At 39.1% G+C, this 113578-nt stretch overlaps 6 protein-coding genes across 17 annotated transcripts in view; 1 reads left to right on the top strand and 5 right to left on the bottom strand.

Moving 5' to 3' along the window:
* Nucleotides 1-629: 629 nt before the first annotated feature.
* On the bottom strand, nt 630-11510 carry LOC131560502 (caspase-8-like). 2 transcript variants are annotated; one of them, XM_058809282.1, is made up of 9 exons: nt 11290-11510; nt 7275-7604; nt 6969-7074; nt 5634-5772; nt 4484-4572; nt 3734-3845; nt 2530-2700; nt 2211-2391; nt 630-1474 (listed from the first exon to the last, which is right to left on the bottom strand). In XM_058809282.1, exons 2-9 carry the CDS (start codon nt 7583-7585, stop codon nt 1342-1344), a joined length of 1242 nt encoding a protein of 413 aa, XP_058665265.1. In that variant the 5' UTR covers nt 7586-7604; nt 11290-11510; the 3' UTR covers nt 630-1341. The 2 variants fall into 2 exon arrangements, with proteins under 2 accessions (XP_058665265.1, XP_058665264.1); XM_058809281.1 differs by having other exon boundaries at nt 2211-2700.
* A 1630-nt stretch (nt 11511-13140) lies between these two features.
* On the bottom strand, nt 13141-24157 carry CASP10 (caspase 10). Its single transcript, XM_058809997.1, has 8 exons — nt 23990-24157; nt 19405-19755; nt 19162-19261; nt 18478-18613; nt 17499-17587; nt 15977-16082; nt 14691-15195; nt 13141-14196 (listed from the first exon to the last, which is right to left on the bottom strand). The coding sequence occupies exons 2-8, from the start codon at nt 19716-19718 to the stop codon at nt 14025-14027; spliced, it is 1422 nt and encodes a 473-aa protein (XP_058665980.1). The 5' UTR covers nt 19719-19755; nt 23990-24157; the 3' UTR covers nt 13141-14024.
* On the bottom strand, nt 21921-38248 carry CFLAR (CASP8 and FADD like apoptosis regulator). Of its 9 annotated transcripts, none has more exons than XR_009275034.1 (12): nt 38074-38248; nt 36616-36738; nt 34637-35065; nt 33630-33735; nt 32566-32701; nt 32306-32403; nt 31371-31422; nt 30590-30645; nt 29529-29607; nt 26725-27220; nt 23990-25808; nt 21921-23882 (listed from the first exon to the last, which is right to left on the bottom strand). XR_009275034.1 is itself a non-coding variant. In XM_058809996.1 (12 exons), the coding sequence occupies exons 3-11, from the start codon at nt 34930-34932 to the stop codon at nt 25664-25666; spliced, it is 1464 nt and encodes a 487-aa protein (XP_058665979.1). In that variant the 5' UTR covers nt 34933-35065; nt 36616-36738; nt 38074-38248; the 3' UTR covers nt 21921-24242; nt 25661-25663. The 9 variants fall into 9 exon arrangements, 8 of the variants coding, with proteins under 8 accessions (XP_058665979.1, XP_058665971.1, XP_058665972.1 ...); XM_058809996.1 differs by having other exon boundaries at nt 21921-24242; nt 25661-25808; XM_058809988.1 differs by having other exon boundaries at nt 21921-25808.
* Nucleotides 38249-41285: 3037 nt separating this feature from the next.
* Nucleotides 41286-44494, bottom strand: NDUFB3 (NADH:ubiquinone oxidoreductase subunit B3). The gene is made up of 3 exons (XM_058809709.1): nt 44243-44494; nt 42909-43056; nt 41286-41550 (listed from the first exon to the last, which is right to left on the bottom strand). Exons 2-3 carry the CDS (start codon nt 43052-43054, stop codon nt 41394-41396), a joined length of 303 nt encoding a protein of 100 aa, XP_058665692.1. The 5' UTR covers nt 43055-43056; nt 44243-44494; the 3' UTR covers nt 41286-41393.
* Nucleotides 44495-45124: 630 nt separating this feature from the next.
* On the top strand, nt 45125-110872 carry LOC131560423 (hyccin 2). Of its 3 annotated transcripts, XM_058809117.1 has the most exons (26): nt 45125-45156; nt 63516-63618; nt 64498-64576; nt 65592-65693; nt 71431-71610; nt 73478-73558; nt 74173-74288; nt 75057-75152; nt 75999-76115; nt 76796-76883; nt 80717-80876; nt 96432-96575; nt 96851-96937; nt 97819-97908; nt 99166-99197; nt 100375-100432; nt 101300-101484; nt 102081-102179; nt 103110-103219; nt 104573-104705; nt 105100-105196; nt 106826-106972; nt 107897-108068; nt 108346-108407; nt 109098-109216; nt 109825-110872. In XM_058809117.1, exons 3-26 carry the CDS (start codon nt 64526-64528, stop codon nt 109909-109911), a joined length of 2613 nt encoding a protein of 870 aa, XP_058665100.1. In that variant the 5' UTR covers nt 45125-45156; nt 63516-63618; nt 64498-64525; the 3' UTR covers nt 109912-110872. The 3 variants fall into 3 exon arrangements, with proteins under 3 accessions (XP_058665100.1, XP_058665101.1, XP_058665102.1); XM_058809118.1 differs by lacking the exons at nt 96432-96575; nt 96851-96937; nt 97819-97908; ... (10 more) ...; nt 109098-109216; nt 109825-110872 and adding exons at nt 82069-82236; nt 87021-91103; XM_058809119.1 differs by lacking the exons at nt 96432-96575; nt 96851-96937; nt 97819-97908; ... (10 more) ...; nt 109098-109216; nt 109825-110872 and adding an exon at nt 87021-91103.
* A 1277-nt stretch (nt 110873-112149) lies between these two features.
* The window catches only part of NIF3L1 (NGG1 interacting factor 3 like 1), a 5581-nt gene continuing 4152 nt past the window's right edge, over nt 112150-113578 (bottom strand). Inside the window, exons 5-6 of the mRNA XM_058809388.1 lie at nt 113397-113480; nt 112150-112520 (exon numbers count right to left, since the gene is read on the bottom strand). Of these exons, the coding sequence (XP_058665371.1) occupies nt 112336-112520; nt 113397-113480 (269 nt within the window). The 3' untranslated portion in view covers nt 112150-112335. The remainder of the gene's footprint in view (nt 112521-113396; nt 113481-113578) is intronic.

The following is a 113578-nucleotide window of genomic DNA, read 5'->3' as shown; positions in this document are numbered from 1 at the left end:
CCGGACCACCATGGAGGGTGTGGATAAGTGGCTGACCCCAACCCAACATAAAAGTATAAAACCTGGACAACTGATAAAACATTTAAAGTTTGAGAAGAACAATGGGCTTGAGCTGGCTTCCACCCACGTTCCACCATGACTGGGAATGTCCAGGGTCATGACAGATAGCACACCTATGTAGCTGTCTTACCCTACCAAATCAAAATCCTGTGTATCCCCAAAGATACCAAATAATTAAATTTGATATCCAATTCTGTCTCATGTAGAATAGCTGAAAGAACTTGGTCTGAGTGTATTGAACTCTTACACAGAAATATGCAAAACTGAAATGCTGTAGATGTACAACTTCACTTCTGCAGCTGCTGCCACCTTCCAGCAAGTTTCTCACAGAGGAAGCAGTTACTGAATTGTCCTACTGGCATCAGCTGCTGTTATCGTGACAGTCCTGAACTTATTCTTTCCTACCATCTCTCCAGCTGCTGCCCCTTGGGGTGGCTGCCAACAAATACTCCAACAAGAACAAAATTAGTTCTGTGGGGTAAAAGTGTTTGTCATGCTGACTGTCCCTCAGAAAGTTCATCCAAGAGAGGAACACACCGCAAACTGAGGTGATATAAAAACCAAGAGAATTTATTCTAACAGAAACATGATTACAGAACTTCTTTCCAGTATTCCACATTCATTCAAGACACTGTGCTCTGAGAACTCTGAGAAATAGCAAAGTGAGAACTTTTATTATTGAAAAACTTACACAGTCGGGCTGTTTATTCAAGCAGATGATTGACATAAACCAAATATTTAGACGAAAAGAACTAAACTAACATAATCATGGGGTTTTGATCCTTCTGGAGCAGGATGTTATTTTCCATGAACATTTGTAGCTTCCAAAGACAGACAACGATTCACCTCTGGGTAAGGCAGTTACAACCTAACACATGCTGCTTGGGAATGCATCCAGCTTTCTGAATCTGTTCTTTTTTTGCAGATTTTAGGGACTTAACTCAGACACAAATGGGACTTTATTGATAATTCCAATAACTTTTACAGTACTACTTGGAAGTCCTTTCTCACTTGAAACCCAGATTGAACATACTCCACTGCTTCTGCCGAGAAAAAAGCATGACGATTTGTAGTTTTCCACAGTCTTACCCGACTCTTACAGATCCAGGTATTGGAAGACTGATTCAATATGGAATTTGAAAAGTTTAGGTCCTATGCCTCCTTAAAGGGCAAGATCCAGATAGATCTTGCATAGATCCAGATAATTTCTCATGTAAGATTGCTTCTCTGTCAAAGCCCAGATGTCATTCCTAACCGAGTGTATTCTTACTTGTCTGCTTTTCATTGTGGAACTTCAAAGATCAATAGTTTCAGTAGTGTCGATGTTATCTTTGGCATTTGCTTAAATCCATTTATGTCTTTTGTTGCCACTTCATGGTTCACTTTTGTCAGGATGGTTGCGAGATCCACACGCCTTGAACAAAAATGAAGAGAAGTTACACTGAGACACATGGTACTTGCAGCTCAGCCAAGATTGTGATGTGTGTTTGCCCCACTAAAGTGGTATGCCAGGGAAGGCTGGTTTCTTCCTCACCCTATTGCCACTGAAATTGCACATTCCATTGAATAACCACAGAATTCAGTGTGTTTGGGGGAAATAAAAGCAACCTCCATCTAGCATTGCTGTGGTTACAGCCAGAAGAGGTCGCCAAGATGAAATAAACCTACACATTCTCCATCTCCTCACGCCATGAGAAAATGATATCTGAAGGGAAATTCTATTTTCTAAATGAAGTTTATGAGGGGATGGGTGGGAGGCAACAATGAAAATTATGCCTGCACAGCACTGGGGGGTTTTGTCTGTGTAATCACTCAACAAATTCACCTCTAGTCAGGTATCACCAGAAGAAAAAAAAATTCTCAGTCAAAAAATGTTAAAAAACACACACACACACACACGCTTGTTTGTGTGTAACGTTGCAGCATTACAACCCTGGTTTGGTCACAGGAAAACCAGGGGAAGTCACTTATACTTTGGCTTATCTTAGAAGACTGACAGTGCCCAATTTTAAAATAAATACTGTTCTCCACTGTCCTGAATGGCAAAAGCATTAATTGCACAAATGCAAACCACTGTGTTTCAGCACAGCATGCTTAAGTATGCACATCTGCAATACTCTAAATGTACAAGAATTAGAAATAGTACTTACTGTGGGCAGAGCGACTTCATGTTGTCACAGAGGGATTGAATGTAAACACTGCCAGTATTGCGACTGCGGTAGCACAGGTAGTCCTCCACTGTAGCCATGCCAATCAGAAAATCAGCCCTATCAGGAATGGAAGTCGAAGGTCTAGCATCCACTTCAAGATGTCCAGAAGAGTCTGATTCTACTGCAACAGATGGATGACGTTCAGAGCCTTGGCAAGCCTGGATAATAAACACCTTGGGTTTGCCAGCAAGAGAAGGACAATTAGTTCCAGTGAAGCGGGAGACTAAAGCTTCAATATTTACACACTCATCATCAACACCTTTTATTTTGTCTTTTTCACCATGGGAGAAAATGAAGCAAACAAAACAGTCCATATTTCTATGATCTTTCTTGCTGTATTCTTCAACTGTGTCATATATTTTTTTTCCTTCTAGATCCATGTACTCAACTGTCTCAAACTGAAGCCACTTAAAGACCTTCTTCACAGCCTCTGGGGAAAAAATCAGAAGAAACTTGTTACACATACACAGTGACAAGGAAGATGCTGAAACATCAGTGTCTTTGTAGTAGATCAGATACTAGCAGAAGTGTTCAGATCCCATCAGTAAAATCACCTGACTGGCTCTTAGTCTGCCAAATCCTATTAGAAAAAACCCAAATGCCTAACTTGCCTAATTTTATTTTTTTTAAACACAAGTGGGTTAAGTATCACGCTGTCTAACACAAAAACAGATTTTAGATTCTATGTTGTATTGGTACAAATTAGTGAAGTTTACTGTGTTAACCCAAACTTTAACTATGCATTGCATAGTAGTCTCAGATGCCTAAGAACAACACTTGGCAAGTTAAAAGAAGTGCCACCTCTTTTGAATGACAAATCCTGCCACTCTTAAATGAAGTAGGTCCCTCATTCTGTGTGAATGGTTGATGCAGCAAGAAGGGAATCAGAGTAAACTGCTCACAAATGCTAGGAAGACTTCTCAGCAAATGGTGGCCTAATTGTTGTATGGGCAGAGAGGAAGTACCTGGGAAGAAAGCACCTTGTAAATGGGCTGGATGGAGTTAAAATATCTGTGATGTGTCCTTTCAGGAACCTGACTTTACTTTTTTATTCTTGTTTATCTTAAAAGTGATTGCAGAAAGACAGGCTTTAAGGAAAGTTACAGAGCATTTATTTGAGCACTGAAGAGAAATTGAGGACTTAAAATATTTTTCTAAGCTAAGAACTGAAAACAATCAAGAACTGGAAAGATGGAATAATAATCACTTTTTCTCTAGTTGTACATAAAACAAATTAAGACAATACCTTTTTCCTAGAACAAAAAGTAGATCCTTCTTTAAGCCATCAGCTAAATGCTGGAAATTATATATTTCCATTTGGTACCATGACTGTCACTCCAGTCTCTGGAAGCCAAAGAGTACCATGGACATGATTCTTCTTCACAGCAAAGATTAGATTATTGTTTTTGAGAATTATCAGAGGAAAAAAACCAAACCAGTAATTGAATTTAAAAAGTACTTACCTCCATCTTGCAATGTTCCCTCTCTATTGTGATGTGGATTTTTAAAAATGTGGTTGTTAATAATTAAGCAGTAACCATGGGGGTTATTTTTCATCTTATATATTTTCCCATACTGCAGAAACAAAACAAACAAACAAAAAACAGGTAGGAAAGCAAAGCCAGACATTCAAAAGAAAAATACACTATATACAGATTGCTGGTCCATCATTATCTAAGCACAAAAGAAAATCACAAAGGCTAAGAAACAAAAAAGGAAAAGCCTAAGGATACAATTTAGCTACAGAGGACAGAAATCTGCATTGTCTCCCTGAACCCCTTCTCCTCCGTCTCTTCGGTCAGGATATTTTGACATGGGATAAAGGATCCAGAAACACTAATTTGCATATGCATAGGAAAAGTTCCTGCACCCCACCATTTCCTCTGAGGGTTCTTGTGCAATTCCAGTGAGGCAGGGGGTTCTGCTATTCCCTTCACATCTGTTCAGGAGTATCCTGGCCAGGACTTTAATGTCCCAGTCTCCATTATCATTAAGATTGGTTTCTTCACTCAACTGTTTGTTCATATCTTGCTTAAAATGTTGCTGACAATCAGGTCCCCACAAAGAAGGCTCGGTCTTGTCTGGAAAATAAGAATTGTTCCAAGGCCTACCCCTCCATCTTGGCTGTTCCACCTGTTTAGTGTTATGAATTTATGTTCCCTCTCCCAGAAGATGGATAAATACTTTAAAGGTACTCTTGAGGCATTTCTCACCTGTTTTGCTGCCTCCCCCTCTGCTCCTTGTTCCTCTGGATACACAGACACAGACACAGGATAGCGGACTTCTTCCCTAGAATACTTTTCTAAGAAGGAGAAGATAAACAAACATTTCAAAACCACAAGGATAAATCTTCCACTGTGCAAAATACCAGCATAATGAAAGATCTCCTCAGAGCACTTCTTTGAATACAAATTTCTGAAAAAAGTAAAGAAATCATCAAATCCACGACTCTAACCAAGGACACAAAATCACAGTACTCATTTTACAAGTTACAAAAACGAGTTTAAATTAAATTTAATTGTCAGGGTTCTACAAAACATGCTTTTTTTATTCTACTTATCAAGAGGAAAAGATAATAACGATACTGCTAGAGAGCCATTCCCCAACACAGAACTTGCTTGGCAATGGCCTACCTTAGCAATTATCTTCTGCTCTTTTAGAGACACCAGCAGAGGAGAGCAGCACAAAGACATGCAGGGAGAACTGCTGGGTAGCTGTGTAGGGTACTGCATGGATTGTTTAAATGTTTCTGAGGAAACTCACGACCTGAGTCCTTCAGAAGGAAGTTGCTATTGAGTGAGACATCCTGTTTCCCAAAGGAACACCCAGCTGTGGTGCCAGAAAGCACCACCTCAGCTGCAACAGCCAGGATATACATCTAGTCCTTGAAATTTCCCATCTGGTTACAAAAAGTTACACTTTAGCCAAGTGACTGGTTTTCAGGGACTTCCCTTCGACTGAGAGCAAAGGGCCTGGCTAACAGGAGATAGTGCTGACAATCTCCCAACACAAATTTCCCTAAGTCATCTGGCACTTCCTGTCTCTTGCAGTCACTCAGAAGTTATGCTGGTCCAAAACCAGCACTTTTTCCTGAACAGATAAATTGCATTTAAGGCAAAGAGAAGGCAGAAGAAGGCCATTTACAAGGGACAGAACATACTTCAAGGATAGATACAAAAATCCATGATGGGATAATGAAGTAGTAGAAAACTTCAGAAATCAGAGTCCTCCAGAGCCGTTCTGCCTGTCCTAGGGTACCATAAGGTCTCTTCCTTTTTACTGGACTTCTAAGCTGCCAAGGATGAAGGTATAAAACCTGCAAAAGCCCCCAGATCTGTTCTTAAACAGCTTAAATAAATTTACCTCTTTTTTTTTCTTCATAGGCATCAATTTTTTTCTTTAAGTCAGCTCTAAATCCCTGAAATATATCTTTCAGCATTGTCAGGTTATCTTCCTCAATTATCCCATTTATTTCCATTTCCAGAAAGACCTGCAACATTGACTGGTAAAACAAAAACACATGAACCAAACTCATCCAGTGACCTTTGATAACCACAGTATCAGGCAGCTCTGCAACAGGGCAGAAGACAACATCCTCATTCCCAGAGACTTCTGCAGCAGGGCAGAAGACAACATCCTCATTCCCAGGGACCAGCTAAAGACCTATTACTTTTTCCTCCAAAACTCATCAAAGCAAGGATCAAGATGCTATGTAACTGAATCACAGAATCACAGAATCACAGAAGTTCAAGACTGGAAGAGACCTATAAGATCATCAAGTCCAGCCGATGTTCTAACTGTTCAACTAGATCATGGCAGCAAGTGCCACATCCATCACTAAGGATGGAATAAACCCATCATCACTAAGGTTAAAGCAGGACAATTAGAAATTGCCTATAACTAGGCTATCCTGCTTTTTTTCAGCAGTACAAAGCACTGATGAGGATAACATAACATCCTGTTGTGCCTTTGTGTTCTGATAAGGTGCTGCTAAATTCTTTAGCTATGCCATTTTCCATCACAGGAAAGTTGTTTGGTACTAATTTTGTTTATTAAAGCTCCATTGTCCACCAAGTTGGAGGTAAATCTGCTAATTTTCCTCTATGTGCCACAATACAAATAGGACTTTCAAGGAAGGTTGTTAATAATACCAAGCATTTTTATAACTCAGCTCATTACAAATATTAAACTAGCTCACTCAACCTCTTAATACTTTTGGGGAAACTTAACAGTATGTTGTTACTCCAAATTATAATAAATAAGAAAGTATACCCATTGACACATAAAAATTTGTGACTCAACTCACATTAGAACTTGATTTTCTGTCTCCAAAACATTGTTTTTCCTTTAGTGAACATCACTCTTTTTAGGTATAGCATATTTCTTATAAAGACATTTGTCTTATAAATGCCAAGCAAAGATTAAAGGAAGAGCATGATGGATTTTGCAAGAAGATAAGATTAAAGAGACAGCTGGTGGAGAAAAAATAGAATCAGGAGAGAAAAAAAGGCAAAGATACAATGCAAAAAATAAGGATCCATTCTTTCACACAGCAGTTATTAGCTAACATCACAGTTCTTTCAAACCAGATTTTCATGAGAGCAGACTTTCTCTTTCTTTCTCTTTCCTCCCTTCTTACAAGAACTAGAGGACTCTGAACTAGCCTTGCAAAAAACTTCTCAAGACTACTTTTCATACAGCATTTTCCTGGAGCTTGCTCTTTAGTAGTGGTCCTCGGAGCAGGAACTTCACTTTTTGGACATTCTCTGAAGTCAAATCCTCTGCAATTTCATACAGCAGTTGCCTGACAATAAACAATAGAGAGACTTTCAAGAAAGAAGTAAACACCACAATTAAACATTTGAACTGCAAAATGTAAAACTCACAATGGCAGGAATTCATGTGTAATAAACACAGTTATGCTGGGATATTCACAAGACAAAAGTGCAGACAGAAGAGACAGTTGACACTGAACTGTTGTAATGTGCATGCTCCCGTGTTTACCTGTAATCTGACACCTGTGCCCTGCCCGGGACCCGCAGCTCCCTCTCCATCTCCTCCCGGCTGGAGCCCAGGTGGGCAGACAGGAGGTCGATCCGACGGATCCGGTAGAGCAGCTCCTTCAGGAAGAACAGGTTCCCTGCCTCAATCATGTCTCTCTCCTGCAGAACTTCAAAGAAGGCCTTGGGCTCATGGATGGTTTCCAGCGTCCCCTTGGCAACATAGTCCAGGCTGAGGAATTTAAGAGCTGACAGTTCGTCTGTCACCAAAGCCTCAGAAACTTCAAAAAGCAGTTTGCGGAACTCTGTACTCATTTCACATCAGGATTTGGATCTAAACACAAACAGCAGTTGATTTCATTTGTCAGTAAGTAAGTGCAACAACATGATTTATGTAAGAGGTATCACATCGTGTCCAATAGCCCAAAATTAATACATGCAGTCAGAAGTATTTCCATAGAGAGGGGCTGTCTTGCTATCATAGCTTTGATGCTTAACTCCTTCAGTTCTCTGGACTTTACAAAGGATATTGAAATCTCTGTACTAAGTGACATTAGCAGAGAAAGTCATAGATTATTCTTGCTTCCTATGGTGTGTCTGGACAGTGGGGAGTACCAATGTATAGGATGTAAAGGCCTGGCAGGCTGCTGCTTGTTTTCTTCGGGTTTGGGGCTTTTGAAGTTTGCTATCATTTGGGAGAAACAGCCACTTGCCAGTCTGAAATATAGACTATGCTATAAATGAGACTGCCAAATTTTACACCATAACAGAACTGAGAGTCCACATGAGTATAGCTACTCTAAGCTATCTGGCTTCTCCTTTCTTTTCATACTGCTTCTGGCCAGCTTACCCAAAGCACCTCTTCCTGGTTTGGTTTATCTGCATCAAGTAAACTCAGTTCCCAGCTCTCAATGAATTTGTAATATTAAAAGCAAATAGAGATCATGTCATCCCTTTTACAAAGGCCCATGAAGAATTCTTATCAAACTAGCTCTTTCACTGAGCATAGAATATCACCTCCCTTCTCCTCCACTTTCTCCATCAGCTTTAGAAATAATTAACTTGGCTTATGGACTCAACTTTTGAGCACAAGAGGAAGTTAGAAAATTCCAAGCCTTCCAGCTATCCCCTCTGACACTGAAGGGACCTAGCTCTGCTGACACCATGGGCATGTTGGTGTCTGTTACAAACTCTTTTCAAACTGAACAAAGACACTGGACATGTGTCAGGAGGTCTCATTTTTTGATTGTACCATCTTCTTAACTGCAGCAACCAGCCCAGCCTGATATTTAAATTCAAAAGGTATTGGCTAACCTGCCCTTAAATTTATACAATACACTCCCACAAGAGGGGAGGCTATCAAGCCCTTAATTTTGCACAGTACACTTCACAAATCCCACAACAAACTCCTCAAAAGGTGCTGGCTCCCGAGCCACAAAAATCTCCACAAGCTCCTCCCTCCCACAACAAACTTCAAAATAGAATAGGGGGTAAAATATTATAGCTGTGAAAGCCAAGAAAGAGAAGAAAGCAAAGAATATCCCCAGTCCTTATATTCTGTGTTGATGCTGCCAAATGGATAGTCTGGAGATGGAGAGAGAACAGAAAGGGCATAAAGGGGGGCAGGGGTGTGTGCCCAATCTGCCCAGTCCGTGTCCTGCTGGAGTTAACCTGGTGCATGGCCATTATCTAAATTAGACTCATGTGTTTTGTTCACTTGTGCACTGACACCTTTTCCCCAGAAGGGAGCTGGGCTGGGGGATGGAGCACAAATCTCAGGGTGGAGCAGGGAGCTGGCTCAGCCCAGTGCTGCCCCACTGTCTCAGGACCCTCTTCCCTGATCACACCTCTCCTGTAGCAATGCTCAGCATGCTTGAGACAAATCAGCCTACAGCTGGCACTTAAACGACCTGTCTCTTCTTCCTTCTAGTAAGATATCCATTTGCCACTTTATCTTCTCTGCCCAAGGTGTCAGACACCTGGGAATCTCTGAAGAGAAACTATATAAATGCATTCAGAACAGGTCTCTTGTCTTACAGACACTGGCAATGGGAGACAGAAAAGGCAACAATGACAAAAGAGAATTTCCTACTCCTGCACTACTGGAATACTGCAATCCATTTTATTTACTGCTACTGCAGATCTTTCAGTAACAGTACCCCAAGGTAGTCCAGCTGACTAACTGGAAATAATAATTAGCAAACAATTGTATTCTGCTCTCCTCCAAGGACCACTCGACAGCAAAGGAGCTTTTTGTGGCAAGCCCTTGGTCAGTGTTGTGTGGGCTAGTAAGAGTGAATGTACAAGTGAATCTAGTAAATGTATAACTGAATCTTAAACCTTTGCATTTCAAGTAAACTGATAAACAGTGAAACACGTTGTGACACAGCACATCCAATTTGTGTTCTGCCCCAAAATACTGTTTTCTTTAAATCCACTCAAACCAAACTTTTAAACAGGCAAGAATCCATGTCCTTCAGCCCATATAAGCCAGTAGTATCTTAATGTGCTTAACCTCAATGATTACTTGACTTTATATTTCTGTAACTACAAAGGAAAGAATATTTTCTTGGGAGGTAGTTATGAAGTTATCTTCTTTCTCACATAAATCATGCCTTTAATTTATGATACAAGAGATATTGCTTATAGAAGCAAAACTTTCTTGTAAAGAGAATTTTCATTTTATTTCTCAAAGGCTGTAAGTTTCAAACCCATCAAGTTATTGCAGTTAGAACAGATGTGTCACCTATATGTTACTTAAAGTCTGTCTGTAATTACAGGGAGCACAATTAAAACAATATTTAAGTGCCGCTGTATTTTTCTCCAGTTTACTAACTTAAAGGCACAACTGATACCAGTAAAAATAATATTAATTGTAGTAGTAATTTCAAATCACTTACATGGGAGAACAACTCTGAAGAAAGTGAGACAGCCAATCTCTAAAGTTCCAGGAAAAGTCTGCCTTTTTTACAATACAGTATTATCACATGACTTCCAAGAAATATGTTACAATAACATATATAAAATGCTAAAAAATGAATAAAATGCTAATAAAGCAGGCAATCTCTACTTCAGCTACTTCCATTTTCAGAAAACTGATTATTACAGAATTTGTGAGAAAAAAAATGGTAAACAAGCCATGAAGTAATCAGGTTTTGCTCTTGTTTTACAGCAACAACTAAGCAGCATACCTAGTGCTTTCTAGCATAAGCACAGCTCAGCACTTCTGCTTTCATACACAAATCCTAATTAAAAACCAGAGACGGCTGAATCTACATATTTTCATTTAAAATATCTCAATCCCACTTCCTTGCTATATCACAAAATCTGTCATGACTTACCCCCTTTCTCTGAAGTCCCTCTCCAACTCACTCCAGTTTATTTTTAACAGGAAGATATTTTTTAAATTTAAAAAAAAGCCAACTATTAGCACCAAATTCAGTAGCAGCACTCAGTAAATGCAGGGAAATCAACGACTGAACAGTCTTCTGAAATTATTTATGCAATATACTTCCCCATTTAGAGGAGAATTTGAACATAATTAACTTCTTACATCTTCATTCTCTTTAAAGTAAAGAATTTAGCCTTCAATGAAAAGACTTCCAGCATGCAAGTCGCTGGAATCTTCCATGAAGCAGGAAATGAAAGAGCACTCAGTATGGCTACCAGACTCAGTAGAGCCTCACAGCAGAACTATGAAGTGAGTTAGGAGTGCTGAAATTTGTTAAAATTTTGCAATGAAAACAGTCATTCATGGATTTCAACCTATCTATCTTTACAAACTCAAACTATACCCCATCCGTTGATAGAATGAGGTGTATAAATTCCTTCCAAAAGGCACACCCTAGTAACAGATCAGAAAACCTTGTTTCGCAGGCAGGAATTGCTCCACCATCCAAAGGCTGGGAACAGCACAGAGGAACACAAGTACTTTTTCATCTTCAGGTCCAAAATGTTTGTCTCCATGCCATTCCAAGTCTCAGCATCTCTTTCCTTCCATAATTTCTTCTGTGTCTTACCTGAACCAGGACTTCAGTTGCAGTCTGAAAGAGCCCCCGTGCCGTGATATGCACTATGACGGACAGCTAATGGCTTCTCCTCAGTCAGCAGCTTGAAGTTCCACCCCTTTTGGCACTATTAGTTTCACTTTTGATTTCTTCCTCTCGGCCTCCTTGGAAAAGTTACTGTCCTTTTGTTTAATTAGTCTCCCTCATTTCCCTTAGCTCCCCTGCACTCTGGTTTCCTCCAGAACTGTCTCAGTGACCCAATCTTTTCCTTGTACAGTCTGCCAAAACTTCATGTCCCTAGAAAGGGTGGTCTTGAGGAAGAAAAACTGCTGCAGTTCCTGCCTGCTCAGCAACTGGAACAACTATCACCTGCACTGGCACAGGGCGGGACACACATCTCCTGCACAAAAATGACACGAGGGACAGGAGACCAAGAAACTTTTTTACCACTTTAAGATAATGATCTTGCCAAGACAGCAATTTCCCCAGAAGACTTTTTACACTAGTTCCACTTAAATCTGTCTATGCAGGGGCTGCACAAGACACAACCCTTCCTTAATTCTGTAGGTGGAGAATGGGTGCATGGGTCTGTATGCTACCAGTAAGCCTCAACAGCAACTGACCACATTTCTTTGGTTGTTTGTGTTTGTGACCAGTATCTTTCTGGCACAGCTCTGTGTCACTGGATACAGGAAAGGTGTACAGTGTGTACAGTGAGGATTGATGAATACCTGAGCTGTACAAAACCAACACACTCTCCCCAAGAGTTTCAAACTTCCATCTCACAACACCCTGCAGGAGATAACACAGAAATGCCAAAGATGGCAGCTGCAGCTCCAGTTCCAGCTTGCCATGCCTTTGGTACTGACAAGTACCACTGCATGCACCAGGTATTACACTGTGCAGCCACATGAACACAGCCCTCAACACTCACAGGTGAAATACACTGAATAGTCCACATCAGGATAGCGTAAACTCTGCTTAAACAAACTTCTTATGAGCAAGGGAGACTTCACCAGTCTCACACTTCACAAGGGTGGATCCCTCCCCCCATGGAACTCAAGGCTCAGTAAGATCAGACTCTTCTGATTGCCTTTACCTATCTATGATTTCACTGGAGATTACCCAGTGGAGATTACCCAGTGATTACTGAGGCAGAAGTCTCTACAGAAAAAGAAAAAGAGCACGATAGCATTCCCTATCTACCAAACTAAAAATGAAAACAAGATCCCACAAAACTAAGTCAATGGTTACTCCAGACTGATAAAAATTTGTTTCCTGAACATACAAAATGAGTGCATCAATTCTGAACAGTAACTGCAAGCCAGAAACATCACAATTCCATCCCAGTGTTATATATTCCACTAAAGGATGAAACATTTTTCTTATCTGTGGCATAAATGTGACTTCAAGTGCGGCAGTCATGCCAACTCAGAAGACTTAAAATGCAAAGGGTATTAAAATGCAATACCACTTCATTATCATAAAAGGGCCATCATGTTTTGGAAAACTGGCTGCATTTCAATATGCTCTGTATGATGCAAAACTCCCCTCCTAAAAATAGTGCAAGCTATAAATTGCACCCAATAGCACTAGACAGTACTCTTTCCTGTCTTCACCTTAAGGTATTGCTAATCTTATATAACAATGAGTTATATTTATATAACAATGAGCATTTTGATGAAGTTTCACTTCAGCTTAAATCCTAAAGCAGTTAAAACCTCACTGATTCATGAAGCCCAACAAAGTGCAGGAATCAGTCAGAAACAAGGACAAACCCTTACCCCAATACAAAATATTTATCTCACCAAGCTCTTAAAAAGTATGAATTTAATGTAATAACAAACAGGAAAGACACAGGCATATGTAGTAAGTGTTCATAACAAAACGACATGGCATTATTTCAGTTAACTCACAAAATTCTGTCAGCAGCTTAGTCCATAGGAGCCTTCAGAAACTGGTTGCATTTTAGATCCTAAACCAACAAATGATAATTTAAAACTGCAAGGTTTAACAAAGTTAATCTGACTGCTGTATTTCACAGCATGCAAATCTTCTACCATAAATTTTCTCAGAAGTGATGGGGAAATAACATTTCACAAGGTTTCACAGAGGGAATAATAAGCAGCATTTTGGCTTTACTCAGTTTTGGAAAACTTCATTGTACTTGAAGCTTATGCTGGACATTTGAGGGCACGGTGGAACAAATTGCTGATTTCAGTTGGAAACTGGTTCTTTATTAAGTTAAATGTAATTTTCATTAGAGATTGAAGAAATCCTTTTCCACTTACTAGTTAAGGTTTTGTCTCTTCATTCCCATTTTTTTCTCTCTATGAACATAACTAGTGGATTTAGAAACAGGATTTTAAATTGTTAGCCTGCAAAATAAAACTTGATGAATCTAAACCAGACCATTAACAATCCTGGTTTAAATATGAAAGCTTACATGCAATCCCTATGCTGTGAGGAACAACCTATTGTATCTACAGCCTGTGCAGGTAAAAAAATGTTTAACATGAGTTACTCTGTGTGGTTTTTCCAACACTGATAACTCTGAATATAGAGATGATGTAAATAGCTGGCACATTGATTATTTTAATTGTGTCTCCTCCAGTTTCACAGTTTGTTTGGCAAAAAATTTATAAGGCCTTGCATCGAAGCTAACAGATTCTCAAAGTTTTGGCTAAATATCTTAAAATAGGCAGTGTGATGAACTGCATTTAAATGAGATGATAAAATTTTGTTTATTAAAAGCACTGATATTGCTCTGAAGGAGGAGGGGCCATAGGTATTGGGAATATAAATTTTCTTCTTAAGGTATATGCTGGTTGGGGCATTTGCTTCTTTGTCCCTGAAGGGCTATCACGTCTAGCCACATCTTCATTAACTTCTGTAAGAATTGACAAAATATCTTCACCCCTACAGCCAGAAGGAGAGCAAAAAAAAAAAAAAAAAGAAATTAGTTATTAGTAAGCAGATGGCAATCCATTTAACATCTCCCTGATCAGCCAGAAGATAGAGTATGAACATTTAAAACACAAAAAAGAAAACACATACTTTTCTCCAAATTTCTCTTTTGTCCTTATTTGAGTCATACTAAAAACAAAAGACCTTTTCTTGCTGTCTTACTTAATTCGATCAATAAAGAAAAATAGCGGAATAAAATATTTTAACCTATCATTCAATAAACTGTGCTGTCTTAAAGATTATAGATGTGAGGTTTTCAGTGTTTTTTCACAATAAACTTCACATTCTACAGTACATGTATGGTACTAGCAGAGTTAATGTAAATTAATCAGTGTGAAATCATCACTTCAACTAATTCCATCTACCTTAGGACATGAGTGGGTGTTGCTAGATAAACTGCCTTTGGAGAAGAAAAATTTAATCAGAGCACTAAGCCAAGTATTTACCTTGGTACCAACAATTTTAGCTTGCTGCAGAGGGCCTGAATATACCAACTGCCCTCTTCCATGTGCCGGAAAGAGACATAGCCATCAACTGTGGCCATGCCTAGGAGGAAATCAGCCTCTTCAGGAATGCTTTCAGAAAGAAAAACTCTCTCTTGCATGGAAGACAAGTCAGGAGTTGGTCCATCAGCAACAACATAGACAGGACACTGTATCTTGTCACCCTGGCATGCTTGGATAAAGAAGAGTTTGGGTTTTGCAGCCAGCTGGGGACATTGTTTGGCAGTGAAGTGGGATGTAAGCACACGGATTGACACAAGTTTTTCATCTGTCCCATAGATTGCTCCTGACTTTCCATGAGATAGAATACAACATATAAAACAGTTCCTGTCTTTGTGGTCTGGCACACGCTGCCAAGTTTCCATGAGATTGATAATCTCTCGAGACGTCAGATCTGTATAAGTCCTCACATCCAGACCAAGCCAGGTGAATACTCTCTCCAGTTGCTCTGTAAATAAATAAAAGACAAAAGGAAAATTTGAGGCAAGAGAAAAACATTTTATGAAGTCACCATGCAAGCTAATCTGGGAGGGGGAAAGACCTTACACCCTGACACTTCTGCAGATTCATCCTCATAGTAGTACCAACTAAAGGTTAACTGGACTAAAAAAAAGATGGCATCAGCTCAAACACAGAGTTCCTGGATTTTTCTAGACAAGCTTCAGAAAATAGTGCATACATTGTCATTGTAAGTGAGCATGCAAATGACACTTGAAAACAGAAAGAATCTGCCCTTCCCCAGTTTCAGAAAAGTTCTTGCAAAACCTTTCTCACATCATTATTTTCCAGTTGCAGTTTTGACTATTCATAAGAGATAAATAGAGGAAACAGAACCAAGTAAGAAGTATGCACAGAGTTGCTTGATTACAGATTTTTGCATCATATTAGGTAGAATGATGGTTTAATTTAGTTTAGTTTTAGTTCTTTACTATAGCTGTAGATAAAGGATAAGTAAAAAGTGATTCTTAAAATGATTCAAGAATAATCCAACAGAAAAACCCTTTATTTGGGTTTATTTGTCCTTTTTATTTGTCCTGTTTATTTGTGGTTATTTGTCCTTTATCCTCTCCTCCCCCATAATAAACAAATGACATAATTTAACATATATCAAGCATTTCACTCTTTTTGAATATTAACTAACCATAGACAATAAAATATAGGGCAGTACTACATAATCAACTCACCTGGAGAAACAGAGATCCTCCAAAAATCTCACTTCAGTAACTTACCAGCATCTTTGCAAGAACCCTTCCTCTGAGAACTATTGAAGTTAACATTATTAATAATGAGACAAAATCCTCTGTGTGGCCCATCCATTTTGTAGCTTTTCATAGTCTGTAGAAAGGAGAAGAAAAAAGCTTACAGTTTCAATGGATTTATTCAACTTACTCATATTTCCTTAACATGTCTCAAAATGGACAATCAGGATTTAGAGGCACCTAAGACTGTGGGCTATTTTTAACCAACTGGAATTCAATCGTGCCTCCCTCTGTGCAAAAACATCAGTGAAACTCCAAGTACACTGTCACCATCCTATCAAACTGCAGAAGAAGGATGTAGCATCTGGGTTCTCATCTGTGCAAAAGGCAGGATTCAGCAGCCAAACTGTGCCATCTGAGTTGGTGATGGGGACAGAAGACCCCAGCATTCCAATGTCAAAACAGTGTTTTAGCTTCATGGCAGAGGGATCACACTGAAGCTATAGGAAGTTAGACATCTGAGTTGGCTTTTTTTGAGAACAGTAATAAATGCCTGGAGTAGGTGATTCATACTGATGCAAGCAGAACAGAAATCTCAGAAGTGCAAAAACCTATCACACTACAAGTTTTTTGGTTAGGATTTAAAATTACCTCCCACTTTTGGAAAAAAAAAATAAAGCTGAAAAGAACCAAAACTTCAAGTACCTTGTATTTAAGTCCAAACTTGGAATAAAAAACTCCATCCACTGGAGTCCCTTCCTCCTCACTAGAGAGCAATACACACCTCCTTTTGTGCATTTTAGTAGGACAAAATGAAGGCAGCACTCCAAGTTCCTTCAACAGCTTTGCAGCAGTATGAACATCAGGTTATGAAAAGATGTTACAGCACAAAACTTCAAGAAATTAAATAGCTATAAACAAATGGAGCAACTTGCTCCTTCAATATCTATGGTCATAACAAAGAAACGGCCAGAGGGAGAATTCAGTGGTTTCACTGCTATGTTTAGGAGTGCACTTAAGGCCTCTAAGAAGGGATCTCACAAAAGAGACCTTTTCTCATGTACCAAGACCTCTGCAATAGCTTACTAAAAACTCTTGCCTCCTTTTAATCCTTCTAACAAGGGCTTTGCATGCTACCCCTTATGACTTCAAATTTCAAGATGCCCTGAGACCTTTTCTAAACCAGAAGCAAAATGTGAGAACTGTGAAACTCCATTTGTCCCTTTTCACATCCTACTGCCATCTCCAAAATGCACAACATAGACAAATGGAAAATGTTTTGTCTTTTTCAGGAAGATAAGCACATGCACTGATGTGTGAATAACTTCAGAGGTATTATGTCCATTTTGCCTACAACACACCTGTCAATATTGCTAAATTTCTAGCCTCCAAGGTTACAAATATCTTTTGAAACATCCAAAATTATTAGTCAAGGAACTTTATGAGACATACAGATATCTCACAAGTCCTTGCATGATGAATGTCATACAAGAGAGGATTAAAACCTCGCACCCCCAGGTATTCAAAAACTATTTAAGAGATTGTCTCAAACCTTGGATTCATTTTCTACATTGCTGAATTCTCCACGCAGCTCCAGGTTTACTTCAGGGAAGCCTTGTGTAAAATTAGCAGCCTTGTTATCTAGAAAAAACCCCAGCATAGATATTTATGAAGATAAGTCAAATATTTGTGGATGCAGCAAAAAGGAGTTTAGTTACAATACATCACTTTTTGCATCTGAAATACTGTTTCACTGAAATGAATAATTCTTCCACACAAGAAGAATTATGTGATGATCATGTTCAGCATGATCATGTTCAGTAGATCTATTCTGAACATTTTTTGCTTATTTTTATTGTATTTATTTTTGTGACAAAGGAAAGCCTTCTTTTTGTATCAATATTGCAAAAAGATACCCATGGTACAAAGATAGATTCTCCCCAAGACATTCAAATTAATTTTTCATCTTGATATCAGCTTAGAAATTACCTGTATTTAAGAAGAATCTGCATTCTTACTACTGAAATTGATATTTTTTGTTTATTTTCTCCTGAATCAGTAATCTCTTTTTAAAATTTAAAATCAAAAATCATCTGTATGCTCATAGTCCATGTATCAGACACACATGCACACAGAGTTTGTCTTGCCAGCCTCTTAGCAGGTAACTGCCTTTATGTAGTGCACATTCACAGATCATAGAGTGCCTTTTACAGGACAGTGGTAATCATCTCAATACTATTACTGGGCAAATCAAGAAATGAGACATAGCTATAAGCAGATTTTCAGTTTCCCAGCCTGTTCTGTATGTGCTGGGCTGCTCTATGTGGCCTCAGATATTCCAGCACATCCCTGTACTGAATTTCAGGAATTCAGCCAGGAAGTAATGCAGGCAAGAAATTGTTACAACAGATTTATGCCACTCTAGCCCCCATTTCAGCAATATGCACATATGACCTTAAGCTCAGTAGCCCAGACCTATCTAGTGCTTTCTGCATTTTAGCAAACCTACTCCTAGACTATGAATTTCTTACCTTTTCCCTTTTTGTAGAGGTCTATTGTCTCCAGGAGATCAGGTGAAATGGTCATAAAGACATTCTCCAGTATCTTTACATTGTCTTTAGTTAAAAGGCTCTGCTTTTCCAATAAAGTCAGCAAATCCAAAGCAGACTGACAGCCAAAAGGAGAGAGTAAAATATCATTATTGTTCCTTAGAAATCAAAACTTGCCTCTCAGCCCTGTCTCAGACAATCACATTATTATCTGCTTTGCTCCCAATAAGGACCAGTCAGTTTTACATCACCATAAAAGCAGAAATGTTGCTTCATGGAAAGCCACTGGTTGTGTTTTTATTTGGTATGGTCTTGTTTAAACAGATTCACCCAAACCATATTAATGACTCGTGGCTTCAAGAAGGCTCCATTGCTGTGAAACAGTACCAGTGACATGAATCTCCCCTGCATATGGCTCAAGCAGGGCAAAGATTTGATTTGTGACCTTTTTATACTCTGTGAACCATCAGTGACCAACCTTGGCACGAGGGACCAAATTCTACTCTTGCCTGTCAACATCTTCCTTCTTGCTATCCCTGTGAATACAACCAGTCTAGTTGCATATTATGCTCTATTCTGCCAAACATTTCTCCCACTTTTTCTTCTATTTCCCACCTTCCTTCTTCCCTTCCCACCATGTACACATTTGGCTCACTCCTGACATACAAGAATCATGCATCGCTTTGGAAGATGGTCTCTCAGGAGAAATGTGATTTCCTTCAACATCACACTGGTGATGTTCTCTGACAATTCATACAGCATCTGCCTGTAACAGAGATGCAGTGAGATAAAAGTGGAACAGAAGATGGTATAAAAACCAAAGGCAATCCAATAATTCAAAAATGGAAAGGAAAACAGTATGGCATAGATAGCAGTAACGGAGGGAAGAGAATTCCACTGCCAGCTTACCTGTATGGAGATATTCTTCCCTTCTCACTCAGACGTTCTTGTACTTTCTCCTTGGTGTAACCAAGTTTCTCAAGCAAGGAGTGACATTTAATTCTGTATAAGAGTTCAGCTAGTATGAAAGTGTCTTCTACATTCAGATATTCTTGAGCCATAAGGAGCTTGAAGATGTCTGCTGCTGACTTCACACCTTCTAGTTTACTGAGGTGGAGCAAGTCAGTACAGAGAAATTTTAAAGCTGCTACATCTTCAGTCACCAGATTTTCACTAATAAGGAAAAGCTGCTGATGGAACTTCAAGCTGATATCATTCTCCATGTTGCTGGAACCCACAGCTGAAACAGCTTCACTCTGTCTGAAAGCAGAAAGCAAACACTAGTAACACTTGAATCCTCAATACAGCAATTCTACTAAAATTTTACCCAATGGTTGTTTGGAAGCCTTGAATTACCTTTTAATTTAAATAAATTTGAAATTTACTTCCTTGTCTAAACACAGACCACAGAAGACCAGATTTGGCAGAAGCTCCAAACAACCCAGTCTATAATTGGAGTTAGCCCTGCTCTGAGCTAAAAACTGTGTTAGATGACCTCAAGGTCTGAATTTTCTTTTCTTTTGAACATCTTCCACATTCAGATCTTTGCTTCTTTCTGTTGTAATGGGGCAGAGTCCCTGCAGTAACTTATTACAGCTATTAATGGAGACAGCACAGTGGTTCATGCATATTCCCTGATCTGCAGTCCAAGAGCTTCTCGTTCTCTGGCTGTAGCAGGGAGGTGTTCCTCTGTACCTTGGCTGACGCCCAAGCTGAAGCCGTGGAATAGCCATCCACTCCCAGCTGTAATTTGCTTCCACGTTGTATGTGACATTTGGCATAGAAAAACCCTTATAAGCCTCCCTTACAAGTAACAGGCAGTTAAAATGTAATAGCACTCAATGCTCAGTCTAAATAGGCTCTGCACGAGCAACTCACTCTTACTCAGGTTTAATAGAGACTAATCAACCTTCCACTACACCAACTTCTTCCATGTAGCCCAGGCAGTCCTATTCTGCCCCTGGAAGGTTAAATAAGTAAGAAGGTGCTTCAGTGCCTTCTGGTTGGTAGGTCTTTAATCTTTTGCTTAGAGCAGTTGCAAGCAAAGGTTTCTACATGAAGGGAGCACAGTCAGTGCAGGATCTGCTCGCTGCCCAGGCTTGGTCAGCACGGGGCATCGACGCAGAAAAGTAACCAATCCGCATCTCTGATGTATGCTTTCAGATATCGCCTCAGAGAAAGAAAATCGTATGAAATAAGCAGGATAAGGAATGTAAAATTACCTTTTCTTTAAAGTTTTTAAACTGTGTTAGATGACCAGGAGCACTGCCCCAAGGGTTTAGATATAGTGCAAAGCCGGGGCGCCCGCAAAGGCCGAAGGCTCAGCCCGCAGGCGCACGTGGTCCCGGTAGGAATATCCCGGAGGCCGCGCGCAGCCGGGAGCCGGCGCACACAAAACCGGCGGGAGTCACGCTACGGGCTCGGGAGATGGAGCCTTCCTTCCTTCCCTCTCCATTTCAGCCCCACATTGTGGTACCTCTTTCACGAATTCCAGTCCCGATCCCTGTCCCGGCAGCTGCCCGGGACGGCGGCTCGCGGCCCCTTTCGCGGTCTTTTTGCGGCTCGCCGCCGGCGAGGGAAGCGCGCCCAGTTCCCGCCCGCGGCAGGAGGCAGCGTCGGCAGCAGGGCGGAATGCCAGATCAGGTGGATGCGAGGGAAGGAGCGGGGGCACGTCCGAGGCGCGGGGCACGGCTGGCAGCGCCCGCCGCGGCTTTCACACGAGCGGTGGCACCGCCCCGCCCCGCCGGGCCAGCCCCGGCCGGAGCCCGCCCGCCCGCGTTCCACGGGCCCGTGAGCTCGGGCAGCGCTGCCCGCGACCGGGAAAAAGCTTCAGGCAGCGCTTCGGGTACCAAGTGTAAGACGTGACCCGTAATTCGCCTCGCTTTCGCTGCCAAGCCATTTTAAAGCAGGCTACATCGCAAAAAGGCCTCAAACATTTTAGGCACATTATTTTAATTTTTGCTTCCCCACTGGAAGGAAGCTCGAAGAGCAGTGCTTGTGGGAGGGGGCTGCAGTACCGTCTGTACGTAGATCTGTGCGTCCACTGCAGTAAAGGGAGGAGGAGGAAGGTGAGCAGACTCTGCTCAGGGCAGGCCCCTCGGGGCCTTCAGCATCCCCGGGGTCCCCTGTATCCCCCCACAACCTCGGGTCAATGAAGACAGGATGGGAAGCGTCTGCTTGCTCATGCCGTAAGTTGTTGCCCAACACACCAAGAGCAGTTGAGTTACCTGCTCAAACTATAAGGCTTGCTGTCCTTTATTATGTCAGTTCATTTTTATAGAGCTGTAAACTTCACAGCCTAATTTAACAAGTTACAGAGGTCTGCAAGATAAACAGATCAAGAATTTCAGAGTTATTCTATGGTCCAGAGGGACCACAGAATAGGTCTCAGGTCATCTTGGAGAGGGAGACAGGGACAATCAGTCTGACTGCATACAGAAATTTTATTCAGAATATGAGCATGGAACCCAGCATTTGTATCCAATTATAGTGTCTTATTATTGTTTCTAATACAGAAGCTGAAAAATAGACATTATTTAAACCAGCCACAGAAAAGCTGACAAATAATTCAGTACAGGATATTTAATTTAAATTGAATATAGATCATCCACACAGACAGCAGCCTCTTCTCAGCAATACTGTTCTGCATGTCAGAAACTTGAAACTCTGGAAAGCAGAAAAGAATTCTCAGAAACTCCATAAAAAGCTTCTCTGACTCAGGTATCTGTAATAGGAGCTGCTGTTACATCTTATGAAGAGTTGAAAGGGGAGATCAGCCACACAACATACTCCATCTACAAGTGCTAGCACAGTAACATCCTCTTGAATATAACTTCATTTTGGATAATGAATTGGTAACCACTGTAATTACCCAAATATGTAACTCAACTCAACTCATGGCTTAGCTACATCAGTGTAGGTGGCTGAGAAAAACCATGCAACTCAAGTCTGGTACAAAACACCACTGACTCTCTTGCCTCATGAGTACACCTTCTGAGCCACTTAAAGGCATCACCTTCCATATACAGAGCACATACAGAACTACAAGAAAATTTTTTTCCCAGTTATCAGAAACCAAAACTGTAGTTAAGTGCCAGAACAGTCACTCTGGCAGCCTTATTCCAACCTCTCACAATGCAGGAGCAGCATAGCTTGTTTTACCTCTTTCAATAACAGGTTCTGAAAACTTTGGACATTTCGGCAGGCTAAGACCGTGAAATTTCACCAGCACATCACTCTCTATGTTCCTGTGCTAAGACCCTAAACTCATGATGCATCCAAAATTCTCTTCCCCTTTTTCTTCTGGCTAAGGATCATTTAACCTGAGATAATTTCACTGTCTGCAGTACAGGGACAACTTGATTTAGTCCACACCCTGCATCCACTGAAGTGCGCACTACAGCAAGAAGAAACAGTCCCCATCATGTGTATGGAGGGACACAGAAATCTGGTAAGGGTTTTTGGAGGGGAGGCCCTCTGAGGAGGGGTTGAGGTCACTTGGTTTGTTCAGGCTGGAGAAGAGGAGACTGAGGGCAGACCTCATTGCAGTATTCAACATCTTCACAAGGGGAAGCAGAGGGGTAGAGGTATCAAGTCTCTGCATGTCTCTGGTGACCACTGACAGGACTGGAGAAATCAAACTGAGTCAGGGGATGGTTAGGGTAGATTTTAGGAAGAGGTTCTTCATCCAGGGAGTGTTTGGGCACTGGAACAGGCTCTCCAGGGAACTTGGTCACCGCACCAACTCTGGCAGAGCTCAAGAAGCTTTTGGACAACACTCTCAGGCACATGGTGGGATTCTTGGGGTGTCCTGTGCAGGGCCAGCAGTTGGACTAGATGATCTTGACAGGTCCCTTTCTAACTCAGCAGATTCTATGAGTCTGTGATTGTATAAACAGGATTCTATGAGTCCATGATTCTGTAACAGGAGAAGTGACGGACAACTACCGTCCTGCATAGAAGTCCTGCATAAATAGTCACTATGCAACAGGTACAGGGAACCAGCCTGCTTGAATGCCACTCCTGAAAGGGGTGTCAAGGCAATAAATAATGCTTAGATGTATTGTTAGAGATTGTGCGTGGCTACGGCTTAAGAATGTACTGAGGATCAGTGTAAAAAATCTGTATCTGACACCCATGAACGCTGCACAATACGTGTCTGTCCCCACAACTCTAGAGGGCTACAACCACTTCCAACCAAGCAGCCATTCACAAAGAGAGTCCCTTGCTTTTCCACTGAAAGGGTTGATTACATGAGCCTCTAGTTTTCAAAACAGCAGTTCTGCATCATTTCTTAATGAAAGGGACACGGATTTTACTTACTGTGTCTTGCAGTAAGGCAAAGAACATATATCCTTCTTAACTCCCAAATCAAACTTGTCACAAAACTGTAAAAGTAGAATATATTCTACTGCTAATATTTTAAGTAAATAGTTGCATTTAGCATCACTCAAAACCCCCAAGCAACCAATCCACAAAACATCAACCAACTCACCACATCATTTGAGACAGCCACTATTATTCTCACTTCCTTTTTCCTGTTTTCTTCTCCTTCCAATATTAATACTGTATTTCTCCTCCAAATCGTCTTTCCCCTACTTGTTCTTCTCTTGATGCTCCCTACCATTCCCCTTCTTGTTCCTGATTAAAATTTCCACATTTCTTTTCCTCATCTGTCTCCTCTTTGTTCCATTCTCCCTGCTTTTGGTTGTCTATAGGGTAGTAGAGGTGCTTGTCAAATGCAAAAGCTAGTAAAGGAAATGGGAAAGTGAAGTTAATCTGTGAAGAAGATCACATTTTTTAACATTACTTAGATACATGTAACTTGAAATGACACCTTATTTCTACAACCACAGGAAATGTTTGTTTCACCATTTAGTTCATTTACCAGCCACCACAGGAAGTAACTTCTAATATTCTGTATCTGTCATTTTGTATCCTTCTCTTTTTCCATTAAAATTTTAAACAGAAACGAAGCAGAGCATACCAGGACCTTGAATTATTTTCTCACATAGGACACTATATTAGGAGTAAAAATTAAATATTTACCAGTGGCCTACTTTATTGTCACTAAGTTCAGTGACAATAAACTTCAATACAACCCATCTAGGTTATACAAGCAGGCTAACTGAACTTTAAGGCAGTTAACTTTTAGTTGGGCAACTGCTACATTGGAGAAAAATTTTTGTATTTAGGACAATTTTCTCTTTTCTTTTTTTACAAGAACAAGAGCACTTGGGAAAAAAATGAATTAATAGAGGCATATTCTTTTTCATAAGCAAAAGCAGTAAGGGTGGGGTGTTTAACATAATACAGTCTTAAAGGCCAATGGCAGCTACATGCTACATTTAGATTGAAATATTTTGAAGTATCTTTCTACAATGATGCCTGGTACAATGAGTGTGAATCATGTTTCAGCTTCCACAAGACATCTGCCAAAATCCCGCATGTTTTTAACTGTGTGGCAGATGACTGTAATGTCCTGTCACATGTACACTCATTTTTGCATTAGCAGAAAACATACTTGGCCCAAAGCATGGCAGACTGTCTCATTTATGAACACAGAACCCCTGTGAGCAGTGGACAGTTCTAACAATGGAATCTTTAATGCAGCAAACAGATGGAATCCAGATTACTGAAAAGACCATCTTTCTCTCCCTTCTGTTTTGCCAGTCTATAGAGGCATGCAAGCCAGAACTTGTTAGCAAAGATGTGGCATTACTGGGTAGGAATGCTTTCCTGAGCCATTTGCCACTACTAGGTGCAGGTGAAAATAATCAATACATTTCAGTATATTTGTTCAAATATTAACTGCTAGGAGGTATGTTAAAAACCACCAATGAAGCAATAAAAACACTTCTGTTTTTTCTTGGAAAACCCAACAGCTATACAGTTTAGATCTCTTTACACTCTGTTTACCCGTGGCATTCAGTAACAAGATACACTACACTGCTATACAATAGTTACCATTCTCATCCAAGCTTTCAGAGACTATGATATTAAAATACAAAATTTAGTGTCTTAGCACACTAAAATGCTTGTAAATTCCTGTGTTTGGAAGCAACAGGCACTTTAGATATACACGAAATAACAATGCATAAATAAAAGTATGCATTAAACTTTGCATCATAGCAAATGCTTCTTGTTAGTAACTTTAGATATGTACTTTTTAACAGCAATCAAGTGGGAAAAAAAGTCTCTTTCTCAGTGTGTGCTGGAGCAGCAGTGAGTACTGTTGGCTTGGGTCAGCGGTCATATTCCCATCATAAACTTTTTTGTTCAGTTCCATATGGATAGCCAATATACAGAGTTTCCTGCAGCAAAAGAATCAAAAGCATCCCATTAGAGAATTAAGCAAGACACCATTTAAGAATTCACAAGAGAGAAGATAAGTTCAGACTCAGCAGGGAGAAAGTTAGCAATTTCAGTCTCTACTGCAGAGGCAAGACCTCTAACACACAAGGCTGCACATGCCTTTTGAGACAAATCATTGCTGTGATATTGATTATGCTCACATGATGATCTGTGATTTCAGGACAAGGCTTTAGGGCTTGTAAAAAGGTACTAAATGTTAGCACTGCAACTACCTTGAATAACAGTTAGTTCCCTGGTAGATCAGCTGTATAAATAAAGCCTGTGTTGGTAAGTTATATATCCAAATGTATCTGCCTTTTCCACAGATTCCCTTTGATCTCTTTAAACAGACAAAATTTTCTGATAGTTTAAGTTCAAGATTACATATTGGAAATCACTTTGCTCTGTGAATAAAGGGTTAATTAAATTTAGAGAAAGTAGAAAATCCTTCCCTCTCTATTGCCTTTGTCCTGATATCCTTAAGTAGCACTGACTGTTTATATTTGCAAGCACAGCTTGTCTTAATGGTACGTGGCAATCCTCAATTTAACAGAAGCCTGTTTATCTTGCAGAAGGAAGGTTTCCAATCCTGTCTAATGCACTGACATACATTGTCCAGGACAGGTTTTTCCCTTCTCACTCTGCAAACCCCAATGCCATAACACACTTTAACTTTACACTGTAACATCAGAAACTTCACTCCTGGTTTAGGCTACCTTTCTATGCAATTGTGTGAGGATACTTGTCTTTTAGACTATGACACTGCAAGAAAACACATTTCAGGACCAGATGGTTTGAAATTTAAGGTTTCTCATTCTCCATGACAATAAGCTATAACAGAAAAAGGGTTATTTCTTTCCTCTTCCTTTAATTTACCTTTTATAAGGATTACGGAGTAGCTCAGCCAGACAGCGTAGATATTTTGAGGGTGCAGTTGGGGATTGTTCTAGTGTAGACACATCCACCTTGCAATGACTCCAAAAAATGTCTGCTGTATGGGGAATAGTGACTTTAGCTCTGATATTATCAGCATTGCCATCAACTTCCAACAGACAGGTACATTCTTGCTCATTTTCTGGCACAACATAGCTCTGAATAAAAAAAAGCTTTGGTTTTCCTAGGAGTCCAGGACATGAGTCTGCTGTAAAGTACTTCTTTATTTGTTCCAAAGGGAATCCAGAAAAGGTGTGGTCTGTACAGAAGATGCTCTCAGAGTTTCCACGGCTGACCAATATGCAAACGAAGCTGTCACAATTTTTGTGCTTCTGCCACCTTGCAACTTCAAGCAATGTTTGATTCATGGAGCTCATATTTAAATATCTGTGACAATGAACATCATAGCCTAAGCCTCTGAAGGTCTCTTCCAACACATCTGAAAGAAGCAAGAAGTAATTAAACCAAGGCACACCAAGGCTTAATCTCATCAATATTGAATTACAGTACTTACAGTGTTTTTCTATTGAAATTAAGTAGTTTATTTTAGCACAATAATTAAAAAATCAGGAGTACTTGGTGTTGATCACAGTGCATTGCATACTTATAGTGCTATATGCATGTTGTCTTTCCTGTGAGTTACATGTTTCATGACAGCAGAGACACTGTGTATCTGTTCACATTCCACAGACACTTAAATGTTTTCCTTTAGAGCTAGTATTCCAGATTCCTAAGACTTAAAATATAAGGCAAGAAAAACCACACTTGAAATGATGAAGAGTGATCTGGACAGCATAGGAAGTCTGCTCCACCTTTTAATTGGTCTCAATTACTCTGAATGTCTATTATAGATACACAGAACTGCTAAGAAACACAGAGGTTCTCTTTCATCAGTCAAAAATGAACCTGCTGCAGTCATTTTTGCTTCCTAAAAATTTAAGTGATGAGCTCCAGGTGAAGAGTGGACACTGGAGTCTTAACTGGGACAGAATGGCATTCTCAGGCAAAAAAAAAAAAAAAAAAAGCTGAATAATGAACTCTTTCAATCAAGTTAGAAATTAAAACTGTAGGTAGCCAAACCACAAGACTTAACTCTTACTGTATTTGTGTTAACCTGTGCTGCAGGAAAATGTGTTAAGATCTGAATAACTACTTTGGATGTTTCTTAACATGGGACTGAAACCAGATACATGGTGGTTAAAACCACAGGTATCAAGTGTTCAGAGAACCACGAGCTGCTACTATGACTTGCAGCATTGGATCTTTAGTATAAAGCACATATACATTGCCCATGCACAGCTTCTGGTAGGAAAAGAATTACATGCTGCAGCCTGAGATCAGAAACTACCTATTTCTTCAACACTAGCCATCTGCCAACAAACTCCACTGATTTTTCAGCATCTCCATTCTACATAAAACACTAACCTTTTCTCCCCTCATTGTTTATATAATGTAAGGATTAAAACTGATTTCCAAATAGAAAAGTCAAAAGCAGCTATTTACAAAAGAGCAAGGTGCATTTCTGTTTGAATTTTATCAGCATTTGATAAAGTCATGCCGTTTTCACTAGGCATTATATAAAGTGTTGTAATTCTTGATCCTACAGTATCTATTACTGGTTCCTCTTCCTGAGATTAAATCCTGGGACAGCTACAGATTTTAATGGATGACACAGATACCATTTCTAATGTTTTCCCTTCCCTCTTCTTTTTCTTCAGTGTACTCAGATATCAGAATAGTGTGGCACAACTATTTCTGCCTTTCTAGCAAACTCCTTTAAGCAATGCCAAATGCCCTATCTCCTCTGAATCCCACTAGCACCATAATGTACTTCAGTGCAAGTCTTGCCTTCTATCCTGTTAAATGCTGACAATGTGACTTTATACATCTGAGATACAGACTTTCTGTGTGTGAGCTCCACAAGCACTGCCCTTCAACTACATCAGCAATTCTAAGTTAGTTCATCTGCTGGACCATTACATTTGAGAAAACCAAAAGACATGCCTGGAAAGCCTCTCCTTCCCTACATCTCCCAGCCTATTACAGAACTGGCTGCAAATACTCTCTTCATTTTTATTTTTAGCCTCATGTATTACAGTGCTTAGAGAGTGAGGGGTTATTTTGACTGTGCAAAGATCTAATTCTAGGATTCTACAAAGGCAATTAGGAAACGCCCACATTTCAACCATGGCAGTGACTACACTGCCAGCAGAGGTGACACTTTCAGTTTCACTGTGGTGACACTTTCAGCTAAACTGTGCAAGACAGGACAGAAGCCCAGGTGCATCATTAACAAAGGACCTCATGGCTATTGAGAATCTCTGGTGTCCAATATGACTGCACTTGAAATCCACAACAGTTTTGGTTTTGTTAGCTGGTGGGAAACACTACCATTTCTGCCAATAACCTGCTGTATGACTGTATGACTGCTGTAAGCCTAATTCTTCTGTTGGTTGCTGAATATCCTTTTTGCCCATCCCAAAATTCAGTCTATCCTCTTCCAAGTTCATTCATTCAGAGATTCTGCACCAAAAAAACCAAACATTGTCTCCAATAATTAGGACAGTTGGCTTTAACCTGATGTTGTCCCTTCCAACTCTTTGAACCCTTACTAGAATTGGTAGATTAAATAACTGGGACAACACTACCCTAATCTGGCTGGTAAATGTACATTATATTTTTTAAATTAAATTCTTCTAATGATCTGAGATTAACAAGTTAAGAGACTTAAAATTCCAGAGACTTACCAGTGTCATTGCCAATACAATCTATTATCAGGCATATTCCTAAAGGTTGACTTTGCATTCTGTAGGAATCATCAGACATCTGAGAAATGTGAAAGGACAATTACAAAGTTAATATATCACTTTCTCAACTTTTAGACCATATTATTTTCTCAAATTTTATGTTTTAGATATATTAAATAGCATTCTGTTGTTTTCCACCAAGTAGCTAGCAGAAATCTGTCTACTGGGTTGTAATGTGTCTTATCTATGTCACAAAAAACAGGAGGAAGGGACTAATGATTCTTTTCCTCTATTTCTAGTACAGGCTTAGTTTTTGTGTACTTGTGTACTTGTACTATATACTTACATAATCTCACTACCATAAAGATTCTTAAACAGAAACTAAAACTGTACAAGCTTCATACTGCCAACACAATAAATGTGGAGAACTTTTGTATTCCTCAGGTGTGCAAGCAAGCAAGCACTGCTCATCAGAAAATTTATTTCCTTATTTACTTGAACAACCTCCTTATTCCTAAGTCATCCATTATGACTCTATCACAATTCCTCTCCCCTCTGAAGAGAACTGATTGAAGCAAACCAATTTGTTACAGGTTGGTTCCTGGCCTATAGGAGAACTAGTGCAAACAGCAATTGGCCATCCTTATCATTAATCCCCAAAGCATGTCTGTCTTCTGCCTCGAAAGCAAGGGGTGAGGAAGGAATCAAGAACAAAATCTACTGCATGCAAAGAAGCTCTGTGATTTCTAATGCATGTGGCAAGAGGTCTGAACTTCAACAGGTTTTAACTTGGTCTCCACTAACAAATGTGTGATTTCTGTGTGCACATCATATATACATGTATTTTGCACACTGCTGCTTCCAGAGTAGCAGCAAACATTTTATATTTCAAATACATTCTCCAAAAACAATTCACAGAACCTGTTTATGGCTGAGGATGTACCCATTGTTCTGTCTGAACACAACTCAAGGAAATATCAAAATGAAACACAAAAAAAACTAAGGAAAATATTCACGGAGATTGTATTTATTTACATGCATACATATACACAAGAATATACCTTATGTGGCACTGATCCTGACTCCTCAATGGACAAGTGAAGTGGTTTTGCTGCAGCTAAAACATACAGAAGCAATCTCAGTATGCAAATGCCAGTGATATCTTTTAATCACCAGATCAATTATAAAGAAGAATGTATCTACTTCAGCAAAGTTCTCACCCATTGGGACTGCTTAGTTTCTATGTATGCCACTGAAGTTTAAAAATCCCTACATTATTCACCTCTAAAACGTTAGCTGGATTTCATTCTGCATTGCTTGGGACTAGAAGAAACAATGAATTTCTTCTACACTGAAAGAATTCACCCAACTAATTTTAAAAATCACCATATTTGAGAGGTATTTGAGGTTTCCAGAGAAAACAAAATACACATGGAAAGAACCTGGTATTCAATGCACAACTTCTGGCTGGCCTGGTGGGCAGTTCACTGCTGAACTGACACAAAAACTTCCTTCTCCAGAGTTAATGGGCAGAACTGCATCACACAGGCCTCCAGAGCTGGCTAGCCAATTTTATCCATGGTTTTACTAATAAAATATTTATTCTGTTAAGAAGTTTTGACAGTGGAAGCTTACAATTTTTAAGAATGCTTTAAGATGTGGCAGTGCAAGCAAAGCAAATACAAGACCAAACAGTAAGGCCAGGCTCAGTTCTGAGAGATATCAAATACTGTCTGCTCCTGATGTTATTAACAGGATTAGCCATGAACACAATTATCAAATAGCAGTCCTTTTGATGTAATGAAATTCATCATTTGGCACTTTTAGATAAAATGCTCTTACCCAGAGTAAGACTTGATCCATTTTGTAATTTTTTCATGCCCTCATTCTGAATCTGAAATTAAGAAAAAGGCGTAATTTTCCTATTCTCCTTCAAGAATTAATAAATGTGTCCCAAAATAAAACACAGCAGTATTTCTTCCTCGGTAAAATGATATTTTGGATTAATTACTATCAGCTAAATATAATTACAACATAACAGATGAAAAAACCTATCCAGAGCACAGACAAATATAATAAACACCCAACTGCTCCTCCTCTTCCTCAAAAAAAAAAAAAAAGCACCAGCTTGCCATCAACAGCAAGGAAAAGCCTCTGAAGATGTGAACTTTGTTTCCTATACAGCAGCAGGGAGCTGCATGTTTACTGAACACATGACAATGAATATCATCACATTTAACAAGGTTAAAGACTTCAAGAAAGGTCATACTAATACAATATCAGAGCTAACTCAAATATAAAGAATACTGCATGCAATAGGATTTGATGACTTTTCAGATACTGAGAAATCTTCTTAAACTGAGTTTAAAACAAACCACAAAAAAACCCCCTGAAAAACTCTTCTTAAGAAAGCTATCATTTTCAGTTTTACTTTCCTGGAAAGGTCCAAAGGTACAAAGAAGAAGAATATGTTTTGCAAAGAACAGTCAAAGCAAAACTTCACCCTCCACAGTGTAATACAAAAAAACTTTCAAGATACAGATTTTATATGTTCAACTAATAGGAATAAATTCACAGAAGTCCTTTAAATGGCATCTTTCTCAGGCAGATTTGAATCAGATCCTAAACTCAGCAAATAACAGGAACAACAGAAGGAAATCAAGCAATATTTTAGTCACAAGCGATCTTTAATTCCTCAGGGTCTGAAAGATGTATCTCCTTTTAAAGTCTGGCAATATTTAGAAGCAAAAGATTTGTTTCACTTCTTGTATACTTACCCCTGAATGATAAGAAGGCTCAATCAGATTGAAATTAGGGAGAGAGGCTGGATGAGCATTTACATAAACTGGCTGACAATGAACGGAGGACACTGAAGCTGCAAATTTAACAGAAACACAAATACACCATGATATTTCAACTGTTTTGAAAACCTAAATCTATGAAGAATGCAAATACCCTTATTTGTAAGTCACAGTTTTATCTTCAGCACATCTGATTGTTGCTATCAAGAGTAACCAGTGCAAAAAGAGCATCCTACCTTTGCGTTTGTACGTCTGAATCTTCCTAATCAAGTCTATCCTGTGAATACTTCGAAAACAGTTTTCTATCAGATCCAGTTGATTAGGAGCCACCAAATTTAGCTTCTCTAGGTCAATTATAAGAGCTAGAAAACTCTAGAATAGCAACATAAACCCAAACACATCAGTATTTTTTTCTCCACCAGATGTAACAAAGCAACACAGAAAATACCATGGAGAGGTCATAAAGGCTGTATAAACAATTAGAGATGTTACACCTTCTAAGAAAATTATCTGAGAGACATATGAATCCTTGATATTATTACAGGAGTAATAGAAACTACAAAGTGATATTCTTAAAAATCAATCTTAAATTTTTGAGGAAACAGTTTTGCATTTTGTTTTTGCTACAAAGCCAGCCAATGTGAATGCCACTCACATGCCACAAAGCAAGAGGCAAGAAAAGCTTTGGGAAATTTTCAGGGCCTCTCTCCTTCTCTGACTGAAGACAGAAAAGGAAAAAACCCTCAAAGGAGGAAGACAGAAATCTTCAGTCTTCTCTGCACGGTGGTCAAGGTTTCTGAGTCCTCTCTACTGAATTGCTGCTTTCTCAAAGGACTTAACAAAAATATTCAGAATGCAAAGCTATAAAGACGTAATTACAATATATGCGTTCTTTTGCAAGTGAAGCAGAGCACAAACAAAAAGTGACTTTGTAATTCAAGATAGAATTCAAATGGTTATTGGTTTGAGATCATTCTTAGATAAACTTTCAGGTCAGAAATACTGAAGAAAGACTTCTGTAAAATGCCTGCCCATGAAGTACATTCAACCACCATACACTATAACAAGCACTGTTCCCTCCTACTTTTTTGCTAGTTTTCCATGCTTCTTTTTCCTTGAATTAAAAATCAACAAAATGAAACACAAGCCACAACTCCTTGTCTGCTTCATGATGTTTGTGAACTCCTGCCTCAATACTCCTTGCAGTACTGACTCCTTTCCTTTGCTGTCTAGCTACATAATTTTTTACTTGAACATCTCTTTGCTGCAGAGGAGAATGCCAGAATTAAGGAAAACATACCTTATCTTTCGCCATTTTCATACGAGGTGCATAATCTCTGAGTAGAAAACCAAGAGAACCCACTTCATCTTTTTCCAGATTTTCATTTATCTCTACCATTAGTACCCTGAAATAAAGTTGAGATATTTCTAAATTATTAGCTTGCAGCAAGATTCCTCCCTTTCCCAACTACTCAACTTCTCCCGATGTTCCAGTCTCAATCTAGGATTTCTAACTAAGAAACAGGTAAAAAATGTACCCTGTTTCAAGATCCAATTATAAAATACTCTTGCTAATCATCACCTGTGTTTTTCAGACTGACAGTGTAATAGCTACTGTTAGGAAAACAGAAGTTTCTTTAATGTTTGACAGAGATTAAGTGAGAGAATGAGACAACAGAACACAGCCTTAACTTTTTAACCTCTTAGTTACATGATTTTTATTTTAGTGAGAATTTAATACAGGAAAATCTTCCTTATGAGAAATGGATTTCTTTTTGAACTCTCTCAAGGAAAATAACTGGGATTTCTTAATTTAAGCCTCTCAAAACTAACAGAGTACAACAAGTAAGAGAGGTCGCTTGAGAAAAGTTATACCATGTGGCTATGTCCCCAAAGCAAACCAGAAAAGAAAATATGTTTAACCAATGATATTCTTTAAAGTGTCATTTTTAGCTGCTAATCTAGAACTCTACAAACATCACTGTTTATATTCACAAACACACAAACTCCTTAAATACAGATGCTTCTACTGCCATGACTAGTAAGAAACTACTGAAGTTTAATTCAGGGACTAAGCTTGACATTTTCTTTAAACTACAACTCTAGATATAATGTCCTTTTCTGATTTTCTTCTACCTTCAATAAATATTCTCTGAATCTGAGAAGTATTAAATAAATTGAAAAAAAAATTTAAAAACAACTCACCCATACTGCTCCCACCCCTCCAAACAAAGGAAAAAAACCAAAAACAAACCACATATTTTGAACAAGACAGTGTAGCTTTGAAATCTGAAATAGATATATTACCTGTAATCAGGGATAAGTCTGAAACTCCTGGCAAGGTGAGCTTCCACTGTTGCTTTCTCAGTGTTCAGGATCCTCCTCAGCAAGTCAAACCTCTTAACTCTGTACAACAGCTCAGATAAGCCAACAGGAGTCAGTTTCTCTCTCTCATTCAAAGCCAGCAAGATTTCTTTAAGATCAGCATTGGCCAAGTCAGGAGCAAGGTCTCGGCACAGGAAAACCATCATCTCTTCTTCTTCTTTACCCAATTCTTCTTGAATCTGATGAATAAGGAAAGCTGGCACTTGGCACCTGGTCATCACTTTGTTGCTGTTCCTTTAAAATTGCCAGCCTACTGGTTTTTAAACTGGAAACCAGCATGACACAAAGCCTGTGTCTACCACAGTACCTCTCTTCTGTTCATTCTTATCTAGGTGCATTTCTAGGACAGTTCTGTGGGAGAGAATTAAAAGGCAATAAATCAGTGATCTGCTGCACAAGTCCACAGTTAACTCTCCTATCTGAAGCATTTAACTTTCAACTAACACTCCAACATACACTACTCAGACCTCCTTTATTCAAGGGAATCTCCCAGTTGTTCATTAGAAAACTAAAAGTATTTGGAAGGTCATACTAATCAGAAAGACATGTAAATTCTTTTTAGAGTAAATGACGTTACCACAAGTCTGTATATTCCATAGGAAGTGAAACAAGTCATCAGCTTGCTGATGAGTGGTAGATCAAGTATTTCCAAAATCTCTGCCCTTTTCCCAGCAACAATATAACATGTAATTTTAAAACCATTAATTATCAGTAAATTCAAGAGTGTGTGTATTTTCTTATTATTAACATAATTTAAATTTATTCTAATCTGGAGTTAAAAGGATTTTCCACACACACCCTCCATGCTCAAAAGGATTGAAAACACACTCAAAGAAAATACTCCAACCTTAAATATGCAAATTGGTTCATTCTGAAGGTATAGATAAGCCATACACCATCTTTTCTTCACTAAACATTCATGTACCATCATGCTGAAAACTGGAACAAAAATTCAAACTTAGAAAAACCCCCAGCCTCGTGATTAACAAAATCAGGAGGGTGCTGTGCTCAATTTCCACTGCCACCAACTATGGAAATTCTATCTAACCTTCTCTGACCTCCATTACATATACAGAGAAGTGGCAGATGAGCAAACCTAAAGACAAATCTTAGTCCTTCCACAGAGTTTGATCACTATACTGCAGAGTTTTATTTACACCATAGTGGAAAGCAAATGCCAATTCAACTTCAAAGCCTAATATACCAAAAGATTCTAGCACCTGAATTAGATTTTTTTTACAGCATTTTCATCCTTTTGCTACACATTCTAGAAGTTACAATCAAAAATATTGTCACATATTGTGTCCATAATTAAGCAGGTGAGATAAATTAATCTAAAACAGAGGAACCCCTCATGCACCGTAATGTGTTTTGGAAAGTTTTCTACCAGAAGAAAAGCATATTTACTGCTAACTTATTTTTAGTCTAGCATCAAACACTTGTGAGAAATCTATAGAAATACACTGTTTTCATGACATAATGCAGTCAAGAAGGGCAAGGCCCAAAGCACCTTCATATGAAAGCATCTCCCAGGTACATTTAGCTGGGACTTTCAAAAGACCTTGAAGTAATAGTTTAACTCTAAAGTGAAACAGGAATTTAACATCTTTTGGTCATTTTTGGAAATACCAGAAAAACTTTTTAACTACCCCAGTTGATTTTTATCTAATCTTTTAAAACCAGTTAAAAAAAAACAGAGGAAGGGTGTGTGTTATTGGGGAATTTCCCACCGAGTTGGAATTTCAAACATGCAGAATTACTATTTATATATTAACTTTAAAATAATTTGCCTTTGCAACACACATATGAATCCTCTTCTCTCATGAATTTCCTTTATATATGGTACATTACATGCTCATTATAAAAAATGTTGATTCTACTCAGTCTTGAAATTATCTTACCTGTATGTAAAACTGTTCACAAGAACATGGGAAAACTGGCATTTGACCATTGCCAAACCACTGATCCAGAACACATTGGTTTCCATCCAGAATTTTCCAGTGACTACATTAACTCATTCTCTGCTGGACAAATGTCTAGATCACAAATTACTATGGGGGCTACTTCCTAATTTTATGGGGTGGGAAAACCAAAGAAAATGACAAGGGTCAGTCATTCTCCTGTATGACTGCAGTGAACTGGAATTGTGCTCTAAATAAAGGCAAACCAGCTGTGCAGATAACATTCATCGGGTACTGTGTGGGTAATGAGTGAAAGCAACAGGAAGTGAATTTTAGTACAAACTAAAACAGTTTGTAACTTTGCCAATCCACTCTGCCATAAGAGATAAAGGACATAATGCTCCAGTCTTCCATCTGATGATCCCTTTTTCAAATATAACAGATACAGTCATTATAGATGCAAAAGTTAAAGAAAAAAAGCAACCACACCATACACCCAGCAGCCTAACTTTTGATTATCTGGGCTCTGCAACAAGATGACATACTGAATATAAATTCTCTACAAAGAGGAGAGAAAAATCAGCCTATCTTTTATAAGACAAAATAAAAAAGTTCATAGTCATCAGAGATAAAGTTGCCTCAATAATTTTTGTGTTCATGTGCATGTCTAATTAGGCTTTTTTTTTTTTTTAACAACTTAGCAAAGGAGCAGGAAATAACACACTAAAATTTCACACGAAGATGCACAAGGCTCCAGTTAACTCCTTACTGGCATTTTTCATCTTGAACCTTTTACAGTCATCTTTGCAGCAACAAAACCAGGATATGACTCCAGTGGGTGTCGTTCTGATTTAGGAAATGATCTTTCTTCCCAAGACGACCTCGGCCGGAAGAGCCGTGCTGGAAGGGGAGAACAGAGATGACCTGGCCGGGGGGCTCGGGCTGCGCTCCGCTCTGTCTTGGCTGCGGTGCTGGAACGGCTGCACTAGGAGGAGGCTCATCTGGCATTTTTCAAAGTCGCAGAGCATGCTCCACACCTTTTAAATTCCCCTATTGCCTCACTGCCCTACGGCCTTCAACAGAACTTGCGCAACGTACTCAGGAAAAACAGGGAATTGCTGCGGGGATCACCACATTCCTTACCATGCTAATTTGTTTTAAGGTCCCAGTCCTCCTAATTAAAACAAAACAAAAAAAAAAAAAAAAAAAAACCAAAAACGCAAAACCAATCAAAAATCCCCAACTACTAAACGTGATTTATGCAGATTTCCAGTAATTTTTCTAAACGCGTCATTTAAAATCACATTCGGTTTCGGTTCTCACCACGAGCCCAGACCGAGCCCGGGCCCCGCTCGCAGCGGCCGCTCCGGCGCTGGGCCGCCTGTGCTCAGAGCGCACGGTGGGAAGGGAAGTGCGAGGGAAGGAGGGGGGGAAGGAACGGGGGAAGGTAGAACGCACCCAGACGAGTCGGGGACGTCTCTACTGCACCCAGGTCCGCCATTTGGAGCAGGGAGGAGCTGAGGCCGTACCGGTCCGCTGGCCAGCGCCGGGCCAGGGGGGGATGGGGAGAGGCAGGATGTTGGTTTTAGTTTTGTTTCCTGCTGTACCCCAGAGTCAAACAAACAAAACCGAGCGACGGCGGATGGAGGCGGGACGAGGCCTGCGGCGCCTCCCGGTACCTCCCCCTGGCACGGACACGGCGGCCGGGGCAGCGCTGCGCGGGGAGGCCGTGGCGGCGGCGCGGTGCCGGGCCCGGCGGGTGCACAGGTTCGGAGCGGTGTTTGTGTCCTGTATGTTTGTCTGTGGGAACACGCAGACGGGCTCTGTGGTGGCCCTGCGAGCTGTGAAGTCGTAGCAGGGTTTTCGGTGAGCGGTTACAGGCCTGCGGTCAGTGCGGGCACGTGTTTTGACAGGAGTTTAGCCGTAACCCCTCGTATGGCTCGTGGCTCACTCTGAATTTGTTCGTTCACAGTGAGGCTAACGTACAGCTGTGTGAAAGTTGTATGCTTCCTGTTGTATAATCTTAAGTAAATATTGCGTAACGCCTTGTTCCTGAAAACTGGATGTTGCCATTCCCTTGACATAAACTAGCAACTTTCATTAAGCCGTTTACTGTGGGATGCTAGCATTGCAGCTGGAGCTGCTCTCCAAAAGGCCGAAAATGTAAAATTTTCTGAACCAGACAAAAGCCACCTCCCTATATGGTGAAATCAGACGCATATAACTCCCAGCTCAGTGGATTTCAAAGCCTTTATGAAACAGTGAGTCATTTTTCTGTGCTGCTAAAAATAGAGCAGTGGAAGCGCAGTACTCTGGGGTAGCACACATGAAGAGTCACGCTGTCTTTGGAACTGCAGGGAAAAAGGAGACAGAAAATATTCGCCCACACTAGAATTTGTACCAAGTGGCAGCTATATGTTCTGAAAAAATGCATGTATTCTTACTGAAATTGTATGGTCAGGCTCTCACTGTAATATCAATCATTCAGGGCTATCACGGTATCCCTGCTATTAAGATGTAGCTGATTCAGAAGGAAACCAGCTACCTACTGTGAATCAATATGCACAATTTCTCCTTGGATCTGTTCCACACAAAGAGTGGAGCATCATTTTTATTTTTCAGACTTTGTGATTCAAAAAGAGTTTCCTGTCTGGTATTACAATAATGTATGTTCTTCACCTGCTGGTGCCACTGCTGTTTGTGACCCTGGTTTTTGCACTGTAAAATATCTATGCTGGCAGAAAGGCTGTTCTCATATAAGGACAGACATTGCTATGGTTACAGTGAAGACACATTTGGTACTATTATTTTAATACACAAGAAATATTCCATCCCCAGGCAGGATTGGTATTATTATACCTGTGAAATAAAATATTTATGAGTATTGTATGTGTAATAATGGTGAGATGTATTTTGCAAAATTAGCAAAATATGTTCATCATAAATTAAAGACAGTCATTTAGGGCGGTGGCTGCCATCTGGCTATTAAACCACCAAATGATACTACTTTATTTCACAAATGCATAAATTTTACCAAAACTAGTGTTGCCTAATTGAATATGCTTGATATGTTTGCTATATCAGTGAAGTGGCAGGCTTATACCATTTGAAAAGATTCATTCTACTTCATGTAATTATTAACTTCAGTAACAAATCAGTACAAATTATTAACATTGTAGTACTTAACTCTGTTACTTATTTTCCTGAACAGACATCTGAAATTCAGTACTCCCTACAAAGTTGTCTTGGAGCCAGATAGAAAACAAGCAGTGAGTACCAGCCACTGAAAATGCATATTCTGGGTAAGAGTACCTAAGGGACAATAGAAATTTTTTGTGCAACAGATCTTACACAGTAGGTTCTTGGTTTTTCAGGGAATGATGCAGCTGGATAGGAATGTTTGAGAAACAGATTAAGCAAGAGTTTACTAAAATGAGTGTTTGCACTATGAACAGTGCCTTGAGCAATGTCATACAAAGATGACAAACTCCACTGAACTGTACATCTGCACTCACACAGTAGCAGATGTTGTTTATTGGCTCTAAAAATAAAGCTCTATTATAATCTCACTCAGAAGGATTGAGTGTGAATATGTATGTTAAAAAAAAAGAGATTTTAGCCATGTTTTGGTAGAACCTTAAACTTTTTTGTAACTTGCAATTTGTGACAGGATTGTTTAAAAACATCAGTTTCTTCACCATGGAAGTATACTATGTAATTATTTAGTGGCATTTACCATTTCTCACTTGTCTAATTTTGCTTTTCATTTCAGTGATGGGTGTCCTGTTTATGCTATGTAACATAGCCTCCTTACTTTGTTACTAATGGCATAACATAACAAAATTTACAGTAGGATATTCAGACAATTATAATTCCTGGTACCTCTGGTACCACAGAGGACATATACTGCCCACAGGTCTTTTTCTGCTTTAGTATTCAGTCCAGGCATTCTTAAAGCAGTCCAGAAGCTGTTAAGATAATTTACAGAAAACCAGGACATTTAAAACAAATTGCTAAAAGAGACTAGATGTAAAAATAAATAAATCTATAAATACACCAGAGCAAAAAATTGTTCTCTTTTTTAACATTACAGTCAAGTATGGTGGAAGACATTTTAGGGTAAGGTACAGTTATTGCTGAGTTAAATGTTTATTTTATTCTACTTTTGGCAGCAATGTAATTTTTGATGTCTGGATATTACACAGCAGATTATTCTGGTGCATAGTGTCTGCCAGGCTAATTGTTCAATAGAGTTAAGTATAAGCTTTGGTACTTTCATATACTTTGAGGCAGTCTGGAGTTGGTTTTAAAGCTTTAAGTTAATATTTATTTTTATTTGGAGACATAAGAGCAAATACTAACCAACACTTCTAAGAAATTACAAGTCATTCATTACTACTTACTAGGAAATAATAGTTATTAAACCTGTAATAAATATGGTACAAATTTTCTCTTAAAACCAACAAACTTCTCAATTTCATTTAACAGAATCAAGGCAGGGCTTGGAAAGAGCTGGTGTGATAGTTTATCTTGCTCTTTAAAGGACAGTAGAGCAAACCCAAGAGCCATCCTGGGGTGGTTTTTTCCCCCCAGATCGAAGCCAGTTAAATTGCTCTGGCCATGTTTTTTGATCCTTCTACAGGAGTATAATAAGATCAAAGAAACACTGGTTTGCCTGTGATAGACTTTAATATGCATATTACAAGTACAGAGTGAGCAGCAGGCTTATGTATGCTTCAGCTTATGATTAATAAGTATTAAGTTGTCATATTTGATCTTCAGTGGTGGCCTCCATTCTTCTTTGGAGGAAACAGTGAATATTCAATGGCCAGAGCTATGACGAAAGCTGCAGCTCCCCACTTGAATCCCCTGGTAAAGATTTCTGTTACGGTGATAGGTCTTGCAAAGCCACCCTGGTACCTCCACGCTTCATTACTAGAAAGGAAAATGAAACCAAAGGGAAAAAAGATCAGGGGAGCCACTGTGATACAGATTAACAAGAATATAAATATATTAAAGAATGATGAAGGTATTTCAATTAGATAGACATTGAGGCTGTACAATATGTTCTGTCATTTAAGTATCAGGAATTACAAGTAAAGTTCGTGATAGGAACTCTAACCCTTACCATATAACTTGAGATACAAGTACTGCCAGCAAACAACACAATTATAGGAACAGAATCACCTCCTCAAAATCATGTAATTGTACTCTTCTGTTTTTAGTCTGTACCAAATCAGAGCCCACTAGCACTAACATTGATTGGACTATCAACAAAGGCTAGTCACTGTGCTAGACAGTATGCAGCACAGTGAAATCTTACAATCCACAGATAGCTCATCTCAGTGTGGAGGCACTTTCTGTTTCACAATACAACACAGCTATATGAGAGTCAGATGATTTTAACAAGAAAGACTGAAAAGATGGTGTTTAGCTTGAGCTACAGAGTATGTGCAAACTTCACCGTTTTGCCTTGCTGTTTTTGACCTCCATTATTATTGAAACATTAATCACTGCTCTGACTACAAATATTTATTTATTTATAGCACAACCAGTGTAATCTATGGACATGGGTGTAATTTGTCTCTTGCAAGGACTCAAAAGTCCTTAAGAAAAGGAAAAATAACTAAGCAATAAAATAAAAACTGTAATTTGGGGAGAAAATACCAGGGTTTAAACCAAGGGGGGCAGACATTTATGTTCACAGATAATCCTTTTGTGCAGATGGATTTTGTGACTCAGGATGAAAGCACGCTGGCATGGAAGAATAGCTCCTAGGTGCCAGTATAGGGTCTAATTGATATAAAGTTTCCAAATATGACATCTTTCACAAGCTTATCTTGTATTTAATATGTACATTAATGTGCATTTGCCATAAAGGTTGAAAGCAGATTCCCTGTAAAAATGAACTCGGCATACCAAAGGAGAGGGAGCTCTGGAGAGGGTGACTTTGAAGATTTGTGGTGCAAGACATTAATAATACAATCTCCTGCCAGACTACTGGAGCATGATACCTTAATTTCTCACTTGTTAAGGAAAATTGGCATGATGCTTGTACTGTCCTATAGAATTGACAAATGACTTTACATGAAATTTAAGAAATTCAGAAGGAATCATCTCATGCTTTTTTCTTTATTTGAACCTTCATATGATTGGCTCAATCCCCTTCAGACTTTACTGAAATGCTGATAATTTGCACTGCTTTTACTGAAGAAGGAGTTACCTACAATGCCAAGGTCTGGCTGATGCCAGCAGATGCCACATCAGGATGATTTCTGAGGCTCTTCACTTACCGAGCCCAGGGGTCCCTCAGCCCCCTCTTTGCCAGCCTCCTCTGCACCTCCTCGAGGGGAGTCCCCTCCACCTTCCACTGCCTGTAGTCAGGCAGCTCCACTTTGTCATGGCCGTGCCCGTGGCCGTGGTCACCTCCGTGTCCCATACCTGGGGGAAAGGTCAGTTTGTTACTTGGCAGAGAGCACCATCTTGTTTTTATACACTTGCAAAGAACAATCCCCTGTACAGGAAAAACAGGGAGGCATCAAGAAGAAACAGAGAACAAAGAGCCAAGGGACTTTGTGCTGTGTTTCAGAGCTGGGTGATTACATGCAGTAAAGCAATCTTAAACATCACTGTGCTTAAGTCACAACCATTGCTACATCCATACAACCTATGTCAACCCTCTGTGCCAGAGAAGAGTGTAAGAAAACCAATGGTTTCCATGTCTATAAATGCACTTCAGCAACACCAGCCCCCCACTTCCAGACTTTCAGAACTTTCAGACTTTCCAGAAAAATCACAAAGAGTTTAGAGTAAAAATTTCTGACTTAAGTGTGGGAAAGCTGCGATTGCTAAGCTCTGAAGAAAAACAAAGACTTGGCTCCTCAGATCCTTTTCAGCTGCCTCCAGTTCAGTCAGATATAAGTGTGACATTCAACAGGGCCAGGAGAGACGCATGGACAAGGATTACTTGATAAGGCTGAAAAATACACCTTGGACAACTACAAAAATATTAAGTTTCTCGTTAAAAACAGATGTGAAGTGGAACATTTTCAGTGAGATGATTAAGGACCAGAAGAAAATGATAGCTTTTAAGGCTCCATTTTCACAAAGCACCTGAGTCTTCGTTGAGGCAAGGTTTCCCATTTTAACACCTATCAGGTAGCAAGAACAGATTCACTTTTAGAAAATTGATTGGAATGCAGGATGCAATTTCAAAAGCCTGTAACTCTTGAAGATGACTCCAAGCCGCGAAGGCAAGCAGACAGATTTCGCTGCCTGAGAAAACCTGGAGAGCAGCCTTAACGCTGTCATTACCCGAAAAGCTCCTCCTAAATGAGATGCCAGGCTCCAGCCCTGTGCTAGAAACCCAAGGCCCCTCTCCCCCAGTATTCACGTTTTACAAGAGGGAAGGTAACGCCGCGGCCAGCGGGCTGTGCTGCAGCGCCGGCCGGGCGCTCTCTGCCCGCAGAGCCAGCGCAGCTGTGCCCAGAGGTCGGACTGAGCGGGGCAGGGAGGGCACAACGCGCACTGACAGCCACCCCAGCCCCATCCCGCCCCGCCTGCCCTGCCCGGCGGCGGCAGCAGCGCGGCCCGGTGTCGGTGTCGGTGCCAGCCCCGCCCGCGGTACCTGCCCGCTCCGCGACCCTGCTCAGGACGCGGCCACCACCCGGAACCGGAACCCAGCCCTGGACCAGCCGCTACGGAAAGCGCGAGCAAGCCACGCAGGTTCCGCGAAACTTTCGTTCCGGCCCTTCCCGCTGGCCCGGCGCGGACAAGGGGGCCGTGTGAGCCGCCCTCTGATCCCCTCCCCGTGCCTGTGCCCCGCAGCGCTCCCGGCACGGCCCAGCGGGACAGGCCCGCACCAGGAGCGGCGCCGCCGTCTCGGGCTGAGGCGCCGGGGGAAGGAGCGGCGGAGCGGAAGGCGCCCAATCAGTGCGCGGCTTCTTGCGGGGGGCGTGGCCCAATGGGCGGGCGCGTTGCTGAGGTGCGGGGCTGGCGGTGTCTGGAGGTGGCGGCGGAGGAGGAGAGCGGGGTGAGGGGGCGGCGGGGTGAGGGTCGGCACCGGGAACGGGATCTCCCCCCTCCGCGGGCTGCCCGCCGCCCTCTGCGCTGCCGGCGTGCGGGCAGGGACGGGAGCGCCGCAGGGGCTGTGCGTGCGGGGGCGCGAAGCGTTCCCGGCAGTCGCGCCGGCGGCGCCGCTCGCGTTCCCTCTCGTGCCCCTGCGGCTCCGCTCCCTCTCCTGCCGCCCCTCGGCGCTCCCCTGGCTCGGACAGCCGCCCCCTCCCCGGTTATGTAAGCCCCGGCCCTCCCCCTGGCCGCGGGGAGCGGCGGCGGGCCGGGGCAGTGCCCGCTCGCTGCCAGCCCTCGGGGCGCGCTTCGGCGCGGGGAGAAGCTGCGGGAGAAATCGGAGCTCGCAGCGAGCCCGGCTGGCGCCGGGAGCCGAGTTTCGGCTTTCAGTGGGTTTGTCCTAAAAGAACACTGCTGTTTGTTTCCGTAGGAGAAGCGGGGAGGCGTCCCGAAATCCTGGTAGTGCACTGAAAGGTAAGGGAAAGTGAGGAATTCTTTTGACAACTGCCTCCTGAGCGAGGCGGTGCCTTGGTTTCACTGAGTGCTGGTGTCAGGAGCTCGGCGCTTTGCATGTGTGGCTGTGGGACTGTGAAGTGTCAATTGCCTTAGTATCTGCTTAATTACAATTATTTTTGTGTTTGTCAAACTTGAGCACATAGTCTGCTTCATCTGGAAAGAAACTGGTAAAAGTTAACTACACAGTCAGTGACTTATGAAGACTTTAATTACTTCTCAGTTGTATGCAGTACAATATTGTTTCTTTTTAGCAGAATACAAACTGTTCTATTAATTTTTGATACTCCTATTAACATGAGAGTAAACATTACAGCATGATGCCAGTGAAATTTCAGGATAGACTGTAGTGCCTTTTTCCAATATATTATGATGGAAATCGACTTCTGCGTTTCAGGGTTTCTTAATGGGGATATTGGAAGTGCATGAGAAGATTTCCAGGAGGAATGCCATTATCATGTTATTAACAGTGAAACTGTTCTAAATAGAGTGCCATCTGTTTAATCCAGACTGCCTCAGTCTGGCTTCAGCAGTGAATGTTTTTCACTGTGAGATAAAGTCTGGAAGATTCAGAGCAGTCTTCTCTCAGGAAGAGAAGACACGCATTTGTTTTTCTGTAATGTATGGGGGTTGGAATTGTTGGCTCTTTATTTGTGAGGTGCTTAAATCCCTGTCTTACAGAGAATGCAGTTCTGTCAGAGACTTGCAAAATATTTCTTGTCTCTTGCTGTGGCTGAAAGTTAATGTGTATGTGTCCAAAGTCCAGTGGTGCTGAGGAATGTGTATATTTTTCTCAGAATTTTTTTTCAGTGACCCATAGACATGTCAGATACCAGATAACCTTGGTTTTATGCTTTGAGAGAAAAATAAAAACTCACATTTTATGTATGTTTGGTGCTTTTTTTTCCTTATTATTTGTTGGCGGGGTTGTTTTTGTTTATTTTGTTTTGTTTTCTTGGTGCTTGGAAGCCTGACTTGAATATTCCACACAAAATTATGCTGGTATTGCTGAGTGTGTTACCAGGGACATTCAGTTCTGATCCCAGAGCATTTGCCTTGTGGGATCTGTTGTGCATGAACACAATTGTTTAATAGGTTTAAAAGTTTAACAAGGGTTTCAGTAGCTGTTTTTGCTGTCCCCCAAGTACATAACTCATGGTAAGAAAAACCTTGTGCAGCCAGTTGATCTGCTCTACCATGTTCTGCTTCCTGTGTTTCCTTTTCTTTCAGAATGGTCTATACTCTTTAAAAAATAAGGCTGCAAATATGAGGGATGTGATATTTTGGGAATATAGTAAGCTCTTTGATGCTGTATCCTCAAGTAAGTGAGTCTGCATAATTTCAAGGGGCCTAGAAGTGTTGCTACAGTGTGTTTTGAGAAGGAAGCTTCACCATAATTACGGTGTCAGTCTGAAGAAATCAATAATATGCAGAAGGAAATAACATAAAAGAAGTTTCTATATTGTGTAAAAGAACCCCAACAAGCAACTGAATGTCCTCTAGGAGGGAAAGGTCATTGAAACTCCATGTACAAATAATCAGTACATTTTGTGATTTATGCAGTTGGTGGGGTTTTTTTGTGCACTATTTTTTTATTATTAATAATTAGTTGTGGTGATAATTACTGCAAAGATTTGGTGTTCTAGGATAAAGTTATTTTAGCTTGTATGCAGCCATGCTAGTTATGATTTGCTGGGATTCCTGCTTGTGCTGTTGAGCTAGAGGAAGGCTGCAGGGTTTCTTGGATAGCTTTCAAAAGTCCATGTTTCCAGCAATTTGTTTTGCTGTGCATTCTGGATTAGCAGATTGTGAGAGTCATTATAGGAACCACTCTTCTCTGCCTGTGCATCCAGTATTCTCTCTAGCACTGGACAGTGTTTGCTGTGCTCTTCATAATTGTTTGCTGGAGTAGAGAGCTGTGTGACTGACAGTGGCTTCAACTGTTTGCAGTTTTGAGATGGTAAGAAAGGGTTGTGGGGTTGTTCTTTTGCTTTTTCCCCCTTTAATATCAGAAGACATATTTGAACTAGTTAAATATTGCATCCTTTTCCCCCTGAAATTGCATGTTACTTCCTGTGGTGTTGTATTAGTAGTCAGCTATGTCGTTGGAAGCCTCTTGTCATTTGAATAAAATGGTTAATGCTGCCTTAATTACAATAAGAATGGAAAAGATCTTTCTTTAGTTCACCTTGGTTTCTTTGAATGCTTTTTAAAAAAGCACTCAGTGAATGGTGGGGAAGGAAATTATCTTCTCAGGCATCACTAGAGAGCTAAATATTTTATGGACAGTATCACAGTCACTGGTTCACCTCTATTTTAGAGCAGTGATGGGCTGGAACACTAGTCTTAGTTTCTTTCTGTTTATGATGTTTGTTTGCTGGTGGGTTGGTCTTTGTTTGGGGTGTTCTATTTGGGCAACATAAAGACCATTCTTCCCAGGAGCAGCCACACTGGTCTGATCTGTTATTCTCTGCTGAAGCCTAAGGCTCTGAGACCCTGGGATGTGTCAGGATCATTGTTCTGAGTTCTGCTCCTCTGCCACAGCTCAGCAGGTGCTCATTTGACAGAGGCACTTTGCTCTTACACTCTTGTCTAGAATATAGGGTTACCCCTTGGACAGCTCTCCCAGTCTCAGAGGGGATGGTGTGTTGTATGGATTTTTGTTTCATGGACATACCTAACATGTAAAAACTTTAGGGCCCCTGTATGGCTTTTGCAGCTACCACGTTTTCTGTCAATAAGAGCTGCACTTCATGTGGGGTGTCAGTAAGTCATTCCTCTGCTCTGCTCTGAGCTGTTACCTGAGAACTTCATGTGATACTCCCTGCTTTCTGTATGAGGAGAGGCAGACCTGTTTGCTCTTTACCAAGCAGTTTAATATGAGCTGAGAATCTTTAAAGACCTGGGTCATGTGTTCCCTCAAAGACTTGTCTGGGCTGGAAAAGAATTTTTTATTCCATTATTTTTCTTGATGCTTGTTTCCTTGTATTAAGATACAAACGAGTATCAAGAAGTGAAGGTGGAGGCTTCCCCAGCTGAGTCTTCTTGGAGGACATCTGTGCCATATAATAATCACTGAAGAAATCCCTTTCAGGCAGAACTGCTCTGAGCAGAGACAGTCACAGGTAGTATAGTTTGACTGCTCCTTCACTCAGTTATTTTCATTTCCAAACAGAGCACATTCCAAGTGTGAGAAGTAATTCTTCACTTATTTAATGCTGTTTTCTACAGGTTTTGTTTGAGTAAGAATGTAGTTAGAGTTTATGCTTGTATAACTCACTGTAGATAAAATGGCAAAATGGTTGAATTTTTCTCTCCGCACCTTTGTTTGGATAATTCCTGCTTCTAATAGCAAGACAAATAATTCAAGTGTCTTTTTTTTTAATTTAGTCATAGGACAGATTTATGGAGCAACTCAGTGGATCTCCTTTGTTTGTATAGAATTCTGACTTTAGTTTTTAAGCTTCAAATAAAAGCTCAAGAGGTAGAGGGGCACTTCTAATGAAATAAAATATAGTCATTTAGGAAAACCCAACTGGAAAACAAAATTCTGTATTGCCAGCTGTGCTACAAAGAAGAGAACATAAAAACCAAGATCAGGGACTGGCTAAAATAGTGTATAGTTTGCAAACTGTTTCACTCTGTGCTGCTGTTTATCCATAATAGAAAAACTTTTTATTATATGGTGAATGGCCACACAGCAATTTTTCTTTCTTCTGTTAATGTTACATTTTTCTATCAAATATAATTAATTTGGGCACTGGGTTCAATGGATGTTTTATTATTAATCAATTCAGATAAATAGTGAAAGACAAAAGTACCATTGGCTAGTCACTTGTCACTTCTTCAGTCTTCCTTGGTTGTTTTCTGTTCTGCAGGCAGTCCAGTTTGCCTCTGCTGCCCACTGCCTGTGTCAGATCTGCTGCCTTGCCCTTGTGGTGTGATTCTGTAGAGAAATACAGATTTTTATGGTCAAATTTATTAAGTTTGCCTGAAAACAGAGAGCCAGTGGCATTTGGAAAGAGATCCCACTAGGAGAGAGAAATGTTTGGTGTATAACTACTGCGAAGTGGTAAACTATTTATTTATTTATCTCTTAGAAATGATTATCACTGCTATCATTTGACATTGAAAAACACCAAATTCCCTGGCTGTGTAACGTTGTTCTGCACAGGGCCTGATGGAGATGGTTGGTGCAGTTCAAATATGTTAAAACATTCTTCCAGGAATTCTTCTATCTGTATATTCTGTGGGGCATTTTTTTTCTACAGGACAAAGTAGTTCATGGCTTCTCATTTTATATTGTATTGTTACACAAGCATTTGGCTAGCATTCCAAAAGTGCAGAGTGTGTGTTTCTGTGTGTAATCTCCATACTCTAGCTAATCTTACTGTGTTTTTATTGTAATTGCTCTGATTCTTCAAAACCTAAAATGTTTAGATCTCCTTTAATGGTGTCTGCATCGTGTATGGTTTGTGAGTTCTTTAAATAGTTCCACGTTGCTGTTCCTCTGAATTCTGCTTAACTGAAATGTGTGACATGGACATTTGTGCAGACTGCATGACTGCAGTTTGCTGATTCATACAGGGCAAAATTGATAAGTCTGGAATATTTTTCTGCTTCCATTCCCTATATTTAGTAGTTTCTAAATTTTTAATTGTAATTTTATTTAGGGTCTTCCTCCCCTCTTCTGCCTTGCCTTGACCCATATGTGAACTGGAGGAATTATTTGTCATCTATCTGGAAAGACAATGAGAGAATTTAAAAGAATAATCTTATTTTTCATGGCCATTCAGCTGATAAGATATGGGATTGAAAGATAATGAGCTGAAATATGTGTAAAATTTGCTTGCATTTTTCCTTCCTATCTTAATCTATTTTCTTTTTATTCAAATAGTTTGGTTTTTTTTCTGAGACTTCTGGTGTCTGTTTCTTCTTTGCATCTCCTCTTATTTTCTGCTTTGTCTTTTCTGTTTCCTTTAGGTTCAAGGGTATGTTGAGCTTAAGGAGAGGCTGGAGAGCAGCCCCTCTGCATGCCTCCCTCAGTTCTGGTTTGGAATAGGGCCACAAGGTAAAAAAGTTGATTTAGAAAAGGTTATGAAGAAGTCCATAGTACTTACTCAAGTAACTTTCCTAAATATCCTATGCACAAGATTGTGGAAACACATGGGCATAAGCATAACAGATTTGTTGTAGAAGCAGCTCAAGTTAGCTTGTATCTGTAAATCTGAATATTGTATTTCCTGCACGTGAAAAATCAGCTAGAATTAGAATGAATTATTTTAAACATGTCCTTTGTGGAGGTGTGGTATCTTAAGACTGGTGTACCCCATGTGTAAGCTACAGTGGCGATTCCACAATCCCATTTATCACTGTGATGGCTGAACATGAGGGTCAATCACCTTTTAGACAAGACATGTTTCAGAAGGTAGGAGGCTTTTATGTAAACTTAGTTATAGAGGGGGTGGAGTGAGCAATTTATCAAGCACCCTGGGACATGCCATCAGAGCAGGGCAAAGAACGAAAATCGAAATGCTCAACTTTGAGTTCTGATATCTGGTTATTGCTCTGGGTTAGAGGTATACTTGTTTTGAAAGGACACTTGATGCTTCAGTGTATCACTGTGCTTCCTCATGCTTTAGGGTTGGAAACACACCCAGTTAAAAATAGTAATTAACAAAAGCTCCCTACCTAGAATGGATGTTGTACTGGTCTTTAGTATCTGCAGCAGTGGGATGGACAGATGATTGGTTAAAGTCCATTTGCTGTAGTCATCTTACACAAGAAGTGATTGAGTTTAAGTGATAGTAATGTGCCCTTTTACATAGAAATGTAAGGCATGCTGACAAAGGATTTATCCCAGCACAAGCTCATATTTCTTTGTGTAACAGTGGAGAACTTTCCATTCCCCGTTTTTTTTTTTTTTTAAAGATGTTTTGTTGAGCCAAAACAGCACAGAGATGTAAGCTAAATATGGACACAAGGGGAGAGCAAGGGGGGTTTAAATGTGAAGTGGAAAAATTACTAGATTCTTATGCCTGTGGGTTTGGGGTTTTTTAAGGTGCTTGTTTCTTGTTCTTAACTTAGAACAGGCCTTAGACAAAATTGCTGAGCTTCCAAAACTGCTTCTAGATTGTTAATTATGTATTTGTTGTGTTTGGTAGTTATGTAATTGACAAACCACCATACTTGATGGTCTCCAGTGTTGCATCTGTGCAATAATTTCAAATAGTAGCATCCTTAAGCTTCTGGAAGTTACTAAACCATATTTGTGGCAATTTCTTGGGAAGAGAGATGATAATTTTGTTAGACTTCATATGAGCCATTCTGAAAGCTTCCCTTATGTTAATGGACTGCAGTGCAAATCTTGCCATGTCAGAGTGGCAAGAGCTTCATGAAAATCTCTGAAACAGTTCTGTGTTAGCTATGGACGTACAAATAGAGATAGGAGTCTTGGACTGGAGGTTAACTTGAATGCAAATAGAAAAGAAATAACTAAAATACTAAATGGATTTCAGCTAAGCATTCATAAACTGCATTTCTGCACTGTTTATTTTCATAAACATCTTGTGACAGCAACCTTTCCTTAAAATCACAGGTGTCACACGCATTGCATGGCTCTCCATTGAACAGGCTACTGCCTTTCTGCTTGCTTAGCTCTGTGTGGCTGCCAAGACTTGTTTCACGTCTTCTGAGTCTTCAGCTTTGCCTTCACCCCTGTTAGTGTAAACACCACATGAGTTTGAGAAGCCTCTGTTTATCTGTTGAATAAGAAAACTCCTAGCTTGCTTTTTGTTTGTTTGGGGAGAAGGAGAGAACAAGATTTTCTTTCTTCTCTCTACAGTTTATCTTAGAAGTTGAGACAGCAAATAAAAATTTTAAAACAGTTTAGGCATGGCTTGTTGTCTTTGTGTCTCCAAAGGACCAATTGCAGAAATAACTGAGATGCTCTTTTGCTTGTGCAGGTGTTGAGTGGACTTGGACTATGCATGGTCGTGTAAAAACAATTGCTACCTTCAGAATATGCACCTTTTCTGCATCTGTGGTGAAAATACTCCTGCAGTTATTCCTTGTGGGTGCAGAAATGAAACTGTGTTTGATGCAATTTGTGTCTTTGTTGCATTTGTGACTTTGTTGCATTTGTTTCCTCAGAAAAATGCATTTGTTGCAATTTGTGACTTTGTTGCATTTGTTTCCTCATAGCAAAATGTTACTGGGGCATCTGGATGTTTAAATCATTCAAATGGCAGCTGTGTTCCACATCCCTTGTGTCCCAGGAATCATGGTGTTACACACTGAGAGAGAGACTACCTGCTTTGCTTTTTCCTCTCTATAGATAAAATCCCTTCAGTTAGCTGCAGGTTTAATATGTTAATATGGTTTTTCACAATTAATGTTGCATTTTACATAGCATAACTAAAACTACAGCACTAATTTTACTTCTTAATTTAAATTAAAATGTTAGCCCTATATATCTAGTTTTTAACATGCTTAATTACCCCAAAAATAAACTCTGACATTTTTAGGGAAATGGTTGAAGATGCTGTAGTAAATTCCATGATAATGCTTATATGTTAACCTTGTAGTTTTTCCCTCTAGCTACTTCAGTGTTTAAATTGAGTAAAACTTAGGATGCTAAGGCAGAAAAATGTGCAACAGTAGGATTTCCCATTTGTTGTGCACAAAGTCCTAATCAGGTTAAGATCGTGGATGCATTCCAAATTAGGGGTCAGCAGCCAATGCTAATTGGCATTGATGCTGCTGAAATTGTGTAATTGAGTGTTGTGCTGATTGTCACAGTGTGTTTTATGCCACCCCTCCACTCCCCCCCCTTTATTTGGCAGCTTAAAATTTACTAAATGTTCAAAGGTTAGTTCTGTTATTTCCTCTGTGCCCTTCTTCTTTGATTTGCAGGTTCTGGTCTGTGCTAAAGACAGAAAACTAGGTAGTTCAACATATGAAAAGTAGAAGGAAGTTCAAAAAAATTGAAATAGAGTGCCTGTAGATACTATTTTTTTCTAATAAATACAGAAAGCTTAAAGATTTGCTGGTCAGTGGGGAAGTGGACTGCTATGCCTTTTTCTTTTTCTTTTTTTTTTTTTTTTCTGTCAACTGCTAGAAAAGAGCTGCTTCAGCACAGCTTCCTTTCATTTGACTGAAACATTTTGCAGGAACCTTGTCACACTTGGCTGGTGGAGATGTGTATGGGTGTGATGGTCCATTGCCCTTCTCTGCTGATGATACTCCCATGATTGCCAACTCCTGGACTTGATGGCTTATTTTGATAATAAATTTTTGGTCTTGTGAGAGGGAGGAGGGAACAAATCTTAAGTGGACATTATCATGCTAATTAGGAAACCTTAATTACTGTGTTGTCTGTTGTCAGCTCTATCAAGTTTTGATATATTTCAAATTAATTTTCCAGTGGGAAGGACCAAATATCTCTCGTACAGGGAAAGGATGCAGGCTTTTCTTGGCTTTATGCAGAATTCTAGTAGTAGTAATTTTATTGCTATTTCTATGAACTGTTGGAGCATTCTGCTTTAGTAATGTGTGCTGACTTTGAACAAATTGAAGTTATTGTCTCTTTGTCTTTCTGAATGCAGACTTTAGAGCTTTCTGATATATCTAAGGTTGCTATGAGCAAATTCTGCATGTTTATGCACATGTGTCATATCTATAGAAAATGGAAAGGGCTTTTATTAGCATTTCCTTTTTTATTGCAGGGGAATGTTTAAGTTGCAATTTTCTTGGTTTTAATAGTTTAAATGAAACAGATAAAACTGATTAGAGAATATAATTGTTAAAATATGTTATGAAAGTCTTCTTAAAGTGCCAATTGGATAGCTGGCAGATAAGGTAAAAACCATGAGGATTTTCCCTCCAAGTATGAAACCCTTGCTGCTCAGTGATAAGAAATAATTATGGTGTAATCATCTTAACCTGCAAATCTGAACATAATTGCAAGTACAGGGGTGTTAGGTCTGGGTGTGTATTTCCAGAACAGTTTTTTCATGTGCTGAAGGAGTCATGTGTGGACTGTGCACGTTGGTTTTGGCTTGTTCTTGGCGGTGTGGGTTTTTCTTCAAGTTTTTTTTTGCCTTTATACTGGATCAGCCCTACTTTTTGAGAAGTTACTCCATGTTCTCTCTGCAGGTCCACTGTGCATTTCAATGACCTCAGTATTTCTAAACCTTCTGTCTAAGTTGCCCTTGAAAGACTGTTTTGTGGAGCATGCTCCATGAAAGATGAGTGTATTACTTACACCAAAAATGTGTAATCTAGCATTTCAGGTGCCTGCTGCTTGAACTTTGGTAAGTGCTGCTGATCCCTATCAGCACAATTGCATAGGGAAACAGAACAGGCTTTTAATTAAACTCAGGCTTTGATTAAAAAAATTTGATTGTGTTTGAAGAGAATGAACTGAATTTGCTCTATGCCAGTATAACTAATAAAAAAGTAGAAGGTCATAACTGTTGCCCAGATGGGCAGTACCTGTAAAAGATTAGAGAAACTGTTTATGTTTAGTATAGTTCATGTGGGTGAATTTCATTTGAAGTAGATGTAATAATTGCTCAAAGATTATTAATGTTGCAAAAGTAGTAGTATAACTCCTAACAAGTTTGCATATAAGGCCATCTCTGGTATTTACCTATGGTAAATTTATTCCAGAAACTTGAGGAAAGGAAAAGCTCTGTTTTACCAACTGCTTTTGAATGTGGTTTTTGTTTTTTTTTTGTTTTTTTTTTTTTTTTCTTTTTTTTTTTTCTTTTTTTAAGCAGGGAAACTGTTCAGTAGTACAAACAAAAACCCAGAGTGCCTCTGTGTATGGATGAGGTTATGTAAAAGTGCCTGAAGATTAGAACATTGAGTCCTCAGTGAGGTTTTTTGGAGTGCAAGAAAATATGTTTGAAAACCTAGAACACTGTAAAATTAACCATCTCTACATAAATTCCACTTCCCTGTCTACACAAAAAAACTTGGGGAAGCTTAGCTGTAAAGCTTGCTGCATGGATTTTCAGTGCTGCCTGTCAAATCTGTAATTTTTCATAATCTGGAAAGACTCAAATTTTCTGAATATGCATTGGGACAGTATTTGACAAAAACTTTTAATTTTGTTCAGGTTATAAATAGAAAACATATATGAAAATTGTAGTGTGCATTTAAGATCCTGCTCTTGTTTCTGCAGTGTTGAGGGAAGGAGGAAAAAAGGCTGTGTATTCCAACTGGAGTCATCAAGCACCTGTGGAAGGCAGTTTTCTTTTTGTCTCTGTTTCATTCTGTTGTGGTTTTACACTACTTTAGTTTTTATACTGGCCTATAGCTTAGATAAATGAGAAATATTGTGGAAAATCTTGCCTAATATGGTGCATGAAAGATTGGGTTGATTTAAGTTGTTTCTTCTGTGTTTATGTCATGTTCCTAAAGATATTATATATGAAGTTTTGCTCTAGAAAAAGGATTGTTTAAATTTCAGATTAAAACATCCAGAGAAACCATCCAAACACCTTCCCCAAGTAATACCCCCACATATGTTAGTAACTTAGTGTCCTATTTAAAAATACATGAAAAATGAATAATTTCACAGTAAAATATTCATTAGTCCATTCTTGTGACTGGTTGGTTTGCATTCTGTTGTAATGTTGGTTTAAGAGTAGAAGAATAATGACTGTAAACAATATGCATTGTGTTTAACTATTCAGCAGTGAAGATAAATTATTAAACTCATACCAAGACAAAGGGGGTACCTGGTGTAGTTGTTGCACTAATTTACATTTACTACTGTTTTAATTCTCACACAGTTATTTCACTGAAAAGCAGTTTATGCTTCCAAGTAATAGGCCACAGAGTGCCAATTATAGTAAGCTGAGTTTCAGAGCTTCATGAGAGCTTCTAATAAGGTGATGAAAAAGTGTTACACTTTCTTTACAGACAGAGGTTCTTTGCCTGTTTTGTGTGAAGGAGAGTCCAACAAAGGCTGTGTAATTTCCTGCTCTGGAGGAATCCTAGTGAAGTTAATAGCAGGGCTGGTCATAAGCATCAATTTTTGTAGTACAATCACCTTAATCAGTTGGGTCAAATATCTTAATCATTGGTGTTCACACAGCTCTTAATGGATTGCATTATATAGAATTAACATGGTCAGGTACATGTTTTATTTCTTGTATGTGGAAGTTCTCACTTGTACAGTCTGTCTAATCTCAATATAAAATTAACAGTGGTTTTCCCTCTGTTTGGTGAGATTGTTCTTTGCAGTTCTTAAACCCCTCTCTAACTTTCAGAAAACTAGTGTGAGGCTGAAAATGACTGATACTGAAATCATGCTGTGATGTGTGACATGGGAGAAGACAAGTTGTTTCCTCTGCAGTGACAGTTGGAAGTAATAAAGGCAGCTACAGTTTTAACTGTGAATGTTGCAGCAGATCTTAGATTTCAGAATACTTGATGCTACTGTGCTTCACCTCTGAATAGTGAACAGTCTCTGTATGTGACTGAACTCCTTCTTGTAAGTGTGTAGGGTTCAACTTGCTCACATATTCCATTGGGTCAAGCAGAAGAGATCTGGGCTGTCCTGAAATTGTGTCATCTTGATAAGTCGTGATCAGTGATGTTTCTTCTAACTACATTTGTTGAGTTTGCTTTTTAAAGTCTGGGAACTTGTAATGGAAAGGTAAGACCAGCATATCAATCAGAATTAATTTTATCCTTGAAAACCATGCATCTTAAATGTGAATGAAGCATCTGAGTCAGATATGAAATTTATGGCATCGTGCAATAAAACAATGCCCTAATTCTTATGGATCTTTATTTTAACTCTGCCATTTTGAAAGTTTATTTGGAACTTTGTATTCTTACTGCATCATTTTTAAAAGTCAGCAAGATGACATAATTTTATCTATAACTGAGGTAAATTCAGATAAATTTGGAGATTACACTCATTTAAGAATTTGTGAATGTGTAAGTAAGTGTATGGATGGGGGGAAATTTGTCACTTCAGCTTAATCTATTTACACTCCTCTTCCTGGAGGTGGAGGCTTTACCATCTGGAAGCTGGAAAGATTAGAATAAGGGATTTCATTACTTTCCGCAGAGGAGCCTCTGGGTTAGATCTCTTTGAGAATAGGGTAGAAAAAAGGAGGTTAGGTAATTAATGAATATGTAACCTAAATTCCATTTTGTGGAAATTACAGTTGGTAGGGAATACTGCGAAGAGAAATATATACTGGTACTGGAATTTAGATAGATGGTCTGGAATTGACTTCAACTTTTCAATGGATATTTTTGTAATATAACAGACATTTATTTTTCTCAAGTGACGATTTTACAGCTCTAAAGTGGGAAGCTACTTAAAATATTCAGCTGGTATTTCTAGAACATTTCTGCATGAATTTCTTTCCTTTACAGACCAGATAGTGATCTTAGCATAATGTTTGCAGTCTTATTCCAAAGTGCATACTGGGGAGGTTTTGGTAGTGTGTCTTTTCATTGATTTGTTTTGTTTTGGGTTTGAATTTTGTTTTGGTTTTGTTCCCACAGAAATTATGTTTCTTGATTTCTCTTAGCCTGTGTCTATTCATTTTTAGTAGTTAGCACTGAGTGCCTTAAAAAGACCACCTTAACTGTGATTTTGCAACTGTTAGTTTGCTGAGGATTTTTTTTTAGGCTCCTTCTTTTACTATGCATTTTGCATTTTTACTTATCTAGATTTAATTTACTTCATGAACCAAAACCATGAAGGAGAAGGTGTTTGGGAGGGGTAGAGTTACACGGAAAGTAATTTGCATGGAAATGTTTTTGTAAGTAAAGAGGTTAGTGCAGACAAACTAGCATAGGAAGAGTTACTGCATATGAACTGATGCAAAGGGAGGACAAACCTGTATTGTCTGGCGTAGGATGGGTTATCACCAGGATCCTGACAAGAGAATGTTTTAGGTTTTGTGTAGGATGACTATGTGAAGTTGTTTCTAAGGAAACTGGTGCTGAGAGAACAAGGTAACTTTTCTGTGACTAACCTACGTGTGTGTGTATTTATATATTTTAAAGTGCGTCAGGTCCCTATAATAGAATAATTAATGTGTGTTTGGTGGTATTTAAGGCTGCAGGATAATGTCTTTATTATTATTGTTTCCAAAATCCTGTAAGTAATGTAGAGGAGTGTTTTCTTTGAATGCAAAAGATAAATTTCCTGTTCCACATTCTTGATTATCTCAACTCTTTTCTGCTTTATTTGCTGCATGAACTCCTAGGAGAGGGATTTAGCTCTGAGTATATAACTGTGTTTAATTCAGGTTCTGCTTATTTGCCTCTATGAGACACTTAAATTTTTCTCTGTAGAGTAATCTGACTTCTGTAGCTTTCTACAACTACTCCGTGTAATACTATGAAAACATCAGCCTTAAAGTTGTTTTTTAAACTGTTATATAGTGTCTGTTTTCAGTGTTGCATTTTCATTCCCACTGCCCTAATTGTTTATGTTCTGCAATTTTGTATCTATAAAGTAGTTTCACTGTAGGAATGGTAAAAAGATAGAAGGTTGGCAGCTGAGCTTTGAGGTGCTTGAAAAGGCACAGAAGATAATTTAGAGCTTAAAATGACTTAGAGGAGGCTTTTTGGAACAGATGGGCTGTACCTTTTCTTTACCCCTTTTTTGGCAGCTGCTGAAATTGATGTGACCTTTTTGATAAGAAATGGATCTTACTGTGCAAGTATGGTACCATGAAAGTTTACAAGACTGTTGTCCATCATCTTTCACTTCTCTGTGGTAAGGCTTTCTCCCATTGTTTTCACATACCTTTCTTTGTTGCTGGTATCCAAAAAGAAAGCTTTTTAGCCTGGTTTTTACTAGTGAGTCAGAGTGGGCAGGGAAGTAATGTCTTATCCAAGTTGTTTTGCATGACTAAGGCTTGTCTAATAAGGCTGGCAACCTAAATCCCACATAAAGAATACATCAGCATTTATATTTTAAAGTTGGAATGCATGCCTGTCTGCTGATGCTTGCAATTAAATTACCTAAAAGCTAGAGTTGGAAGAGTGCCCTTTCTATTAAGGAGAAGGCTTGAGCTGACAATTTAAATTAATAACTGTCCCAGGGAGGATTTGCTTCTTTCTGTCTTTGTCAGTTTTTACCTTGTTTCTCTGTACTCTGGAGCTGTATGGCCAAGAGAATTCTGGCAGAATGTTTGAACCTGTTTCAAATGGCAAGTTGTAGCTGGAGCTCTGATTTGTTGAGGACAATAGTTTTTAAATGTATTATTTTATGTTCTTACCAAAATGACAGTTTATGTAAGTGTCTACTAAATAGGGTTCTGGTAGAATAATGTGTTTATGTATATGGATACAGGGAAATCACAAAGGTCTTTGTGATTTGTACTTTATAATTTGTACTATATTTATCAAAAGAGATGTATATTACAATGCATATATTTTAAATAAGTAGAAGAAGCCATCCACCAAAATTGAACATTTGCAAGGCTGGTTTTACTTTTTCTTGGGATTAGATTAGCATGAGAGTCAGACCCTTTTCTAGTGTAGAAACAGACCATACTGTGACTATTTAATATCTTCTGGTGTATAACTTCAGAGTAGCTGGATGAAGCTTTATACACCTATATACTGAGTGGTTAAGCAATGAGTGGCTGTTAAGAGAATTTTTTTTGTAAAACATGTCAGTGAAGTGCTAGTTGACAGCATTAAGTTTTCTTCTTTGCTCTTCTTGTTCTACCACAGAAGTAAGTATATAAAACAGGTATTACAGTGTTTACCTACAATAGTTTCTTATTGTCCTCATGATGTTTTATGGTAATTTACAGTGTGGGAAGCAGTACACTGTTAACAGTCTAAGATTTCTATCTTGGTGCATTCAAACTTTTATTTTTTATTACTCTGTTACAAGAAAAAGTCCATTCTACCTTCTCAGCCACTTAATTCCATGAGCTTCTAAGACAAGGAGCTCTTTATTTCCCCTGTTTTTAAAAAATTATTCTCATATCCAGGTTAGAAGTTATTTTTCACAATCCTTGTCTTCAACTGCTTCTTAAACATTTTTCTGCTTTATACATATTTCTTTTGTTTGCAACAAATGTAGGCCAGTATTTCAAATAAGAGCATATTACCAGTTTTGTATGCTCTACTTTCATGTTTTCAGATTTACTTTAAATGACTTTGTGTGATCAAGCATCTTGATTTATTGTCTGGTGCTGATGCATTCCTGAACAGATGTTTTCATTGCATCATCAAGTATATTATCTAGTCTTTTTCCATTTAGTCTTTTACACCTCTGCACTCAGGAATAGCTCGTCACGAGAAGTTCAAATTGTGCTTTTGTTATCTGCATTTATCAGCATGTTGCCTGGTTTTCTTCCTCCAGAGTTTCCCAGTCTCGTTAGTGTGGGTGTGTGGTGGGGAAGTTTCTTTCCTGTGTACTTCTGACCACCTCATCCTATGTTGTCTTCTATCTGTTCTGCTTTCCAGGGTGTTGGTCATGTTTGACACAGGTGCTCTTCTTACAGAGCTCTGAACTTGCTGAATCAAACAAACTGAAATTGTGTTTAGTTCAGAGTAAGGATGCATTCTTGATGCTTTCCACACTATTTTTTTTTACAGAGGCAGCATGGAAAAATCTTTCTTCAAATATACTTCTTTCCATGCTCAGTAATCAATTATAGATATGAGAGGAGTGTAGCTTGGAAGAATGAGCTATAATTGATAATAGTTTTCTGTTCTTGTGGACTTGTCACTCCTTAATGTTCTCTTACACAAATGGCACTGTGAAGAAACCTTGTAGCAGGAAGTTTTATTCTTTTGGCTGACACAGTTCAGGTGTTAAATGCAAATTATTCTTCTCATGGCCTTTAAGGTAAAAATACATAATATTTTCATTCGTTGTGCAACTTGTATGAAAATTGTGTTGTATGCATTTTACTGTCTAGTATAAAATGGCCAAGAACTGGACCCAGTTTGAAGTGCATGTCCTGCAATGTAATCTCTCCCATGTATGTCTAAAACAGTATAAACTACTGGCCTCTTTAAAGCAAACATACAGACAAAAACTCTGAATAAAATACACACCATCAACAAAAACCCCTCTGCATACTTGAATAGTGATATCTTCTTAAATATCATCAGTTATGAATATCTAATCAGTGGCATTTTTTTCTTTCTAATCCCCACTGTTATGGTTGATAGTGTAGCAAGTGGTAGTGGCTGAGATTATCTGGGTAGTAATTTTGCTGTTGCAGATAGATTTTGGTTAGTCTTGGTTTAAATGCAGACTGGTAAATAATAACGTATTCAGTATGTGTTTCTTCTAAATGTAAGTGAAAACAAGCTCTCTGATGAGCACAGCTGACCCTTTTTTATTTCTTTTATTGTAGTCAAAAATTCTTCAGGAGTTACTTGAGTTTTTCAAGTTTCATTATTCCACTAGATTATTGTTGGAATAAACTTTTTTTCAAACTTTTGTATTTTCAAAGGGAAAAATACTGAGAATGGTGAGTTCACCATCCGTGAAGGAATGTAAAAACCCACGTAGATGTGACACTGAAGGATGTGGTGTATTGGTGGAGTTGGCAGTGCTGTGTTGCACAATGGCTGGACTCGATGGTCTTAAAGGTCATTTCCAGTCAAGATTACTCTATGGTTCCATGATTTGTGTGCATAGCATGATCAAGGAGAGTGCTCTGACTTGATAAAATTCTGTTGGTTAACTGTAATTGGCAGATGCACAGTGCAAGGCTGTGACTTCCTTCAGAACAGAGTATTATAGCTTTAATTTTAAGTATAAAGATTCCAGGTCTAATTTAACAGCCTCATGTGTCATACTCTGCTCGTTTATGCCAAATGAGTAAGTTTAGAAGAAAACATTTAAACTCTCATTTCAGGTGCTTTTATGGGCATGATTTTTGGTAATTGATTTTTTTGTATTTGATTTTAACATTGAGTGGCTGCATTCCTAATTATAACTTCTCCTGTTCCGTGCTTTAGTATGAATTCAAACTTGATTACTTGTTCAGTATTTAAGAAATCTTCATCAGACCATATGTAAAAATATTTTGGTATGTTTTAGTTTTACTGTTACTAATAACTAAATTTTTTATTAGTTTTTTATGGTTCCTATATACTATAAGAACCTTTGAATCATAGTAGAAAAAAATAAAAATGTTTTTAAAATAAACATGAGAAATCCCTTATATTCTCTGTATTTTGTTTGCTTTGGGAGACATGTGAACACTCTGGAAATGAAATTCAATACTTTTGGTTCAGGCTACTTCAGCCTTGAATAAATATGCACAGGGTTGAATGTATTGAACCAGTTTACTTTAGGGACACACCCACACAGTGTTGGATATATTTATATTTTCCCCCCAAAGGTATAGCAGACCAGGGAGTGAGTGTAAACATGAGGTGTGCTTTCCAGATGGCCATTTGAAAATCCCAGAGTCATCTGTGTGTGAGGCTGGGGCAGTTCCTCAGCTGCCTATCTTGCCTCTTTGTACAAGTCCTTAAAATATCTTTAATATTCGGGCAAATAATTTTAAAGGCAGAGACAATTTGTCCTAAAACTGAACTGGCAGAGCCAGACCAGATGTAGAGTGCTTCTGCATTGATACAGCAGTTGTGGTTCTCAAGCTGATTTACACTGGAGGAAATTCCCAAATAGGGAAGCTTGAAGCTCAATGCATGGCAAAAGCACTAATATAGCTGAAGTTTGCTCCTATGTGTGTTGTTTTCTCAGGCTCACTATGAAGGGATTCTTCAGCAGAAGGTGAACTTTAGTTTGATGCCTGATTTTCACAGCACTGAAATTTTGGCTCTGTAAGGAATATGTACCTAAGAAATTATAGTATGGGAGAGTCTTTAATATATTCAATTTAAGTATTACATGTTCTCCAAAGTCAGGGTATGAATTCAGTTCACATTTTATAAAATTATTGCTTTCTTCTTTTATCTTATGTTGTTCTTTGTAAGTATTGTGCCTCACTAATACAGAAGGATTTTCTACATAAGTGACAAAAATCTTTTGTTTGGATGAAGGCAGTTCCTCCCTTCCTCCTGCTAAAACACTGACCCTTTTTTTTGTTTGTTTTTTGGTTTTTTTTGTTTTGTTTGGTTTTGGTTTTGGTTTTTTGGGGGGTTTTTTTGTTTTTTTTTTGGTTTTTTTTTGTTTTTTTTAATGGCAAATTGCTTTATTGCAGAAGGATTCTTGTGGACTTAGGAATATTTAGTGAACTTCAATTTGTAAGGCCAATAAATACTTGTTTTACTTTACTATATTTTTTCCTGATTTTGTGATCATGATATGTTTTTTTTTTGTCTTTTAGAAAACGGGGCAGTACTTGAAGGCTTGACAAATGCATCCCAGGTTGAAAAATTTCTGCATTCCTTCTCCTCTTCCTCCTTTAGAAAACTGACTTCTTTAAAGAGGTAAAGTTTAATGTTGCAGGTTTTTATCCAGGCAGAATGAACCTCATAGCACATGAAGCACACTCAGCTTCATGTGCTATGATGTTTTAAATTAAATTATATACGTGTATCACTCTGACATGGCATCAGGATGTCTTTGTAAACTTTTGTTTGCAGAGATCTAATTAGTCCTGTTATTTTACAGAATTATTTTTCAGCGCTTCTGCTGAAATAAGTCACTCAAGTGTTACTTGAATTTAAATTCATGTTATTTCTGAATTTGTTGTATTTTAGGATGTTTAAACACGCTTTAGAAATCTGAAGCAGTTCCTTACCCTCAAGAGAATTGGTATTCTCTTAATGATTTCCTGCCAAGGGCCATTGAAAAAATGATACATTAACTCAAAAAATGTGTTGGGAAGCCTTTTATCTTATTTCACTTCACTTTTCATTTAACAAATACTGATTGTTCTTAAATACAAATAACTTACAAAATAAATACAAAAACAAGTAAGTTCTGACAAGAGAATTTATGATTCCAGTCATCTAGTCTGGCTACCAAAAGGTCATTTATTGTAGGACTTCCATGATGTAACTTGTATGTAAATTTTGTTGAACCTAAGTAATTTTCAAAACGCAACTGAAAGACAAGTGGCCTGAAGCACTGAATCCTTCTTTTTCCTCCTTCCCCATTTATGCAGAGCATTTTAGACTAAACAAAGAAAACAGTTAAATTACTGTTAAATAATGGGACTGATTGTCCAAAATGCAACCTTTTAAATTGTTTTGTATTATATAATCTTATTGGAAAGGCATTAACAGCTTTTCATTGGGGAGGATTGTAAAAAACTAAATTTTCCTACCATAACTAATATTTAACTTCTTATTTTTCTTCTAAAGGTAAGAGAGAAGCAAAAGAAGTAAGAAAATGCTGGGATCAGAACGAGGTGTGGTGGAAGAATGGCTGTCAGAATTCAAGGTGAACTGGGAAGATTAATGATGTCTAAACCATTGGCTCAATACCACCAAACGTAGTAGTGGGGTTTTTTAATATCAAATAATTAACATTTTAAATTTCTATTACTTTATCTTTCAGTTTTTTATAATTCATAAACATCCAAAGGTCTGTATAATTGAGTTGACTGTTACATAATATGTAATGCATAATTCTAATAAGTAGTTTATTTTTATTGTTTATTATTGCAGAGCAGAACACTACAATAGCAATGTGGTCTTTTAAATGTGTGTTTTGTGTAGGTCAAGCTGTTAGAATTTAACTAACAGCTGGATAATGCTGCCCAAATTTGCAATTGAAGAACTTTCAAATTTAAAAATAATTAGTATATATTTATTTAGACTTAAAAAAAAAAAAGAAAGGAAAATACTTTACTTTTCCCCCTCCCCGTGAGCTGCATAAAATTGTTTCATCGTGAAGGATTTGAAGTATTTTTAAGCTATTTTGCATGTTGATAAATATGCTGAGTGAAATACAGGGTAATGCATAGACAAGAAAACAGGATTTCATGACTGATAAGAAATTATTCTATTATTTAAATTAAGAATTAGTAGTTCCTCAATCATTGATGAGAGTAAGTCATCATGTACTGTTGTTGGAAATTTGCTTAAGTTCCAAGGGTGCAAAATCCACAAACATGGTTGTTCAGGGAAGACTCGAGACTGTCCATGCTCATTCTATACTCTTGACACCTCTTAAATAAGTTGAGTTGATTTGATGAAGTCTTCAAAAAGATCCTGTTAAATACAGGCTGTCAAGAAAGAGATTCCTCATACCAAACTAAAGCAAATGAATTATGGAAGATGAGTCTAAACTGTTTTTGGATTTAAGCCTGAAAGTGGTTTAGTGCTCCCAAATGCTGTTTGTATGGAGAAGGACTTGTACTCAACAGTTAGGTTACAAGTCTGAAAATTTACTGAACTTCAAGACTTTTCTTGGCTGTTGGGATGAGACTTCATTCTTTTTTTTTTTTCTTTAGGCATTACCTGAATCACAAATTTCCAGCTATGCAGCTACATTGCACCGAAAAAAACCACTGGTACCAGCTCTTTATAAGGTCATTCAAGACCCAAACAATGAGGTAGGAGATTTTAAAGAACTATTTTTATTCTCATTCCTGGATCTTTCACCTCTACAACCTAAACTGGAGAAACTAAAGCAGAGGAAGATTGATTCTTTTTTTCCATGGGTATCATCCCTCTGTTTAGTCTCTTGTTTTTTACAGTTACTTTATTGCCTTTCTAGTAAGACACAATCTCATCTGCTTCCAAAATTAATGTTTATGCTGTCTGCTAGGTTCTCCTTGCCACAGCTGACTGTTGTGGTTTTTTTGGCAGGGGTTGGTTTTGGTGTTTTGGTTTGGGGTTCTTTTTATTTGGGAGGGTTTCAAGCTTGGCTTTTTTTTTTAGTTTTTTTTTTTCCAGTTCCCAGAAACCACCTTTCAGTCATAACAGAGACAAAGTAGGCCTTACAGTGAAACTCAAAAAGACCCATGTACTTCTTGTGTGGTGGCGTGTTGCGGTGGAAGATGCAACCTTTTTTTAAATGCCATTAAGATAACAAGATCTTCTCGTGCTTATATTAGTATCACTTCTGTGTAATTTGGTTTACACTGCTGTAAACAAGAGCAGAACCAGGGCCCCAAAATGTAAATAGACACAATGCAAACTTAGCTTACCCTTGTACATAATTCATTTTGCAAGTGACATTAAACTGAGCTTTGCAACCCATTGGCTTCTGTGAGGAGCATTTCTGGGCAAGTGTGTGAAAAATAAGTTCTGAATAAATTGTGCAAGCATACCATTCTCTGACATGTCAACTACTTTAGATAAAATGCTTACAAATACTTGGTGTATCATCTGTGACTTCTCATATATTTATAAATTAAATGGGTAGTGTACACAGCAAGGAAGTTTTTCATTTTCCTAAGTACAGCTTAGCTGTTTTAGAAAGCTGAGTGCTTGATTTAGCTTCAAGGAGATTGCATAATGATCATGCAATTAAAAAAAAAAGGCTTCATAGCTGTCAGCTTCATTTCAGTATTATAAATAACCTGCATAGTGACCTTTTTCTTTGTACTGAAAAGCTGCTGTTATTCTCTCTTCAACCTGAAGCCACCATTGCTGCTGTCTATGTATTTATGTAGACTCCTGAAAATGTAAAAGGTTCTCATTGTTTTGAGAATAAGCATTTGATTTATTTTATTTAAAGAGAAAAGAACCAGATTTGCAAATCTTTTTAGGGTGATCTTATGTTACTGCTCACTGGTGCTTGTCAAATATTACTCTTTGGAACAGCTGTTGCAGTTTCAGCCTGATTCTGCTGCCACGTGTAAGATAAAGAATCCTAGACACAAAGATGTCCAGCTTCAGGTTCTACTTGTTAAGGCAGGATGTATTTCCTTGTTGTACTTCTTCCAAAGTTATTTGCTTGTGAGGAATATAACCAAAGTGAATTCGTTACTTTACATAATTGTGTAGTAATATTTGTCTCTAACAATATTTGTCTCTAACAAAAAACCCCCCTCTAAGAGGGGTTTTTAAATATGCTTTATAGGGCATTATTTGTTAGAAGGGTAATTCATGGCTTATGAAGATTAAATGCATGTGGAAGACTATTATAAAAATACTGTTTCTGGGTTCTTAAACGTGATGGACAATTCTTTAGTGCAATTTAATCATAAAGTTGACTGATTTTTAAAACTTCTAATAAGTGGCAAACTGTTTAGGGCAAACACAATTTTTTCTAGAATCACATCATTCTATCTTGATAAGACCAGGATTATTAATTTTACATGGAATCAGCATATTTAGGAACTAAACAACCAAGCTGTTTCTCTCTTTTGCAGGTGTCTACTGTTTGTGAGCTATTAAATGAGGGCAAGCATATTGATAAGTTAAATAGAATTGTTGCTATTTGCCTTTGAGGAAGTGCCCTGACATTTTTAAATATAAAGATAAAGATGACTGGAGTAGAAATTTGCTAAAAGTGTAGAGAGTGGTATTGCTCATATACAACCAATTAAACCAAATAATATATTGATTTATGTGTGGTATTGGAATTCACAAGTAAAATGCTTTTGAAGTTCTGTTTTTCAGATAGTTTTATAATTTTTAGGATTGGTTTATGGCTGTAGACAATACTCTATGGATGTCAAGTTACTGAAATTCAAATATTGAATATTCATGGGGTGCTAATTAGGTTTAACTCAGGGCAGCTATGAAACAGAGTGAGATCACCGTGAGATCACCTTTGTAATGCCAAGCAAGCCCAGACCCAGTACTCTTGAAATAATAAATGGTTTCACCCATTATGGTATGGTTAAGTCTAAAGTAAGCATATTTTATTTTCTGCAATTGAATTCTTCAGAAAGGCAAGTATTGCAATATTTGTCATTCGTTTTCTAAAACATTATATTTAACTTCAAGATATGACTCTTAGCATTTGGAAAACTTGTAAAATAAGCCAAAGGAAGGCTATTCATCATCTTCCTTAAAACATGACTGGTTTGCATCTCTGAGGAATAAAATGAAGAGTGAAAACTAGATCATTGATGCTCGCTGCATGTTTAAGCCAGTAAAAATGTCCTTTTTTTAATGCTTTTGCTGCTTATGCTAATAGGAAAGATCTTATAATTAAAATTTTGTTTGTCAGGAAAAAGAGAGGATTGTAAGAGATATTTTACTTTGGATTTTTTTTCTGATTTCTGTGCTACACAGTTTGCTTTAACTTTGGACTGAAAGATCTTGGGGATTAAAAAATGTGTGCCAGTTCATGTATACACCCATTACTGATGACAAAAGCTCCATTTCCTCTGTTTATCCACTGTCTTCTCAGTATGTGTATTCAGAGAATTACTTGGAGGAGGCTGGCTCTTTGGAAAGCCAGGTAACTAGGATGTAAGGAGAACATTTGTTCTTTCTCAGAATGTCAAATCTTGTGTTTCCAGGTGGGAGGCTATCATGCTGTACTTTGATGGGAAAATCCTGGGTGGTTGTGCTTTTGAAAATATTGGTGTTGTAGCATCTTTGTGATGGCAGCTTTTTCTTGTGGAAAAAGCTTACAGCTTTTCTTCCAGCTCTGAACACAGCACAAGTGCTTTAGTAGTCACAGGTTTTTACCTATGTAATTGCAGTTGTTAAACATTTTCCACAACAAATATGACAACTACTAAAAATAAGGAGAATTTGAATGCTTGCAGCACCACTGACTGGATACTGCTTGTATTTTTCTAGGGAGAATGTCTTCCTAGTCTTAAAAGACTAATTTTATAAAATTTGCATTTGAATGTAGGTAGAATAAACTTAGTAACTGCTCTGGTTGAGTGTCATCTGACTTAGCTAAAATAAATTTTTCTTTTCCACTCTTTTTAATGGGACTTGGATTAGACTGGCTGATTTCAAGTAGGAAACAGCTTTAGGCTGCTGTCATCTCTAATCTAATACGAGTACTATTTATAGCATTGCCATTGTATATATCTGGTTTCAGATAATATTTTTAGCTTTTCTTGCACTTGTCATCTCGCTGCAGATATGCTTGCATGTTTTGTTTTTCAGAGGTTTCTTCTTCTTCTTTCTGTTCTCCTCTTAATCATATTTTCTTTGAAAGAAAAAAATCTACAAATTTATTTAGTGATGTCCAAATTACTTTGTAACTGCTTTTTAAATTTGAACATCTGAAATATGTTAGGTCTTTCATAAAGCAAGGATACAGTTCTATTTCTGAGGATTAGAACATTTACTGTAACAGTTGGTTTTAAGAATTATTGTCACTTTTAGATAGGAGTCTCTACTAAGTAAATAATGATTAAGAAAGTATATACTTATGGCACTTTTGAACATAAAGTGCTATACATGTATGAAATACTGGAATAAATATACTACCAGAAAGCTGTACCATTTTTACCTTTAAGTGATTCTAATAGAAGCTTTACAGAGTTCAAATTTCCATTAGGTCCCAAGCCAAAACTTAAGTGGCTGGGTTATTTTATATCTTTCTATCTATCTGTCTTTCTATACATGCATATAAATATGGATGTCTATGCCTATAGACAGATTTATATGACTTGTAAAAATTCATTTGTTTTAAATGACTGGACTTCTCTCATTCTGTGTCAACATTGTCAATGTCCTCTTTCTTCATTCTCCTTGTAGAGTTTCTCTTTGCTTTTGTTGTAAACACTGGCCTGTAGCTTAGAGTAAGAAGTCTGTCAATCAGACCCTTGTTACACAAGGTACTTACACCAGAGCCTTGTTTAAGAAGAGATTTCTCTGACATTTTATTTTACGTAAATGTCATGTTATGGCTTACGTAATCACTGGTTAAATATGGTGTGCTACATTGACTGGAATATTGTGTGAAGTGAAATTCAGAAATGAAACTGTTTCCTGGGTGATGCTCTCTTAATAGATAATTCTGTCAAATTTATGTTTCGTGTTTGTGATGTACCAGTGTAAAATATCTAAGTGTAAATATGGGTATGTGAAATTGGTAGAGCTTTATGGCATTGCACATTTATCAAACATTCCAGCTATTCACTTGCAGAAATGTTGGTCCCTCAGCTTTTAGCAAGGGACTCCTAAGTTTTTTAAGAGGATGGATGGTTCACAGTAAACCACAGAAATATATCTTTGTGCAGCATAGCAAAAGTGTGACTCTCAATTCTACAGGAAGTTTGTCATACTATGATTATGATGAATAGACAAATTAATGAAAAAAGAATGCATCAAAGCCCATTAAATATGCTGCTAATGCTCTGAAAGTCCCAGGTGCATATGCCTGGGAGTGAAAGGAGGGTCATATATGCCTTATCTAATCTGTATGTCTGTATGTCTAAGAGAGCTGCATGAAGCATGTACTGTTAGAATGAGGACCTGAGATTCTGGCCTCTATTTTCTGTCTCTAGCTCTTTTATATGAGTATGGATGCCTTAGGTTACATGTATGCCCCTGCCTTTTTGGGCAGTGAATCCCATAAATACTTTCCTTATGTCAGATCATCACATTTAGTATAACACAATATTAGATAGTGGTCACAAACATTACAAAAGTTTGTAATGGAAATTTAAGAAATTTTTAGATTTTTTTCCAATCAAGTTTTGATTTCGGTAATAAAAACTTGATTAGTCATGGGAAAGAATGAGACTGTTCAGTGTGATTCTTCCTGCTTTTTTTCCTGTTGCCTAAAAGTTTCATGGATGAGTCTTAGTTATTGGTTTAGCATTATAGGCTGTTAATATGGCACGTTTACCTCATGCTTTTATCACACTGACTGGATAGGAGCCTTTATTTTCATTCTTGTAGAGAAACCTGAACTGCAACTCAAAATGAAAAGATCAGTTTGCATTGTAATGAACACACTCAGTTCTTGGTTTTGAGACTCGAAAGGTGTAGGTAAGAAATTAATTCATATTTCTGTCAATAGACTTGTCATTAGCAGCTGATCTTTGACCTTTGTGCTTCCATAGATCTTACAACTGCACTAAAGTTTTACAGTGCACGGAGTTCAAACCACGTGTCTGTCACACACCTTAAATTAGTACCTGTACAGAGAATAAATCTTGTACTGATAGCCTTAGAGAAGAATCTTATCAAAGCACACATGATAGTGGCTGTAGTGGCCACATGTCCAAATACTGTATACCAGTGTCCCACATGTCTGTCCTTACAGATACCAGTGTGATTCATTCACTCAGTTGCCAGCAGGAAATGCAATTTGTACTGACTGCAGTGGCTATATGATATAGCCCCTTGATTTGTTCACTCTCCCTTATTAGAGAAGCCTACCAGTCAGTGATTAGCTTTTTTGCCTTTCCACAGCTCCTTGAGCCTGTTTGCCACCAGCTCTTTGAACTTTATCGGAGTTCTGAAGTCCGGCTCAAGAGATTCACGCTGCAGTTCCTGCCAGAGCTGATCTGGGTGTATCTGCGTCTCACTGCCAGCAGGGACAGGCAGAGCAACGGCTGCATTGAGGCATTGCTGCTTGGCATTTACAACCTGGTGAGTGAGATGAGTGGCAATGGCTGAGGACAGCTTTGATCTGAAGTTTTGCATTGCTGACTGCTAGGAATAAAGTAAATTATTAGAACAAGATATTTAAAATTAAAATACACTTAAAGGAGAGTGTATTTAATACAGGGAAAAGCATAATGTAATGAAGGTTTAGTAAAGATGTGTTTGCAAAGATATATATTTTTTTTAAATTATCTTTTTGGATAAAATATTTGCACTGGAAAGGATCATCTCATGGACTTTTTCAAACTTTTATATACTTCTGTTTGTAAGGAAATTAGGAAGGCCTTCTTAATGTTGCAAAATAAGACTTCTTATGATTGTCAGGCACATATACTTAGTCTTGATGTGTCACTTCCCCTGCCCTCCCATGTACTCTGAACATGTCTATTTTAAGGGGGTAGTTTGATGGTGAAGCCATTCTGCATGTGAGCACTCAGATACATCCATGTGTCCATTTGAGTAAGATAATTGTCTTGAGGGGAACTTTGGTTTTAAGAATAAGCAACTGTAAATTACTCAATTTGGCTATTGGATGTAAAAGTAGTTTTTTACATCCTTACCCTGGCCTGAAAATGTTTTCTTTTTTAATGTTATGAGACTGTCTCTTGTGGCAGTACTGCTGAATTTATCAAACAGTCTCCAGTGGAATTTCTGTGGTATAGGACCTTGAAACATACTCTACTGAATATCACCCTTCCCTCTAATGTCATTGTAAACCCCTCCTTTCAATTGTGCATTGTATTTCTACACATAAGATACAGAATAGCCAAACTGTGATTCTTAAAATGTATTCTAGTTATGTATCTGTAGATCAGCTCTAACAATTGGACGATCTAGTTATTTTAGATTTATTTTTATAGAAAAAAAAACACTGGAAGCTGCTTGGAAATGGATTTTTTGTGCTGTCTATTGGATTGAAATAGTACATTTATCTTTCCTCCTCCTAGAATGTTCTGCAGTTCATTTGAAAGTCATGTTGGTGATTCATATTTTTTAAGGACAGTAATTTCTTCATTCTCTCCATATTCAGAAAGAAAGAGACCTCAAAATGAACAGTGGCTTCCACTATTTTTTTTTCTTTAATGAAGCTGATATTTTTCTGCACATAGACTGAGAGTGAAGTTATTTTCTGAATACTTAGAAGGAGAAAGGGGTAAATAAATCTTCTGTGTTCTGACAAATTCTGTCAGCCATTCTCCTGTTATAATCCTTGAAGCCTACTACAAGTACTGAGCTGCCCTGGGCTAAACTTTTACATAAACTGGAATGACTGGAGCTTATTGTTTGAAAATTTGCTGTACAAAGTGCAAAGGCAGGATTTTAGACTCCTTTTTGGTGTTATCTTACGTAATTGCTCGCAGTATATTTTCTTTTAAAACTGCAGGGTTTGCTTATGTAGTAGCCTAGCAACTACAAAATCTGACCAGTTTGAAAGCCTTTGAAGAAAATACTGTGTGTGTTTCCTCCTGAGGAAACTTTGCTAGTCCCCTTGATTTCACCTTTTCTCTGTGGTGCATTTATTATGAAATACTACCCATTGTCAGCAAGTGACTCATCAGCCCTTCTGTGTCAGTATCTTTAGTCTCACTGATTAAAGAGCCAGTGCTGGGGTTTTTTTAAAGTATTGCACACTAATTCTGCAGAGCAGTCTGTAATAGAGGTCTTTTCCCTCTTGTTAAATATGTATGTTGCTATTGTTGATATTCTGCAAATGCACAAAGTCCTTGGGGTGTTAATAGTCTTATCAGATCAGGACATCTAACTTATTTGTTAACTTCCTTCTAAGAGCTGAAAATCATTCCACTCCTGTCTCCTTACTCCTGTTTGAATTCTGGTTTTGTTTTTAATGCAGGAAATTGCTGACAAAGATGGAAATAACAAAGTTTTGTCTTTCACCATCCCTTCATTATCTAAACCCTCAATATATCATGAGGTAAGAGAGCTACTATGGTAAATTTAAATTTGATCTATTAAAGGAATGGAAACTGGATCCATTTGATGCCACAGGCCATTTTAGATGCATCTTCTTGTAGTAAGTTTTCAATGTCTACAGCTTGCAGCTAGTGTAATAGAATGCTATAGAATTTGTAGAAGAGCAGGTATATAAATGTTCAAAAATCTTTGTTGACTGCCTGTTTTTAATAGAGTTATGTTGTAGTTGCAACTGCTTTTTTTCTCCTCTTACATGTTAGCATAAAAGCAATCTTCTTTCTAACTCTTCCTTAGTTCAGTTAGAACTTGCAGTTGTGTGTTTCTTTCACTAATGTTTCTTGACAAAAGGTCTGTGATTAGGACAAAGTGTACATGGATATGTAAGAATAGAAGTTGAAAATTGCTCTCACCTGCTGTATTACTTCTAAGTGTGTACACTTTATAACAATGAAACTAGGTAATGTTTTTAGCTCCACTGTATTCTGGAGTACTATTTTTACAGATCACAAGATAAGTGTATCTTTTGCCTTAGGTAGTTGGGAGCTTTAATGCTTTTGGGGAATTTTTACTTACGACTTCTCCCCCTTCCTTCCTTCTCCCACCACCTACTTGTAGCCCTCTACCATTGGATCCATGGCTTTAACTGAAGGAGCATTAAGTCAGCATGATCTTATCAGAGTAGTTTACAGTGATCTTCATCCTCAAAGAGAAACCTTCACAGCACAGAACAGGTAGGTGGATGTACTCTTAATATTAAAGGTGCTTCACTAGGGAGACAAGTCCTGAAACAAAACAAAACTATTTTGTGATCAGTCCTTCCTCAGCATTAAATGCTCGGCAATAAATCTAGAGAACAGCCTTAGTAGTCTTGAGTACAATTCTCTTTTTCTTTGTTCCATCCTTGTATGTTCTTCTACTAGTTGATTTTGAAGAATAACTTCTCTGTCATTTCTGTGTCTGCAAGGAATATCTTTTGTTTTATGGCTGTCTATTCAGTTTTTCCTAGAAGTGTAACAAAATTCAGCTTTTGATCAGGGGCTGTGACTCTTTTTTTCTACTGGAAAAAGGGAATGGAGCTAAGTGGATAGACAGAACAGGAGTGAGAGAAATTGCCCTGCTGTTTAATGACTGTTAGCTTTACCTGTGTCTAAAGACAGCACTGGGAAAACTGATAAAATAATTTTGAATGCATTGCAGACATTTCCACTTCTAGAACTGTCCAAATATTATGCTGTATCTCATTTCCTTCATAGTTCCTGCATATGCTAAGGGCTTTCAGGATTTTCAGAAGAATAAATTTAAGTGTTTATAGTGAACCTTTGATAGCCTGTTTCAAGTTAGTGAATTATAATGAAAGAGGATTAAAGGATTTGTGTGTTTACTTCTGACACCCCTTCCTGTAGGGTGCTTTTTGAGCCTGAATTGTAGATTTCTTGTGTTTAATTTCAGTGAAATATTATGAATATAAACAATGTAAGATTTTGCTTTTCTCTTTTCAGGTTCGAGGTGCTGAGCTTTCTTATGCTGTGTTACAATTCAGCTATTGTCTACATGCCTGCTTCTTCTTACCAGTCACTTTGTACAATGGGTTCCAGGTGAGACACTTGCCTTTGAAGTAGTCTTCAGGGTCATGTAGATTTTAAAATATTCATCCAGTAAAGAAAAGTACTTTCTGATGGGGATAGATTGGTTCTTGGTATGCTTCCATCATTTTCACTTGAGTTGTGGCTATGCTGAATTTGCCAAATATGTTTCATTTTCCTGCATCTGAAAATTTGATCTGTTCTTTGAGTAGAGAAGCAAGACAACATTTTATATGCAGGAGATTTCTGTTGTTTTGGAGACAGTGCCACAGTTGCTATGTATCAGTGGCCATGTGTTGCTTCTGTGATGAAGATCCAGATAGGAAACTGATGCAATAAGGATATAATAAATTATCCTGATTTTAATGTAGGCAGTATATGGGAAGACAGACCCTATTTTCAAGAGTCAGAAATATTTCTTACAAGGCAGCTGAGAGCAGTTATCAAGATTATAATAAGTGTGTTATCTGACTTTAGTTACAAGGTGACTTGCATGCTGTCATTATTCATTAGATGGGAGGAGACATACTTCTCTTCTGTACCACTGAAATGTTTCCTATAAAGAAAATTGGTTTCAGTTATTGAATTTTAGGAAGAGTGTCCAGGCTGGTAGTGGAGAGCATCTTGTTCTTTAGAAGCTGGTTATGATTTGAGGAAAACTGGTGGAGGAATTATTGGCTACATGGGAGTAACACTGGGCTTTCAGTGAGCCGCGTATCAAGGCACTGCTACAAAACTGCAGCATAAGAATGTTCTGTGTTATGTATTTCTATTTTAAAATAACTAAAATCTCTGTGATGTGAAGACATTTGTATTCTTTGTGGAGTTAATACTTTCCTGTAATGGTGTTGTTTTCAGGCTGTGTGTGAGTGGATTTCCACGGCAGCATGAGAAACGCTGGAAAGAGCACTGTGGTAGAGTGGTGTTAGACCCTGACTTCATGGTGCAGCTGCTCACAGGTGTCTATTACGCCATGTAAGTGGACAGGGTTTTCTTACTTGAAGAGAAAGGTCTGCTTTTACATGAATTAAAATATAAATGCCAGTTGGTTTATAATTGAAAAAAATATTTAGATTCATAGCACAAGTTTGTAATCAATTAGTATATTTCCCATTACTTGCTTATTCAGCCAACAGATTAGAAAATATTTTTGTCAGCACTGAATTAGGTGATGAAGGGCCAGCAGTAGGTGCTGAAGAGAGTTAGGCTTCTGGTTTCAGTTTTTTCCATCTTGCCAGTACCACAGATATCTTCTATTCACAAGCATAATGAGCTTGGATGCCAAGATAAACTGATGAAATGCAGACCTCTTAAATGTCAGTAGCATCTGAGGTAGCAAAAATACATTTCTAGAGCAAATTCAGTTCTGCTAAGTAGCATTAGCGTTTGCATATTGACCCCATTTTTTTAAAGTTTGTCCTGATTGTGGCTTCAATTTTGTCTTGTTTGGAGGGAACATGGGGGAGCTTTCTTGTTACACCAAGAAGTTAACAAAACACGCTGTAGTGCTGAAAGAAGTGAATGTACACTGTGGTGTACATACAGTTGATGAATTTTCTGCATAAGCTGAGAAGTGCAAAGCTGAATTGGGCAGAAAAAAGAACAAGTTTGTTTTCATAAGATGTGGAAGATAAATGTCTGCCTTTGCTTTTTAGATATAATGGTCAGTGGGAGCTTGGCCAGGAGGTATTGGAGGACATAATTTACAGAGCACAGCTTGAACTCTACTCACAGCCCCTGCTGGTAAGAAACAATCCACTGTGATTTATGGGCCTGGTTAAGAGGAGTATGGATGTGTTTCTGAAGTGGCTGGTAATGAAAGCTTTTGTGTCCATTCACTGCACAATCAAATGCAAGTGATTTGTTAACAGCTGGTGTTTGCAACATGGCTATTTATACCATACTTTTTCTGCTGAGTATTAAGCCAGGGTGTTGGGATCTGCTAGGACTCATTGAGACTGATGGCTAGGATTTTGCTAATATATTATAGTTGGCTCAAAATGTTTATGTTGTTTTGACATAAGCTACTGATGAGTGGTTCAAAGAAGCTTAACTGAATAGTTGTATGTTACAGGGCATTGGTTGCAAAAAAGGTGTTTTATTTGCTTCTAGACCTTCATCAGGGTTGAGAATAAGCTGTGGGTTTTAACTGATAACAAAGTAGAGAAAGCAACAGCAGGATGCAGCTGAAAGTGGAAAGGAGCTCCAGTCTCAGAGTCAATGCCAGCTTATGTTTGATAAAAGTCACACAAATCTTAATCTTTACCATGTTTGGAGGACCAGCAGTAAGATGGAGTAGTTCTGATTGGGGTGGGGTTTCTTCAGTTTTCATCATATTTGCTGTTCCAGTCATGAAAAAAGAGAAATGGGGAAAGTGGTGAAACTGGGCTGGATGCAGGTGGATGTGAGTGGGAAGGATGAGAAGGTTGAAAGAGAGAAAGGAAAAATTTTTGTCAGATGTAGGGATGAGAATCAAAAGAAGAGGGAAAATTAAGGAGAATAAAGTACGTTAGATTGCTGTTTCAGTTTCTGCATCAGAATTGTGGCTAGAAGCCTTTAGTCCTCCTCTGTACCAACAGCAGTAAAATGTCACTGCTTTTTACATAACTGACGAAGGAGGGGATTTGCAAAATCTTTTTATGTGGCAATCTGAGGTCACTCTTTTCTGAACTAAATTGCATAAAATTATTCTCCAAAGGTATTAATATTGGCTGTACAATTTATCTACAGGCTTTTTGACACTGCTGCATTTAAAATGCCTGCTATCCATTGAATTATTATAATAGTTGGTTTCTTTTGGAACTGACTCATCACTCCATCAGATTGAAAGTTTTAAATTAAATATTGAACCTGCTGAATTGGGCCATCCTGTCAAACTACTGCACTTGAAAAGTGTGTAGGAGCATCTGGAAGTTGATGATATGACAATTTTTAGTTTTCATTGTTCATTTTTAATCAGTTTGTCCTTAGGGATTACTTCTAGTTGTAAGAATCTTCTAGAATGTATTTTTTTTTCTAAAGCTCTTATTGATTCTCTATCCCATTGTTCGGTGACATCATGATATCACCAATTTTTACCCCTTCCTGGTGGTCAGGTTTTTCCTGCATATGCATGTAGGCCTATTCAGGGAGGTGGGTTTTTTCTAATACTGTAATCATTGCCTGCTTCCTGTCTTGCTTTACTAACATTTTTTTAAAAGTAGGTTGAAGAAATTGTCCGTTTCATTAAAATAATTACCTGCATGTCTTTTCCCTAATGCTGTATATTCAAGCAATTTGACATTTTCAAAGATTGGAGCCCTTTGCTCTCCTTGTATTCTTCAGGAGATGTGTATAATTTAGCAGCAGTATAAAATTCTGTATTTTAAACCTAAAACTACTAGTGCCAAATAACTATCATCTGGGAAGCTTCACAGGAAAGTTGCTAAGTTCAGCTTCTGCCTAGGATTTCCTAAGAGCAGCAAATTCTTTGAAGTCTATTTAATATTAAGGCAAACCCCTGCATTAGGATTATTTTTAGATACCTGTTTTCAGGTACTTATTTGTGTAATTATGGGAATACCATCAGTCATCATTAAAATGAGGAACATCATGATCCCTGTGTTTGTTTCTTTGAGAAACATTTTTGACCATTTAGTGGATCCATACTCTTATTTACTTAGGGTTTTACTGCCTGTAGGAAAAAACCCTAAGCTTTAAAAAAAACCCAAGTGGAAAACCAGCATCAGAAAGCTGTGAAATACCTGTAATGTAGAAGTGGTCTTCTATCAATCATTCTTATACAGAGACTGCAGTGGAAAGGGTAGGAATTAACACAAGTGAAAAGCCTTTCCTGGCTTAAGAAAAGTATTTCTGTTAACAAACACTGGGTACTGGTCAAGAAAGCTGAGAGTTTCTACAGAGCCAAACTAATCAGCAAGTGTCAGAATTAGCAGCACCTTGGACCTGGGGAGCAGACCGGTTCCAGTCAGTCTTTTCCTCTGAACAAAGCGTTCTGCATGCTTTTCAGACAGAAATCCCAGTCTTCAGAGTACAGACACACAGGTTTTCCAAGTCCAGGGCACAGGAACCATGGATCAGCAAGTCCCTATTGTGACAATGTATTTTATTGATGCACTTACTGCTCTTATTGAATGTTCTTTCCTTAGAGCTCCTTTCTGGTAGGCAAGAGTGGATATCTGGCCTGAAACCAACCTTCCTTTGTCATTGATAGCTGCAGACTTGGCTTGCCAAGTCTGAATTGTGCTGTGTGTTTGTTTTCCTGCCTTTCAGGGCTGGATTAGACATCGTGAGCAAGTGTTTTTGCATCCTGAAAGATCGTGGTTTTGAGGGTGTTTTTGTCAGACAAGGACTGTGACTCATTCAGACTGGTTGTTTAGATTGTTTCAAAGATTTACTGGTGCATTGATTTTTATCTCCATATGGTTTTCCTCAGTCCCCAGAAGTACAGTTTGTGCTGCTAGAAAGGGCCAGCTGTTAAAAGGTTCAACAAGCAGAAATGCTCTGTCACGATTCCTGTCATGGTGCAAAAGTCTTTTGCTATGAATTTTTAGATTTTTTTTGGTACACTGACAAGGGTATCTGTTCAAAAAAGGTAGCAGCTTTCAGTGAGTAGATGATTTTGGAAAATCAAGGTGTGTTCATTTTATGGGTTGTGGTTTAGGGGGGATTTTGAAGCTTGAAGTAACACTTTGTGTGCATTAGCTTTGTTACTGTTGAATATCGTACATGCCATAGAGAGCTAGTTTGCTTTTCTAGAGCTGGTACACAAGTTCACTTTTTTTGAACAATTTACTTGTAAAGTAAGAGATATTGTGGAAAGTTGTTTTTGTCTTTTTTAAAGTAAACCTCTAATCCCAAAAGCATTTTATGGGAAACTCAAAGAAGCAATTAAAGCATCAAAGTCAAAAGAAGTAACTTGTTCTCCTCAAAGCTGCAAAACATAGCTTCTGACTTTATAATAGGCTATTACACTCATCTTTATTAAACCTATTTTAATTGTATTTTAATAACTTTATGTTCATTGCTTAGGTTGCAATTTTTTTTTCCCTTAAATAAATCTTGCAAGTACCTGCAGTCTAATCCTCTTGGTTAGGTTCTGTTTGGCTTGTTTTTAGGGAGGAATGGGGAGTGTTATGGGGAAAGGTGTGGTGGAAATCAGCCCTGTCCCCCTGTGCACAAGGCCACTGACTGTTTGCATTGGCTTGGGCTATGACTTGGTTTTATTGACACCCTTGTCATAAAACATAAATGGTATTTGCCTTGTTATATTGCAGTCTCTTCTGGAGGGAGACCTTCCTGTATGTGTTGTTAACGTCTGTCACTACAGATGGCAAAGATAGAACAAAATTAATTACCTCAAAAAAATGGAGAAAATTAACTCTGGTTTTGCAAATAGGTTTATGATGAGCTTTTCCATGTAATCAACCTTGAATCCTGGGCATGGGGTCATTGAGGGGAATCTGACATAATTACCAATTCTTACTTGTTCTCCTTTCTGTATCCGGCAGGAGATCCAATATTGCCATTAGTGCAATCAAGGACAGTAGTAGTACAGCATCTTACTTTTGTCTTAGGTTGCAAATGCCATGAAGAATTCGCTGCCTTTTGATGCTCCTGATGCATCACAAGAAGGCCAGAAGGTACTGAAAGTAGAAGTTACTCCAACAGTTCCAAGAATTTCTCGGAGTGCTATTACAACAGCTTCTATCCGTCGTCATCGCTGGAGGAGAGAAGGTGAGCTTTCTCTGCCAGGAGCACATATTGCAACCTACTGTAATCATCATCATCACTGTAATCTGGCTTCTGAGTTTGAATGTTTACAGAACATTGGGGGGGGCTTTTTGTTTGTTTGTTTTTAAAAATGATACTCCATAATAGTATATAATACTTTACATCTTCAGAGCACTGCATGAACACAAGTATTTTGGGTGTTTGTTTTGGTTTTGATTTTGTGATAAACTGTGAGGTAGATGAGGAAATGGAGAAACTGGAAAATGTTTATTAAGACTTCTTTTTTCTCCATATAACACTGTGTGAAATTGTAGGGATAAAGTGTGGCTTAGAATTTGAGTTCTTTGTTTAATCTGCACTAAAACTCAACTGCTTCCCATTTTAAATAGCTCAGGGAACGAATGCTAACATCCAGACCTTAATAGGATTCCAGCTGCCTAAAGCTACTGATGGCAGTGGGAGAGCAACAAACTGAACATCACACCTGCCATCATATAACCCAGTTTATTGGGGAGCTCTAAAATAGGTTTGGATATTTTAGAATTACTCTTTCCTCAGTGTGTACTTACATCATACGGAAATGTGCTGGACTGTATGAAGAAAAAAAAAGTAGCGATCTTTATCTTGATGTGATGACATCTTCAGTGTAGGTGTAGCAAAAAACTTGCTTTGAAATCACTTTGTCTGCTTTTAAAGCTTTGTTACTTCATGTATAAAATATTAGTTAAAAAAAACTTCATTAATAAATCAATGAAGGTAAAAAGGAAAATAACATAAGAATCAACCGAGAGTAAAAAGTCTGAAAACAGGAATTGCACATTTTCTGTGGTACATTCCTTTCCCCTTTTATTTTTTATTGTTCTTCTTGGTCACGTGCAAGAGGATTTGATGACCTCTGGTCTTCAGCTGAATCAGGATGTCCAGGACAAGAAGTAGCTGTCTCCTGTTTTCAGGACTCTGCGTCGTGTTTGTCTTCACTGTAGTTCTATTCAGCTGTTCTACTCGTTTGCTGGTCTCTGGTCTGCAGTACAGCCCACCTGTCCCTTTCTGTGGATGTTCTCACCACTTCTAACTCCGCATGGGCAGTGTTTTGTGTTTGTTCCATGTCAGCATAAACTTTCTATTTTTCCCTGCCTGAGTTGGAATGCCAAGAAAGGAATAGAAAAGCACTAAAATGTTATATGTTGAATCCCAGATGGCTTTGACTTCTCAATCGAGGCTGACTCAAGCATTCCTGGCTCACCGATCCAACACGGCTGCACAGACCTAGGGATCAAACGTGAGCAAGAGGGGGAGGTGCTGCTGCGCAGGACCCCTGAGCATGGCTTCCCGGAGCCCACCTTGGCAGCAGCCACAACAGAGGGTAGGACAGAGATGAGGAGGCAGAAGTCAGTGAGGCAGTTGCTGGAGGAGGATCCTGGCTCCCTATCCCCAAGCAGAACTTCTTTCCATTCTAGTGTGTGTTTCCGCTATCCCAGGGTGTATTAGCTTTCTTTGCAATACACACATCCCCTATATACCTAACATCAGGTCAGGAACTACCTTTTGTTATCATGTGGGCTGGCCTGGGGCTTGCTTCTGTGTGGTGAAACACTGCTTGGCATGGCACAAAAAAAAAAAAAGACAGGGTAATATCCAAGAGCTTTGGGATCGCTTGGAAACTAACTATTACTGAGCATGTTTAATCTGATATTAAGAAGAAAAAATATGCACCAGATGAACATGAATCTAGCACTGAAAAGTAGACAGTACAGAATATAAATGGATTTGGCTCCATTTTAGTTAAAATAGTGTCTTGTTAGTCTGCAGTTTTTAAATTTTCAAGAATGAAGTCTCCTGTTGCCATTGTAAGTCAAGCCTATCTAAAACAGGTATACAATTACTGATGTTTTATTTGTCAGTCATCTTTTCATTGAAATGTCATATATGTACAACTCACTTAGAACTGGCTGCTCTACAAGCACCAGCAAAGTGCTTGTGTTATCAGGAAGAAATGATAAAAACTTTAGAAACAATTACTCTTTCTTTCTCAGTTGTGCTGTCCACACAAATGCTGTAGGGCTTCAGAGGTCTGCTTGGCAGCCAAGAATAGCAGATGGAGTAGGTGGTAGAATTTTATTTAAGTTCATCTACTTTTGAGGATTTCCTTGATGAAGGACATAGTTTCAACTTGAATCATGATTTCTCCTCAGAGATGAGAATTAATTTCTTACAGATTTAGCTGAACATATTTTCAAGTACTCTCCTATCTTAAGCCTTCTTCTGTATGTGAACTTCGGTGTTTCCAGCCTCTATAAGGACATTCGTTGATCATGAATAAGATTTATTTGCACATTCAGATATGAATTTCTTCTTCAGATTTGTTTTTCAGGAAACAATCTAGAGAATTTGGAGACTTAATTGTAGACTCACAGAAGCATTAAACTTAAACAAAGTTGCTATCCAGCAATGAAGAGTAGAAGAGAGTGGCATAAAAATATTTAGTGCAGGTTTTTAATCTACTTGGTGCATTATGAATTTGAGCATGCTCAGTAAATGATCCTGTCTTCTCTTAAACTCACTTTCCACTTGATCTTACTCTGTTTTATAACTCTTTGCATGTGCATGACTTGAAGGATATAGAGAAGTCCTGAGCTGCAGAGAACTTTCTGGGATAGACAGGAAGTGGGAAGAGAAGTTGATAAAGATGATGCATTTTAGTCTTGTTTGAAGCCATTGATATAATTTGGCATATTATTGGATAAGGCATCGTTCCACATTCTCTGCCTCAGTACAAATGGATTGAATAACATTTACTTCTGTAACATTAGCAATGCATAATTACATTTTTGATCAAACTGAGTTTTCCAGCTGATAGCATCTGGGAGAATGCCAAGGAAAGGAGTTTGCCTTGATTATCATCATAAAATTGTGTATGTATATCCAGGGTTCTGTTTGTTTTCTGATGCTGATTTCACAGAAAGCTTCAGCCAGAAAATTCTTTCTTACAAATACCAGATTGATGTCAAACAGCACAAGGAGACACTGATCGCTTCTAGTGACTTTTCAATCTTTGGGTATAGGAAGGATAAACATGCTAAAAGTAATTTTAAAAAGGTGTATAAAACCCCTTCTTCAGATCAGTGTTTTGACCCCCTTAAGTAGAAAAAGACTTCAGGGATGACTCAGTAATGCAGTGCAAGCTATTCTGCTTCTGGGTGATTGCAGCTGCAGTTTTGTGCATTATTTTGGGTTAGTGGAGAACACTGAGTCTGTATCTAAAGTACTAGTTGTGTATGTACAAATATGTACAATATGTACAAATAGCAATTTATTTGACTACAGATTTATTCTGATAAGGAGCAGTGGGAGTCTTGAATACACACTGTAGTGCAATGGATATGATTTCTGTTGGGTTGCACTGTCACTTTCTCTTTTGGCCTTAAAATAAAGAGCATTTGGAAGGGAGTAGATTTTTAGATTTTATTTCCTTTTGAAATTGTCTTATTGGTCTATTGGAACATAAACAAAACCAAAAACAAACAAACAAAAAAAAAGAGAGAAAACTTCATTGTTACATCATTTTGTTTTCCTTCCCAGAGTATGTAAGGACTCAAACATTTTTTATTATCTGAGGGCAGTTTTTAGAGGAAAAATAAGATGTATTAGGAAAATAATGTGTTTGCTGAATTACTTTAATCCCATTGGGAACTTCTGTAGGTATGTGGGTCTGAGTAGACAGAAACTCTCTTGCATGTTATCTTCTCTATCTTCTTCATTTTTGAGCACTGCTGAGCAGCTTGGGCCTCTGTATAGTTGCAGCATCCAAAAGCTTGCAACAACCCCTCTCAGTCTTATCTTGAAGTCCTATGCATAAAATGCCACGTTTTCAGTGTGACTGCTTCACAGTCCCTGAATAGGACATGTGCTTCAGCATCCTGTTACTCAGCAATGCTTTAACATAAACTTTGAAAACTTCTCATGTTCTTGTAATAATAAAAATCTTAGCAGTGTTGTCTGGAGACAACTTCTTACAAGTTCCACATCATTATGTTGAATAAGAAGGGCTTGAGAGGGGGCTTCAGCTGCTTCTCTTGCTGCTTGTAACTGAATATGCTTTCATCCAGCTTTGCATGGTTATATAAAGAAACATAAATGTTGGTTAATTGAAAAAGTGGTCTTGCTTTTGGTATGCTCCAGTAATGTCTGACTTTTATTGTAACTTTGATTGTGTGTGGGCAGGTTGGAGGGGGGAATGTCAGTGTGGATTGTGGACAAAATATATCACTGTCTAGTATAAGAAAAGACAGGTATGTGTCAAGGAGAAGAGGAAGGCCTAGTTTTACCAAACAAGGTGGTCAGGAAGTGGGGAAGGAATGTGCATTTTAAATATGGTTAGGGGAAGTTAAAAAAAGTAACGCACCCTTTATTTTATTTTAATAATTGCTCTGGGAACCTAAGGACCATCTTTTTCTAAGGCAAAAGGCTTAGCCAAGGAAGAAAGACTGCAGTAACATGAACTATGTTATTTTTCTGCTTCTGGGAGGCCAATGAGCCAAATAGAACTATTAAAAACTACAGAATCATCTCTCATTGAATTGTTTTGAGAGAGGCTGAGAGTGGTTTGATTTGGAGATGTCTAAATATCTTTTGTAAGCCGATACACAGCAATGGTAATTCCAGGGCAAAGTTTCCTGAAAAGAAGTAGTAAATGTAGAGCAGAGTAATGAAACCTCCCTGTAAAGTTTTGGGTTTGCATTACACCTCAGAAATGTGAAATGGGATCAGGCTATATTCCCACTACACAGAGGCAGCAACACCAAAAGCTTTCTGTTCTGTTTGCCACGATGTAAAATGTTCCTTAGCTACCACTCAGCATGAGAGGATGAGCTTCCACTCAAGTGTTAGACTCTCTCAGATACTTGCCACTATGTTTTTCCCATTCTGCAAAAAAGATTTAAATGTCTTTGCTTGGCAGCAAGCTGGGTTCAACAATCTTAACAGTAGAGCACCACAGTGGCTTTAGCTGGGCTGGATCTGTATTTCTCCAAATAATCACACTCTACAGCTTTTACAAAGAAAGGCAAAATTCTTACAGTCTGAGCGACTCCTTTTTTGCTAACATGGTTAAAATTTACGCCTTTTTGTTATTGAAATGAGATACATGCAGCAAAAACTGTTGCTCCATTTTTAGTTTTGAAATTTCAACGCTACTGTTTTCTACTAAAACAATAATTTCTGAGAACTTGGACCTTAGAAAAAAGCTGGAATAAGATTAAAAGATAAAAAGTATTTGTGTGCAGCTCTAATCATATTATAAGCCTAAAAATAAGGATTTAAGAAATAATATTGTAATGCTTTTATTTTCCTTTTAGATTCCAGTCAAAAGCACAGTTCTATAACATAAAATGTTTCAGAGATTTAATTTCTCTTAATGCAAGGGTTTCCTTTTTTTTTTCTCTGAAAAATGTAGATGTTGAGATAAAAGTAAATATGGTAGAAATACCTGGATGGCATTGCTGTAAATTCAAGGAGGATTGAATTTTGGAGAAGAGAGAACTAGGAATTAGGTTAATCTCCAATAGAAAGTATGGTCACGTTGTTCACAGTGCGAGCTACACGTAAGAGAAGCCTTCTACCTCTGTTGGAACATTGTGATTGTTGGCGTAGGAATTGGCCTAATTCTGAAGCTTACTGAGCAATTGCCAGAACTTACTCTGACTGAAAGAGATCCTTAGATCTTGCCTCAAAATAGGATAAAAATAGACTGAAAGGGTGCTGGGTTTGTTTTACTTTGGTTTTCTGTAACAGCATGTAGTAGGAGAATGGGTAGTAGTAGTATCTGCAGACCAAGATAAAACAAATTACCCGAATGGGGCCCAATTATTGTTTTATAGACAAAGTTTGGGACCAATATTCTGACTGATAAAAGTATTACAGATGAAAGGCTAATCAAGTTCAGGGAGCACTTACTGTTAGATTCTGTTAAATATGGCAGGAAAATTGTCTGAGAACCCAAAAATAATTAAGCAAGTGGAATCCAAGTGGATTAGCAAATGAGGTTTGTTTTGATGTTCTGTGCACATCATTGTCTTCATGTAACTTGAATGCATTCTCTGTTTTCTGATTGGTTTGGGGATTTTTTGGTTGCTTCTTTTTTCTTAATAGATACTGAAGGTGTAAATGGAAGAGAGGAGTCTGTAAACCTTAATGATGCTGATGAAGGATTTTCATCAGGAGCTTCCCTCAGCAGCCAGCCAGCTGGGACCAAACCTGTATCCTCTGTATCCCAGAAGAGCAGCTTAAGGAAAACAGCAAGTGGGCGTTCTGCTAAGGAGAAAGAAACCTCTTCTGCAGCAAAATCCAATGAGAGCCCTCGGGATTCAGTAGCTCGAAAGCAGTACACGCACCAATCCTCTGACCTGGATGGAGATATAATTGAGATGACACCTACTAAGAAACACCTCAGCCTGCCTGCTGGGCAGGTAGTGCCAAAAGCCAACAGTTTGGGCCTGATCAGGACCGCCAGTGCTTCCTCCAGTAAATCATTTGACTATGTGAATGGCAGTCAGGCAGGCTCCAGTGTTGGAGCTGGCACAGAGGGTTTTACCAGTCTAGCAGCTGGCAACACCAATCGCTTTTCAACTATCAGCCTACAGGAGGACCGGCTAGGCCAAGCTGGGGAGGGTAAAGATCTCCTTTCCCCAGGAGCTCCCCTAACCAAGCAGTCTCGATCTCCAAGTTTCAATATGCAGCTGATATCCCAGGTGTAACTTTGACTCCCTTCCTTAGTATTCCCTCTTAATCCCTGGCAAGTTCATCTGTAGGCAGAACATGAACCATCATCCCACAGTGTGAAAATACTGACTGTTGTGATCTCGTTTCATTTGGTTTAGCTATCATACTGTATTACTGAAACAGCAATAATTCTTCCCTCACCTTCATCCTCCTTCCCCCTTGTAAACATGGTTGTGAAGCAGTATATCATGTACTGTATGCCTTTTTCCATGCCTTCCTTTCTCTTTGGGTGATGTGCAATCCATCGTAGGCTGATCAGTCCCATTTCAACACTGTGAGACTGGAGACACCGGCGGAAATGGTGAATGTGATCCCTATGAGATGATGCTTTGGCTTTGTTAAGAAATAGAAACGGGTTTGTTTTCTCGGTCTACAGTACTGCAAAGACTACTGGATCCTGACTTGTCTTTCTCAGAACCAGGAGTGCCTCAGAGATTCTAGTGTGACTTTGGACCTCTCTGAGTCTGTGCAATCAATTCTGGGGAGGGGATTGTCATTGCTGCTCCTGGCTGCCTACAGCACTTTTTTCATTAAAGGAGGGTAGTTTTTTCTTGACTGCCCCCAGTCTCTCATCCCAGAAGCTTTTGATGTTCAGCAACTGAGACATGCATATTAAGAAGCTATATTCCCTCAGAGACAGGATTCTAGGTTGATAATGTAGGTTACAATGCACTGCTAATGGCGTTGTAGCCATTTGTAATGTTACATGTCTTCCCCTCCAGGACACAGGGTCATTCTGCATTTAGACTAAAAGTTAGACGCCACCATGCTGTTAAGGCAATTGGATTTGTAAGTGGGAAGGAGACACTACTTCCCCAGGAGATAATGGCTAGCTCTGCTTCATTTTTGTTGTTGCTGTTTTTGTTGTGAGGTGCTGATCACCGAATTGAAAGGTGTATTCGGGTAAAGAGTATTTCTCAGGCTGCTTTTGTACCATGGCTGTTGGGACACCCCCACCCCTTTCAGCTGCTTTCTCAATCTCCCTGAATTCAGTGGTGAAGTAATTTGAGGAATCCTATAGTTCAGACAGACCATACTCTCAAGGTGCTGTCTCAGGGACAGAGACAATATTTTGCTAGGAACACTGAAGTTTCAATGTGAAATGCTTTTCTAGCAATGCCGTTTGTGCAAAGGGGTACTGACAGTCCATATTTTTTTTTTTCCCCAGAAGGATCACACTTCATTGCCTTGGTATATATAATCTTTTGAGTTTTTTTAACTCTTATTTTTTGTGGATTGGCCCTGGTCTAGAAAATGCAGAACTCGTGCCATTGAGCCAAGCCTCGAATGTATATGACTGGTGTGTGGGCACTGGCTGGTACTTATGTTAGAGGACACTGCTTAGAAGCACATTTCTGGTTACTCTGGAGAATGTTTGTCATTCTCTCTCCATCTCTCTGTATCTCTTTTTGGATTGATAGACAAGGGGAAAGTTCATCCTCTCTGCTCAAATCCTGTATGATATCCTGGAAGTTTACAAACTGTAAACCTCCAGGAAAGAGTTACAGTTTTTATGTGGGCACTTTGTTTCACTGTCACTGTGAAGGATAAATGTAAGCAGTTACAAACAGCAGGCTGCCTTTGAGTGATACTCTTTAAGATATTCAGAACAATGAATGACATGGTGTGGTATTGCTGATAGTTGATTTTGGTGGGGATTTTTTTTTAAGCTTTATTTAAAAGAGATTTTTTTTCAAATTGAAATTAAAATTCATTAAAATGTTTTAAGATTTTTTTTGTGGTTTGATGAGTCACTTTGCTAGCCTAGTCTTCATATCATATATTCATAAAGTGAATTTAGTGGCATCTGATGTAGAAATTCAGGTAAAGAGTAAAGAGAGTCATCAGAATGACTCTATTTAAAAACCTGACAGCTTCTAAATGGAAAATAGCTTTTAAGGACCACCAGTCATGCACAGATGGAACTAAGGCAATGCTGAGATGAAGCTCCAAGGCTTACATTTCTGTAAAAATATCAATGGTTAAAATCTTCTTTATAAAATAAAATTTTCCTAGTGGAGACAATTGGTAAGTCATGACTGGAAGTACCAAGTTTATACTTTGTAGAGACTATCAGAAAGGAAGTTTGCTTAAATATTTGGGAAAGAAAAGGTCAGGAGTGTCAGGTAATTTTCTAAGAATTACTTAAATTTAGTATTTTAAAAAGTAAAGTTGTTCATTAGCAAGGTTCTCTACTTTCTATATTTGTCATTAGATGCATTTCTCCAGAAGTTTTAGGGCACTTAATTGGCATCAGGTCAAATTTTACAACCTTTTTTAAAAGCAGGTTTTTTTCTGTGGGGTCCCACACTACAAAAACTATTTCAGGAAAGTGGGATGGCTTTACTGACTTCAGATAGGGAAGTCAAATGTACATGTGTAAATTCAAATTGTCAAAAACTTCAGTCAAACTACCTTTTAAATTATTTTTACACTTCTCATTTTGATCATGTGCCTTTTTTTCTGGTTTCATTCATTGTATTTTGGTTTGTTCTTGTGTATATATATATCTACTCCATATCAGACTATTTGAAAAGAGTTCAAATTTATCCCTGTTAAAAAAATATGGTTTTTATCTGCTGATGTGGTACATCTGTGACTTCTCAAAAATTACCCTTTCACTGCAGTGTTTCAGTTGTGGGAGCTTGTTCTGTTGTTTTTCAGCCAAGTAGTGTTGAACATTTACCTTCCCAATGGAGTCATCCCAAGTATCTCCAAACCAGCTGTAGTAGGAGGCTCTGCAGTGCTGTGGATCATGTTGATCATTACTGCTGTGTTTCAAACCACTCTAAGGTGTGGCAATGTCATAGGAAATCTTTATACATTATGTTCAGTGCATTCCAAAGTACTGTGACAGAAATAAAATTAAAAGTGTTTGGGATATGGGTGGAGGGAATAATCTGCTGGGTTTCTGATTATATATGCTAAATACTAAACAAAGTACAAAACATACTTAAATTTTCTGACACCTGTGACAAATGTTTAGACTTAAATCAAACCTCCTTATCCTAAATTCACTCTGCTGAGTTCTTTTACTGGAGGCACTAGGTTTAGATTTCTGCACTGTTTGAGTGCAACTGCAACATTATAAAAGGACAAGAAGCAGAAAATTATGATTTTCGCTCCATATATGTGCAAGCATGCACATACATGCAATTCTTAGGTGAGGAAGGGTAGATTCTGATGTATCCATATACTTCAGTAGGGAAAAATGAAATGTTCCTTGATACACATCACAATATGCTGTTATTTTGCAATATATATTTTTTTTATTTTATCATTTTAAGAAAATACAAAATGTTGAGATTGTGAATTCTAGCTTGATTATCCTTTTCAGGGATTTATTGTGAGCAGCTTTTTGGTTGAAAGGTGTTTGAAAGGTGAACCATATTTTCATTCAGCAGAGAGCAAAGTGATGCAGTAAAAATACCTATTAAAATTATTGTTGCAAAATGACCATTTCAATTTCTGTATTATCCCTTTAGTTTTGGAAAATTTGGAAAATTTTACAAAATGCATACTTGGGTATCACTGTCCATTTTAAATGCAGTTTTCTTTGAACACCCTTTCTGACGTGAATTTGAAGTTTTTTAACAGTATACTTCATTCTGTAATGCTGAACATAATGTTGCAGCCAGTAAGCATTAGATCTAGTATTTGTAGTTTGCAAGTGTGTTGGTCTTAAATGCATTTCCAACATACTCCTGTTAGCTTTAAAGTAATTAAAGTCATCAATATAGTGAGAAAAAAAAGAGATATTTTCTGACAAAGTATTTATTTGCACTACTTATGAATACTGGAGTTTACTGGGACAGGGTTTTTTCTCACCATGTGAGGTTTACTTGTGTGTGAGTAGGTGCATACATTTGTCACGTGTTGACAATCAATTGCCTCAACTGTGTGTATACTGTATGTAAATAGGAACGTATTTTTCAAGATTAAGGGGGAAACCTGCATCTTAGTGCTGGTAAAGCTACTCTGCAGTAAGGTGACCCCAACTCTGCTTTTTGTCTTCAGATACTATGTGGTTTGTTTTACTTCTTTAATGAAGTTTATTAGTGTTCTTGGAAAATTGTAGCTCCAGGGAAATTTTCCTCAATATTTAATGTATAACATGTTCAGAGAATTATATTTTGAAAAATTAATTTTGGAATAGATAATTCTATGCTATGGCTGTATTTTAACCTAAGAGTTTGAACTTGTCCTATTTTATCATGAACCAATGGCTATCTCCTCTAAGTGTTCAGCATTTTAACTTCGGTCACAAACAAGACATGTTTATCTTGGCTTACAAATTTAAATTAATTTGAAGTCTAAAAGAGAATCAAGAATAACTTTTTGAATAAAATCATAAAAACCAAGCTGCACAGTATAGGTACTGCGCTCAATCCTAGAGGAGGTGGGGAAAATAGAATCGAATATGTTTGAATGAAACGTATGTACTGCACACGAAAGAAATTATTTTGATGTTAGTAGATCTAATAATCTTATCCTTAAATTCTCTCACTGCCAAAGATTTTGCTACCTTGGCATGTTTAACATGACATTAAAGCCATCAGCTAGATGTCATTTGTAACAAGTATTTATATCATAGGAATAGTTTTCATCAGAAGAGTAAATGTACCTCTTTTATTTCAGTTTCTTGTTTAGGATTATTGCAGGACTAAAGTTGCAAAATATCACTCCTTTTCAAGCATGCTAAGCAAACAAGCCAGATCCTCTGTACTTGCATCACATTCTTGATTTATATAATTTTTTATATTTTATATTATCTTCAGTATTTTAAATGCTGTTTTGTTCTAGCATATGGGCCTTAATCTCTGTTCATTATTTTAATTTTTTCCTAACTGGCAGTTGGATACACTTTGCTGTTGAAAAGTTTTCTGTTGGTGATTCGGGGTAGTAAATCAGGACATGGGTGTTGTGTTAGTGAATACATGTATCAGTCTATCAAAATTTCTGTCATGGCCAGCTGAAGAGACAAAATACTTGCCTGCCTCTTCCACAGTGGTGGAAGATGATGGTGAGCTGTGAGCAACTTGGTTTGTTCCTGGAAATAGTAAGTAGTTTTGCAAGACTGATACTTACCAGGTTTCCCATGTAGTTATTATGAAATTTTATTTAAAATAAATCTTGGAACAAGATTTTAAAACAACTGCCAGCCATTTTAGATAAACTTGCCTAGTAGATTTGTCAAGTGTCAAGGCCTGTGATATTAAAAGTTTAGAAGAAAGCTGTGCAAGTCATAAGGGTACCTTACTGCTTCAGAAAAAGATGAAGAAAAATCTGTCCCATTTTAATCATCTGTATTTGAGATTTAATGAAAAAAAGTACAATTTTGATTCCATCCTTTTACTTATTTTTCTCTAGGCTATACTTTTTCCTGAATTTTATTTAACTGTGTTCATCAGATTTTACCAAAGGTAGTATCTGAGGGACCAGTTGAATTAAAAATGGGTCCATAAATTGTCCCTTCTATCATAAAGGACTCTTAAGGTTTTCCTGTGAGGAGCTTGATGGGAACAGATGTATATTAAAGCTTTGTATCCATACAGTAAAACGTTGCCCTACATTTTACCTTGTGCACGATGAGCAGAGTGATGAGATCAACTTTTACTGAGCAGCCACTTGGGTGTAAGCTCCCAGTGTTTTACGGTCTGTAAGGTTTAAGCGGTTTTAGAGAAGACTGTCTTTGCATACTGTTACAACTTTTTAATGAGTGATTAATAATCTGTTCAGGAGTCAACATTCAAATTGCTTTAAAATCTGGTTTGGAATTCTCACAGGTTTTGATTTTAGAGGGCAAAATGGTCAGGGGGAGATTTCTATTTAGAAGTATCTGCTGGTAAAGTGTCTCTATGGTGCTTTGTCATGGAAACTTCCTTACAAATCAGTAGTGAATCCTATGTGTTTGAGTCCTCATCCTCCCCAGAACTGATCATGAAACAGAAAAAGTAGAGCAACCTTTTACCTTTAGTTCTAAAACAAATACTTGGGAGTAACAGAAATACCGGCTATTGACACTGTTCTTTCTGTTTAGACAGTTAGTGTGGTCGTGCTAGAATTTCATGTTATTAGTTTATGAAAAATGCAAGTAGTAAAAACTTTGTGGCTTCAAGTATACAGTAGATGTGAGTTAACAACCACTCAGGATAAAATAAACATGTCAAAATAGTAATAGATTCCTAGTACTGGGGTGTGTGATGTGTGTGTGTGTGTCAGTGTTCAATGATTACTTCTCTTTTCTTGCACATAGTAAATACTTTAGGGGTGGGAATTACTAGCTGGTTATTTATGGACAAATACCATATTATTAAATAAAACAGAGTCATTTAACACTTTTTTCATATTGAAGATTCCAGGAAAAAGCTAATAAAAATTTTTAATAATCAGCTGCTCTTAATACATTTTAGATTTACTATGGTAGCTTTTATTTGCTATTAGAAGATCCCAACAGCTAAATTGATATATACCCCATGCTGCATTTTTTAAATTTGTAATTCCTGTACTTGACAATGAGGTTTTTGATCTGTTTTTGTCCTTGTAAGAATACAGGACTTGCTCTCAGTTTTACTAGCAAAAAAAAAAAAAAAAAACAACATTCTGCGAGGATTAAAAGATTATTTTCTTACTTTTTTCATCATACCAAGTTTGTTTCTCTGAACTAAGGTTTCTGAGGATTTTTACTACTTTAGCATTATTTAATCTCATAGAAGGAGCATAAGCAGCACATAGCCCACTTCTGTGGACACAAGGCTAGGCAAAAGTACATGGCTTGTTGGTGTGAGCCCCTCTTGACCAGCATAGCCCTGCTTGCTGGTGTGAGCCCCAGACCTTCGAGATTCGGTACTGGTGAAGGACTAAATCAAACAGGTTTTCAGTAACCGTGACTTTTGCTGTATGATGTCCTTTAACCTGGGGACCAGGGAAAGTCTTCATTCTTAGTCCTGAAGAAGGCACGTATTGAAGATCATGTTATTGGTGCATGTAAGCCATTATCTTAACTGTCTTACTGAGCTGGTTCATGCTGTTGACTTGTTGAAATGTGAAATGTAGTTACTATTGACTTTGTAAATACCTGCCAGAGAAGAAATATAATTATTTTAAATTATTGTAAATAGAGATGTATAAAACTCGACACAATCTGCAATGCAGAAAAAAATATATATATATATATAAATATATAAAGATGTTAAATAAATATCGTGCTGTTTCTGAACAGAAATGACTACTTTGTGACTTGCTGGTTTTTAAAGATGTGATTGATGCTGGTGCGGGCGGGACGGGCGCTGAGGGCGGAGCCGTGAGGGGGGCGCAGAGGGGGCAGCCGTGAGGGGGGCGCTGAGGGCGGAGCCGTGAGGGGGCGCTGAGGGCGGAGCCGTGAGGGGGCTCTGGCGGGCGGCGCTGCTCCGGAACGGGCTCGCGGCGGCTTCGCGTCGCCACAGCGACCGCGGGCACGAGCTGGGGGGCGCGCGTGGGCCCGGCGGCGGAAGTCCCGCCCTGCGGCCGAGGCGGGCTGGGAGCCGGGCGCGGGTTGGCCCTCGCACAGGTCCCTCAAGGCGCGGCGCCCGGGTTGGCTGCCTCGGGGACGGCCCCCGGCTGGCACGTGAGCCCGGTTCCGCCTCCCGCTGCCGCCGCCTCTGCCGGGGGCGCGGGGAGCGGTCGGGACCCCGGTCCCGCAGGAGCGGCGCCGTGAGGGGAGAGGGCTGAGGCGGGGCCGCTCCGCGCCCCCCCGGCGGCAGCGCCCCCCGGCGGTGGGGCCGTGCCCACGTGAGGGGAGCCGCCATGAGCCGGCCCCAGGGGATGCGCGGCAGCCGCCGCTCCCTGCAGGTGAAGTTCGTGCCCGACGAGGACGTCCTCAAGCACATCTCCGACGACGCAGGTACAGCCGGCCCGGGGCATAGCCCAGCTCAGCGCCGCCCGCTGCCCCCAGCGCGCTGGGAGAGGGCTCTGAGCAGCCGCGGCCGGCCCCGGGAAAGGGGCTCTGCAACACCCGAGCTGGGTTCTGCAGGAGGACGAGGCCTCTGGGGTCGTTCTGCCCCGCTTGACTGCTCCCCGCAGAGTGTCTCTGTCCCAGCCCGGCACTGGACAGGCTGCAGAACGAGGTCTCGGTACCAGTTCCCCCCGCAGCAGCGTGTACGGGTGCCGGGGCAGCGGCGCGGGGAGCCGGGAAGCCCCTCGGGCCTGACGCGGTTAGACCCTCGCACGGGCAAACCGGAACGAAGCTGCAGGTGTATGCCGTACGAGTGCTTTGCTGCACTTCTGACTACTTTTAAGCTGGGGAGCCTCTGTGGAGATGCTTAAAACTTGCCAGTACAAGGCACGGAGCATTTCTTTCAGGCTTCACTGCTGGTCCTGCTGTGAGCAGAAGGTCATGCAGGTGGTGTCCAGAGGGCTTTCAGCCTACAGGCGAGGTATTTTCCAATCGCCCCTCTTCCCTAGGAAAAAATAAGAGTTGCCAGGTACCATCCCTTTGCATGCAATTTGATACTGTAATGTGTGAGCCACTGTCATTTCTCCTGTTCTTCTCTGTGAAGCTGGTGTTCTCTGAAATGAGTGTCTTAGCCTCATGGACTGCAGGAGCCAGCATTTGTGGTGGAGGAGGGATGAATGGCTATAGGGTCAGATATCGACCAGCTGTTGTTTTAGCAGGACATCTCAGCGTTGAATTTGTTGAGTGATTTGCATAACAGGAGCCTGGTCTCTTAAGTCGGATGGCTGTGTACTACTGCAATAGAAATAATGAAATGGCAGGAGGTTAAATTTTTATTACAATTCTAGGAACTAAAGTACGGAAGGAGAAGGCTCAGCTGAGTGTCAATGTCAAGAGATTTGTGAAGAAGCTTGAGAATATTTCTGATAACGAAGCTCAGGAGATCCTGGAAGAGAAGAACTACGTTGCTGCTCTTGGAATATGTGCCCAAGGTATTAGCAGGGGAAAACCTGACACAGCTCTGACTTCAGGAGATTCTTTCAGTGTTAGGGTTGTACAGTGCTGGTGAAGTTGCTTTTGAGGGCTTAATCTGCTCTGTGCTTGTGGTAACAGGTAGAAGATTATGATTCTAGGATTTTATTATTATATTTGTTTTGTATCACCTGCAGTATAAAGCCAAATAGTGAAATGTTACATTCCATCTTTCTTGGGTTGGGAATATTATCAGTGCTTTTAAAATAGCTGCAAGTAACATGTCTTTTCACAGATCCAGTGGGCAATGGCTCAAATATAAGTGGTGGTGAAGTTTACTCATTCCAGACTCCCAAACGCTCCAACAAAATGGCAGAGCTGGGTATGTTTTGCTCTTCTTTCTCTGCAGACTTAAGAGAAGCAAGCAGAAAGTGGCAGTTCCAGAGAGGGTGGACTGTTTCAGTTCAGATAAGATGCTTGAGCAGGGTTGTCACTCACATGAAGAATCCTTGTATGTCCAGCACCATCTGAACTTCATTAGTGTTTATTTGTCACAGCTAATGCTACATGCTACAAAAGATGAGCTGAGGGAGAGGGATCATGCCACTGAATCACTATACATAAACTGGTTTGGTGCCTCTTAGTTTCTGCTGTGTCTTGGGAAGTTGTGTTTCCTATCTTAGACCTCCTTCTGCAGCAGGGTGGATTTCACTGGTGCTGTCTCCTGGAGCCACGACTCAATTTGAAAACTGAGGGAAGTCATACTGTGACGATCTGTTACATGGAATAGGCTGTTGGTCACACAGTGGCAGGAACTGTTAGCAGGGTATTTCAGATTCACATCAGTCATTGAACTTCAGCTGGTACTGATAAAGAGTAGACACAGGTAAATAGTTCTTCCTGGGGAGCCGATGTGTTTGCTATATCTGATGATCTGTTATGTCCAGCTGAGCAGTCTTAAAGTACTAAGTGAGCCTGACCAAACCTTGCTCTAATTCAAAGACATGTGGTCTTCCAGGGAGCAAAACGTGCTCTGCCATCAGCCATATTTGTAAACTTAATTAATTGAGGAGTTCAGCCTTTGAAAATCTTTGCTGAGGAATACAGCCACCTTTACAGTTAGAAAATTCTAGAACTTCCTGAAATGTCTAGGAAATTAATATGAAGAGAGCATTTCAGGTGTATGGCTCCATTTCTGACTAGCCAGAGCTGGAAGTTTTGTACCTGACATGTCCTTCCTTCCCTTCCCCCTATTTCCTACAGCTTCTGAATTAGCCCAGACACCAGAAAAGAATGTGGCACCTGATGACTCCAAATGCCCTGAGAAGATGGCCAAAACCCCTCAAAGCAGCCGTAAGTCCTGTGATGGTTTGGGGAACTGAAGCTGAGTGAGTGGGGGTTATGTTTCTCTTTGGGTGGTGGAGTGAATGTTGAGTTCCAGCTTCTCTCATGCTTAAGTATTCTAGTTAACACCAGGGCTTAAGTATTCAGGTTAACACACGGGCTGCACAGTTTGATGTGCATGGCCTGTGCTTCACGTGGGTGTCAGATCTCTCCTTTGCCCTGCTGCTCTAGAGGAAACATGAACATCTCTCTCTTCTATTGCTGTGACATTAATTACTTCCTTTCTGTTCAATAGAAATACTTGCACTTGAGAGAGTTATGAGCTGGGCTGGTGTGTTAAACACTGACTGGGTAGGAGTGTGTGGGTGTTCATGTGTAAATTCATACTTTATTATATAATATTTAACACCTAGTGCTGTAGGGAGAAATACAGGTGGGAGAAGTCAATGCATGTCAACACGGGCAAGAGGATGTGCATTTATGCTTGGAAATGGAGTTTGATGTGCTCAGGGAGGGAACATTAGCTCATTTTTCAGCTTCATCCCTCCCTGCTGGAGTCTCTTCCTCCTTCCTGGCCTCCCAAAGCTGTGACCAGGAATTAGCAGCTGCCTTCTGTGGTAATAACATTGACTCTTGTGTGACCTGACACAGGCAGGCTGCTGGAGCCACCACAAACTCACAGCCAGAATGCAAAGAGTAAATTTATTTCTATTAATTTCCTGAAGCAACACCTGGGCAGAGGGACATGAGTGGAGATGCAGGCACCCTTATGTGTGGTTCAGTGCTGTTCACACTGGTGTATCAGTGGTTTTGCACATGCATGGTTTATCCCCATGCTGTGATCTTCACAGTGTTCTGATCTGTCTGTTAGGGTGCCTCCAGGCCACCAAACACCTACATTATCTATACACAGATGTTCTATTCCCAAATCATACACAGGGTAAACAGCAATAGACATGGTATATCTGTTTTTCTGCATTGCTGTTGGAGTCCTTGCTATCCCCAGCTGCATGGGCACTTGAGCATATTTACAATTCTCATTGCCAGTCTTCCACTTCTAACCCATTCCTGCCAACAACTCTCTTTGTTCTCTCCTTGCCTGCCTGTGAGGAACTAAGGCTTCCCTCATAGGATTAACTATCCAGGGAGCTGATATTCAGGCACAGTGTACCTTTGAACAGTGAATGCCTGTTTTTCTAATGGACCATATTGTGCCAGTGTTGAAAATTTGCAGTACTCTGTACAATGCTGTTTCTTCCTTTTCAGAGCATTCAAGTTCAAACAAAGTGCAGCCGAGGGTGAGTAATGATTTTACATTGCTTGGATTTTGTATTTGGGTTTTTTTCCACACTTGTGAAACTTGAACTAGCTAATTACTGCAGTTCTGGAAAGGAAGGACCTTGAAAAGCATACTCCACAGTAGAGATGTCTCTTCTGTTCTAACCAGAAGGAGTAACTCAAGTGAGAACCATTAATCAGGACTATAGGGTTTGCAGTCAGTGGGCAAATAATAGGTTTGACAGCTGAATTGTCATGGGTGGAAACTATTTCCTTGCATCACACAAATGAGGATGCTAGATAATCCCTTCATATACAGTTAAACTCACAGCTTTCCAGTTTCTCACTAAAGGAAGAAACAGCCCTAATTGTAAGAAATGCTGTTAGAACAGGAGTTCCAGAACTGGGATGCTGTTCAGTTTCTTACTTACCAATTGGTTTATAAAGAGGAGATACAGTGCAGAACTTCCAGTTGTGGTGGCTATGGCGTGAAAGAGTTGGCTTTCTAAAACAGTACAGCATCATAGCAGAAATGTGTGCACAGTTTTTCTGGTATGAGGTTCCAGGATGAGATACACCTGAAAACGATATGTTGTTTGGGGATGCCATAGTCACTGCTTGGTGATTTCACATCCACTTTATCAGGATCAACAACAGTATTTCCTAAGTATTGCAGACTTGATCCAGTGTCCAAGTCAGGCATGTGCTTTAAACATATGTAAGGAAAATGTGACACTACAACTTGGTGAGCCCAGGCAGCTTGGATTGCTTTGCTGTACTTCTGGGCTTAGTATGCTGAGTGGTCTTCTGTCATTCTGGTTGTTGTTTTCATAGAGGACTTCAGGTGACTTTGAGTAGATAGCATGATGTGGAAGGTGACTGCTGTGGGGACTGAAGCATTTCCAGTTTGTCACTGCTGTGGTTTGGCTCTTCCTGAGAGGCCAAGATTGGCATCTTGGTTGGAGATTCAGTTTTCTACTCTCCATGTTGAGCTGAAAGAATTAAGCCCCTTTTGGAAATTGATCCTGTCTCCCTCTGAATGGGAAAACAAGAACTCTCCATACTTAACTGCCTCTGCTTTTCCAGTTTCATGTGGGCTGAAATAGTTTGGAAATGTAACCTGTCTTTGCTTGGCAGAGGGTAGTTTAGAGGAGAGAGATGTTTCTTTTAATGCATGTTTTTTCTTTGCTGTTCCAGAGTAAAAAGAAAGAATTTGTGTCCACCACACCTTACAGACTCAGAAAGAGACTAGCAGGTAAAGATCAGCCTTTGCTGTCAGCTGCCACGATCAGTGAGGCACTGTGTTCAAGGGAGAGTGTTTTCCTGTTGAGCTGTCTGTGGTAGCAGTGTGACAGAAACAGCCTGATTTATCCTGCAGAGAACGTAGAAATGTCCTTAAGGAAATCCATGTAGACCTTTCCTCTACTTGCTACTAAGGTGAGAGGTGGAAGGATTAGAAGCACAGAGTTACTGAACTTCAGTAACATGATCAAAAGAGACAAAACTTTCAGTAATCTTACCTGTGCTGACATTTAGTGTGGCCCAATTGCTTGAACCAGGCATAAAACTTTTGGATAATGGCTGAGACATCCATTTCAAAGTATTTCCAATAACTGGTTGGCTAAACCAGAATGAGTGCAGAGGAGAGTTTAGTACGTGGTGTTTCATCTTCTGTTTCTTTTGTGTTGAGAGACCAAGACTGAGCCAGATTTCATCTGTGCTCTTCAATCAGTGCTGCTAACAGAGGTATTTTGCAACAACATGTTTGCAGAATGTGACATAGAAGGTACTCAGCCTGCTCTATTGGTATTTGGGAAAACTGACACAGAGATGCTAAGAGAAATAGGGAATTCCATTGTCCATTTTTAGTCTCTTTTTATAGTGTGTTTCTTGGTTGGTATCAAGGAGGAGGCTTTACTTAACAATACTTTGTGATCCTAGAACTGCAAAATAAATGGCCATCTGTGTTTGCAGTTCTCTTAAGCATTGATTTTACTTTTCTGTGAAATATGTTTAGTATTCATATGCTTGTAAAACAACTAGAGAATGTGTGTGAGGTGGTGCAAAATGAGTTCTGTGTAAGAAGTCATTCCTAGCTTTTAACCTTAAATTTATGCTCTAGCTCCAGATCCCTATTTAGAAAGTGAGAGTGAGTATTCTGCTTCCTGCTCAGAGGAGGAGGATGAGGACGAACAGAAGGAAGTCAGCGCTGTTTTGTCAGATCGAAAGACTCCAACAAAAACTAAGGCTGCATCTACACCTCCTCCCAGAAACAGCCTAGCCAAAAAAAAAAAGGAGCAGAAGATGGTGAGTGTACAAAAATATACCCCTGAGCTAGCAAACATGAAGGGATGTATGATGACAATGAGCTGTTAGTGACCTCACCTGACCCTGGGGAAGAACTGCTCAACTCATTTCATATCAAACCAGCTGGGCTGGCTTTTGCTGTACTTCTGTGTAATCCTTGGTGGACAGGCACCATGTGAACCTGTGTGCTAACTCAGCTGGCATCATTAGCAGCTTCAGAAGGAGAAGTCCATGGAGCAGGAGACTTTGTATTGGGACAGGATGAAGAAATTGATTCCTGTAGTACCAAAAGGAGTGCACATTACTGTTTTGGCTTGGTGTTCAGCTTAATTGTCTTACTTCCTTCCAGCACCGGGATCCCCACACCAGTTAAGAATTACTGTTATCTCATCTCTCACAGAATCTCTTTTCTGGCTGTCTCTTCGGGAAAGAATCATCTGACATTAGCTTTGGCAGAATGCTGCTATAGAAGCCATTTTTGCAAATAATTTCTGTCTTTCTGTATTCACCCTTGCCCTATATCTCATTGGCCATCTTAGGGAGAGGGATAACTTGATAACAGGAGGAGTGTTGCTGACCTTGCTGTCCCTTTATAGGGCAACTTGGTGGAGGAATACTTTGAAGCTCACAGCAGTTCCAAAGTGCTCACTTCAGATCGAACACTGCAGAAGCTGCGGAAAAGAAGATTGGATCAGGTACTGTTCATAGTGAGTCACACGACTCTGGGTTTTTGATTTCTATGATGTAGAGTTCCCCTGCTGTTATTTGAAATTGCTGCCCAAAGTAACATCTGGATTTTTAACAAGTTCTTTCATAACAGCTGTGGGAGTAAATCACAGCTTACAGTGTTAAAGCTACTGCTGTCGTCAAAGTAGTTGAAGGTTTAGCAGTTTTGTCTCTCAGTACTTTGTTTGTCTGATGCATTGCAGTTGCCTTTCCAGTGTCAACTGTCTTCTACGGCAAGGGAGTGGGAAGCAAAGCTGTTAAAATTGTAGGGGAAGAGAGGCCAGTGTAGATTTGATGCTGACTATCATGCTACTGTGCTGTTTAAACATCAGCATTACAGCATATCTTGAAAGCTGAATTAATCCTTTGATTCTTGATGCTTTTCTACATTGAGCTATCAGCTACAAATTATATCCTTTCTACTGTATTTTTTTTTGAGATGGTGGGCATTTTGAGCATTCTCTTGTAGTGACAAACACCTGAACCCTTGCTAAACATATTGATTGGAGCCTTTGTTCCCATGGCCAGGGATGTGATGTTGTATCTTGTTGGTACAGTGCTTGGTGATGTGTAAGCTCCATGTGTATCCGTTTTTCCTGTAGTGATTTTTCCATACTTGGCAGGAGAGAAAAATACACAGTGTGTCATCTGTTTTAGTCCTAGTCTTGCTGTTGTTTACCATAATAAGGTTACTTAATCTCTGCTTTGTATCTCCAGCAGCAAAACTGTGCCTAGTGGGGTATTAATGGGGAGAGAAAAAACTAACCACAAACTGAGTGCGCTGACAATGAAAACTATTCTCTAGTTAAGGGAGCATGCTAGAGAGTGTTTTAAGGACTTCAGGTGTTTCTCTTGCTTCTTCTCAACTTTGAATGACTGTCATCTCTTTCTCAACACAGCAAACACTGCATGATCTTTTGAAAAATGCTCCCCTTGCTTATGCTGCTGAAATTAGAGACCTTAACCAGCAACATGAATCCTTGTTTTCCAAATGGATGCTGCAATTACAGTAAGTATCTAAGGAGAATCACTGAAGAAGCTTAGTTAAAAGGCACTGCCAGTACATTTCCCCTCATGTCAGTAACATCCTGTACGAATTAAGGAGGAAATTTTTTTCATTGTTTGCTTAAATTTAAAAGTGGGTAAATTTAATTCAGTGCGTCCTGTAGACCAAATCCTATCTGATTAACTTCTTGAACTGAATGTCTGAAGTGCAATGAAGTTGCATTCTACCTGCTTAGCTTGCCTGTGTCTCTCTAAACCAAACTAGAGGGCATTCACAAACAGGGAACATGAATAGTGAGAGAGCAGGGAAAATGAATTATGAGAAAAGTGCTCTTTGTGAGGAATAATTTTTGTTCTCAGCAGCAAGTTAGTAGTGAGTAGCCCACCCTCACCATCTTGAGTCTATGGCTATCTCTAGTGGTGTAGCAGTTTATTTCAGTGCCTGTGGTACCTAGTGATCTGGGCATGAAGAAACCCTAATGCTTTTGGAAACACTGGCAATATAAATTTTATTTGGCTTTGTGTGTATCTTCATGGGAAGGAGAAGGGTGAACATTCAGGAAAGCAAATGAAACTATAGAGACCTTTGAGACTCTGAAGCATCTTAAAGAAGGCAGACCACCACCCCTGAGGCTGGAGCCAATACTGGTGATGAGTGCTCATTAGACAATATTAGTTCCTGGGAATAGGCAGTGTTTCTGATAAGCTGGAGAGGGGTTTAGTCTAGGTGCAGTTCATCAAGGCTAAGGCCTAATGAGCATTTCCCATATCATAGTGCAGCCTGAAAGAGGATGAGGGATGTGACTAAAGTCGGCTTTTCTGGGTCTCTACAATTCCATACCATGCTGTCTTTATGCTTTCCTGCCTCTGTTTCTGTGGAACAATCAGGGTAAGAAATATACAAGAGTATGGAGTAATTTTGCTTTGAAATGGTGCCTGAGGATGGGAGTGGTAAACCAGTATGAAAGTTTGCTTTTTTTTCTTGTAATTACTTGGACCTGTAGTAATTAAAGTACTTGGTGAGGGAGTGCATGTGAGTGTTGATCACCATTTCTTACCTGAAGTTGTAGATTTAGTGTTCTGTTCTTAGTCAATAGCATTTTCTTCCATCCATGTTTTGCTAAGTTTGTGAGCCTCTAGGCTGCTAAAATGATTCTTTTGCTAGGATGCCTTGTTCCAGATTCCTTCCAGATTCCTAACCTTATTTATCAGCTGTAAGCTTAAGGTAAACCCAGAGTTGACAAAACATGAAATTTTTAAAACTAAGATTGCAGTGGATCATTTTGCTTAATGAATGTAAGGACCTAAACCAGACTTGCACTTCTTTGATCCTTTGTATTTGCTCACTTTTCTGCAGCTTGGGTTTCAATATTGTGCTTTATGGACTGGGCTCAAAGCGTGATCTCTTGGAGAAGTTTCGTACCTCTTTGCTCCAGGATTCTGTTCACCTGGTGGTTAATGGATACTTCCCCAGCATCACTGTGAGATCTGTAAGTGGGGGAAAAGCTTGTGGGTTTGTGTAATCATCCTGTGCTACAGATACCCCAGAGTCTTTCAGTGCAAAATGTTAAGGAAACCTGCTGCACCCTATAGCAACAGACTCTGTAGAGCAGTTCCTCTCTTTTCTAATACTTTGAAGAAATGATCCCATACATTTTCCAAGGAATTGCAGTATTTTCTGTCGTGAATAGATATTCATCACTCTAAAGCCTTGTTTTATGTCACTCTTTTGAGAAGGGGTATAATTTTTTTTATGTTCACTGTTTTAGGGATTTTATGGTAATAATCAGATTATCTCTCACAAGGTATCCAAGGGCTCAGTTTAAGATTTTCTGCACTTCAGTGTCAGAGCCCTTCATAAAGAACTCCCGTTTTCTTTTTCAGATTCTCAACTCCATCACAGAGGAGGTTTTGGACCATATAGGGACCTTCCGCAGCCCCCTTGACCAACTTGAATTCATAACCAAAAGGTTCAAAGAAGGTAAAATTACTAACTTTATGCATAAAAACATTAGAGCCTGGACATTTTCTTCCCCTATAATTTTTATAGAGGCAGTTACGGTTTCTTAGTGCATTGTAGCTAGTATATTTCTTGCTTGTAATGTATGCAACATATATGAAAACAAGCATGCACTAGGAGTATCTGTGTACATACATGTGTAACAACCTCATGTCAGCTGTTAGCTCAGTCAGTGTTTTACAGCAGGACAGCAGTGGCAAACAAGCAGGTTAGAATTGGTTTCAAAAGCAAAATTAAACAGGTATTGCCTCACAAAGGGCTTGCTGAATTGCTTCTGAATGTCTGTCTTACTGCTTGTATATTCATACACAGATAGCCATGGAATCTTAATTGTGCATGGCATTGGTGTTTCAGTGGTTACATTCTGTTTTTCATCATTACCTTGTGAGTATTTCTGGTGGGACTAAGGGAAAAAGGCAGGGTAACAGCAGTTCCCACCTGAATGTACATAAGTCAGTCTTGCAGTCTGATATTGCTGATCTCACTGGTTTCCATTGGCAGGCAAGTATGTATGGATTTGCCCAAAAACTGGTTACAGTTCTAGAATTGTTTCTGGACTCAGGAAATGGTTGTTCATTGGAATAAATCAACTGAGACTCCATTTTCTTCCTGCAGGAAAAGCCAAATCTTTATTGTATAGGTCATGTTTTATAGGATTATCAGCAGGCCCTGTGTCAGACCTTATTGTTGGACAATACATTCTCACTTAGTTCATTGGTCGGTACATGGTATTTTGCATATCTATCAAACTTCTGTATTTTTAGCTAGTTTACATATTTTTTCTTGATTCTCATGAGACAGATCTTATTGTTTACACAGATGCTAGTTGTTTTTCACCCAAGAATATGTTCTTGTGTTAATGAGCTCTCATACCAAGATTGTTTTCACATAGGAACTTGCAGATTACTTAGCTGGACTTAGAAGAAATGACAGGCTAGCTATTGATTTAACAGAGCAGGCCTGATTTTATGAGGCCTTTCTTTTATAATTCTTCTACCTGTCTATGACAGTTGTTCCCAGGGAATAAGTACAGCAGCAAGAAGCTAGCTGGAAATTCTAACATCTACCATTTGCATTATCTGAGCTAGGTCTCTAACTTTTTTTCAGAACTTATTAAAATTTGCAATGAAGTTAAGATGCTTTGGATCCAACCTTGAATAGAAAATGCATTTTTACTGTGAGGAGGAGCTTAAAGATCCTAGTCATGTAAAGCAAAAGCATCTGAATAAACTGTGCTTAGTCTTCCATTCTAAAATATATTTCAATGACCTTCAATTGCAAAGGAAACACAGCTAAAGGAGCAATTCCTGGTAAAGCTGTGAGCAAGTGAAAAGTGGATTGTAACAGAAAAGCTTAAACTGAAAAAAAAACAATCCTGTGACTGTGATGACAGGGAATTGAGAAAAACCCTTTTAGGTGCTCAGAAACACCCAGTATAGCTTCAAACTATGTTGTACAAGGAAAGCAATATTGGAATGATGTATATGGAGAGTGGTGAAACACACTTGTGCTACACTGCACTGGGAATGGGAAACCAGCTTGTGCGCCGTTCCTTTGATTGTTTCTCTGCTGTTTTTTCTGACCTTGCAGATTCATCTTTAGAGCTCTATGTCCTCATTCATAACCTGGACAGCCAGATGTTGAGAGGAGAAAGAAGTCAGCAGATCCTTGCACAGTTATCCTCCCTGCCTAGCATTTACCTCATTGCCTCTATTGATCACATCAATGCTCCTCTCAGTGAGTTCCCCTGGGGCTGATCTAGCCAAGAGAAGGATCTGTGTTCTGCTTTGGGGCTGCTGAGCATGTTTCATAAGCTCATGTGTTGCTTACTGTGTATTACTATTACTGTGTATGTATTACTGTTGATGTGTAGAACAGATCTGTTGATGTATGTATAGTCCTGATTGGGAGTGTGGCTGTGCTGAACCAAAACTGTGTAAAGATACTGAGAAATACCACTAACCATTATATACAAATAGACTCCAAGCTTTTGGCAGTTTGATTTTAGGAGCTTACTGAATTGGAGATTGGATAATTAAGGATGGCAAAGCAAAGATACTTAAATAACTTACTTATATTGATTACTATTATGATTAGACTAAAAGATCCTAATCAGAATTATTTACTACACAGCACAGGTAGCTGTAACAATTAGTATAGTTCACTTTTTTAAAGCAATATTGAAGCAATTATATTAAAGCTAGCAAAAACTGTACAAGTAGAAATTGATTTTACTCACCCATACCAACAACTATGGGCAGATCTCTTTAGCTCAGGCTGGAGGAGTAACCTTGAGGGGTGTCCCCACTAAAAGGAGGAATCTCCACCCACTCTGAGAAGGGTCTTGTTTCAGCTATTTTACCCCCTCTCTAGGTAGAGCTTTAGAGCTTCCAGCTACAGCCAGAAATTGTTTGCATACTCCTGACTCTGGAAGGATTTACAATGTATCTGTGGAAAAGGGATGCCTGCAAATGTTTTGTTGGTGAGAATTTATCTTACTGGAACTGCAGTTATCAGGGTGTATGTAATGTGAATTTCACGAGCATATATTGTTTCCTCAATCCTACACCAGAGCTGCGAGCATTTTAATATTGTTTGTTTAATGCCTTAGAAAACATAAATCTCCCAGTTTTGTCTGCTCTTTGTGTTCTGTCTGTCTAGTGTGGGATCAGGCAAAGCTGAGCCTCTATAACTGGCTTTGGTATGAGACAACCACATTTAATCCTTATGTGGAAGAAACATCTTATGAGAACTCACTTTTAGTACAACAGTCTGGATCTTTGGCTTTGAGCTCCCTAATGCATGTCCTGCATAGCCTCACTCTCAATGCCAGGTAAGACACTGTTACACTTCACAGTAGCACTTGCCAAGGACCCAGTCCTTGCAATCTGTGTTTTCTGATAATAGTGTTCCAGACCAAGATGGTAGGACCTGGGTTCCAGCTGATTGGTTACTTTAAATTTGGATAGCAGGCCTTGTCCAGTGATGAGATTCACAACCAGGTTCTTTGTGCATAAGGCAAAATTAGTTAATATTTTCTAACTGTGCTAGTTTTGGGTTGTTTTAAAATTATTATTATTTTGATTTTTCCCTTTCCTCCTTTCACTTAGAGGGATATTCAGACTGCTTGCTCAGCACCAGCTGGAGAAAAAGGACAATCCATCTTATCCAGGTAGGTACCCACCTTTTCTCATTTGTTTGGGCTGTTGCTGTTCACAGCAGCCCTGGGGTTTGGTATGCAGGTTACACATCCAGCAACAGAAGTGCTCGAACAGTTGTCTCAGTGAGGCTCACTGTCTTTCTAGTGGCACTGTGTCTGACTCAGACAGGAAATCAATAGACTGGCTGGCTCTGAAGGACTGCCTTTTACAGGCTTAGACATGGCTGAGACTGTTGGTGAGGGACTGTGGACTAAAAAAATTAAAATGAAGACTGAAATTGTATAACTTGCACTTAAATGTCCTATATAAATGGCTTCTGATGTACCTGTGCTTTCTAGGATACACGTGGAATATTCTGTCGCTGTGTCATAGGTGTTGCAGTGGATATGAATAACATTTTAATGGTAAAGAAAGCAAGATAGAGGAGTTGGAAATTAAGAGAAACTAACGATTGTAAAAAGTGCATTTAAAGTGCTATTAAAATTCCATTAGGCAGCAGGGTGACTCACATGTTAATTGAGCTGTTTTCCGTTAATTACAGAAGTATTACCTTGGCTGTATACTTGCAAGAAGTGATGATACTGTAGCCACTCTGGTCTAAGCCAAAGCAAGACTTTCAGGTGGATATGTGGTGTTAGACCTGGAAAAATCTGACAATCCTACTACTTCAGTTTCTTGTTCTTGCCTTTTTCTGTCTCCAGGGCTGTCTTTCCAAGACTTTTACCAGCAGTGTCGGGAGGCTTTCCTTGTGAACAGTGACTTGACACTCAGGGCACAGCTGACAGAATTCAGGGACCACAAGCTGATCCGGACCAAGCGGGTGAGTCCAGGGAAGAATTCTATTCAGCCATTTTTATTTGAATAAAAAGGATTCCTACTTGCTGTATTTTTTAAGCACATAGGAACTGGCAAGGGGCTGAAATTCTGTAATTGCAGCTCTTTCCATGCCTCCAATTTGTCAACACCCTTTACACAGATAGAGGATTATAGAAATGCAGTGTGCTTTGGTTATTCAGCAACCTACATGTCTTCTTTTGAAGACTGTGAGAAGTAGCAGACTATGGAGCCTGCCAGTCTACTTCCAATAGTATTACCTGTATTTCTATAAGGAAGGAATGCAGACTTGTCATAATAATGAGGCAGTACAGCAGTACAAGATATAGTGTTGAAGATAAATGTTGAAGAGCTTTGTAGTGTCAGACAAGCATAACCCACCAGAAGATTTGTCATTTAATGACTTTTCTCAGTATTTGTGCATTTCCTGTGTTGCTCCAGTGAACTATTCCAGGTTTTCTGTAATGTAGCTGTTCAGAACGCTGTCTAGCTCTAATCCAGACTGCAGATAAATGCTAGCATTGCAGTGCTGTCTAGTGGCTTGCCTGGCACTGCACACTGGTGTTAACAATGTCTGTGCATGTCTGTTCTCAGGGAGCTGATGGTGTGGAATACTTACTAATTCCTGTCGATGACAGTACCTTGACCGACTTCTTAGAGAAAGAGGATGAAGATGTGTAACATCTGTGTCCTCAGTGTCTACAGCAAAGGCTGCTGGAGAGGGGCCTATGCTCAGATCTTTCTCCAGCCTCACAGCTGCTGCATTGATAAGTAATAATTCTAAAGAATCTTGCCCATTGTTCAACTGCCTCAGGTAGTTTGGAATGATGATTCTGTAAGCAAGGCCTCTCTTGCGCTCTAGTTGGATTTGTCTGCTTTGTCTCTTAGCTCAGACAATGCCTTCTTCCTATCTGTGCATCCAACCTCACAGCCAGAAAAACAAACTTGGTGAGATTGTGCCTTCTGCTCTCTACCTCAGTAGACATGAAGGTTTTATTGGAGCAATTTACTTGGGAAGTGCAAATCACAAGATGGTCAAGAGCTTTAGTTTGTACTAGTGGTGCAATTTTTCCCATTTGAGTGCTATCCAGTACTCCTTACCATTTAGACAAAACTAGCTTCCAGTGTATGAAGACAAGACTTATAATGCTACAAGACCTGTCTTGACTGCATGAGGAAAGGAGAATATTAGTGGGTTTGGGATGCTGCAGGTGACTTAGTAAATTCTGGCAATAAAACTGAAGGACTTGTTCCAAACTAACATCCTTTTGTAAGATTTAGATAATCAAAATTATGATGGACTCATGTCATTGCCTGCTACTTTCCAAGGTGCAATCCAGGAATATGAAGAGGCTATGAAGCTTTTTCGTTTATTTTTTTAAATCTTCATTGTATATTTATATTTTTTACATCAGGAGTGCCCACTGATCCTGGAGGAGGCCTTAAATGCCACTTAGAAGCTCTCCCTTTAAGCTTTTAGAGGTTGGGAGGCTACTGAAGTTTGACATCTTTTCTTCAATTCTTTTTTTCTCGGTTATGTGGGAGGAAGCTCTATAGTTCCATCATCTGTAGTCTGCCAGCCAGACTTCAGGGACTCTCTATGCCTAATATTTGGTAGCTGTGTTACAGCTCAGTGTTGTAATAGTTCAAATCAATCAAATAAAGTACTTTATTAATTTTCATTAGTTTGTCTTGTCTCTCACAATCTTTTTATGTTACAGGAAGATCGAGATGCTTTTGGCAGTTGTGCAAAAGCTTCATATTCATTATTATGTCAAATATCTGTGCAGAAGATTTCAAACTACTGAGTAGAAGTATTTACATTGTTTCTTACATCAAAATCAAGAATCGGTTGCCTGCCTTTTAATACTAGTATATAGCTTTTAAAGAGAACCAAAACATCTCATGGAGCAATAGTACCTTATCTGCCCCTCAGTTGGTACTTGACAGAAGCAAGAGATGTATGGCCTGACTTTTGTATTAGAAACCTAGAGCTTTTACCTACCCCACTGTCAACTTGATTCTTCATACAGGTCCTTTCCCTTTACTTGAGATAGAAGAAATTCCTTCTCACTTCTCAGCATATTGAAGTGCCTTCATGGTATTGGTAAGAATGATGACCTTTATATAGCCTAGGTAGCTTCAGATAAACCAATCATCTCTTTCACTTGAATACATTTAAGTGGAATGAGACATGCAATTATTAGATGGAGACTCTGCTTGATGAACTGCTTTTATTAACTTAAAAGGATAGAGCTAACATCTTTACAAATTTCTAATGAAATATATTTACCATCCAGAGATGGTAGGGTATACAACTGTGAGATTCTTTCTTAAAAAAAAATCTCAACAGAAAAATAACTTGGAAAATTAAACTCATTATCAGTGGTGAAAATACTACTTGTTCAGTTTTAGCAATCCTGTAATTAAAAGCCACAGTTGACAGAAACTGTTTTTAAAAGAAAATGACAAAGGCACATGAATTTACAGCTTTGTTAAGGAATTGAGTTTCAACTTTACAAAGCTTTTTTTGAATTGAGAATCTCTCTTTTGAAAAGCCTTAAAGCTGCATTAGTGGTAGATTGTGCAATTGAATACTAGTACCAACAACTTGCTTTGTGTTCTGTATTTATTTGCATCTGAGTGGTGCCTTAGTACAACTGCTAATGCAAACAGTTGATGTCCATGCTTTCATTAACAACTATTTCTGAAATTTATTAGATAAAATATCAGTGGCTTGCACTGACATGATTTGACATAGCTGTAGTAGGGTAGAACTGCTGCGTAAGCTTAAATCTGGAGGTAAGTCAGGTTTTATATATTTTTTCCTTGAGTATCAGGGTTATCAACTGTATCTAATAACATGAAGCAGTAACAGTAAATTTATTCAATACAGTCCAGTAATCAAGTAAACGAACGTTTGGTATTCCAAAACAAACATTTATTTTTCTGACATGACAAAATATACCCCAGACTTTGAGGTACCATATAGTACAATCATTCTCTACTGGACCAATTGAAAGCACCTTCATTAAGCTCTGCAGTTGGATAGGTCTGTGCAAGATAACACTATTGACTGAATTTTCTCTCTCCAATTTTTTCCCCCTATGCCACCTGGAGAGGATCTCTGTCTTTCTCAGACACAATTATGTTGATTTTGTTCTGTAGGTGGATGGTGAGTACCTCACGCAGCTCTGACAGGAAGCCTCGCTCAGTGTTACTGTGCTCACACAGAATAACACTTATCCCATTGGCAACTGCATCCAGCACATCATGGTGGGACATCTCTCCTGCCATTTTGAGAAAGAAATGTCACGGAGATCACAAATGGTACAGTTCAGGTAACCAGGTCTCTGCAATGTATGGAGCACCTCAGCTAAAAGGCTGGTGATGTAATGCAGTATGGGCCATAATGGAAATGCAACACAACCTGCTCAGTAGGAAAGTGGAACACTCTTGTTCCAGGGTCCTTTGAAAGACCCTGTATGCAGCTGGGTCAAACCACAGAAATTCCTTGCCATCTTTGAGTAGTTGTAAATTCTGCCAGTTTGGGCAGAAAATAAAAATGCTCAGAGTGGTCTGGAAAGGACAGAGGAAAGCAGTTCTGGGTCAGCTCTGCAGGGCTACACACAAGGGGGAGAAGGGGCAGCAATTCCTACAGAATGCAAGGCAGCCTTCACATTGCTGTGTCACGGGGAATAGCTGTCCCATTGCTGGAAGAGACAATAATGGACTAAGTGGCCCTTTGGCTAGACACACTATGGAGTTTCTTTGGAAGGTTCTGTAGACTACATTATATTCTGTTTTGCATTAGGGAATTCTGTAGGGAATACAGGAAATATATGTTGGCAAAGGAGAAATACACAGAATGAAAGTTGCAACTCACTGCCATCAGCACTGATTTTGCATTGAGATAAATGCTGTAAATCAATGTTTTAATTCAAGTATCTTTCACTGTGCCACACTGCCAATTGATCCACGTTATTTCTACTTTAATGGTAGTTTGTCGTTCCAATAACTAACCAATTTTTTCTCAATTATAAATAACAGGTAGTTCTTTGTGGTCAAGTCTTTCAAAAGCCAGTCAACCCTCTTATTTTTTGCTGAGGTTTGTTTTTTTCTCTAATGACTGTTTTTTTAAAAATAATGAAACAGCAGTCTATTACCTGTGAGATAGACGTCAGCTTCTGTTCCCTTCAGGACACTGCTCCCAGAACCAGCACATAGAGCAACTTTCTTCACTGGTGATTCTGCAGGATACAATGTGCCACAGTTAAACTCCTTCCCCTTTGTTGAGCCCTCATGTGTGTATTGCTAGTAATTGTTTCAGTTAACTGCTACCTTGATT

This window comes from Ammospiza caudacuta, chromosome 8, assembly GCF_027887145.1.
Source record: "Ammospiza caudacuta isolate bAmmCau1 chromosome 8, bAmmCau1.pri, whole genome shotgun sequence".
Lineage (NCBI taxonomy): Eukaryota > Metazoa > Chordata > Aves > Passeriformes > Passerellidae > Ammospiza > Ammospiza caudacuta.
The sequence above is the reverse complement of the archived record's forward strand: the minus strand, read 5'-3'. Positions and strand labels throughout refer to the sequence as shown.

What these genes read in the sequence shown, in the direction of transcription:
- NDUFB3 (XM_058809709.1), bottom strand. Translation starts at nt 43,054, where the DNA reads ATGGGACACGGAGGTGACCACGGCCACGGGCACGGCCATGACAAAGTG. An exon ending in CTGAGGGACCCCTGGGCTCG is followed by an intron (nt 41,551 to 42,908) that starts GTAAGTGAAGAG and finishes TTTCCTTTCTAG; the next exon opens with TAATGAAGCGTGGAGGTACC.
- CASP10 (XM_058809997.1), bottom strand. Translation starts at nt 19,718, where the DNA reads ATGGAGAATGATATCAGCTTGAAGTTCCATCAGCAGCTTTTCCTTATT. An exon ending in CAAAGCGATGCATGATTCTT is followed by an intron (nt 18,614 to 19,161) that starts GTATGTCAGGAG and finishes TTTGGCTGTCAG; the next exon opens with TCTGCTTTGGATTTGCTGAC. An exon ending in CCTCTACAAAAAGGGAAAAG is followed by an intron (nt 17,588 to 18,477) that starts GTAAGAAATTCA and finishes GGTTTTTTCTAG; the next exon opens with ATAACAAGGCTGCTAATTTT.
- LOC131560423 (XM_058809117.1), top strand. Translation starts at nt 64,526, where the DNA reads ATGCTGGGATCAGAACGAGGTGTGGTGGAAGAATGGCTGTCAGAATTC. An exon ending in CTTTGTACAATGGGTTCCAG is followed by an intron (nt 75,153 to 75,998) that starts GTGAGACACTTG and finishes TGTTGTTTTCAG; the next exon opens with GCTGTGTGTGAGTGGATTTC. An exon ending in TCACATCAATGCTCCTCTCA is followed by an intron (nt 106,973 to 107,896) that starts GTGAGTTCCCCT and finishes CTGTCTGTCTAG; the next exon opens with TGTGGGATCAGGCAAAGCTG.
- CFLAR (XM_058809988.1), bottom strand. Translation starts at nt 34,932, where the DNA reads ATGACCAGGTGCCAAGTGCCAGCTTTCCTTATTCATCAGATTCAAGAA. An exon ending in TCAGACGTACAAACGCAAAG is followed by an intron (nt 32,404 to 32,565) that starts GTAGGATGCTCT and finishes TTAAATTTGCAG; the next exon opens with CTTCAGTGTCCTCCGTTCAT. An exon ending in AGCCTTCTTATCATTCAGGG is followed by an intron (nt 31,423 to 32,305) that starts GTAAGTATACAA and finishes TCTTAATTTCAG; the next exon opens with ATTCAGAATGAGGGCATGAA.
- LOC131560502 (XM_058809281.1), bottom strand. Translation starts at nt 7,585, where the DNA reads ATGAGTACAGAGTTCCGCAAACTGCTTTTTGAAGTTTCTGAGGCTTTG. An exon ending in AGGGGGAGGCAGCAAAACAG is followed by an intron (nt 3,846 to 4,483) that starts GTGAGAAATGCC and finishes TTGTTTCTGCAG; the next exon opens with TATGGGAAAATATATAAGAT. An exon ending in ATGAAGTCGCTCTGCCCACA is followed by an intron (nt 1,475 to 2,210) that starts GTAAGTACTATT and finishes TTTTTGTTCAAG; the next exon opens with GCGTGTGGATCTCGCAACCA.